This window comes from Cyprinodon tularosa, unplaced genomic scaffold (genome assembly GCF_016077235.1).
Source record: "Cyprinodon tularosa strain WSP-4 unplaced genomic scaffold, ASM1607723v1 ctg1037, whole genome shotgun sequence".
Taxonomy (NCBI): domain Eukaryota; kingdom Metazoa; phylum Chordata; class Actinopteri; order Cyprinodontiformes; family Cyprinodontidae; genus Cyprinodon; species Cyprinodon tularosa.
This window is the reverse complement of record NW_024037824.1, coordinates 66,429-210,607: the sequence shown is the minus strand read 5'-3', so window position 1 is coordinate 210,607 and position 144,179 is coordinate 66,429. Positions and strand designations below refer to the sequence as shown.

General features: G+C 38.0%; 1 protein-coding gene across 2 annotated transcripts; it reads left to right on the top strand.

The window, feature by feature from the left end:
- The first annotated feature begins 47,147 nt into the window (after positions 1 to 47,147).
- On the top strand, positions 47,148 to 135,965 carry plch2a (phospholipase C, eta 2a). Of its 2 annotated transcripts, XM_038281844.1 has the most exons (24): positions 47,148 to 47,821; positions 60,323 to 60,469; positions 61,321 to 61,564; positions 61,672 to 61,801; positions 77,922 to 78,092; positions 79,497 to 79,590; positions 80,073 to 80,276; positions 85,144 to 85,264; positions 92,340 to 92,511; positions 93,964 to 94,071; positions 97,267 to 97,422; positions 104,298 to 104,396; positions 104,914 to 105,014; positions 105,368 to 105,456; positions 106,388 to 106,570; positions 107,316 to 107,423; positions 107,498 to 107,622; positions 108,697 to 108,781; positions 111,016 to 111,162; positions 113,617 to 113,696; positions 121,410 to 122,649; positions 122,966 to 122,977; positions 129,111 to 129,134; positions 133,278 to 133,383. In XM_038281844.1, the coding sequence occupies exons 1-23, from the start codon at positions 47,566 to 47,568 to the stop codon at positions 129,122 to 129,124; spliced, it is 4,086 nt and encodes a 1,361-aa protein (XP_038137772.1). In that variant the 5' UTR covers positions 47,148 to 47,565; the 3' UTR covers positions 129,125 to 129,134; positions 133,278 to 133,383. The 2 variants fall into 2 exon arrangements, with proteins under 2 accessions (XP_038137772.1, XP_038137765.1); XM_038281837.1 differs by lacking the exons at positions 47,148 to 47,821; positions 60,323 to 60,469; positions 61,321 to 61,564; ... (2 more) ...; positions 122,966 to 122,977; positions 129,111 to 129,134 and adding exons at positions 79,375 to 79,395; positions 94,318 to 94,323 and having other exon boundaries at positions 121,410 to 121,791; positions 133,278 to 135,965.
- Positions 135,966 to 144,179: the final 8,214 nt, after the last annotated feature.

The following is a 144,179-nucleotide window of genomic DNA, read 5'->3' as shown; positions in this document are numbered from 1 at the left end:
TTATGAACTTAGGGGTGTCAAAAAAGAAAAACAACAGTTTTTGCTGAATCTTTATTTATTATGCTGGTATTAGGCTGTGTTAGTAGTGGAAATAAAAAGTTGGTGTTTTTTTATTTCAAATAGTTTTGTGAGTTTAGGCGCAGTTTAGATCGCTGCATCTGGGGCTTTTTCTGGGACACAACTGAAGCAAATGAAGTTCTTTAAAGAGAACTGACTTTAGATGCAATCACATGCATGATCAAGGCTCACTGCCATGTTGGACTACTAGCGGATCTGTGTGATCATGCTTGTATTTCTGGAAGCATTCCCCTGCCAGAATTCGAATCTCTGTAGGCGGCAAAGCAAGACTAAAAATTAGATCTGCTGCATGTAAAAACATGGCAGGGCTCATGAAAACAAATACTGGCAGCTTATCAGGTCTTTGATAATCGGATTTTATAAAATGCTTCCACATAGTTCTCCTCTGGTAGTTTTCTAGCAGCTGTTGACTGAGACAAACTGTCCGTAAGGAACATGGATAAGATGCCAAAGAAGCAACTTGGGGAAAATAATTGAATCTGTTTTCTGACTCAAGGGCAGCTGGGACCAATTTTTGTGACATGTTTTGTTTTTTTTTAAATATTTTTATTGATGTATATATACAGGAGTGACAAGCATTGATGTCAGCATTAAACCTGTTTGTATACCCCCTTGGATAGTGTTTTCAGGAACAAGCAGAGAAAATTGACATGATGAATGACATACATGCATAATTATAAAAAGAAAAAAAAAAAAAGAAAAAAAAAAGCCCAAGTTTCCCTTTTTTTGAATATCTAACTTTCTCCAATTTTAAAAAAGACATAACCTCTTTAATTCACCGTGTAATGGAGGGAGCAGTCATGGATTTCAAATTCACCATGGAGGTGGTGTTTAGCAATCAGTGAGGTGAAAGCTATTACTTCCAATTCTTCAGTAGAATATAAGGTATAGTCATCAAGAAGACCAAAAATAACAATACATGGTGAGATGTGAATAGTTCATGAAAATACCTTAGATATGTGGTTGAAGTAAATTTGCCAAAAAATTTGAATGCGCTGGACGGGAGAAAAACAGATGACATCTGTCACAGAAGTCTACCATATCTGGAAAGCTCTGTGCTAGTCTTCCAATAGTAGCGTCTAAATACAACTTTAAACTGTATCAAGGTCAGGCAGGAAAAAATAGAAATTCTGTGAATCGCTTTCAGCACCAGTCTTTATTAAAGACCAACCCCAACTGACGCTCCCAAGTCTCCCTAATTTTGATGGTTAAATAATCATCGTGCTGATGAAGGTTCTCAGTCATTCAGGTCATAGTCATTCCGTAAAAATTCAAAAAATATCCACTGGACTTGGTTTCCAAGATTTGAAGACGTTTCTCCACCTCTCCAGCAAGCTTTCTCAATTCAAATGTCTGGATCCGCAGTGAGTTTGAGTCTTATAGACAAAGCCTTGTATCGCTTGGAAACATGCAAATGGTAACCGATGAATGGGTCGTTTGGTTCCATCGTTAGCCTGTAATATCTGAAACCTGTCTATGATTCTGAGGGTCGGTCGGTAACAAGAGGTGGCGAAACGTCTTCAAATCTTGGAAACCAAGTCCAGTGGATATTTTTTTTAATTTTATGTAATTAAATAATTATCATATGATTGGATAGAGTAACAAAGTGGGATCAGTAAACGTAGGTTTCAAAACAGGATTTTTTAACAAAGGGGCTAAAGCCGTAGGGGCAGAAAATTTAAACCGTTTCCTAAATTTAAACCTTATCTTAAGCTTTGCGTTTATCACAGGGTTGCAGGTCGGGCCAGATGGGATTAGCTGCCATCGGGCCGCTCAATAAAGCAAAGAGAGAAACCAGGGAGCATGATTGCGCTTCCAGCTGATACAAGATACATCAGCTGACTTTGACCAGAGTATAATTCTAGTTGTGTTTACGGCTCAGCAGTAGAATTGAAAATTCGGCAAAGAGAGGCAGCTGTGGAACTTAAAATTCGGAAGTATTTTTAATTTAACTCTAGGTGTTTTGTAAATGTGTCCATATATTTTTTTAAAAGTTTTTTTTTTTCAACTTTTTGGCAAAAATACAGGAACACAAACATTGAGAGGACACCCATCTTGGACATAAGGTTTTTTTAATGGGAACATTGTTGAAAAAAATGATTCATTATTCATTAATTTAACTGAATACAAAAAATGTTAATTTCAATGCCTCGTGATGAGGTCAAACTGATCAAACTGCAAAAATGCTATTTAGCATCTTTGCAGTTACAACACATTAGACATGTTCATGGGGCGGGGGAGGGGGAGATTTAAAAAAGTGATTAAAATTGGGCTGTATTTATTAAAACTGTGCTAGCTTGAAGCCACTTTTTGAACGGACTTACGGTTTTCACTGATCTTGATCTGAGCATCACCTCCTTCCTGACTGCTTCGCTTTGGGCGCTTGACCACTCGCCAACAGGGCATGTCTGTTACCCTGGCAATACAATATTCCTCCATGAAGTGCATGCCTGTTTCCCTGGCAACACTCCCTTCCTGTCCCCATGTTGATGCACTCAGAGCGGGCCGATCCCCAGCACCCCCACCCGTCTCATTCTTTTCTATGACAGGAATGTTACTTCTTTTACTCCTGGAAAGATAGTTTCCTAAAAAAAAATGTTGCATGTCAATTTAGACTTCATCCAACTCCTTAGTTGTTTCAGTCAGGGAGTGGGGGAGGTGGAGGTTTGATGGGAGGGGAATCTCCCCTTAGTGCCAACTAAGCATAAATGAAACAAGTGGAGCCCACAGACTGCCTGAGTATTGTTGCTCTCCATGTCCCCCCTGATGATTGGCTGCTTCCAACAGGATAGGGCACCATGTCAAAAAGCTCAGATCATCTCAAAAGGCCAACAGAGAACCTTTTTATAGATGGGAACAGGAAAATCCCATCATGGGCGATCAAATCCGCTGCCACTGTGGGATGGCAGAATGTCAAGATGGACCCAAATCTCCAGCAAATATTTCCAACTAATCACTAAATGATTACCATGGATATTAAAGCATTAAAAACCACAACAGCAAACACAGATCTAATCTAGTTCCAAGTAGACAAAATAGAAATAGTTTTATATAAATAAGATAAGGCAAATAATAACATTTTAAAGACTGAGAGGGAAATAAAATGACTTAACTGAGAAGCAACATTTCACGGTGAAGTGCTGACATCTTCTGATCCAACAGCAAAGAACAAAAACTAGATGGAAGATGGATGACTTTATTCACTCTCAACGTTGTTATGAGCTGTTCAGTGTTTAAAACTGATGATCAGTGGTGCTTTATATCATTTCTGACTGTATTTACCCATTAGGAGTCTATATATAAATTTTTCATATAATTGATGTAAAGAACTGAATTATTTAACGGAATTTATATTTTTTGAAGATCTAAGAAGATTCATTTATCACATAAACTGATTCATCAACATCCGCAGGTTTCCATTGGACCATTTTTAAGTAAAATGACAAAAAAAAAAAAAAGCCCCTGTTCAGACAGTCCGCTCAGGAGGAATCTGACACCAGAGGGAGCTGTGCTTTGCTGACATGGCTAAAAGTTGTTTTGATTTCAATTCTCCGTATAAAAGATTAAATTGTAAAAATAAAAAAAAAACACCCAAAATCATAACTGCACATAAAGCATTTAACAAAACCTTTAAAGAGATCCATTTCAATGTTCTGTGACAAACAAACACAAAGTATGCACATAGGGGATGTGAATGAAAAGCACACCACACTTCTCAGATTGTCGATTTGTGGAAGGAGTTTTGCATGGATCTGTGTTACTTTCTCAAACTGCAAAAGGAATATGCTTAACTGTGTGAATGTGTAGCTGGAGCTGAATGTGGCTTCAGTGTTAAATCACTCTGAGTGGTCAGACTAACTGGAGCTTAACCCCAGTTAAATGAGGTAGAAATGAGGAAACTAGGAGCTGGAAAGGTTTGTTTTACTATACTTAAATGGTTCTGTTTTGTTAAAGTCCAATAATGAACTTGATTTTAGCCTAAAAGCTGTTATTTAAATAGACATTCTCATTACCACTATTGTATATCAGCAGTCAGGTCTACATGATAACTTGCAGTGATCAGGTTGGTCAAGTTCAACTGTTATAAGGGTTGACAGCTGTAGACGGGAAGGATCTGTAGCCGCATGTCTTGCACATGATCTGGAGAAACTTTCTAACCTTATCCTAAACCTTATCTAAATGGAGGTTGTTTTGGCTTAATGGCCTTCTGAAGAGGACGCTCAGGCTTACAATATTCTTTAATTTATTACATTTTCATTGTGAAAACTTCACCAGATATTCCAGAGGAATTCCTTGAACAGAGGCAGCCTTCTTTATCAGCTCACTGAGCTTCCTTTAGTCATTTGCTCTGATGCTGTTATCCCAGCAGATGATGAAGGAACAGATCACACTCTCCACAAGAGACTAATAAAGATATGTAGCATCTTGTTGCAAATGCTGAAGGACCGAAGCTTCCTTAGGAAGTACAATCTGCTCTGTGCCTTCTGGGCAGTCGTGGGTGAGCGGTTAGGGTGTCAGAATTGGATCCCAAAGGTTACCGGTTCGACTCCTGACCCGCCAGGTTGGTGGGGGGAGTAATTAACCAGCGCTCTCCCCCATCCTCCTCCATGACTGAGGTACCCTGAGCATGGTACCGTCCCGCCACACTGCTCCCTTGGGGCGCCATTGAGGGCTGCCCCCTTGCACGGGTGAGGCATAAATGCAATTTCATGGTGTGCAGTGTTCACTTGTGTGTGCTGTGTCACAATGACAATGGGAGTTGGAGGAGTTTCCCAAAGGGCTTTCACTTTTTAATAGATGGCTTCTCTGTTGCGTCTCCAGCCGAGTTTATTGTCCAGGTAAACTCCAATTTATCTACAGGTGCTGGTCATAAAATTAGAATATCATGAAAAAGTAGATTGATTTCAGTAATTCCATTTAAAAAGTGAAACTTGTATATTATATTCATACATTACATACAAACTCATATATTTCAGATGTTTATTTTGTTTAATTTTGATGATTACAAATGACAACAAATGAAAATCTCAAATTCATCATATCAGAAAATTAGAATATTGTGAAAAGGTTCAAAATTGATGGCCCCTGGTGCCACACTCTAATCAGCTAATTAACTCAAACCACCTGCAAAAGCCTTTAAATGGTCTTTCAGTCTAGTTCTATAGGCTACACAATCATGGGGAAGACTGCTGACTTGACAGTTGTCAAAAAGACGACCATCGACACCTTGCACAAGGAGGGCAAGACACAAAAGGTCATCGCTAAAGAGGCTGGCTGTTCACAGAGCTCAGTGTCCAAGCACATTAATAGAGAGGCGAAGGGAAGGAAAAGATGTGGTCGAAAAAAGTGTACAAGCAAGAGAGATAACCGCACCCTGGAGAGGATTGTGAAACAAAACCCATTCAAAAATGTGGGGGAGATTCACAAAGAGTGGACTGCAGCTGGAGTGAGTGCTTCAAGAACCACCACACACAGACGTATGAAAGACATGGGTTTCTGCTGTCGCATTCCTTGTGTCAAGCCACTCTTGAACCACAGACAGCGTCAGAAGCGTCTTGCCTGGGCTAAAGAGAAACAGGACTGGACTGCTGGTGAGTGGTCCAAAGTCATGTTCTCTGATGAAAGTAAATTTTGCATTTCCTTTGGAAATCAAGGTCCCAGAGTCTGGAGGAAAAGAAGAGAGGCACTTCATCCACGTTGCTTGAAGTCCAGTGTAAAGTTTCCACAGTCAGTGATGGTTTGGGGTGCCATGTCATCTGCTGGTGTTGGTCCATTGTGTTTTCTGAGGTCCAGGGTCAACGCAGCCACATACCAGGAAGTTTTAGAGCACTTCATGCTTCCTGCAGCTGACCAACTTTTTGGAGATGCATATTTCATTTTCCAACAGGACTTGGCACCTGCACACAGTGCCAAAGCTACCAGTACCTGGTTGAAGGACCATGGTATCCCTGTTCTTAATTGGCCAGCAAACTCTCCTGACCTTAACCCCATAGAAAATCTATGGGGTATTGTGAAGAAGAAGATGCAATACACCAGACCCAACAATTCAGAAGAGCTAAAAGCCACTATTAGAGCAACCTGGGCTATCATAACACCTGAGCAGTGCCACAGACTGATCGACTCCATGCCACGCCGCATTGCTGCAGTAATACAGGCCAAAGGAGGCCCAACTAAATACTGAGTGCTGTACATGCTCATACTTTTCATGTTCATACTTTTCAGTTGGCCAACATTTCTATAAATCCTTTGTTTTTATTGGTCTTCAGTAATATTCTAATTTTCTGATATGATGAATTTGAGATTTTCATTTGTTGTCATTTGTAATCATCAAAATTAAACAAAATAAACATCTGAAATATATGAGTTTGTATGTAATGTATGAATATAATATACAAGTTTCACTTTTTAAATGGAATCTGAAATCAATTACTGAAATCAATCTACTTTTTCATGATATTCTAATTTTATGACCAGCACCTGTATACTCCTCCACCACCTCACCTCTCCAATTGTATTATTAGGATTCATGTTGTTTCTAAATTCATATTCATTTTGTTCAAAATCTGACTGACATCACATTTTCCCGAAGATGATTAGTTGATTGTGCATAAAAATCCAGATTATGAAGGAGCTGCTGACAAAAAACAATATTAAGCACAGCCAGGAAGAGCATTGGGACCTGGGGCATGTAGAACATATGTGCTGCACATCACAAACTCGTCAGAACCAGAATTTATTTAACTGAAATACAAACTGATTGAAAAATAACACATTTTGCTCATCAAGTTGGCTTTTTTAAGCATCCAAAGTAAAATTAAGAAACAATCAGTGCAATCCATAAATCCAAAACTAATAAAAGTTTGCAGAGTTTTTCCATCCATCTATTTTCCAGGGAAACTTTAAAACTTTGAGCAAACCGAGTGAGTTTTTAGGAATATAAAGAGGCGAGGCATGCAAACTCCATACAGAGAAATTATTCCTACCTGGAATGGAGTAAAAATGGCTGCAGCAAACTTTTCTAACTAGATGCAGCCCGCTGGGCTTCCTCAGACCGATAGCATTTTACCATTTGCCCTAATTAAGTGAATTTAAATGTACTGTGTGCATAGCCAGTGTTAAACATTTGAATTTGGTTTGAAGTTGAATCTGACTGTCAGAAGGCTCAGAAATAGGACCCAGAATTCAGGCAAGAAAGACAATGATATATTCTAAAGAGCGTTTAGTAATTATGTGTGCGGCTGCTCGACCACTGCGGCAGGCTCACTGAAAACTATGGAAAAGTTCAGCCTGAGCTCAGAAGAAGGAGTGTTGTCCAGAGAAGTGGAACATTGCTTTTTACTGAGCCAGCAGCAGAGATACAGGAGGGAAGAGGAGCAGTGTCCTTCAGAAACCAGAGAATGCATAGGAACCAATAGATCCAGGAGGGTAAATCCAAGCCGTGGTCAGAAAACAGGTCCAAGGTCGGCAGCAGGTGGAATCCAGGTAACAGCCCGGAAACACAGAACAGGCAAACAGAGCAAACAGGGGCGGTCGAAAAACTCAGACAGTCTGTGGGTGGAAACAGATCAGGAACAGGCAGAACTAAACACAGGGAATGCTAGAGTCAGTCTTTCTGAGAAGCAAGAGTAATCTGGCACCAAAGGCTGGGGTCTGGAGGCTTAAATAGGAGCCGGAACAGGTGGATATGATAAGAGCTAATGAGCACGGGGCGAAGCAAAGCAGAGGAGAATAACTTCAGCCTAAAGGTGCTGAGATCATTACACTGACAGGTGTTGGATTGATTATCATATGTTTCGGGAATCAAACTCAACCTGGTTTTGGTGCAAAGGGTCTCAAAACAACAGTCATGGAGAATTGGCCCCATATAGATAAACTGACTTTGGTTGAACTGAATATAGCAGGTAACTGTCAGTCCTCCGGGTTTTCTAGTGTCATCCTGTGGAGGAGCATTTTCCCCAGCTCGTCTTGTTTATCTCAGATGTAAAGCTTTCTGTGCCTCAGATTATCCGTCTGATAATTGTCCAGTTCTTCTTCTAAAGCCTTAATTAAATTCATTAACATTAATTACATTAAATACAGGTGTTTTCCCACATAAATTCAAAAGAGATCACAACAAATCCAAACCAGAACTACCAAAAAAAAGCAAACAAGGAGAGAAAACCCCAGAGGGGCTTTCATAACCCTCATCAAAGCAAACTCAAAGATGCAAGTCAGCAAACTGAAATAAAAGCCTTATTAAGATAAAAGAAATGGACCAAGTTAAGACAATCAGAACCAGGAGCTGATAAATTTATATAACTAGTTATAAAATCACTTCATAAAAAAAGTAAAAAAAAAAAGGATCAGGCATTTTCTTTCAAGTTAAAGATGTTTGTAATGTCTTGTGATTAAGCTTGATGTTGTTTTCAGTTTATTAGAACGTGGAAAACGGTCCTTTGTCCTTTTGAAGAGTTTTGCAGCTGCTATGAATGTGGCTGAAGAGAAAAGATTTGCAGCTGGATGTAAACGGATGAAAAAATTCAGATCTGCTGAACTTAAGGATGTTTGCATCTGTTTGAACTCAGTGCAACCTTCTGCTACAGAGGTATTCCACCAGCATTTAGCTCATTACCACAGCATCTCATCCCGCTGCATACAATGTCTGTGTGATTGCTCATGAGGCAGCTGCTACCTCACAACCCGATTATGGCATCAACGGCTTTATTTCCTCAACACAAGGGTTTATGTTTAAACTCAGTGACCCTCTGTGCAGATTGAAACATGTTTTTTTTCCGTCTTGCCTCTGTAGACCTGCGCATCAAAGGAACTCACACACACTCCGTCATAAGTGCAACCAGACCTCCAACGAGGGCGCAGCTGCAGCATCCAGCTGAGGTTATTAACTCCCATTCCCTCCTCCAACCACCTCAATAACATCCACCAAACGGCTTGTTTAACAAATCTTCAAATCTGTTTGCACCTCATAGAGCTTTGTCACCACCCCCTGGGTTTTGCAGTAAATAAATTGTGGCCCACTGCTGTAATATCTGAAATATTTTCAACATTACCAAAAACAAAGCCAGAACCTGTACCACTTCTAAAATGATTTTATAAAACTAAAAATAAGAAGTCATTTGCATCCTTTCCAAACATGAGGTAAAGTGGTAGTTTTTGTTCTTCAGATGAAAGCTCTGCCTTTCATCTGCGAGTGATTCGTTCAATACTTTGTATAATTGTAGAGGCTGACTTAGTGAGAGAAACATTGACTGGTTTTGTGGCTGTAAGGTTTCTGAGGCAGCCAGGAGGTTTCTTATCAGGTTTCAGAGAATCATCCGTGGTGGTTATCCACCAAAGCTTGAAAAGGGGGAAGCAGGCCGGTCAGCCGGCAGACTTATTGATTCGCTCTATTATTTCTCTACAGCTATTATTTGTATTAATCCTCTGCTGTCACTGGAGCTCAGCAGATAACCAGCTCACTGCTCAGAAGTGGCAAAGATCACCTGAAAAAGGCCTGGTGTGCTTCAACGGGCCTCACAGAGAGGCATCCATCAGTTCTTACTTTTCTTACCTTCTATGCAGGATCAGTAGAGTCATTTAAAATGTAATATTTCAAACATAGAATTACAAATGCAATTTGATTAGTGTTTCTAATTATACATTTTAAATAAAATTATTAAAGATGAAAAGTGAATTGTATTTGATAAGACATTGTTAAACAAGCAAATAAAAACATTTCTAAATTCTATTTCTAAATGGAGATTTAAAGGAGAAGTCCAGTCATATTTAAATTCAAAGTTCTGAAAGTACTAAAAATATGAAATTATTACATACTGTTTAATAAATGATCAGTGTTTTAATTAAGAGTAATTTTAATTTTAATGTGCTTTACTGGAGGCATCCATGTTTGTCGAAGAACACTACTGCCACCTACTGGTTTGTGACGTCACGGTGCGGTATCGGCTGTTGATTAAGTCCCAGTGCTATATCTGGTGTTTGTCACAACGCGTTATTATCCAAGTCACCGTGAAAACATTCTTCTTCCAAATGTTGGCTACATATTACATGTTTTTTCTCTGGCCAGAATTTCGATGGTAAATCCTCCCTCTTCAAGTTGGAAATCCAACGACCAACCCATCCGTGGAGGATCAGGAATCGGAAAGTTGAAATAACTAATTTTGTTTTCACTTTTACCCAATGTATTCCAGTATTCAGCTGCCATGCACGTGGGCATTGTCAGTTTCACTATAGCTCTGGTGAATTTCAATGGTGAAGTCCTCTGGAAATCTTCAATAATTGTTGTTGATTGCAGATGTGTCTAGTAGTTCCCATTGATTTAGCTTGTAAAGCGGGGAGAATGGCGCTAGGCTTACCGCACCGTGACGTCACTGCTGGAAGATGGCAGGAGGGAGGGGCTACTCTATTTGGGAAAAAATGGCCACTCCCAGACTCGGTGATTAATACGAAAACGTATTAGTTTGAGGTATAAATAATGATCCATTGGTTATTCCTTGCTGTCCGGACTTTCCTTTTAAAACAGCAATTCATAAATCTTATTATTATAAAAACCTTTCCTTATTCCATTTCTTATGTTGCTTTTTCACCTTGTTTTTCAAATCCTTTTTGCAGTTCCATTTTCTTTCACATTACCAACTCTATTTACCTTTTCCTTTATGTTTCTGGTCCCTGGGTGCACTAAAAACCAGCTAACCAATCACAGTTACAAGGTCTATGACTGGTTGGACTGCTGCTCTTGGTACATTAAAAAATTACAAATATAATTTACAATTCCTCCTCAATATCTCAATTTAAAATGTGTAATTAGAAAAAACTTCTTAAATAGTATTTTTAAGTGTATCATATGAATATTTAATTTGAAATGTCTGTTTTTAATTTTTCAGTGACTCTTCTGCTTCTCCATAAGCTGCTGTTATTTACAAAGTTAATCTATTAACATGACATTCTTCCTGTTGTTAGGAAATATGATACTGTCCCTGCACAAGCATACATATCATTCACATTGATGCCAATTCAATATTTCAAAGTTCCTTATTTGTTTATACTATCTTCCTTGCAATATAGGGAGTTTTATGAAGATAAACAGCGCCTATAATTATTAAAAATATGCAATCCCAGCCCTGTTCAAGCCTCAGGAGCCGCCACCACGCTTTATAAACAAGCACAGACTCTTCTTTTTCTCCACCTTTTTTATTAAAGCATTAATCATGAGGATGATGCTCTGAAACTTTTGACAGTTATGTTTTCTTTGGTTAAAACATAAATATAACTACTTTTACCCATGTCTGTATTAAACAAATTTAAAAAAGGAACTTTTGAAAAACTATATTTAAAGTGTAGCTGAGAATTTTCTAATTAATACTGAAACCCCCCCCCCCCAAAAAATCAGTTTTTGTTTTACACAATCTGACAAAAAATAACTACAGACAAAAAACAAAACTACTTTAACCTTATTGACCAGCTGCTAAATAATAAAAAAAGTCCTACCTTACTAAATTTAGTAGAACTTGTTTAACCATAAGATCCAAATGGTAAATGTACTGTATTCATATATAGTTTTTTAGTCATGAGGCTTGACCAAGGCGGTTTGTCCTACTTTCAGTCATTCATACTGATGGTAGCAGGGTTCATTATAGCCACCAGCTGCCCTGAGGCTCAGTGACCCACTACGTAGGCCTATATGTAGCAGGCTGCCATACACAGGCGCCACCGAGTCTTCTGACCACCATCATTAGGAAATGCAGGTGGAGTGTCTTGCCCAATGGCGCAACAACACTGTGGGTTTGAACCCCCCAACTGCAGGGCAAACTCCGGCATCTAACGCCAGTGCCCTCCCTAAAAAGATTGTTGTTCTTTGTAGCTAAGAGGAGCCTCAACCTGAAGCTTTCTGCAGACATCTGAGGTCATCCTCAGAGCCCAGTCTGTGCCTGTGGTTAGTCTTCAAAGCAAAGAGAGTGTTCATATAAGCTGACTCTTTTTTACAGCACTTCTAAAATTTCCATGGTACCTGAAGAGGTTGTTTAGCCACTAGTCATCCATCACCTCACTTCCTCGGTAGCATCTCATGTAATCATCTGCCTTTTAACTGCATTTTACTGTGCATTATTAGCTTAAGGAAACCTAGATTTGATCGTAATACCTTAAACTGTCCTCCTACATCCTGTTTCTAGTTCCTATCCCTTCACCTTTGTGGGGTCAACAGTAAGAACCCTATCCAGGGTAAGAAAGGAGCTTCAGGCTGCTGTGATGAATCCAGACAGCCTGGAGCCTTATGGACTTCATTACATGATAGACATGACAGACACTGACTAAACTGGGACCACAGATTTCCATTTGTTCAATTTGTTAGTAATAAAATGCTTCTGTGTATTTTTATCATAATATTACAAAATGACTGGAAGTACAATATAGGACATATGGCTAATGGGTACTTTAAGGGATAATGCCATCAACTATGGAGGACCAACTCTGCCTTATCTAAAAATAAATACAGAAATAAAAAAATGCTCAATAAATAAATAAGCATACAATTAATTGCCCCCCAAAATACGATAAACAAATACATTTAGGTTGAAATTAAATTATACAGTGAAACATAAATGTATATATCTCTTATATATTCGCCTTCGGAATCACCTTATTTATTTATTGATCATTGCCTCAATACACTTGCGTTGTATGACTGCAGTTCACACAGGAGATCAAATACAAGTCGCATATATTTGGAAATATGAACGGCAACATAAAAAAAATCTAAATTAAGCATCACGGCCTGCAGTGTGTACGTATCCTTAGATCTAAAGAGAAGCTCCTTCTCCTGCACAGACCCTATAGTTCAGTGAAAGGGTGAAGTCAGAGTGAAAAATGTGCTTGCCAAGGAGAAGGTCATGGCTGGAAGTTGGAGGGAAGTGGGCTGCCATTCGGCTGGCGTTTGTCTGGGAAGGGCCTTTAAGAGTGGATGCTACTGTAGCAGTCTGACTGAGGACACCCTGTTAGTCTTCTTTGTCCTTTGTTGTCTAAAATGCTCCTGATTTTACCAAGAATTAATCTCAAAAGGTTCTAGAGGAGTTCCTAAAACTGTGCTTGCTTACTTTTTTAGCTTGTTAGGCTCCTTTAAGTCATTTGCTCTGATGCTACTACCCCAGCAGATGATCAACTTACTTAGAAAAAGCAAAGCAACCTCATAAAGTAGCATTAAGATAAATAAATAAATACACAGCATATACAGCAGCTGGGTTGGTAAAATGTTTTCCACAAATACCTCTAAATATTATGTTGCAACCTTGAATTCACATTCTGCATTAAACCAACAAGAGAAAGATTTTAAAATATTTTTTATATTCTGGTTCTAGGTAAATTAAATAACATATTTGACAAAGGCCCACGGAGGCATTGCTGCTGATGGTAATTGCAGATGTCAGTTTGAACTCTTCTGAACTGTTCACTCATTTACATCCAGTGAACTTCCTCCTGCTGTGATAGAAGTTCTGACCCTGAATTTGTCAAACAGATGTAACAATATATGAAAACAAGACTACCTTGAACAAACTTTTTATTGGATGTATTGCATACTAATGTACAAAGATGAAGTTTGACTTTTAGTTAGAATTCCACTTTATAGTCAGCCCCCGCTCTCTGAGTTAGCGACTTAAAAAACGATGAACAAAGGAGCAAACACTCGTTGTTCCTGCTTCATGAAACATGCATGAGGTGAGACAGCTCACAGTGTGTATTATTCATGCAAGAGTTGGAAGTTTGCTGAAAAATATTTTTAAACTGCGCTTTGTGTTTGATGGTGACATTCAGCTGATTCAGCTCCTCTCCTGCACAATTATGAGCCCCGTTTAAAAAGGAGGTTTGGAATGATGAACTATACCATCTCCTCTCCTCCTCAGAAAGTATGCAGTCATATGTGAACCCAAACAGAATTAAATTTTAATGGCATAAAGGTAGTTTCCCTCTGACTTGAATAAAAGAGGAACTTTAAACGTCTTTAAAAAAAAATGCAAATCAAATTAAGTCGCCAAGAGAGCAAGCCTGCAGAGAAATATTTTGAATCAACAGAACAGAAATGAATAGAAAAACATCCAAATATTTACTGTGAGACTTTTGTTCTTTAGCAGTTTGATTGGAATAAAGGGGGAAAGAAGGGGAAGACATGCATGCAGTGGCTCTGCTTACCATAATGTGAGGTGGTGCAACAGCAGGCAGGATATGTTTTAATGCAGATGGAGCTAAACATACAGATTTTAAGGGAACTGCAGGACTCCTACAGGATGGTAAAATAACAATAGAGTCAAACTAACATCAACTGCATGTGATCAACACAAACACACAATTCATGACCCAGTTCATGAGTCCAGAGCAGTTGCGTTAATGAGCTTTAGCCACCATGTGGTGCGTCTGCTCCACCCCTGGGCCACTCTGTGGTCCATCTTCAGCGTGTTTAAATAGCTCAGCGGCTGTTCACTCAGTGCTGTGCACAGGAGAAAGTCGTGTTAGTGCACTTCACAGCACAAGCAGGTTCACATTCAGAATCGCATACAGTGGTCCAATTTCCATTCAATTCAATTCAGTTTATTTATATAGCACCAAATTCACAACACATGTCATCTCAAGGCACTTTACAGTTTAATTCAGTTTCCTCCCATGTCTGATCTAATACAATCAGACGCAAGTCATCATCCCAGATGTTGAAAATGTATCTAAGCTAAGCTGATAACACTGAGTCATTCACCCCTGTCAGATTAAAAAAAGAAGAAAAAAAAGAAACCATAGGACTTTGTTTCCAAGTTTGAAGATGTTTTGCTTCCCATCCAGGAAGTTTTTTCAATTCAAATGTCAGAAATAGCGTTAAGTTGCTTTATACAGCAGCCCAACAAAGCCTTGTTTTTGCTTAGACAGCATGCAAATTGAAAAGGACGAACGGGTCCATCCCTTTAGAATGGGGGTCATTTGGCTTCTTTTGTTAGCCTGCAATTCCCCATACCTGTCTATGTCTCTGAAAGGAGGGTCGTTAAAGGGAATTGTTGGCCTGGCTGAATAGGTGAGGTCTTCTGTTCCCCTGTAAACGGGTTGGGTTTTCGGTGATAGAGGGAAGAGATTAACTCAATTGCTGCATTGTAGGTTTTAGAAAGCTGAAACTTGAGTCCACCCCCTCTGTTTAAAACAAAATGTGAACGTTCTGGTCCTCAAAAGAATGTCCTTTTTCCATATGGTGTAGATGTCTTGAGTCTTGTCGCGAGGAGGTCGCTCTTCTGTGTTGGGCCATGCACTTTCAGATGACCCCATCTGCACAAATTTATTTACGCTCTGCAGTCGCCTAAAACCGGCATCCCCAACCTCGGTCCTCGAGGCCCACTGCCCTGCAGGTTTTAGATGTTTCCCTGCTTTAGCACAGCTGATTATAATGATTGCAGTAGACCAAAAGCCTATTAATCAGCTTTCAATAAAAATCATCTGTGCTGGAGCAGAGAAACCTCTAAAACCTGCAGGACAGCGGCCCTCGAGGACCGAGGTTGGGGATACCTGGCCTAAAAGATCCCGGAATCTGGGATGAATTCATTAATGATCCACCTCAGGAGAAAGTCACACACATGTAACCTTTATGAGCTTTAGCACATGGAATAGAATTTCAGAATGACAGTAAAAAACTGACAAACCAGCTGTTAGCTTTGCTGTTCAATCTGCTGTATGCACAGAGATGAGACATAACATTACCCTTCACATCCCATCTAATCTTGAATATATAGAAGAGGATCACGTGCTGTGAATGATGCCCAAACATGAGCCTTGTATTTAAAGCTAAGTGTGCACTAATAAGATGAGGATTGAGAACAAAGTTCCCCCCTGGGGGTAGTACCCTGTTAAGACCTGCGTGTTGAAAACCATGGCAGAGTGAGCTGTTGTTGAGGACAAAATTGACATTCATGAGGGCTTTTTGGCTTAGTGCTTTTATCACAGAGCCTAATTGGGAAACAGGCTAATGACTTTGCAGCACCTCAACCTATGAATGAGCATTTAGCAACAGAGAGGAGCAACAGACCTTAAGCTGAACCCGAAGTCGGCTCAGGATGAGCTACAGTCTGCAACAATGGACTCAATCTACCCAACTAGTCTGGATATCCAAGGCCAGATCAGGTGCTGGAAATTATCCTAAATCTACAGAAATTATCCTAAATCTGCAGACACATTACAGTGATATGATCCTGTGATGAGATGCAACAATAATAAGATTTTCCCTTTATAAATGTCACATTGTACAAACATTGTGTTTCAGGTCTAACGGTTCTCCTTTCCATGACCCCAGAGAACTGTTCCTTGCAACAATGCTGGTATCAAATCCTAAATGGAGCTTAGCTTTGTAGTATATGTGGGTTTGTTCATATGAGATGTTTCTCTTGTTGTCTGTTGCTTTGTTTCCTGTGATTGACTTTGAGATTTGCCCTGGCCTCTGTTTTAATAGAACATGTTCCTTTTTAGTTCAAACACAACTGCTAAAAACCCACCAACAACATACCAAAAAAAAAAAACAAGCTTACACTCTGTCAATCGTCCAACTTAATTTGACTGCATGAAGTTTAATCTATCATATTCCACATAATTTTCTCAGTCAAAGAGCTTTGCATAACACTGCACCACACTCTTTGACACAATCACACTAAAAACATGAAATCAAACAAGATATACAATATTTTTAAATGGGGACTCATTAAAGCCAGGGAATCAAACCCCTGGATCAATTCTTGCTAAACAGATAGCGGAGATGATGATGATGATGTTCAGTGTTATTGTGGAGAAAACACTTGATCCTCTTCAGCATACAGAAACAACTTCCTGACTCTACAGATGTGATTTGAGCTGTGACGGCTATTTGCGTAAACTTTTTCAGGGACCCTTAAGGGCTCTGAGGATTGATCTCTGCCAGCATCCTCAGCAGCAATTGGATCTAAACTTTCAATCTCTGTGCTGTTGTAGATCACCCTCAGTTCACTTTAAAATTTTCTTTATAATAATAATAATACATTTTATTTAAAAGGTGCCTTTCTGGACACTTAAGGTCATTGTACAAAACATAAAAACAAAATGGCAGAAACAAAGTCAAAACACAGATATAGATCATTAGGAAAATCTGAGAAGATGCTGGGATAATAAGTGAAAGTTAAGTTAAATGTTTTGCCTTTTCAACGCAAGCCTTTGACTGTTCAATCATTATTTTGCAGCACTCAGTTGCCACAGAGGCACAAATGGAACCCTGTGCCCGGCGCGGTGTTCTTGCATTAGAGTTTGGTTGCTCCGTGGCGAGCGATTCATTCAGATCATTTATGTTTTGCAACAATGAGTGCAAACCATGAGCAAACCATGATCTTGTTGGATTGACACGGCGTCCCAAGTCTGACCTTTATAGATATTTTCAGGGGGAACAGCATTTAAAGAATGGTATAAAGCTGGGGTGAAATCTGTCAAAAATATGTTTAAGGATGGAGTACTTATGTCTGCGGCCATAAAAAGAAAATGGGAGGAAGAACTAGGGCTAAACATTTCAAATAATGAATGGGGGTGGGCTGCAGAATACATACATTCTTCATCAGTGTGTGTTAGACATGGATTAACGCAATTTAAAGTGGTACATAGACTTCGTTTCACCAGGGACAAACTGGCAAGAATGTTTCAGGGAGCCGATCCAACTTGCCCTAGATGTAAACAGGTGCCAGCCAACACATACCATATGTTTTGGTCTTGGCCCAGACTCAAAGAATTCTGGATTGAAATCTTTAAAACTTTTTCATCTGTCTACAGGAAAGACATTGAACCCGTCCCTCTGGTAGCCATTTGTGGTGTGGCACCGGTGGGCATAGAATTAACGACAGCTCAAAGGAAGGCAATGGCATTTTCTTTTCTGTTGGCCAGGAGATTGATTATATTTAATTGGGTAAAGGCAGCACCACCAACTCATAAACAATGGATAGAGGAGGTAATGGCACACCTAAAGCTGGAACATCTTCGATTTATGTCACAGGGTACGATTAAGAGATATTTCAAGATTTGGCAACCTTTTATTTCTTATTTTGAATCCGAAGTTCCATCTGCTTCAGCATAATCAGCAGTTTTTTGGTTTTTTTTGTTCTCTGTTTGGCAGAATTCTTATCATTATGATTGTTATTCATACTTATGTTTTTGGTTTTCAACCCTGGAACATGGGTTGTATGTGCAGGTGTAGTAATTGTCTTGTTGATAGTTGGTCTATGTTTTTTTTTTTTTTTTTTTTTTTTTTTGTGATGTCGGTGGGAATGAATTATGGAGTCTTTTTGTTTTGTTTTGTATTAATATGAAAAAGTAATAAAAACAATTTGATTATCATAGATATTTTTAAAGCATGCTTACAGCACCACATGACTCTTGGCCCGATGCTGGGAATCTCCTCCTCTCATCCAGCACAGCGCACTTGAGGGCTTTTTATGTTCCAAAAGCTTAACATTTTTAAAACCCAATTAGTTAATTTTTCAAGTTTAAACGGTTTTAGGTTTTCCTTCAGAAGCCTTTCAAATCTCTCTGCAAAGCTGTCTTCCAGCAGGAAAAAGCAAAAGAACCTCTCCACTGCATTGCATTCAGTAATATATCTGAGCACAATCACACACTGGCTCAAACAAGCCACCTCTGTGGTTTCAGCGTGTGTTTGCTGAAAAACCCCATATCCCAGAATCTTCTAAAACGCTAAATGCTGAACTTTCTATGTATTTTTTTTTTATTTTGGGCGTATACATAGCGAGTCCAGTACTGATGTCCAACAACAGCCTAACTTATGCATAAGGCACGGCAGCATAATGCCCATGAAATGATGCACAAGCATCATTTCATGGGCATTACAAAGCATCAGTTAAAGCTGCTCCCCTCCAGAGTGTTTTGTCCCTGAGTTGCAAAGTCCACATGTTGGTAAAAATGAGGTAGAACAGTCTTCAAATTGGTTGATGGTTAAATGGTTAAAATCCAATGCAATGATGAAGACGCCCTCTGTGTGCAGATTGGAGCTCACTGATAGCCTGGTATAGAATCTTTAAGGCCTCTTTTGTACTAACTCTGGGGGCAGCAGTGATGTTAACCACAATGAACGATCTGCAGTTAATGGTCAGAAACTCGGATGTCTGGGGAGCAGAAGCTTGCGAGCGTCTAGCATTTTTACACCAGTTTTTGTTTATGTAAACACACAGCCTCCCTCCTCTAGTCTTACAGCTGAGTTTGCTGTTTCTGTTTGCGCGGTATAATGTTAGCCCCTCCAGGCTAACAACATTGTCTGGTATCGATGAATGAAGCCAAGACTCAGTCAGGACGATGGCGCAGCAGTTACTAATCTCCATTCTTGCAGAGACTTTGGGTCGGTGATTATCCATTTGGTCATCCGGTGAGTGGACGTTGGAGAGCGGGATTGATGGGACCGGTGGTCCATGGGAATTCCCTCTTAGCGTGGCCATTAACCCGCCTCTGCAGCTTCTCTTTTGTCGCTGAGCATAGTGCGTCCTCCTGCCTTCTCTTTAGCGTGGGCAGTTCTATGGGCCCGCTGCTCTGTTTACATCCGTCCAAAGCACTTTGCAGCTTTTTAAACGGTCAAGAGTCGCTGAATTTAAGAGTCCAGAAAAACATTTTGTGACAGTAGCTCCAGCAGACGCTGCCAGTCATAGATGCATAATCAATGCCTGATTTGTAAGCGTTCTAAGCGGCATATTTTGACGTATCGTCTGGGGCTGTATCAGGGCGCTGCCTACAGACGCCTGCATGATCTATGCAAAGGCTTCTTTGCTCTTCTGCTAATCTCAAGCTGCCTTCACAGATTATTGCAATATTGAAAACGGACGATGACAGGGCTAATTCTAAATGGTAATGCAGTAGAGTAAAAATAAATGAAACCCTTTTTCTGTCAGTTGGTTATTAACTGAACCTCAGCTCAGATGATGAAATAGAAAATTAAAAATTCTACTGTCTGATAAAAAAGAAAACCTTAATTGTTCATTTGGGGTTAAATAAGTAATTGTTATTTTTTTAATTTAAAATACATTTTATACCACTATCTGTAGAGATGAATTAGGATTTCTTCTTTTAATATTTAAGACAAAAAGGATCAAATAGAACATACTTCCTTTATATCCTTCCTCAGAGGTGAAATGCAAGTCTATTAGCAGTAAATGGAAACCTGCAGACACACACAAGGGTAAAAACTATATAAAAATACTAACCAAAATAAAAAAGACTTTTAACAAGAACTTTAAAAGAAAAACTTCAACGCATTTCTTAAGATAACATAACCAGATCAAAAAATGTCTATCCGAGTAGACTTAGTAATAAAAGTTCACAACAAAAAGAGAGAAACACAAAAAACCAGCAGCCATGTCAAACCCCATTGGGTTTGTTGGGAGCAGTGGGTGTTTTAGTTGAAACATGATTTGGAAAAGTCCTATCACCTCGTGCAAACAGGCAAAATGGAGGGAAATTGGTTTAAAAGCCTTATTCAGTGCAGAGTAAGTGAAGTTGTTGTAACTCCACAGAGAATCTGACACTCCAACTGTTTTAGTGTCAAGAAAGATTGATACACTCTTTGTCTCTGTCTGCCTCCTGACCCCTTGCTGGGACAAAGCCATCCCTGCTTGGCTGCTCCTCTCCACCAGCAGCTCCTCGTTGAATAAAACATGCGAACCACACGCTGCTGCTACTGCTGCTCGCTGCCTCCTGCAAATCTCAGCCACCTTCCCCTAAGTCTCTCTCTCCCTCCCGCCTTCTCCTCCCTCTCCTCTCTATTATCTCAGCTGATGTATTTCCTTGCAGCTTCAGTATCTCTTTCTGCTTCTTCTTTGTCCTTAGTTTCTCTCGGCTCAGATCAATCACCCACCCCTTTCTGAAGCTGAGTGGTCGACTGCACTCCCAAAGCTCTTCAGGCGACAACTCCCCCCTCCCCTTTATCTAGTGTGTACAGTAGAGGGAGAAGAAGTGTGTAAGATCACACTATTGTCTTTGCTTTGCACCACATTGGCACTTCAGGATGAGCTTGCACAAAGACAATAAGGAGGCAGAGAGGAAAGGCTGTGCTGGAGAGTAGAAGATAGGAAGCTTCTCTTGGAAGCATCTTCTGTCCCACCCAGAATGATGGCACCTATCGAGGAGGCATGCCTCTGAGAGTAGCAGCTCTCCAGATGGTAGTCAGGGTGAAGCCAAGCCCTCCATCCTTGTTTTAGCAACGCATGGAGCTCCGGTTCTCTTGGGAATACATCAATGGACGATTCTGGGAACATTCGCAGCCTGAGCCGGGAGAAAGGTAAGATGAGCAAGGAGCCAGAGTGCTCACTGAACTCACATGCTGTTTTGTGGGCCATGTCAGAACAGGGAGCTCCTCCTGCTCAACAGGAGTGACAGAACATGGGCGAAAGTCCAGCTCAGCTTCATAGCCATGCTACTCTCTTATCTTCTAATCTCGTTAATGATTCTGTTTTATCAGAGGCAAGTCCATCAGTATGTTGTGTTATGGCAGATACATTTTAAATGGTTCGCCTTGTTGTTCTGGATTGTGAGATCAAATCCACTGCAAGTTTTCCTCATGCTGTTAATTGTCAGCTGCCTTTAAAGATATCCCAAACACTGTATTAAAGGTAATTGACTGTCAGAGAACCAAGAGCATCCTGCAAACAAGAATAGGACAGAAAAAAAAACAGATTAGGAGAAACAACAGAGCAAGATGAAGTTATTTCTTTTTATCCTTCCCATCCTCCCTCTGTCTTCCCTCCGGCTCTTTAAAGCGTTCCCCAAAGCCCCAGTAACCATAGAGCGAGGTCTTAGCATTGGATCACCTTGGCTCACAGGCACAGAGCTGCCAGTAAAAGGGCAGCAGAATGTAATGATTCAACATAAAGCCATACATTGGAGATGTAATGTTCTCCAATTTAAAGCTGTGCAGGCTTGCATCATGTTTACATACTTTTACAAATGTATTTCTCACTGAACCTCTTTCCCCTCAAACTGTCTTGGCTTATTGGTTTCACAGCTTTATCTTTAATTCAATCATTGAATTTAAATCTTGTCCTGAAATGCCTTTTTTTTTTGTATGAAAGATTCAACCTCCTAACTTTTCAGTAATCATTACAAGTGCTGAAATAAAACACGGTTGTACAGTCCAAAAATACAACAGTGATTTATTCAGTCCTCATGTAAAGTAGAGTAGGGCATGTTTTAAGATGCCCTTTTTCAGAGAAATCTGTTTATCTGAGTTATTTAAAATTAAAATTCAAACCCTGTGGATAGACACACATTAGATATTAAATCAGTTTATGCTAAAATCCGCCTGCTTCCTGGGAGAAAATCATTCCTCCATTAACATTTGTTTGTTAGACTAGAGATTAAGAAACTAAAGATTTTATGCCATAAAAAAACTACTTTTTGCTGAGGAGTAATGGTTTGAAATTGTGTCTCTTCATTTGCTGCTTATCCAGGACCGGGTCGCAGGGGGCAGCAGTCTCAGCAGACTCCCAGGCTGAATCCCAAAATGCACCCTACCCCCCAAACACCAGATTTAGCTGTCATAGTCTTCTTAGTCCAGAAGTAGTATTTGAAAATTAGGCTGTGTTTGGTCAACCTGATGTTGTCCCATAACAGACTTTTAAAAGAAAACTGGGTTTTCAACATCGTTTGGACATAAATCATGTTGTCTTTTCAATCTCTTTTTAACCAATTTTTGCTCAGTGGATATGCTCTACCTCTTAGGTATCGAGAGTCACTCCCAAAGCTGCCACACTTTAGCAGCTATGGATAGTGCTTTGATTGAAGGTGGGGGGTATAAAGAGAATGGGACAACCTCTTCTCTCCAATGGAAAAGGAAGCAGTCATTGTCATGGCAACTTAGTGACGCCCGATGTGCGTGGCTGTAGCCCTGTGCTGCAGGTTGACATTACAGGAAACATTAGCCCCTTTTTTGGAAACAAAAGTATACAGTCAAATAGAACTGTTTCAAAGAGGACCTTCCCTTCTGGAATTATTGACGTTATTTAAATTTATCTAAGTTGTAATTTCCTCTCAGTGTAATGAAGCTGCAGCAAACCAGTGGAACTTACCATACATTTGAATTCATGTGTTTCCTCACCTGCTGCCAAATTCCAGCGAGCCTGCACTGATGCAGAGGGACTATTTAAGGAACTGAATCTGTTGAATGTACCACTTGCCCTAACCACTATGTGGTTTGGGACGGTCCTAAATATGGCGGAATCTCGAAGGGTTAATGTTTGGGTGCCGGTTTGGTTCTCTCTCCTAAGTCACCTCTTTCAGCTGTGCCGGGTGAAGTTCGAGGTGCTTCCAAGTGTGCCTCCTCACGGAGGGAAGTGTCTGGAACCCCTTGTGGGAAAGGTTTCCTTGGGGGATCATAAAAAGTTGTCCAACCCCCATCAGCTTATTCGTCTCGAGATGTGGAAGAGAAGCAGCTCTGTTTTGAGCTCTAAAATTATTTCCTTTCCGTCAGGATCCAGATTTCACAACCAAATGTGAGGGTAGGAATGTAGGCCCGACCAGGAAATAGAGAGCTTTGACCTTTGGCTCAGCTCTATCTTCAATTTCAGTTCAATTCAGTTTATTTCTATAGCACCAATTCACAACACATGTCACCTCAAGGCACTTCTAGTTCACCAGATAATCCAGTCTAATTGATTCTATCTAAGGAAAACCAGTTGATTGCATCGACTCATTGATTCTTCAGCAATCCCTCACACTGAGCATGCTTGTAGCGACAGTGGAGAGGAAAAACTAAATTTTAATAGGAAGAAACCTCCAGCAGAACCAGGCTCAGTGTGAGCGGCCATCTGCTGAGGCTGACTGGGGTTCAAGGAGACGGAAGCAGAGATACAAAAAGCAGCTGTAAAGGAAACACACAGCCAGGCAGACGAGCACTGAGCCAGCTCCCATCTCAGAGGATGAAGAGAGCACATCCAGCCAGTCACAGTCAGAGAAACAGGACACTTCAACAGACCGGTATAGTGTCTGCATCCTAGAGGCAGCCACACTGATCTTTCTATTGATCTCGCCCTCCAAACACCCTTCAGTCGAGCCAAAATATACTTGAACTCCTCCAATTGAGGCAGAAACTCTCCTCCAATATGAAGGAGAGTGTAAATGATTATGTTAATATTGTCAAAGTTTAAATATTTTATATTTCATGTATTTATAACTTTATACGCATATATGGGGAGAGAAAAAAAAAACTAGTGAAAGATGTCACAGTCAGTTTTTAGTCTAAAGTTGTCAAGATAAAATCTAAGTCAGGAAGTATTTTCAATAATATTGTGATTATTTTTATGGAAGAATTGAACAAAACACAACTAAGATTGATTGTTTCCTATGAAGGGAGGAATGACCACTATGCAAAGTAACATTACTCATTTTATCAACTGGGAGCCGTACGGTTGACTTGTTAATTGGCCAGTTTAGCTGCCCTGTAGCAATCCTGTTGTGATTGTTTACTTTAGTGAAAAGATTTTTTTTCTTTCCTTCATAAGTAATGGAGGAGTGTGGACTTGTTTTCTTTATTCCTTGTTTACACATACCTGAGAAGAAGGTGGGGGTGCGACCATGTATTATGAGAAAGGCAGTTGTAGAAAAATCATCAGTAAAGAAAAATTCTGTGGGGCAACATTATCTAGCGTGGAAACTTTTTATAAGATGTTCATCTTAAAAGGTGAATCTGTGCCCTACTGTAGCTGTCTCCCATTCATTTGTGTTAGGGTGGATTAAATAGGAAGACGCTGCATGAAAAACTAAAATAACATTGTGTTCAATTTAAAATTCAAACAGCAGTCTTACATCAGAAAATTATTGAAAGTGAAGCATTTAAAGATGAAACATTTCTTTATCCCATTACTTAAGTTATACAGTATGAGATCAGTGGTTACAATTTCTGTAGGTGTGAGACAGATAATAGCATTCAAGATAACCGGCATGCAATAAGGGGAAAATCAGATAAAATCAATTAAGCAAAGCTTTCAGTCCAAGGCAATATATCCTCACTTGGTCCAGCTTCTCTGCAGCTTCCTCTTCTCTAAGCTTCCCTTTTTCAGAAGGTAAATTCTGTTACACTCCTGAACAATCTCCGGTGGGCATTTTTAATCGCCACGCTTTGATGGTCCTGCTGCTCTTACATTCAACATTTTTGTCCTCTGCTTTTTTTTTTTAACTTTCCATTCATTTTTTCCTATTGACCATGTACCATCTAAATATATGAAGAAAACGACTCCCTCATACAGATGTAATAATGTACAGGTTTAAGAAAAGCAGCACTTTAAACCCTGATGCAGATGCTTTGGAAATCGTGATGTATATAATTAGAGAAAACATTTAGTGAAAATATATAAATAAACCTCGTGTGTGTCAGGATTTCTCCTGATTTGGGATAGAGTTCTCATTTTTATTTATTTGAATGTGGTCATTCATACAAAATAACCTTTACATTCAGTTTGATATAATGTGAAAGGTTTGGCTGAGCTGTGATGAACTTCTTTTTTAAGCTTTTGGCTCCTTTCTAACCTCTAAATTTTTGACTAATCGATATAAAACCATCATGTGATACATAACAGTTCTTACCTACAGATCTGACAGTGCACCTGATCCCAAAGCTTGTCTTGTTGTAAACCGTAGATTACCCTGATTTTTTGTTAAATTCTGTCAATATAAATCAAAACTTAGGTCCTGACATTTAAAGATTGAGAATAAGAGGATCTGAATTGCATATGTATTTTATTTTAGTACGTGTGGTAAATGTTGCAGGTGATCTACAAAGAGTTTTAGAGTGGCTGTAAAAGAAAGAAGAGGTTCAAAGCCATACAAATGGAGGTTATAGTGATAAAGAAATGTAATAATCAAGTGATATTTATTGTGCTTCTGAAATATGTAACCTATCTTAAAGTGCTATGAAAAAAAAGTTAAAACGAATAAAATGTTAAAAATAAAGTGTGAAGTTGAAAATAAAAAATAGATATCATAAAACACAGAAAAGTTTTTTTATGTCTGCTGATTGACATAAGAGCAGCCTATGCTCTAGACATCTGAATTTATCTCTAAAAGCTCCTTTTGGGAACACCCTGACACCATATATTGCATAACAATACTTTAATAAAGGTGCTTTGTGCACCATCTCTCTTTTCAGGATCTTTAAATGTTCTATTGTTTTCTAAACATGCCAGTCAGTTTGTTTTTTGGTTTGGTTTAATTGTGTAAAGCTGGGCTGCCGTCCCACTGCATTTATTTGTGACACCCTGTATAGAAATTTTTTTTTATTAATATGACTCTACTATTTTTACTTTTCCTATCAGAAATGTGTTTACATGCACATAGAATCTAAACCCATTGTCTGACATTGTAAAAAAAAAATCCTTTGTGGAAAGAATGACCACAGATATTTTTACATGTCAGTTTACACCTGCTTTCAGAAGTACTAAAATATGATGTATTGATGAAGATAAAACAAACAAAAAACTATTTTCATATGCTGTCTGCTGAACTGCAAACACAAATAACTTTGCACCTTCTTTGAAGACCCAATCTGCACATTCAAATTTAATTTAATTTAATTTAATAATTAACACATTTAATTTATTTCTATTTTATTGTATTAGATTTTTTCATGTATACGTTTTTTATCTGCTTAATGTTTTTATGTCATTGTTTGCTTTTGTATGACTAGATTAGAAGGTTTCCAGCATTTACGGGGTGCTTTCTGATTTTAGATTTATTTGGTCTGTTTTAGCTCTGTTCCTTTTTTCACTCTTGGGCTCTCTGAATTCCCGTTAGTGTGAATGTCACTGATCAAATCAATGTGCAGCTTCCTACCTTACCTGGTAATCTATCCTTCAAAATGTCTGTATGTGACACTTTTGAACCATACTATTAATATCATAATGGAATTGGTCAAGTAAAGAATTGTAGATAAGGTTTGATGGTCTGATGGTCCTGGACTTGGTTTTATTGATAACGTTTATCTGTCATGGCATTTTATATTTTAGGGAACCTGGAGCATTGCATGTCTAAATGTTCTCAGCCTCCGTCTGAGTCCAGTCACGCAAGTGTTTTGGATAATTAATACTATATGAGCATTCAAAATGTAAAAACCCCCATTTGCATTTGTAATTCTGAAGACTTGGATATTTTTACCAAAAAACCTATAAAGCATGTAATAAATGAGAGCTAAATATATCAAAATGTCCTCCCTTTCCTTTTAGCAGATTATTGTTTCCAGAGTTCAAAAGATAAACTAACCAAGCATGACGTGTGCAGACTGATACAAACTCAAATACAGGAAGTAAATCCTTGTAGAAATGTTGCTCTAGCAGACACACTAACCATCGGCAGTCATAGCCCTGAGCATGCAGGTTCGAAGGAAAGATCAAAGAGTTTTAGCATCATCTGTGCCATGCTTTCACAATTTCACATGGATGGATGGTTCTTTGACTCCATGTGATGGTCCAGCTCTCATCCAGGGAGGATGAGCAGGGGCGGATTTAGGAAATTTGGGGCCCTAGGCAAAAACATGCATGGGGCCCTCTGAATTGAGAAGACAATGCATAAAACAGATTATACAGATACAGAAATTTCAATAGAATAGACATACATTATTAGTTCTATGTTTTTTTCCCTCTCTTCTTGTCCCTTTTCTTCTTGTTTTCCTCTCTATGTTTTGTACTCAGCTGACTTTTCATGCTGTCTCTAAAGGAATGAAAGATTTTTTCCAACCACTAAGCTCACTTAGCTGGTTGCTCCTTCCTGTGTTTCCAAAAAGGAGACGGCAAAAGTAAATAACCCAGTCCTTCTTTTCACTGTAGACAAGCTTGAATCATGACAGCAGACAAGATAGAGGAGAGCAGGAGGCGGGGTTACCAATCTACTTGCTCTGGAGAGCAGAGTTCGCTGCTTTTAGATGTTGTCGCCAAAGTCTCCAGAAGCAGAAAAAAGTCACTGAATTTAAAGCTGGGCGCTTTTTTGAAATAAAAGTGCTAGAGGGGTCTGAAAACTAGGTAAATATAGCGACAAAAGCGCCAAGTTGGCAACACTGCTCTTTGCATCGTTTGTTTTCAAATGGTTTGCTGCTGTCTGTTTGGACCTTTATGAACATGTGCAGCAAATGGACTGATCCAATATGGTGGACACTGAAGAGAGAGAGGCGAAAGCATAATATTTATGCCAAGCCACACCAACAGTTTGCTCAATGAGGATTTTCTTTAAATCCACAAAGTATAATCAAAAGAGCATTTGGTATTTTAATTTATTTTGACATCACAAAAATAACACAACCCTAATAACATCTTCCCAACTTCCCTCTCTCTATAAATGGGTTGGAAAATATGCTGTCCTGTCATTTTTCGATGTCAACAAGGATTAGAAAGAGACAAGGCATAAGGAAGCTTCTCTCACTTTGCTTTTTCCAGTGTGGGCAGCAGGATTGTCCTGTTGTTTTTTATTTGTTGGCTTATGGATGTCCTTATCTCCACAGAGGAACTGTGGGTGTACAAACAGCAAAACACAGGCACATGCAAACCTTTTCAGACGTTGGTGAAATGGTTCCCTATTTTTTTAAGCAATTTAGTCTAAAGTAAAATTAACTGTGTCCTTTAAAGCTCAACTAAAATTTTCTCTCCTAGAAACATTTGTGTTGCTTTAAAACACTAACTGGTATTAGGTAAGTTAATCTGTTTACCAGCTGCTTGAGCTCATTACATTAAATGGAAGCTTCAGGCAGTTAAAAAATCTCTGCAAAAGGATAGACAAGTTGTTCTAGATATAATATTTTCATTTTCTAACATGTGATGTGTCATTATGAGATTAAGGAGACAATCATAAAGCTTTGATTATCCAGTATATCTATACTGTATTGTTGAGGTAGAGCTGCACCATACAGTATATTAAAATTCAACCATGATCACAATAAAAATGAAACATAATAACTCATAATAATGATGGACTACTTGGTTGCAGTTTGAGCCCTTATATTGAGCTAGTTCTTAGGACCTGTACTTTGTGCTTTTCTGTTAAATAATCAGCTGTCTTCCAGCCGATCTTAGCAGTGATTGTATGTCTTGCTTGTTGTGCAGCCTCACAGCCCATCGATATTCAAACACAAAAAGCCTTGAACTTTTATCTTGGATTCATGGGACACGGTCGAGGTGAACCTCAGAAAATTACATGAAAACCACATTGTAAAAAAAAGTGTAGTTTTTGCAGGAAAACCATGGCAGCTGTGCTTACCTGAGTTTTCCTGTGAAAGTTACTGATGCGCCATAATTAACCGTGTTAAAAAGTGATGTCATTTCATTTACAGTGAGTAAAATCACAGCAGAATCACATTAAAAATCCATTAAATCTACAAAATGTAAATGTTAATTTTGCATAGCAGTGTTATATATAGAAAGACTCTTTCATGTATTTTTTAAATGGAATAAATGCTTCTAGTGCATCAATAACCGTTAGTATTTACAAGGAAATATTAGGCAAAAAACTGATTTGAACTGGGAGAACCACAGTAAAAGTTTTATCTGCTTTAAACATATGCAACATTTCTATGTTTTAATAATCACTTATACTGTTAATTACTTCTTAAAACCTTTCGATTGCTACTATTGTCATAACTACAAAAAATCTTCCTGATAGTTTGCATTAAAGGTGCCTCCCGCCCTGTGAGGCGCCCAGAGATGGCAAAAGTACTCACTTTCCGTACTTGAGTAAAAGTACAGATACTTGTGTTAAAAAATACTCTGGTAAAAGTGGAAGTACTGATTAAACTTCTTTACTCAAGTAAAAGTACCAAAGTACAGGCTTGTAAATTTACTTAAAGTATAAAAGTAAAAGTAGAAACCACTTTTTTCATGCCGTTGCCTACATTTTAAATGGATGTCTGCCAATAGGACTAGATCTCCGTTGTGTTCATTTTCACTCATCTCGTCGTCCATGCTACTATGCTAACGCCACCGCCACCAAGCGCAATGATTTGCTGCGAATGAATACCGCCGAATCTGTCGATTCATCTTGTAGCGGTGCGTCAAATGCAACCTAGATTCCCATCCAATTAGATTGAATTTGGTATTGATGACGTGAAAAATAATAACGGTAACTTCATTGAAATGATTCAAAACTAAAGTAACGAGCCAATTTTTTTAAATGTAAGGAGTAGAAAGTACAGATATTTGTGTAAAAATGTAAGGAGTAGAAGTAAAAAGTTGCCATAAAAATAAGTAGTAAAGCAAAGTAAAAATATCAGAAAAATCTACTTGAGTACAGTAACGAAGTATTTGTACTCCGTTACTTCCCATCAAAAATTAAGATTCTACAGGTGCTGTATTGAACTGATTCTGAGTTTCCCAAGTTGCTGAGCTGAAGATAAGACCCAGACTGAAGCCTGAAGCAGAGTGAAGCTTTCCTCCGGTACCACAGTGTCAAAAAGGAACCCGGCAGCAGTCCACCATCCCCACCGGGGGCAGCAAGGGTTCAGAATCTTTATACCCCAGTGGGTGAATGATTTAGTGGCGGAGTGGCGGTCTAGTGGTTAGGACATTGCGCTTGGAATCCAGAGGTCCTGAGTTGCAGCCCCACTCCCACAGACTGCCTCTCCAGGTCCCTGAGCAAAGACCCTTAACCCCATACTGGACACCGCATAATGGCAGCCCATCCCCAAAGGGGATGGGTTAAATGCAGAGTGTTACTTTTGTTGCTCTGTACTTGTGACAGTGCAATGACAAAAAAGCTGGAAACATTTTTTTTGTTTTTTTACTGGAACCAGGAGTTGACCATATAACTGTCTTGCCCAAGTAAGTTGTAGATGAACCATGTTCCTTTTCTTTACCACAAGAAAAACACTTGAACACAATGCGCTGGTAATTTCCACTTTACAAGCGGAAAGGATCATTTTTTCCAGACCACATGATGGCAGTGTAACTTATACCATTGATTCATATGTCTGTTGGTCGGCCATCTTATAGAGAGCAGCTGAGAGTATGACCTAAAAATAATGTAAAAGATTTGTTGCGTGGTGCGACATTTTGTAATTCCTGGCCTGTGGTTACCATCCTTGCTAACATACAAGAATTAGCCTTTTTTGTAATAGTGGGTCATGGTCTGTTGGTTAGCAGTTGTTAGCTGTGACTTAGCTGTGTTAGCTGTTATCAGTTGCCTTGACAACAGAAGATTTGCATCCACACATCCAGTCTAAGGAGGTTTACTCACAAATCCATCAACTCTGAAACTTTAGCTTCTGTTTCTTTAACTTCAATATCTCTTATACCTAAGCCTGAAAATCATAAAATCTTCCATCTTCTTTCTGTCTGAGGATTTGGTTTCATCAGTCTTCTTCTGGTGATGTATTTTTATTTTAACCCTGAAAACTATAGAACATAAGCGTCGTTAGACCTATTTAAGGGTGGCTTCAGTCACCCTTTCTTTGGCATTAGCCACCCTATAATTATTTTGCGATTTAAAAATATATTTTTTTTTTTTCTGTATTTATTTTTTCCTCATATTTTCCCAAAACAAATGCAGTAAAGCACCGAATAAAAGCCATAAAGAAGACAAGTTAATCTGAACAATCATAGGCGTAACTTCCTTAAGGACTGGTGTGGACATGTCCCCACCAATATTTTGTACACGTATTTTGCTTTCGGTGCTGTGTATATCTGATTAAAACCCCATTCATGCCGCTCCTCAGAAAGAAAATAAAAAAAGTTCTCCCCGCTGCTCACCGTCCACAAACCCCGACAAAAAACTCAGAAAAAAGAATCTGTTGCCTCTCGCTTTCTCCCCATCACCCCCCTCCAACCTCTCCCCATAACATTTGAATTGAAGATATCCGGGGGTGACGGGTCGGGTTCGGTAGTAGTCATCCTAACGGGTTCGGGCGGGTGCGGGTTGGTAAAACTCGACCCATGCAGGTCTCTAAGCTACACTACATTCAGTATCGTTGCCATAGAAACAGACAACAGCGCCAATATATCAGAATTATACTAAAACACACGCAAATAATTTCCCACATAAAAAACAGGACTTTCAGTCCATTACAGTTTTCCGTTTTTAGAGGGTTGTTTATTTTGCGTTTATTAAGTGATGGCTGTGGTTTATTAGCTTTCACTGCTATAAGCTTTCGCAGCAGTGATTGATTAATTTAAACACCTGCTCTACTGATGGTCTATCGGAGTTGGTGTTTAGGTTGAACATAAAGAACACCTTTTATTTGAAGCTTCTTGTAGCTACTGTTTTAATCCCGGCTTTACTTAAAACTTTTTCCTGACTTTGATAGTGTTGCCATTCAGTAGCAAGCACTGCGCCCCTTTTTCTTTTATATGTACACGTACATTTAAGATTTAACGTGTTATGTTGACAACTCATGAGCAAGCTGCTTTTTGCTACTAGCAGGAAGGTAAGGATAGGATCTTGCAGGTGTGACGTCACTCTGCAGGGGGTCCAAAGATAAAAGATTTAAACAATTTTGGCATTGGAATTTCAGATTTAAGGGAGTTAGAAAGTTCACTTAGTAAAAGTGCAAATAATAAATCTGATTACCGATTACTTTTAAGCTGGTTGAACATACTGCGACAGACTGGTGACCTGTCCAGGGTGATCCCACCTCTCACCCAGAACGTGGCTAGAGATATGCACCAGCACCTCCTGATCCCACTGAGGGATAAGGTTAAAGAAAATGGATGGTTGAACATAGTCCGCTCTCCCAGATTCTATCAAATCAGTATTGATACCCTCAGGGGCGGATTTAGGAAATTTGGGGCCCTAGGCAAAGACAGGCAGGGGGCCCCCTGAGAAGAAAACCCATAAAACAGCCCCATTCTACAGATAGAGAAATGTTAATAGAATAGACATCCATTATTTGTTCTAGGTTTTGTCCCTCTCTTCTTGTCCCTTTTTCCTCTCTATTTATCAGCGTTCTGATGGCATTTTAGCCAAAGGATTTTTATCAAAAACATAATTAATGTGCAGAAATAAGGAATAGTTGTATTAACCATACATGGAAACAGAGTTTTATGGGGCCCCCAGGAACTTGGGGCCCTAGGCAACTGCCTAGTATTGCCTAATGGTAAATCCCCCCCTGGATACCCTGCTGGTGGATGTTCTTGACAGAAAGACGGAGTTGCTTAATCATATTCTGCTTAAGGCCCCATAAGATCTTGTCCGAGTCTTGGTTTAAAAGTAAATTAATTTTAAAAAACGACCCAAAATGGACTGTCAATAAATGCTCTACAAAATTGATATATTTATTTGATTTCTTTGATTTGTACTGTCTGTTTAGATTTATGTGATATTTTTTGCACAAAATATATAAGTGAATATTGTAACAGTTATGTTTTCAACTGTAAGCATTAAATTGATAAATGTTATTCGCATTTTTTTGGCTTTATCCTTTCCAACAAAAAAACAAAAGGCGTCGCGCAGGTAGCTCCCTTTCCTTATGAGCTGTCCCCACCAACTTTCAACACAAAGTTACACCCTTGTCTTAGACAACGCCTTAGCAGGTGCACTGAAAAAATTCGGCGCGCGCTATGCGCGCGCATTATCTTCTAGGGGCTGAGCCACCCTTGTCTCTTAAACCTAGAGACGCCCCTGCTATAGAATCTTCGGGGTGGCATCCCAGGCCTCTACCTGTCTCCTTGGAGCATTGGAGTGCGGATCTGCGAGCCAATGCGTTCAGGATGAGCATGAGTCCCTTTTAACCTTTCCAGAAAACAAGGAACTCATCTTCCTTGCAATTAGGACAACGTTTTACCATGTAGGGACTTTTGAAGGTCAAGGCTCATAGCACAGGTTAGACATACCTTGGTGGTTTGCCAAACATTCTGCCAACCACTTCATATGTTTCCCTAAAAATATGAAACGGTCTATATATCATTTGAAGAGTATTATTTTTAACAAACCCAGCTTTCCCCATCATTTTCTCAATAAACATACATTCTTTATAGATATTGAATGTCCGTTTTATTTTAGTAACCTCCAGTTTGTCATGAACTTCTGTTTCTTCCCTAAAATGTTTCTCAATTGTTTATTACCAATACAGAAACTCCACAGGTCTCAAATTGTTACATTGAACACATTAGTAAACAGAAGCTTGGTTTTCGTCACAGCTACATATTGTGAGAACAATAAATAAAAGTCATTGTACAACTTTTAACTTAGTAAGGAAAGAGTCAAAGGCCTCTTCCACATTTGTCACTTTCTCTTCTTCATAAGCTATATTTCATATCAACGAAGAGCTGAACGGACGCACTGCTGAGACAAGCGTGACACAATAGTTCTTCATTGTGCTCCAGACAGTCAGTTATAATGTTGGCTGATAGTCCTTCACTTAGGTGTATCATTTATATAATAAGGATAATTTGATAATTCTTGGTAGGGAAACAAAATTAGGCCAAGATGAAGTTTATATAATCAGTTCTACTCGACAATAGGTACGAAGCAAAGATGGCAGGTATTAGTATAGATGTGTAGGAGGTGGACAAATGCAAAATGCAAGGTAATTAAACTGATGTTTTCCCATTTAAGTAACTAATATATGTCATGGTTTAATTAAAGGTCTGACCCAAAATGCAGAAGACCAAACAGAGAGACCAAGGAAAAGTTTAACAGGTTTATCAGTAGAATGAAATTAGTCCAGTGCTGCTCAGAACACTGCTAAACCGGAACTGAAAGGTGAGGGGAAGACACTGTGGTTAGTTGAGGATCAGTGGGAAATTAGATTCTTTGGCTTGAATTGGAGGAATAGGTTGCAGACTCACTTCTCCAGAAAAAGGTGTCCTTTATGGAATCCAGTCATGTGGAATGTTCCAGTGATTGTCTTGTTTGGTGTTGGGCGGACAGGGTTTACTCCCACAGCGGAATGCCACTCAGATTTCCTGCGGTACTTGAACGGGCTGTGGTGCAGATGAAACCTTTCCTCAGTGTGAAGCTCAAACGACCTCTTGGGGAAAGTGGATCCAAACCTCCTGTTTGAACCGCAGCTCAGTTAGAAGCTCAGTTGATACTTCCAGAAAGAGAAGGTCCGAAAAAATCCAGTTTGCAGGATGACTTCCTGCCGAGAGGCAAAGACAAAAACAAAGTTAAGACTCAGGTTGACAAAAACTCAGTTTGACTCAGCAAAACTGAGCTTGGCTAGAGTACCCAAAACTGGCAAAACAAACACTCAGATTAGACTCTGTTAAACTAAGCATGGCTAGAGTACCCAGTATTGGCAAACACTCTGGCATCGAGGTAGTGGCAGTCAGCAGCTTAAAAGCACTCCACAGGTAATGAGGCAACGAGCAGCAGGTGTGCAGGGAGGCCCAATGAGAACGGGGCACCACCTGGTGGAGGAGAAAAGGAAACACAAAAACAGACCACACAAACTGGATTCCTGACAATATATCTGCCTATATTAGATCTATATAATTCAATGATCTTCTTTTATAGTCTTAACAGTGCTATGAATGTAAATTTAAAATGATATAAACAATAAAAAGAATATAACTTAAATTGGAATGTAGCTGTATTAACCATGTTTTTCTTTCTTTTTAACTCTCCATTTTTTACAGCGATGCAGGGTAACATTTTTAAAGCTTGCTACTGTACAATTTGTTGAAACAGTTAAATGTGCTCAGTCATCCAGGTCATAGTCATTCCAAAAAAGTTAAAAACCAATCCACTGGACTTTGTTTCCAAGTTTGAAGACGTTTCGCTTCCCATCCAGGTAGCTTTTTCAATTCAACATGTCAGAAATAACGTTGAGTTCGAGGCTTTATTCAGTAGCCCAAACAAAGCCTTGCTTTTGCTTAGAAAAATGTTTTCTAAGCAAAAACAAGGCGTTTTTGGAATTATTGTTCATGTTCTATCCCAATGGCAGCATGGAGGAAGGATGATGTCATGTGGGAACTATCTATTGGACTCATCAACCCTGCTGTAGACAGCTGAGAACTCAGGAGGCAACTTTTCTAAAAACAGATCATCTTTAATGATGACAGTCCTGTCATTTTCACAAACTTCACAAACATACATCTTGCTGCAATGCTAACTGCTATGGGGAACTTCATACTTTATTCTTTTATCATTTTCCAAACGCTTTCTTAACCTTAGAAGTATTCATGCTCTGAGAAACAAGAAAGAGAAAACACAATCCTCTGGAGTTGTATGAACTAGTGGAATAGAAAAATGTGATCCCTTTAAAACTTGATGCTTCTCCACCTTTCCACTGAGTTTGTAATAAATGTCTACTGTATCCATTATAAGGTATTATCACAGTCAAAAATCATTGGTTCCGTTGGTAGAAATAGTTTTTTATCTTTGCTTTGGATGTCTCTCACAGTTAGCAAGATGCTGGTCAGCTCTTTTGGATTGGAAGGGGTTACCTGTCATGGACCTGATTTGGCATCTGCACACTCTAACAGTACAATGTAAAGCATTCATGCTGATGATTGAAATGTGTTTAATCTAATTTATTAATGAAAAAAAAATATTAAGCTGAACATTAATATATATGTGCTGTTATTTTTTTTTTATTGTCCATTCTTTTCAGAATGAGGGTTTCACTTTTAAATAAAACAATGTAAAAGGCAGATAAGTGCCAAATGTGTCATGTTGCCTGTTGTACTGAATGCTTTCTGGACATGTTAAGAAGTGGTCTATATAGCTCTATGTATGCTCATCCAATCTCTGCTTGCTGTAGACTTGCATTCAATAAGCAGCAATCACACTAAGTGCACAGGGGCGTCATAAACTCCACAGATTGAGCTTGTTCTGGCCTTAATATGTCTGTGCCCATGCAGAGCTAAATGTAATATCCTCTTCTTGTTATTTATAGCTGCAAATGGGGACTTGATTGTTCTCTTTCTCTTCCACACACCCCCATTCCCATGCACACACACACATATTACTTTCTATACTTCCAGGACCTTCACATTACCATCAAGCTATTGTTTATTCATTTTTAGTGCCTAAGCGTGACCCTATTCATACCTAACCTCTAACTCATAACACTTTTTCCAGGCTTTGAGCACCATACGGAGCAGTGGGTCCTCACAATGTAGTATCTTTTGGAAAAATAAGGCCACTCTCTGTAACATGTTGAAATGCCCCCATATTAACAATTGTGGTACAAACAAACCATCAGAAAGTGGGATATTTCTAGATATTTCCTTTTTGGATGTGGGAATGTATAAGAAATTTTGGAGTTAAATCTCATCTGACTACTGGTGTATCTCTCTGTGCAGCTTTCACCTTCAATCTTTGCACAGAGGTATGAGGTCCTTGCAGAGCTCCACTCTCATTACATCTAGGACAACGCTTCCAGGAGTCATTCCTCACAGCCATTTTCCAGTCGAGTTCCTGTCTGCACAGCATTTCTAACGTATCAAGGGTTAGATCATGCACCTCCTTATAGTCCATTATACTCTCATCCTGCTGATTTCACTACCAATTGCTTGATAAGATTTCATTAGTTACTACGCCTGCAGGAGCCTAAAATAAGACTAAATGCCAGAGCAAAATGAGTCATTAAAGGATGTGTGAAAATATTCTGTGTACAATTTCTTTCCCTTTATTCTAGCTTATTTGACCCCCGAGGCTACATCATGAAAGGATTATTTTGTCATCATCCAAAGAGCTTATTCTAATTGTTCTCGTTTGGTTTGCTGCTTAAAACTCCAGTTGGGCTTTGAAAATAAAAAGTTTTTTTTTTATAGATATACAAAAACTAAGTAATTATACCACCTCTGTGTGCTGCACTAAACATATCTCAGCTATTAAGGAGCAGTGGGAAAAGTTCTTCTAAAACAGGTTCTTAAAGGATTTATGTTCTTAAAAAGAAGGAGAGAAGCAAATCCATCTTACTAAATCTGCTTTTCTACCTTATGTTAAAAAAGTCCATCTCTAGATAACACATTATTTTTGTCCTTCAACATCACCAATGAGAGTAAAATAACTCTTTCAGAAGGAGTTTATGTTTTTGTTAAGCACTGTGTTTCCACAATAAATTCATGACATAAATATGCATAAAATATTTGCATGTTACGGGCTTCTTGGGCTGCATCCAACATATAAAGTAGACATCAATCAGAAATCAGACTTTTTCCCAGTAACATGTATTTGTTGAGCTGGGCTTTAATTTACACATTCCGGATTATGAAAGTGGATTATTTTAATGTCTGCTTTTAATGTCTATTTTAAAGTCTTCTCCTTTTGTATTGATATCAATCTTGGAAGGGTACTAACTTAGCATGCCACTCCCACCTCTTTTACACCAAACGTGGCAATGCCAGAGACGTAATCCTAATAAGGATTGCGTCTCTGTTATTTGCAGATGATATGGTTCTATTGGCTTCATCAGGGCGTGTTCTACAGCTCTCACTGGAGCAGTTTGCAGCCGAGTGTGAAGTGGCCAGGATGCAATCCGAGACCATGGTCCTGAGCTGGAAAAGGGTAGAGTGCCATATCCGGGTTGGGGAAGATGTGATGCCCCTAGTGGAGGAGTTTAATTATGTTGGGGTCTTGTTCACGAATGAGGGGAAGATGGAGCGGGAGATCAACAGGCGGACTGATGCGGCCATCTGCTGTGAAGTGTGCCCTGTCTGTTGTGGTGAAGAGAGAAAGCTGAGCCTTAAGGCAAAGCTTTCGATTTACCGGTCGATCTACGTTCCTGCCCTCATCTATGGTCATGAGCTTTGGGTCAAGACCGAAAGAACGAGATCCCGGATAATTAGTTTTCTCCATAGTGTGTCTGGGCTCTCCCTCAGATAGGGTGAGGAGCTCAATCATCCGGGGAGGACTCAGAGTAGAACTGCTGCTCCTCCACGTCGAGAGGAGCCAGTTGAGGTGGCTCGGGCATCTGGTTAGGATGCCTTCTGGAAGTCTCCCTGCTGAGGTGTTCCGGGCACGTCCCACCAGGAGGAGGCCCAGGGGGAGACCCAGGACACGCTGGAGGGAGCACCTTGGGGTTCCCCCAGAGGAGCTGGCCCAGGTGGCAGGTGAGAGGGATATCTAGCCCTCCTTACTGGGCGGACGGATGGATGGATAGATGGATGGGTGTCAATGCCAACAATCAGGGATTCACCTACATACAGTTGGTAATTGTTGCTGCTTGTGAATCTTTTTACCCATTGTGTAGGAAACTAGGAAATGATGGGAATCAAAGCATGGCTAACTGCTGATGTTACGAACTTTACATCGACATGAGTGTGCATAAACTCAAGTCAAATTTTTGTGTTTACCAATGTTGGACAAAAAGGCTGTAAAAAGGCATCAAAATGAGCCCATTGTGATTTTTTCTTCTCTTAAAAACATGAATTTAAAGACCAAAGGGGTTGTATAAGTAAAATAACAAGTTGTAACTCCTTTAAAGCTGCATTATACAACAGGTGAGCTGGTTGTTGATGTAGCTCATTACCTCCTCCTTGTAGGTCGGTCCCTGTGTGGGGATGATGCCTGTAAAACAGCATGTAACAATGTCTGAAACCCAGATGAAACGTCCCCACCACTTATCAGATGTAATAAGACCCAAAATTCACCTGTGAATCCACCTTAATTGCAAGTAAGATGACCACCTAATGCGCTAACTATCAGACTAATGGATAAAACCTTTAGGAGTAATACTTGTAGCAGTAAAATTGGCCACCTGGGCATTGGCTCATTTTCTACTGACCTACTTCTACAGTATGCTTTGGACAAGTTTTACATTTTGTTGTACCAAGCTGTAAGCCTATTTTTGCTCTGAGAATAAAGTTCATGCCAATATTTCCCTTAAGCCAGGTATACACTGGGTGAGATTTTTAATATTTGCACGCAGCTACAACTCAAACTGTATGACAAAATCACAAGGTTTAAAAGTTCACTGCTCATGATGTATGTTCTCACACTGTGCGACCCAACACTCGTGATGTGATCTACCTGCTCTCATTGTATGTCCAAAAACCACACGTTGGACTCAGTGCCAAGAGCTGGTGAGACTCGTCAATCTGGAAGAAGAAGAACTCTCTTATTTGCACATGGGAAAGGTTGAGGTCCTGGTAAATCTGCTCGTACCTCTGCTTCAACAGTACAAATTGTCCACAAACACCTTACAACGGCCAACTGAATTTCAAAAATGTTTGATTTTCTCCCAGCCTTGCGATTCCTGATCTGGAGATGGTTGCAAGAGGCTAATTGCCCCTTGTTTCCCCCACTATACTACACGACGCAGGACGCACGATCAGGCTGAAAGTCAGCCCGATGGAAATAATTCTTGCACAACTGGAGAATCGGCCCAATAAGGACAAAAGATCGTACAGTGTATGCCCGGCTTTTTTTCAATTCAATTCAGTTTATTTATATAGCCCAAATTCACATCACGTCATCTCAAGGCACTTTACAAATTGACCAGATCATACAGTCACATTGATTCAAAGTTTTCTATCTAAGGAAAACCAGTTGATTACATCGATTCATTGACTCTTCAGCAATCCCTCACACTAAGCATGCTTGTAGTGACAGTGGAGAGGAAAAACTCCCTTTTTACACAAAGAAACCTGCAGCAGACCCAGGCTCAGTGTGAGCGGCCATCTGCTGAGGCCGACTGGGGTTCAAGGACACAGAATCAGACATTGAAAAAGCAACTGTAAAAGGCATCGTCGTCCAGGAAACACGCAGCCAGGCAGACAAGCTCCGAGCCAGCTCCCATGCCAGAGGATGAAGAGAGCACATCCAGCCAGTCACAGTCAGAGAAACAGGATTACACTAAAAAACAGGCCAATCTCCAACATCTATAAACAAATGTGTTGATGGCAGCAGCACAGCTGATATTTCTCTCCAGGATGCAGTCACAGCCAAACTGGATCACTTTAATGGTCCTTGTTAGAGCAGTCGTATGAAATTTAGCAGATGATCTATAGATCTATACTTTAAATTCATGTTTTGGTGCTAGTGTGGACAATCTTTCCTCAAAAGATAGTCCAGACAAAAGCTGTACTTTTAATACATTATAGTAATCTACAAAGGTTTTAAACCAACGACTTAAGGCAATAGTCTTCTGGTTTCCTGATCGTGGATTTTGCTCCTTTATCTCCAACATCTTACTATTTTCAAAGGAAAACAATTTTTGCTTGTTTAGTTTGATCAAAGCAAACTATGGCTGGCAGAAAAAGCCATCTACACTTCAAACAATAATTACTTTATTGGTTAACAAAATCTGAAAATTAGTGATTTTATGAAAAACACATATTTAGAGCTATCAGATGAAAATGTGGCATCCAGATACTAATGGTGGACCTTCAGGTCATCACATGACTTTTAGACAATGTGTTTTTGTTCAGTTGATACTCACAAATACAATTTTATACGTAAAAAAACAGGGAAAGATGGTGATCAAAAGACAAAAACATCAACATAAAAAATAAAAGTTTATATATTTTTTCATCTTATTTTTATTTCGTTATTTCATCTTCAGCCATTGAATTTTGCCCTTTATGTTTTCTCCTTATGAAAGGATGACCTACCTGCTGGAGCAGGACTGAGGCACACAGATTCTCAAAGCGTTTAAGGGTGATTCTTTAACTACGGGCACTATTGGCCTTGCAAACTTCAAAAGTATAATAAAATATAAATTCTCACAATGTAATCGGTTAGTATAACTAGTATAGTTTGAAGATTCATAAGAGAAAACACTGATTTTTTAAGACAAATTGGTGTTTTTCAACAGATTTCCCAACTCGGTTGGCACAAATGTAATTTCCATCACATACAAACATTTGTAATTGATTCTAGAATACTATGATACACATAATGTTTTACTGGAAGAACAATTTCATATATAGTTTTAACTGTTTATGCGTTATTGTAAAACACATACATTTATGGATTAGGTAAATTAGTTGTGATGATGACAAGACGCAAATCTAATGTCCGCCATAACCTGATATATAGCATAGGAATCGCAAGATACATTTCAAGGTGTAAATACTTGTGTTTTGAATTAAAGTGGAACATTATCTCTTAAGTTATGTAGAAGGTTTTAATGAGTGATTAGAATTTTGCAACAAATGGAAATTGCTTGTTGTTTTGGAAATTACAATGAATGTACCATACAGAAACCAAAACTTTATTTTTAAAAACTTTATGGAGCATAATAATAAATAATAATGATACATAAATACATTATTAAATAGTAATACATTAATTGCTGTTGTACATAGGTGTTACTAAGGGTGAGAGAGAGGGGGTGGCACCGCCGCAAAATGCTTAGCATGTAAATTATAGTTAGAAACATGTCAAAAGTTGTCTAAAAAAGTGTAATAAATTTATAATCTTACCACATTGTTGTAATAATAAAATGAGATAAATAAAATGAGAGAACAAGGGCCTTGTATGTGTATCTATGAATTACGCCTACACACATAAATGTAATTTCCACCAAATGTGATGAAATGTGGTGAAAATTACAATTTGACAGAAATTGGCAGGAAAATCTATGCTAGCATCACATACTAGCTAAGAAAGGGTCTCTAGCATTTTATGCTTACAAAATAAATCTATGTGTGTTAAAATAACAATTTCCAAACTGAGTTGATGTTACGGCATGTTTGGAAATTACATACAATAAAAATATTTTCATTCCAATATTTACCTTGGCTTTACATCAAAAGTTGATGGATGAAGTCAAAAATCCCACCTGTGATGTCACTCTTCATCTCCGTAGCAACTACCTAAACAATCTTTCATACAAAGTTTTTTAAAGGGACATTACAGTGTTGTGGTGGAAATTACAACAATAGTGAGGGACAACTACAATTGGTTTAGAAAATCACACAAACAGTTGTATGACGTTAAATACTCCAATTATAGTTTGATTATTTTACTGATATTTTATTCAATGATATTTTAAAACATTAGAAAAAATGTTTTTTTTTTTACTATTTATTTTTATCATTGAAGATCAAAAGTCTGGGTGTGGGACAGGAACAAAACGGTAATATTTACAGATAAATGAAGCTGAAAAAAGGTGAAAAACTCATCACAGACTACCAAAACAAATGTCGTAAAACAGTTTCATTGTAAAGATAATTATAAAGGTATGAAATATCCCTTTTTGAATTTTTTTCATGAAATATGATCAAATGACATAAAAGTGCCTCTAGTTAAAGAATCATCCTTAAATGGTGCGTTTTGGTAAAAAAAAATAGCGACATTCACAGTTTTACATGTAACACTAAGAAGCCTTGGAAAGCTCCGGTCCATTTTAAAGCCATTTCTATAAGGCTGAGATCATTAGGTAAGATCCGTGTCACAATCTGTCATATTTTATAAAAGCAATTTCCATAACGAGAGCCGATATGCACTGGATCAGAGAGTTATTTGATGTTTTCAGCCCTTATAGCCTATTTCTCTCTTCAGACAGGATAATTTTTTGATATGAAAAGCTGGTCGGGATGGAAAACAGAAAACAAATATGTAATCCAAAACAATCACTGATGTTTAGTTTAAAAAGGAACAAAATCATCATCATTTTGCATGAACTACATTGTTGTACCAGAAAATATCATATGTTCTTTGAGCACCTAATTATTATTTTTATTTTTCTTTCTAGATTGTTTAATATTATATACCAGGTCCAACTTTCTATTAATACTCTTTTTTTGGACACCGGAAGCTAAGGATAATTAATTTTTCTCATTAGAACATTCCCATACCTGAATCGAAAAAAAAAAAAAGTTAATGAGAGTTAAAATTAATGAATAACTTTGAACCCTCAGGTTTGCCTCTGTGTCCTCAAACATGGTGGCCCCTTGCGGACGTCACACGCATGTATTAGAATTGTAAACAAAAGAAAGAGATCAAAAACTTTTAGTTATTAATAAATAATTTCAACAGATTTATTTATTATTGAATAGGCGGTTACACAAACAAAGATACGAATGAAAAATATATAACAAAACTATAAAATTCAAAGAAACGATTTTTTCCAAGGTGTTCAGGAAGGCAGCACTGATGTGTGCAGGTGTGTGAGATTTCACCTCCTTCAGACGTTTGCTTTGGATTCACACGCAAACAACGCGTAAAGTTAAGCGTCCTGAATAAACCCAGAATAGAACCAGAACCAGAACCCTTCATTAGTTTGATGAAAACCAGGGAAATGCCTGAACTGGCGACTTTCCTAGAATCGGCTGATATTTGGCAGCTGAAGAACGGTTCTTCCAGGGTCCAGATCTATGCTACCTGGTCCAAGGTGTGTAAGCGGGTTCACGGCAGAGCCAGCGTCCTGTTCCACACCTGCGGCCTGAGGTGTGTCCCTGCGTGGAGAGACAGGAGGCGGCGGCCGCGGGGCCACGGTGAGTCCAAAGCTGCGACCCTCCGCTGAAGCGCAAAGCTGCACATCAGTGTTTCTAGATGTTGCAGGACTGAAAGCTGCTCAGTGGGAACGGTGTCCTGAAGAAGTGCAGACACTCTGGGATCTATGGATTAAATAATGATAGTATCTATGCTACGGGATTGTTTTTTTTTTTTCGTTTATTCACGTGTTTGTTTTGTTCTTTTCTTGATGATCCTTTTCATTACTTAATTAAAAAAGTTCCAGGCAGGGGTGGATTTAGGTAATTTGGGGCCCTAGGCAAAAACAGGCAGGGGGCCCTTTAAATTGAGAAAAAACACACACAAAACAGACCCATTATATAAACAGAGACACTTTAATAGAATAGATATACATTTTTGGTTCTATTTTTTTGTCCCTCCCTTATTTTTTCTTTTCTTGTTGTTTTCCTCTCTATGTTTTGTACTCAGGCTTCATGCTGCAAAAGGAATGAAAGATTTTTTCCAAGGTTACCAATCTACTTGCTCTGGAGAGCAGAGTTCGCTGCTTTTAGATGTTGTCGCCAAAGTCTCCAGTAGCACAAAAAAGTTGCTAGATTTGGAGCTAGGCGCCTTTTGAAATCACACTGCTAGAGGGGTCTGAAAAGTGGCTAAATATAGCGACTAAAGCTCTTAAGTTGGCAACACTGCTCTTTGCATTGTTTGTTTTCAAATGGTTTGCTGCTGTCTGTTTGGACTGATCCAATATGGTGGACACTGAATGGGGGGGGGGGGGGGGGGGGGGGGGGCTGAGACACACTTAATATTATAAGAGTTCTGATGGCATTTTACCAATAAGATTTTTATCAAAAACATAATGTGGGAAAAAAAAGGAATAGTTGTATTAACCCTAGATAAACAGAGTTTTATGAGGCCCACAGTAACTTAGGGCCCTAAGCAACTGCCTAGTATTGCCTAATGGTAAATCCCCCCCTGGTCCCAGGTAGGATGTCCACAGCAATGGAGAGTATTTTTGTTTATTAGGCTCTCTTGTATTTCTCTCCCTTCTGTCTTTGTTGAGAGGTCTTTGACTCCATGCTTTAGAGTTTCAGATGACAGAAGTCTGCTTCCGCTGAATGAAGCTGTCACTGATCTGTGTGTGTTTGTAGTCAGTAAACCTTAATGATAAGACTTTATTCTCCCCTCCTCATGTGTACCATCACGCTGCAGTGATGAGTTGGTGATGGAACAGAATGGTGTCATTTATCTCTAAACTTACTGAGTTTTCTGTTTCACTTTGTTCTAGTATTTCATAATAAATACTGATTGGGATTTTTATATATTTGAAATAGAGAGCTACCAGTATGATTGATTGAAGTATTAGGTGTGAACTACTTTGAGCGACTGGTTTATTTACAAGATAGGTTGTTCAATTCATAAATACTTTATTAATCCCACAGGGAAATTAAATGTTGCAGTTACTCATTATTTAAAAAGGAGAAGTCTGGTTATATTCAGAATTTAAAATCTTAAGTTAAAAAGTGTTTTAAATAGGAGTAATTTTCATTTGAATGTGCTTTACTGGAGGCATCCATGTTTGTCAAAGAACACTACTGCCACCTACTGGTTTGTGACGTCACGGTGCGGTATCGGCTGTTGATCAAGTCCCAGTGCTGTATCTGCTGTTTGTCACAACGCGCTATTATCCAAGTCATCTTGAAAACATTCTTCTTCCAAATGTTGGCTACATATTACGGGTTTTTTCTCTGGCCAGAAGTTCGATGGCAAATCCTCCCTCTTCAAGTTGGCGATCCAACGACCAACCCGTCCGTGGAGGATCAGGAATCAGAAAGGTGGAATAACTCTTTATTTCACTTTTACCCGATGTATTCCAGCATCCAGCTACCATGCACGTGGGCATTGTCAGTTTCATTATAGCTCTGGTGAATTTCAATGGTGAAGTCCTCTGGAAATCTTCAATAATTGTTGTTGATTGCAGATGTGTCTAGTAGTTCCCATTGATTTAGCTTGTAAAGCGGGGAGAATGGCGCTAGGCTTACCGCACCGTGACGTCCCTGCTGGAAGATGGCAGGAGGGAGGGGCTACTATATTTGCACAAAAATGGCCACTCCCGGACTCAAGGCGTTAATTTTTCTTACCTATTAACGCTGAATTCTTTAAATCACCGCAAATGTATGATCCATTGATTATTCCTTGCTGACAGGGACTTTTCCTTTAAACAGGTGTTGATGGCTGTGGGCAGGAAGGATCTTCTGTACTAACTTTCACCGGATCTAGAGAAGCCAACACTCCTTTTTACATTCGACCTTAAATTGCAGTGTAGGAAAATGTTTTAAATCTGTGTCTTTTTCTCAAATCTAATTTTTTTTAGTCAAGTTCTTATTTTAATTGCTTCTGTTCATTTACATCAATATCAAAACAAAAAAAGTAGGTCTGGGAAACAAAGTTAAAGTTTGACTAAGATCCCTGTTTGCTGCTGGAAAGTGGGTGAATTTTGGACATTTTGAGGTGGATGCTATGAAAATGGAACATAACCTTAAAACCAAAAGTGGGAAAATAAAAAAGTCACCAAGCGTTTGATTGAAACTTTAGGGTCTGTTTTTTTTTTTTTAAACTGGTGTTTTACTAAAGGAGAAGCTGTGTTATCAGGGGTCTGTCTCTTCCTCCTGTACCTCCCGTCTCATTTTCAGTGGGTCAATGCGTTTCACTCAACACAGAGTAAATCTCCCAGAACAGGATTAGTGCTTGCAGGGATTTAGGATCTTTGTCTGGTTGACACATTGCACAGTTACCTGCGAACATTGGGCTCTTGTGTGCTTCTGCATAGTTCTTTTTTTTCTGATGCGCTGATAACTCGTACTAAACTGCGTATGTTATGAGGACAAATTGTTACTTTACAGATGAATGGCTGAATCGTTTTTCTTTTTCAGAAGGAAGGAAATGAGGATGGTCATTCTGTAAATTGGTTGCTTGAGCTGAAGGAGGTTTATTGACCAACTTTTGATGCCGTTTGGAATCCAACCAGTTTTTTTTCTTTCTTTAGTGAGTTCTTCCTTTAACCCAGAAAAGATGGACTAAAACTCTTTAAAGTCAGACACCCAAAGATCTTCGAAGAAGGCACTTTTTTGAAAGTAATAATTTTTCTGAAACGGAAATATATTCCCTTGCAGCCAGTTCTGGCGGTTCTGTTGATCCACAATGAGCACAGCAAAGAGAACCAGCTTTAGTCCTTTTGGACCGGTTTCTTCAGCCCTGATGCGTTCTGCACCAGCAGCTACTGGGGACAAGCCCAGACCTCCTGCTAAAGGGGCTTTCTCTCTGGAGGAGGGAAAGCCAAAAGACAGAACTCCTTGTGAAAAGCAGGAACTGGCCCCTGTTGGCTGGGTGTTGGAGGAGTTCTTTTGGATCGGAACCAGCATTGTGGCTTTTTCCAAGTGGCGTCTTGGCTACATGGGTAAGCTTCCCCTTGCAGTCTGAGTAGGGACTGTTTTAATTCAATATGGGCAATAATTAGTCTGAATGCATCTCTATTAATCCCAACAAAAAGTTTTTTCAGTTCCCATCACTGCCTACTTCAGACATTTAAAATTTTAGTTTGTCTAAAATTTCATGTTTCCCAGTCTGTATGTTGTTGTTCAGGTGAGTGCAGATAATATTATATGATATCTGACACAGAAAGACAAAGGCTATGTTCACACTGCAGGCCTTGATCGTCAATTCCGATTTTTTTTGTGAAATCTGATTTATATGTGTTGCTTCTCACATTCCCAAATATATGCGCCTTGTATGTGATCTCCTGTGTGAACTGTATTCATACAGCTTAAGTATCCGCATGCGCAGTAGAGGACGCAATGACGTCACAAGCGTGCTTCCTGTTTACGGAAGTAAACATGGATGCAGTGCTGGAGCACATCTAGCGATCTTTCCAAACCTTAAAACCTCAATCTTTTCAAGATAGTAAAAAAAAAATCCTGCTCTCCGCATCATCGTCCGCCATAATTGATGTTTTTCTTTCCGCTTCTGTGTAGCAAGAAGATGAATAGTCACCTATGTTGGTTACTAATGGCGTTCAGGTCGGAGGAATGCGACCTGGCCGTTCAGACACAGGTCGCATTTGGAAAGATCAGATCCAGGACCACATTGCCAAGTGGCTTGGGTCGGATTGGAAAAAATCGGATCCGTGTTGTTCAGACTGCATGAAAAGATCAGATCCAGGTCGCATATGGGTAAAAAACTTGGATTTGGGTCACTTCAGGCTGCGATGTGAACGTAGCCAACGATATGTCGCCCTATAATTTCAGTTCTCGCAAAAACTCATTAACTTGACTTTCACAAATTACCAATTTAGAAAATCTGTAATAGCTTGAGACTAAATGAAGCTGTTTTTGAGTGTGGATGAGTGTCACCTTTTCACATTCGGTAGTGGTTTCTGTTCCTACATTTAGATGATGTTGATGTTCTGTTGGACCAAAGCACTTTGATTAATTTTGGACAGTTGAGTAACATATGTTTGACCATTATTTGCTAGAAAACAATGTATTGCATAATTTGGGGTTCCTAAATATGGATAGAAATGGGAAAAAAAAAATGGAATTGGTTAGGGGGAAAAAAAAAGAATTTAGTTGGAGCCTAACTGATATTTTTAGCTTTTGGGCATGAGAGACAAAATAATTAACGAGGCAGCTAATGGTTATTTTGCAAATCGATTAATCTTTGGGTAATTTTTTTTTTAATAATAATTGTATAGCCAAAAAATCTTCAAAGAAGATTTTTTTACGAAATAAAGCAGGTCAAACTCTTCCACTTGACGAGTTCTGGATAGAGCAGATTGACATTTTTTTTATTTAAAAAAAATCTTAAATGGAAAATGTTTACCCTATATATTTTTTTAAATCTTGGTATAATTACTGCTCTGAGTGGGTTGCTCTTTCAGCTAAACGCATGTTTCACAGTCTATAGTCTGATTAATGGATTAGTAAATTAGCTGATGATTATTTAAATAAATGATTAATCCGAATAATTTTTTTCAGCCCTAAAAGAAGTAATTCTTTGTGGCACAAATGTTAATTGGAAAGTAGAGTTTTAATGCACAAAATCTTAAAGTCAACAGCCATCACATATTAGACTTACCATATCTATTTGTAATTGTGTTTCTGGTAATATAGATTATAAGGTTTATATTTTGCTTTTCTACATATTTAAGAAAAACCTCTTCTGTTTTGAGCTGCTGATTCCAGAAGCTTTATCACTGGTATTGATGATCAGTTTTTTCTATTTTTGTTTGTCTGGTTTGGTGAAATGACACATGGGATTACTTCAAATTTGAACTGCATTTTGATTTAAAAAGGGCCAACTGGTCATTTACCACAGTCTGTTCCACAGTGCCAGCATTGAGTAGCACATGGTGTTATACACACTAGGGGTGTGAAAAAATATCGATTTGGTGATATATCGTGATTTTTAGCTGCCCAATATAATATCGATCTTTCAGTTCCTTATATCGATTATCAAAAAAAACTTTTTTACCTAAAATAATGAGGGGAAATGGGCTACCTCTGCACTGCCATTCTGCTATATATCGCCGTGGAGCCTCTTTGCTTTTTGATTACAGGGTAAAATATCACAATATATAGAGATACTGAAAATTCCTTTGTGACCGTGTCGTGAAACGTGTCGTGTCGACATATGCCAATACTCACCCCTAATACACACCGCAGATAATATCACATCTCAGTAGCTCTATGCTAATCTAACCCAGAGGCTCATGTGATCGGGATTTTCACAAGAAGCATCTTGACCAAATAATCTTTTTCTTTTGAATATCTCCTCAATAGCTTTTGTAGTAATTACTGTGTCGGTGTGAGAATGTTTGCCCACACCTTACAGCGGTTTCTCTTTCTGTTCGCCTACAATATGGCCATCCATTCCACAGAATCAGCTGTTGGTTTGTGTTTTATCTACTTAAGTGTGACATATGGACCAAGATGACGGCCCCCCCATCTCTCCCCCCCATCAGCTTAACCTGGTGTCCTGACAGTGGAGGCAAGCAGCTTATTCCACCTCTCTGGCACACATTTTCCCAGTTGCAGTAGGTCAGCCAAGTGGTGTCTCAATGAAGAGACATTTAGCTATCTCGTGGGTTTTTGTGCCAACACCTGCTGTCTGCGTCTGACTTAACCTCTTTAGCAAGTAGGTCTTAAAGGGCTGGAAGACATGCAGGCAGTTTCTAGAAACTTTCCATGGGAAGATGAGATGACATTAGAAATGCTGAATCGGTGTTGCTTGTTATTTATATGATCTAGCTGGAAATGGGGGGGATTAAACAAACTATCATTTGCAATCATACATTTAAAACGATGGGTTTTCTTATACTCCAGCATTTACACACTTTTACTGCATATAAATTATTTCTCCAATAATATCCAATCTAACTTCCCTTTGTGATCCAGGAACTCGTTGTGTAGCATCAGTGCCTGCAATGGATACATACTGATGAAATACAACGATTGTGTGCATGATTATAATCCATGTTAAATGTTTATTGCTTTAAATTGCAGGTTTATTACCATGAATCCATGTCAGTACTCATGAAAAGTTCTCAAAATACTAATAGCCAGAACTCTCAATTGGTAACAAACGACTGCTTTCAGGGACTAAAATTTAGTTTCTTAGCTTTCTGTCATCATAGTCAGTGGACACAGCCATTCTAAACCTTCATCTCATCTTCTTTAAGATTACTTTATTTATAGGAGACATATTAGGCCTACACCGAAAACTTAAATAGCTCATATTCATGTTAAAATAGAGGAGCATACAAAAAGGATGCATCCTCATAATATTAATTATTTTGAGACTAAAAACAATGTTTGCATCAGACCTGATCAGCAGATGTAAGCATTTTAATTTGCAGTTACCTGCTGACGGTGCACTGCTCCATCTATTAATGCTTTAGTTCCTGCTTCATTGAACACCGTTGATTTTGCATACAGGGCTAATAATTTCTTTTGGCATCTGATCAGTTGTGTGTTTTTCTTTACTTATGATCTTGGACTTTTATTTTTCTTTTCACACCGCCGCTCTAATAATGCTGACTTCCACTTCTTCCTGGTTTACTTAATACGTGCATGCAGAATAGGGCTGCAACTAACGAATATTTAGCAATTCGAATAATATTTTATATTCACACAAATATATATACAAATTTAAACCAGGTGAAACTAAAGCTTTTTCAATTGTGCAGTTCCTTTATAGAGCAGATTGACATTTTGCGTTTAAGATAAAAACATTTCTTTTATCTTAAATGCAAAATATTTGTATATTTATTTTTACAATTTTGGTATAGTTACTGCTCTAAGTGGGTTGCTCTCTCAGCTAAAGGCATCCTTCAGTCTGTACTCCAGGTAACGATTAATCGATTCCTAATTTAGTTGACGATTATTTCAATAATTGTTTAATCCAATTCATTGTCTCAGCCCTAACCCAGAATATCTCACCTTTCTTTCCTGTGGTTTTATAGTAAATTCTGAAATCGCTGAACTTTTTCAATATATGGATAAAACAGAAATTAAAGGCAATGAGCCAACAGGGCACTGTAATTTCATTGGAAAGTCTTAAATCAACTAGATTGAGTTACTGGGATAGACGTTTCTGGTCATTTTGTGACCTGGATATTTTAGCTGCTGTATGGGCCTGGGTTCTAACCCTCCGACACGCATTACAGACTTTGTACGGATCTTTAGGAATCTGCAAATTGGTTTGTTTAGACATTGTATTTGGTCACAATTTAGTTTTGGTCCAATTTATTAACATATAATGTGTCTGTATTTCTTTATTAGGCTCTAGTGTAAAAAAGCAGATCTTATTATGATTATAAAAAAGGTCAGTAATTTGTTGAACTAACATGGTATGCCTATTTTGCTGTCAAGAAGATTGAATCTTACCTTGTTTTTGTTCATTTTACCATCCGCATCTGATCCCTGTGTAAAGATGATGATGTAACCATGGCAACAGGCCCAGGTCCCAGCCACTGCAGACTTTTCTCACATTGTTTTCGTTTCTCTGGCTGCACAAGGTGTTCGTTTGTGCTACATTAGAGAAAAATGATGTTGACCTGACATCTGTCCCCTTTAATCTGAGATTATCGGTTCATCCTTTCATTACAGCCACCGTTCTTCTCTTTTTGCCGCATTTCTTTTTCAAAAAGTGAACTTGTTACTACAATTTCCTCAATACAGCCGACAATAAAACCTGGGTGTAGTTTGTGGGCACAATGTTCTCATAAGTTGAGGCTCTCTGCAACCAGAAAGGAAGCTGTCAGTCTTCAGGCCTTATGAATCCAGACTCCCTTCGTGTTCACAGCGAGCATAAGACCAAACCTCACCTGTAATGTTCACTGTCAGTTCCACCGAAGGTTGTTTACCTTCAGCAGCAGCCTTATGTCTTTTATCACAAACACTATGATCGGCTTCAGAATTGCTTGATAAGTCATCATGACTTATTGGTGAGCAATATATACACCAGTAGTTTCATAGTTTTTCTATAGTAACCAAAATAATCCACTGTCCGATGTGCGGTGATATTCTCCAAAACTAAGACATTCATCTTTGCATCAGGACCAGATCAGCAGAGCCACAGCGCTTGGTTAGGAAGGCTAGTATGTTCCACTGGATTTAGATGCATTCTGTGGAGATTTCCGAACTTCACATAAAAAAAAAGGTTTACCTTCAGATGTCCAAACCTGTAAATCCATCCTGTTTTCCAGTGAATAAAACCTTTGGAGAAGAAAGAAGCAATGCATTCAGTTCCTGCTGATAAGCAGCTGGTCCACATCTCAGTAGCTCTATGCTAATCTAACGCAGAGGCTCATGTGATCGCGATTTTCACAAGAAGCATTTTGACCAAATAATCCTTTTCTTTGAATATCTTCTCAAGATCTCCTGGATTTAGCTTACAGTCCGTATAAAGAAATCGTGGCTCTTGGTATGGCCATACCTGCCAACGTGTTTTCTAACAACTGATGTGGCAAAGTAACATCTGCAGTTCTGCATAACCTGGAAAAAACAAAAGGAACTTGTGTTGCTTTTATACAGGTACTAAAAGTTTGCATTAAGACCACATAACTGTAGTTACTACTGTAGGTGGGAGACAGTTTGTCTTGTAACGAGTCATTTGCTCGTTCCAGCCTGCTTCTGCATTTGTCTCAGAGGTTACCTGCTTTGTCTGGTGATGGTGGTCAGAGGGCTGCGTGTCACCGATTGGATGGCAGCCATCTTGTGTCAGTCTCCCTTAGAGCAGCTTTGGCTGCAGTGTAGCGCATGTGAACGTGATAAAGCTACAGGTCATCTATTACATTAATGAGTACTGTACTTCAGGATCTGCACTCAACAGGATAATTTTTGAATTTCTGTGAGGTTCATACCTTTATTAATTTAATTAAATAAAGAAAAGACTAGCTGTTCGCTAAGGTCTCATTATATTAAAGATTATATTGTATGTGTATAAGTAATGCATTGATGAATGGGATATATACATAAACTAAGTAAAACAGGCTTTAACATTAAAAACATTGTAATGAGCAACAAATATAGTTTCTCATAACTCGATGTACTCACCCAGTGTGGAATACCGCATAGATAGTGTGGAATATATAGAGATTTAACTCCTATAGGAGTTATTTTGGTTTGACTTTTACATTTCTTACCGGCTTTTATGAAGCGATTTGCTTCTCTGAGCACCACTTGGTTTTTCACCGCAATGAAGTAAAGTGGATGCAGTGTAATCTGAGGGGACATCAAACAAATAAAGGAGGGAAGGGACATTGGGGCCTGCTAAACATGTCTGCCTTTAAAATGGTTTTCAAGGCATTTTGGATAGCTGACACTTTTTTTTGCTCATAAATCCATGATTTCACAGCCTCTGGTCGTTTACTGAAGAGGAGGCAGGGAGAGTGCAGAGGCTCAATGACTGATCGGCGGACAAGCAGACAGGATCTAAAGACAGTTTCAATGCTTTACAGATTAGAGCAGTTCACCAGGTTTGTTTCATTTAATTATTTTTGATGTGAAATCCCAGAGGGGGGAAAAAGTAGCTCTCACAGTCAAGTGTTGAGAACAGAAAAAGGCTTTATAACTATAGTTTCCTGCTCTGCTCAACCTTCAGGCAAAAAGTTAGCATTCTGGTAGTTCATTAAGTTTAAAAACTAATATAGAAGACTGTGATATAATTCTCTATAGCGCAGAATATAAACAATTGATAAATAAGGAAAATGTTTAATATCTTTCTCCTTCATAACATGAACTTCCAACTGCAGCTTTCTGTTGAGCTACTTAATTATCCCATTCTTAATGTTTCAGTGCATGGATCCAGTCCTTTTGATGGGGATTCAGTAAATCTTGATTTGTGCTATAATACTGATTTTGTTAATTTTGCAGCAAAATGCTCTGAAGAGGAAAGCAGAAACACACAGTTTTTTTTTACTGTTTTTTGTTTATCTTATGATTCAATTGGACAATCAATTTTCCTTTTTAACCTCCACCAAGGAGGTTATGATTTTAGGAGAGTTTGTGTGTGTGTGACTGTCTGTATACAGGACAAGTTATGAAAGGATTTTAATAAAATGTTTACCAAATGAGCAAATAAGTTCAAGGAATAATCCATAACATTTTGGGGATGATCCACATCATAATACGGTTGCAGAATTTTTTTTGAAAGATTCTGTGAATACAGGTTTTCACTAAAGTGTGAAGTCTCATTATGTCAGGGAAAATGAGGTACTTGGCAGAGGTCTGCACTTTGTGCTTTTTTATTTGTTTTTAGGTTCAACATCTGAACTAAAAATATCTTTGCATATGCCTAGTTAAGGATTTTTCTCCATATTACACAAAGGTAGAGACATTTCATTAATATTATCAAATATAAGGGGTTGACCATAAATATTTGCCCAGTTTATAGAAATGCATACCTAATATTTTCTATTTTAGAAATAAATTTAAAGTTAAGATATGGTACTAACTCAGCTTTAGGAGTTTCAGCAACATTTAATTCAGTAGAAGCTTTATTTTTCAATACCTGAAACTGTCCAGCAAAGTTCAGTAGGAGAAGCATCTTTTTTTTTTTTTCCCAAACTTAATCCATGAAAGAGTTTCAGTGTTATCTTTTGGAGCTGGTGAGAGTTTGCAATGCTTGAAAACAAGAATCCTTCATCTGCTTCAAGAAAATGAGGGATGGGCCTCTATATCCATGTCAGGAGAAGGTATGAAACTCTGAAATTCAAAGTTTAGTAGGCTCAAAAGGCTGCGATGTGATAGGAGTGAAGCTGGAGTGACTGATTGCCTGTGGCATCAAAGCAGACGATGCTTTCAAAGTCCCGCTGCACAGACACAGGAGCATATTTAGTGGATGTAACACTAAGTGCTACAGGAAGTCATTCTCATCTGCTGCCACTGGACTCAGTCCAAACCACAGTCTGGGTCATAACTTGCTGCTCCAATGTTATTTATGTAGTTAAGCAGTCTACAGACTGACCAATTTACATTTGAGAGGTCTACATCTACATTTCTTCTCCTACACTGTTACTTTTTAAAAATTTTTTCATTATTTGAACATTTTATTAAACCTTTTGTTACCCGTTTATTGTAGGTGTTTAGTAACTCACTTTGCAGTTTTTTCCCCCTTTTTTTTTAGATCTGTAGTTTACTGAGTATTCTTAACTGAGAATTTTCATTTTATTTTGTTAGAGACATAAAAAAGTAGTATTTTTACTTCTTGACTTACAAATCTGAGCCATTTTTACTCCCCACCAATTTAAATAAGACCATAGTTCATCATGAAATAATTTGTTTTTGTGAAGTTGGCATGTAAACTCCTTCCCTGTTGGTGGATGTTGTTGTTTACTTAGTCATTTTTCAGAATTTTAGAAATCTCTTCTTATAGTTGGATTTAGTTAACTGTATTTTAATTTTATACATTTCCTATTTTATGTTCTTTGAATGGGTGTAGCTGTAAAGGAAGTTTTTCCCTCTGGATCTGTAGAGTAATCTGATTGTGTCCTGCAAAGTCCAGATGATCTCTGTGCAGCTGAAGCTTATTTCATGGACTGCTGCCTCCTCTCTGGCTGAACAAGTCCCAATCCTTGGCTCTCTTTCACTCACTGTATTGAGCAGCTGTTCCCAGATATTCACTCTTTCTTTGAGATCAATATCGGCTCTTTTCACATTTATCCAGCATGAGCACACACTGTAAAGTCATTATGGTTTGGTTGCTTATACAGTATATCCCATGTTTTTTTGTTTTGTTTCCTCAACCTGAAACAGTATTGATGTTGATGGTGAATTCAGACTGAACGACTCAGCTGAGTGGAGGACTCATTTATTACAAGCGGTGAATGCATTAAAATAAAATGCAAATCTTTTGCAGAAAGTTAGAAATATTGTACAGCCTTCATATGACTGCCCAACACTGATTACTGACTGGTCAGACACGTTCATGTGCAATGCTGAGGATGATGTAACTGTAGTCAACTGCATCGGAACAATGAGGCTTTGGAGCAGCTGCTCCTCTGTTCCAGAGGTCATGCTGAAAACACACCATCCATCCCTGCAGTCAGACAAACTCTCTAGATCGGAGGTCTTGAACAAGGGGTCCGCGACCCCTAGGGGGTCCACAGGGGTACTGCATAGGGGTTGCAAAAGTTTTGGTTGATTAGACTTATTTTTTTTATATTCCCCCTGCAATTTTTTCTACTAATTGAAATGTCTTTAACCCTGTAATGCCAAATGTATCATATTTGATACATACGGTTTCTGAAATGTTTTGCATCTGACACCTTTTGCATAATTTAATGGTAAAAACTTTGCTGAAAATCCTATTGTGCACAATCCAATATACCTGATAACAGCCAGTAGAAGACTACACAAAAATTAATCTTGACTTATCACATAGTAATAAATTATTAATATCAAAAATGTAAAATGTGTTTTTTCTTTTTACATATTTTGTTAAAAGGGCAAATAAGGAATTCAAACAAAAAAAAAAGTAATTTTCTGTTTTGGTTTATTCTTGGATCGGGCTTTAAAGGGTTAAATAAACATTAACATGAATTCAAAACAGACTGTAGTAAAGAGATAAACCGAGGCAGGAGATGTCTTTCTGTCATCAATGCACACATTCTGCCAAACACAGGAGCTCTTTCAAGCTGGGCACTATTTTATCCACAACACCAGTTCCATCAACAAGAAATCTGAATCAGAAAAACTAATAATCCCAGAGCAAAATTACTTTCGCTAAATGAGTTAATCTCTAATAGAGTGACTATAGGAGCAGTTTGATAGAACACAATTTCATAAAATATATATAATTAGGGGGTCCCTGCTCCATCTCATCATCAGTTTGGGGGTCCTTGGCCTGGAAAACATTGAAGACCCCTGCTCTAGATCATGATCAGTTATTTTTCCTTCATCTGAAACATTGCTGTCATGTGATTATGCTCCACTGTCTACCGATGCTACAGCAGAATAGCTCTACCGCTTCAGAACACTAGTAGATCCATGTGGACCTCTGGGATCCACGGCTAAATGACTTGAACCCTGCTGTTGTTTGTTGTTTGGTTAACTCTGGGAGTCTATTAAAGGGACACTATGCAACATTTTTCAGTTAATTAATGTGTTCCATAACGTTATGGATGACTAAATGAGTCATTTCAGGTTGAACAAAGGTATTCTCGGCCGCCCTGGTGGTCTGTGGGGGAAATACTGCACTTGCAATTGCAGGAGCACCGACCCGCACCCACAGGCTCAGAAGTCTCGTGAGAGTCAGTCTTGCTTTACGGCGAGAACTGCTACACGCCCCCAGTTAAAAGCATTCTCGTTGCTAGCACAGTGGCAATCTTTGTGCAGTTATGCTACGTTCACGCAGCAAAAGCAGCAAAATCGCGTCTGCTGCTTCCTTTTTGCTGCTTGTACCAGTTAGTTCTGACGCGCTGCTGAAGCAGCTTTGCTGCTCTGGCTGTGCGGTGCAAAAGTGTGTCTGAGGCGCGTTGGGCGGAGCTTCACTATCCTTTCTCTGCCTTGCAGCTATATTTTCTGTGATCAGTGGGAATAAAGTAGTTTTAATATGTGTTTAAGTGAGAAAATACACCTGAAAACGTAATCAGTGCAGTCAGTTCATTCAGATTATTATCCTGCCTTCAATATTTTTTCTGTCGGAGCCGCTCAGACCCCCACATACCAGCGGGGCGCCGACAGTATGGATCCCTTCATCAGCAGCGGTTCACCGCGGCAGCTGGTAGGTGTTTTTCATCTAAATAATCCAAACTGCATATTCTGCCGGCAGATTTCTGCATTTTAAGTTAATGTAGGCGTCAATAAACTGTTTAAGAGGAGTGATCATCAGCGCTGTGTCTCTCTCCCTGCGTTAAACGCACCCGACGCGCTGCTTCAGCTGCTCAGACGTGCTGCGCCTGGTGCTCAAAACGTGCCGCGGGACCTTTTGCTGCGCCTTGACGCGCGTCAACCATTGACTTGACGGAGAAACCAGGAGAACAGCTGAGCATATTTACGACAGTGCACTTTTACTTTCGCCCTCTGGAGGGAGCCTCACTGGAAAATCAACACCGGTTGCATAGTGTACCTTTAATATGCTCCTTTACAGGAATCCAATAGCAGAGGTCAGGAGAATGGGGCTGGACTACATTAACAACACCCTGGGGCCGAACCATGTGCAAGAGGCCCAAAACAAGGCCAAATCAATGCTCAGCCAGAGCCATGCTGTGCTGCTGGCAGAGTCATTCATGTGTTATGCATTTATAAAATCTGGCACAGGAGGATCTATCAGCTCTGAAGGTTTCCTGTTTTTACATGTTGTCTTCTGGTGTGACATTTTTCTTTTAGTTGAATTAAACATCAATCAAATGGAGAATTAGTGATTATTTTCATGAGAATATGATAACATGTTGGCTCCAGAGCTCCTGGTTCTGATATGTCTTTATATCGTGAGCCGTCTTTAATCCACAAAAAAAAAAAAATATAATTTAAAATATAAAAAAAGATATTTTGGTCATTTTGGTTCAGACTGCTTCGGGTCAGGTGTAAAGTTTTTCATCTCGAACAATGAGTCACAGCACATTCCCTGTAGAATAGGCCCAGCAGCCTCTGTGCACCTTTCATAACTCATATTTAAACCGGTCCTTTCATACAAGAGGTGCCAGCCATTCTCTTGGTAAAGCTTGGAGTTAAGATCAGTCAATTTATGAAGTTTAACAACTTAAGGAGAATAGCTACCCCATAGAATATGGGCTGAATAGCTAGCCCATAGCTACCTCTTGCAACCAAACTCAAAACCGTTTTTCATTATAGTTGGTTCTACTTTCTGTATGTTTTCCAGTTGGTCCCCTCATGTCTGATCCTAGAGGTGGCCTACTTTCATGAACACTGCAAGGGGACTGTCTGATGGGATGTGACAGACACTTGATAATTTGCTCACCGTGTAGGAATGCGCAGCCCCAGGGCATGTAGAGCCTTGCTGTGGATAAATTATCATGCACACGACTTCAGACTTACTGACAGACATTTAGTCCAGTCTGTATTTTTAACATTGTCATTTTATTGCCGCAGATGCTTGATTCGCCAATGTTCAAGTTGTCCTTTTATCTGTGTCTGCTGTGTGGAGTTTTTGTGCAAAAATATTCTTTCAATCCATTTACTGTCTTCATTTGTATTTTTTATGCCTCAGTTTCACATTGCAAGCGTTGACAAGTAATCCAGGTTCTTAACTACACAATGTTGTGTTTGTGAAAGTGGAAAATAACTGAATGTTGTATTAGAAATCATATGGGATTTAATGGAAATAAACCCACACAAACATAATGCTTCCTTATTTCTGCCATACAGTCCAACAGTTTCACTTTGACAAGTTTCCAACCATGTTTTTTAATCCATCTGCCATGTGCTTTGTCTTGCAGTGGAAAAATGCATGAGCTCCATGCAGATTGGGACCCAGATGGTAAAGCTCCGCGGGGGCTCCAAGGGACTGGTCCGGTTCTTTTACCTGGACGAACACAAGTCCTGCATCCGCTGGAGGCCGTCACGCAAGAATGAGAAGGCAAAGAGTAAGTGTTGTGAGTGAAAAATAGTTTAATTAGTTGTTTCCACACTATAAGCCCTGAATAGTTCGATTCAGTTATGATTTATTTTTTAAAGATGGTCGTAAATTAGCAAACGTTTTACAAGGTCAAGCTATCCTAGCTGCATTTCCCAAATGCAATTTCCCGGTATAGACTTCATGAGAGATTTAGTTAGTTTTTGGGAAGGAATAAATTAATTTTGCATCTTGATTAAAGCAACTTAGTTGTCAAAGATGTTGTGAGTAACAAACCTCAAATGATCTGGTGATCCATGGACAGTCTGGGGAAACAGTTGTCCTTGAATGCACCATAGCAACTGACAGCTGGCATGTTTGGTTTTGTAAAGAGTCCTTCAGCACCGTCAGCTGATTGGATGCCTTAGACAGCTGGAGCTCATTATCCCAGAGATGTTAACATCTGGCTTGGGAGGTCAGTGCAGAGTGCGCTATGAATTTTGGTGCTATTTAAAAAATGCTGATGTATAGCTTTGGTTGTCCTTTCATCTCTATCACTACAACTGATATTTCCAGGTATCATTCTTTAAGTCTGAATAAGTGAGTTTATGTGAGTGTTGTTTTATGCCAAAGCTACAGGGACTCCAAGGCAGCCCATACTGTTGTTGCGCCTTAACTTAGACTAGCAACGGCTACATGGTGTGGAGATCAGGGCATTAGGTGAAAACATCTGCTCAGATGTTGGAAAGATCTGAAAACTCCATGGCAGCAAATTTATGTTCTTTTTAATCAAAAGTATAGTTTGTCTTTTTGATAAAGTGGAAGTAATACTCAAACCTTGAAGTAACTTTTTTTAATTGAACCATCTTCTTGTTTTTCCAGTCTCCATCGACTCCATTCGTGAGGTCTGCGAGGGGAAGCAATCTGAGATATTCCAGCGGTACGCAGATGGCAGCTTTGACCCAAATTGCTGCTTCAGCCTATATTATGGAGAACACATGGAGTCATTGGACCTGGTGTCTAGTACAGGAGAGGAGGCACGGACCTGGATTACTGGGCTCAAGTACTTGATGGCTGGTATCAGTGATGAGGACAGCTTGGCAAAAAGACAACGCACCCGTGACCAATATCCTTCAAAGTGTTATCAGATGGAGTTTTAAGTTTCCCTCTGTTGTTCTGTAAAGAAACACATTTTATTTTAATCTCCTCTTTCCTTAACTCACGTGTCCTAACATGGCTTAAGCAGACATTCACAGAGGCTGACAAGAACGGCGATGGGAGTTTAAGCATCAATGAGGTTCTTCAGCTCCTGCATAAACTCAACGTCAACCTGCCACGACAGAAGGTTAAACAGATGTTCAAGGTACGAATACAACAGTCTTAAATCTAGAAGGACTATACAGAAACTGATTAAGTTTCTGGATAGTCCCTAAAAAGCCTCCAAAGGCATTGAATTCTTCAATATAAAACTAAGGGCTTAATTGTTATTAAAATGTCTTTCATAGGTCTTACAATTGTTACGTCATATATAGGATTTTATTTTTTTAATCCATATCAAACTCTAAAATATCCATCCATCCATTTTCCATCCCAAGCGGGGTCGGGAGGGGTGCTGGTGCCTTTCTCCAGGGAAGGGTCCACCCTGGACAGGTCGCCAGTCCATCGCAGGGCAACATAGAGACAAACAGGAAAAACAACCATTCACGCACACACTCACACCTAAGGAGAATTTAGAGAAGCCAACTAACCCAACCCGGAGAGATCCTCAGGGTTAGGTTAGTTGAGATCCTCAGGGAGAACATGCTAACTCCATGCAGAAAGACCCCGGGCCGGGAATCGAACACGGAACCTTCTTGCTGCAAGGCAACAGTGCTACCCACTGGCCTACTGAGCAGCCAAACATTAAAATACTTGACAATACATTTTTTATATTTACCGATTCACTCGCTGTAAACATCCTTGATTCCATCCCGATAGCATAACCAATAAAAACAGCCGGACCTTGGGGGTGATGCTCCATTAACTATTTATCTGGACAACATAGGGAAGATTAAATTAGAAAAAAAATGTTTATCCATCCATGAGTTTTCAGCATGACTAAAACCATAACCAGGGAAAGCATATGAGGCACGTAGTCATTCAATCTTGGTACAATGGCAATCGAGGCATTTGAGTCACATATTTGAAGCATGAAAAACAAAGTGTCAAAATCAAGTTACAGAGAAGCAGCAGATATTTCACAGTTCTGTTCCACCTTTGTCTCTGCAAGGCCTCCACAGCCCTCTCCGACATCAACAACAGAGCCAGTAGCACCAAATCTCTAGATAATGTTTGGCGGTACGCCTACATTGAAAGCAGAGCTATTGTGGACTTTGAGTAGGGAACCAGACAAAGTTTATGAATTCAATTCAGTAAATGATCAAAATACATTTATTTGTGTTTTTAGCTTTCTTCCTTTATGGAAAGTTTATCAAAATCTGAAACATTCTAGTGGGCCAGAAAGTAATGGTTTATGTTAAAATAATTATTTGGGTAAATATGTTGCAACCAGGTTTTTCTTGTGTTTATTATCCTGACTGCTCTGGGAATGCCTCTGGCTTTCCCCACCGGAGCTGGAGGCGGTGTGCAGGGGGAGGAAGGTCTTAGAGTATCTGCTGAAACTGCTTCTTCTGTGACCTAGTACCGGAAAAATGACAACCTGTATATAGTTACTGAAGTAAAAATAACTAGTTAACACTAAGGGTGGGTATTGGCAAAGAAGTCATGATTCGATTCGAATCATGATTCACATGCCACGATGCAATTCTATCACGATGCATCACAATACTTGAAATATTGCGATGCATCGCTGTATTTTCACTGAACACTGTAAGAAAAAGATACAGCCCTTACCAGTGGCTAACTGGCTGTGTGTGATCTGGATCGTGTCTTCAATTGATACATAACTGAAAGCAACTGAATTCATACATAGCTGTATTTATTGAAATGACTTTTGGAGGTGTTGCCATTAAAAAAACAAATACTGGACAGAAATATTACTATTACTGGAGTGGACACACTGACAAAAAGATCTTAGGATTCATCAAACTTAAAATAACAAAATAAGGATAATCAGTGCCGTTTACATGGCCTCAGTGGTCCTTTAAACCAATGAAATGAAAACATTCAAATGTATATTTCCCCTTTTGCAAATTACGTGCATCATATCAATTTCGTTTTTACCTTCTTTGTTTTTAAAGCCAAAATGCATCCAAGCATCTGACTTGAAATGTGATGGAGCCGCGGGGCGAATTTTCGTAGTGTCCTCCATGTTTAATTTCATGACTCGTCGCAGTATCCCGCGGCCGGAAATGCTAGTGACACAAGGCAGCGGGGGTCAACACATCCGCAGCGACATCTGCTGGACTGGAAGTTGTATTCCACTTGATTTGGATGATGTGTGCCAACCATTAATGTATTTAATTTGTTAATTTTTTTTTTTTTTATAATCGATTTTTGCCTTCAAGAATCGATGCAGTAGATCACAAAAATTAGAATCGCGATGCATCGTCATGACGATTATTTTGCACACCCTTAGTTAACACCCACCTCTGGTGATCATGGAGTCGGATAAGGCAAACATAGAGGAGATAGGAGGAGGAGCAGAAAACATTTCTTATCTAAATGGAAGGAGTTGTATATTTTGTTTGGAAGAAATAACACACATGGTTACAGTACCATGTGAATCAGGGTCATGTTTACCCCTTTACCTTTTTGCTAAGTCAAAAATTTTCACTTGTTTTTTTCAACTGATATACTTTTTTGTTATTGCTTCACTCGATTCTCTGGACTGTTTTGTTCAAATGTATAATGAGATTAGAAGACATTGAAAATACAGATTAGAATCTAATAAAATAAGATAAGAATATTTTTGCAAGGCAGTGTAGATTAATTTCACAATTTTTTTTTTAAGCCTTTATATCTTGTAATTATGATAATGTCCTGCTTACAGCTAATAAGCAAACAGAAAATGGCTGATTATTATTATTGTTTTTTTTTTTTTTTTTTTTTTTTTTTGTCTACGTTCTCTTGTGGGCTTGCTTGGACACTTTTCTCCACTAGTTTCCTATTTGCTTTTTCTCTAACTTGTATCATCTTGCATCTTAATCAAAAACTTTTCACAAGATGGAGTAAACTACTAAAGATTAGTGACACTCGAAGATTATCCAGCTATCAGGTCAGGATGCTGACCTTTTAACAGATGACAGTGACAAACTTCTCCAGAGAATAGCAGTGATGAAATAAAAAATAAAAAAAATCAGATTTAAGTTAATGTGGAGGTAAATACTAGTTATGGAGCTGAAACAACATTTCCTATGATTCAAAATAGGGGATAGGACTCTTTAAAACCAGCAACGCTAAGAAAAAAATGACATTGCAGCAGGCTAGGACTGGGAACGATTTTCGGCTCTGGCATTTTTCCATCTACACCGGGCGACTTATAAAGAAAGCATTTTTGTTTTTTTAATATTTAGTTTGTTGCAAGGATTTTACAGTTTGAAGAAATACAATTTTACTATTTGAAGAAAGAGAAAATTATGCCAAATTATGCCATATGCCAACCGTCACAAGGATGTACATGACAAGGAAGGGCTATATAGTTCTTTACTATCACAGGTAGGTGCTTCGGCCGGAGAGTGTTAGGCCCGGCCCTTGTACGCTGAAATTAGGACCGGCCAATCGGGCAACTACCCAGTGTCAAAGATTACCAGTCTGAGCCTTCATTGCAGACTTGTCAGTAAGTAAACTGCAGACCTCTCGGCTCATCTGGCTTAAGTCCACTCTACATACCTAGACCCAAAGATGGAGAAGCAATATTTAGTTTTCACGCTCTACTTATCTGAAACAATCACATCTTCTGACCTATTGTATATAGTTATTCATCATGCAGGGTTTTTTTTTTTTTTTTTGGAAAGCACTAGAGAAAAGATGGATAGAAAAATAGTTTCTAGGATGTTTCAAGATGCTTTCCTTATTACTTTTGAGCTTTTACGTATTTTTTTTTGGCTCTGTTTGAATTCAAATTTGCTGTGTGCAGTTATTTTTCTTTCTTCCTTCCCCTGCCATAATGCAAATAAACCGATGCGTTTAACCAGTGCCAGAGACCATTTGATTGATTATCTTATTAATCTTAAACGATACAGCTATGTAAAGCTGTAGTAGGGGTGGGCCGTAGTGCCTGACTCTAAATGTTAAGCTTATTAGGTCAGATAAAACAGCTATAATTACTTTCTTCTAGGCAGATTGGGAATGCTTAGCAAAGACACTGACCACTGCAGATGTTGGCTGAGAAACAGCATGAGGATTAGCATGTTGACCTGTTAAACATGTTGTTATAGCCTTTATCCCACAGAGCAGTCAGCCAGTTTGCTAAACCTAAGACCAGCATCCAGAACATGCTTTCCCATATGGTGCTCCTGGGACGCAGATGGCCTGAGCCGTAATGCAGGGCACACACCGGGTGCCAATATGGCCCTTCGTGTGCATGTGACCATGTCCATTATCATTAGTGAAGATCTGGATGTTTGTATTCCTTGGGCTATTTTCTTGGCTTAACCTAGTTGGAGTCTTTCCTCATCTTAAGATTGGCTTTATCATAGTGTGAACTAAAGAAGGAAGAAAGACATGTGTGTGTCTAGCCCTCAGAGTGAGGACCATTTTTCCAATTTCACCATTGCGGACCAGTTGTTGCAAAGTGAGGACATTTTGCTGGTCTTTACATGCTATTTTGCTAATGGTTAGGTTTGGGGCTAATGTGTGGCATAAAAAGTGTTAACAAAAAAACATATACATATACAAAAACATTCATTTTTTTTGTGATATTAAATTTATATATATAATTTTGTATATTATGTAAAATGTATTCTGTTATATTATATAATATATAATTATTTTGTTGTTTTGTTGTTGTGTAATATATATAAAAATATATATATTTGTTTTGTTATAATATATAAGTATATACTATATTACAATACATACTTTATAATATATATAATAATTAAAAATTATATTATATATAGTATATAATTATAAAATGTAAAATAAATGTAATAAATATAATTATATAATAAAAATATATTATTTTAAAATTTATTTTATATTTATTTTTAATGTAATTATATGTTATGTATGATTATAGTATATGTATATTATTTGTTTTATGTAAAAATTATATAATATATTAAAAAAGTATTAATATATATGTATTTTATTTTATATAAATATTTATTATATGTATATTTATATTATGTATAGTAAAAATTGTATATGTTTAATATTATATGTATATTTTTATATTATTTTTATTTTTTATATTATTTATTTGTATTTAATGTATAATTTTTGTATATTATATGTATATTTTTTTTAATTTTGTATATTTTTATTTTTAATTATGAATTTTAAATGTATATATATATTAAAAGTATTATTTATAATATGTATATTATGTAATTTTTATTTTTATTTTTGATATATATGATTGTATGTTATTATATATTATATTATTTATAATATTATTTATTGAAATTTTAATTTATTTGTATTGTTAGATATATATTATATTATGTTATTTTATATATTATTGATATTATATGTACTATTTATTATTATTATTATATATTTTATATATATGTAATATTTATTATATGTATTATTTTTATAAAGTATATAGTAATGTATATATGAAAATAAATAGTTTTATGTATATTATATTTTGTATATGTATATATATTATATTTGTTATATGTATATTTTATATTATGTATATTTTTATGATATAATTGATATGTATATTTTATTTATTATATTTCTTTAATGTATATATATGATATATAAATTTTTAATAGTTGAATAATATTATATGATGATTATATTTTATATTTTGATAATACTATATATGTATTGTAATTATATATAAGTATATGTTGTATGTGTATATGATATATATATGTATAAAAATTTATTATATGATAATATATAGTATAATGTATATTGTATTGTATATTGGTATATTGTATATGATGTATATGTATATAATGAAATATGTAAATAGTATATGTATATATGTATATGTTGTATTGTTATAATATGTTATATGTATTATATAGTATAATATGAAATTTATGTATAATATGTATATATATGTAATATATGTATAATTTATATTTTATAGGGTATATTTTGTATATTAGATATATAGTATATATTGTTATAGTATATGTATATTATATGTATAAGTTGATATTATGTAAATTTTGTGGATATATTATTTGTTTAATATTATGAAATATTTGTATTTAAATAGGTATATGTTATTATTATATGATATGTTGTATTTATAAGATATGTATTATGTAAATATGTTTATTATGTATATATATAATTTTATTATATTAATTAATATTTTATATGTAAAAGTTGTATGTAATATTGTATATATATTATTATTTGTAATGTGTTATGTTTTTTTTTATATGTTATATATAAGGGTATATAAATATAAGTATATTATATATAAAATTATAGATTTATATATATATGTATATGATGTATATATATATATTTTATGATATATATATATATGTATATGTATGTAAAATATATAATATGTTGTATGTTATATATATATTTTATAAAAATATATTATAAATATTATATTATTTAGTGTATATATATATAAAAATATATATATATTGTTTTGTATATATATATATAATATGTAAAATTTTATATTTATATATATATATAATTTTTATATATGTATATGTTATAAATTAATGTATATAATATTTATATAGTATATTATATGGATATATATATGTATAGTATATATATGTGTATATATATATTATATGTATATATATGTGTATATTATTATGTATAAAAATTGTGTATATGTATATATATATTATATTTATGTGTTATTTATTATATTATATGTATATTTTATATATATTGTATATGTATGTATATGTAAATTTTATGTATATTTTATGTATATGTATATTTTATGTAATGTTTTATATGTATATATAAAATGTATGTATATGTATATATATGTATATGTATATGTATATATATGTAAAATATTGTATATATTTTATTATATGTATATATATGTATATGTATATGTATATATATATATATTTTTATTATATGTATATATATGTAAAAATATTAATTATATGTATATATATGTATATGTATTATATATATATGTATATTAGGGTATATGTTATGTATATATATATGTATATGTATATTATATATGTATATGTATATGTTATATATAGTATATGTTGTATATAAAATATGAAATATGTTGTATATATATGTAATGTATATTTTTATATTTTATATGAAAATGTATATATATATAATGTATATGTTGTATAATATATGTATATGTATGTTGTATATATATTTTATATAATTATGTGTATATATATATTAATATGTATATTTGATATAAAAATGATTATTTTATATATGTATATATTGTATATGTAATATAATATGTATATTTTATGTATATTATATATTTGTATATATATATATGTTATGTATTATATTTGTATATATATATATGTATAGTATATTTAATATATATGTATATGTATATATATTTTGTATTTTATATGTATATATATATGTATATGTTGTATTTATATTATGTATATGTATGTATATGTATATTATGTATATTTTGTGTATATATATTGTATATGTATGTATGTTATATATGTATATGTTATATAGTATATAATGTATATGGAAAAATATATATGTAAATTATTATATAAAATTAAAGTATAATGTATATGTATATTATATAAATGAAAATTTAGTATATGTATATATATATAAATGTATGTATGTATATATATATACTGATAATATGTTATTTTAAATGTATATGTATATATATGTATTTTGAAATATTATATGTATTTTATATGTGTAATATAAATATATATAATTAATAAATATCATACATACAAACAGCAACCTTTATAAAATGTAATTTCCAAGAACCTATAAATTAAATAAAATTACCCCAAAATATGTTCCAATCTTATATCGGTTTTAACTGTTCACTCCGTTAATTATTCTATCATTCGTCTAAATAATGAACAAAGGGCACTATTTAAATTACCATCAGTCATCCAATTTTCATGTTAAAAACACAAAAAACTTTTAAAAAAAAACAGTTTGTGACAAAAAAAGAAAAAAACTACTGTAAATGCACAATTAAATACATTGTTTAAAAATACATGTACATTCATTTATTTAGCAACCTACCCGAATGTAAAAATCAAACAAACTTTAAATGTGTACCATAAAATTAATGTCCTCTTTTCATATTGAGCTGTCACAATGTGGCAGCATCTATGTGCTATGTCCTCTAAACTGTGTGAAAATCCCAGCTGCAGTGTTACTCCATCTCTCCTTTTTCATCAAAAGGAAAATTTGTCTCTTGTTTGAAGGTTTTCTTCAACGGGAAAAACCAAAAGCGATACCTGTGAAGTTTCTCCTACAGTATTTCTGAACAAAATGACTGTTTGATACTTTCTGTGAAATGTATTCATCTAAGTCTACATTTAAATGCTCTTAACCTGTGAAGATTCCTGCTCGGCATTTAAAGAAGAGTTAACTATTTAAAATTCAACACAATATATGCAGCGCTATGATCAGTGTTCTGTTTTTAACCACACAGTACAGTAGTACTCAGAGGCCAAACTCCAGATGGCACGGACGTCATCAGAGTTCAGTCTGTAGCTGCCTCCAGTGTGGCTTGGCATATGGACTCCATAATTGTTAGAAATACATGGACCATTGTGCAAACCAATGTTGTTTTTTTCTTCTTAAGAGTCCTAGCCATATTACAGATGAGGGAGAGAAAAAATCTTTCTGAAGTCGGGGAATAAAAGTGAATAATTTCAGAAAATTTTTATTTATGCATTTATTTAAAACTATCTTAATTCGTTTCAGTTCAGCTTATGTAAAAGCACCAGTTTATGAAATGTAATCTTAAAGAATTTTATAATCCAATCAGATAATCAAATTGGTTAACGTTTTGTGAGGAAACCAAACTGATTATCTTTTCAAGATGCATTCCTCCCAGATGAGCACATGGTAACAGTAGATAATTGCATTCGTTGGCCAAATAGTCCTGATGGTGAAAGATCCCCAGAACGGGACAGAAGTTTCCCCATAATATGGAAACTTCTGTCAGGTATCAAAGCGGTAAAGTGGACACATGACAGAAGAGCAGAGAAATGACTCTTAGCGGACCCAAACATCACCTGCTGTTTGACAAAACAGTGTGAAGTGAACCTGTGAAGTGCCTTGGCTGATCGTAAGAAAGGCTTTGTCTCAATGCCACATATGGATTAATGAATGTCTGTAAAAGGCATATGGCACTCTAAAAGCCTTTATCATAAACAAGTGTGTTCAGAAACTAGGCCACTATCAACTACCTCCTGTCCATGGTTGAGAGATGTTTTTCATTGGTTCATTCATCCATTAATGGATGGATTTACTTATATTTGCTTATACGTACTTATGTTTATTCAGTTCGTTAGCTACTATAAAGTACAATTTGTTTTATTGAAAAGTAGTTAGGATTAACAGAAATTGAGTTCAATTCAGTTTATTTATATAGCACTAATTCACGACACATGTCAACTCCAGGCAATTTACAGTTCAACCAGATCATACAGTCAAATTGATTCGAAGTTTTCTATCTAAGGAAAACCAGTTGATTGCATTGACTCATTGACTGAAATGCAATCCCTTAAACTAAGCAAGCTTGTAGCCACAGTGGAGATGAAAAAACAGCTTAACTGGAAAAAACCTGCAGCAGAACAATGCTCTGTGTGAGCGGCCATGTGCGCTAACCCCCGACTGGGGTTCAAAAAGACAAAAGCAGACATAGAAAAAGAAGCATAGATACAAAAGGCAACTCTCAGCCAGCTCCACAGGCGGCCCGGTCCAGGAAACACAAAGCCAGGTAGACAAGCTCCAAGCCCACTCCCACGTCAGAGGACGAAGAGAGGACATCCAGTTAATCAAAATCAAGGAAACAGGACTACACTGAAAAACAGGCCAAGCTCCAACATCTATAAACAAAGGTGTTGATGGAAGCAGCACAGCTGATATTTCTCTCCAGGATGGAGTCACAGCCAAACAGGAACAGACCCGATGAAGCTACTATGAGAAAAAGCAGAGAGAGCAGAACGTTAGAGATTGAACAGATTCTGCAGAGTGGGAGAATAGAGATAGAATGAAGCAGAATGATGAAAAAGGGGTCCCTATGTCCTCCAGCAGTCTAAGCCTATAGCAGCATAACTATAGAGATAGCTCAGGATAACCTGAGCGACTCTAACTATAAGCTTTATCAAAAAGGAAAGTTTTAAGCCTAGCCTTAAAAGAAGACAGGGTATCTGCCTCCCATTCTACTTTTAGAAATTCTAGGAACCACTAGTAAACCTGTAGATTGAGAGCAAAGTGCTCTGTTAGGAACATAAGGAACAATCAGATCTCTGATATCAGATGGAGCTTGGCCATTTAAGGCTTTATATGTGAGAAGGAGGATTTGAAATACTATTCACTGATATTTGTGTCACAATCTTGCCCACTCTTCCTGAACTTTCTGATCTGAAGATTTAGGAGAGTTGTTGGGTGATTAGTTGACAAATTTTATTAAAGTGGTCAAATTTGTAGTGTACTGATAAATGCTTTTACCCTTATAGGCCCAGTAACAGGCAAAGAGGGCAATGCCCATTTTGGACCTTTTGTAATTGTTGGTCAAACACGGTCCCCTTATAAAAAGCATGCACTCTTAATTTTGTAAACAACACAAAAATGACTGTGAGACGTAAAAAAAAAAAAAACACATTTTTTTTATTTAATCACAACTAAACAAGACAACGTGTAAGTGTTGATCATGGTTCCACTAGAAAATTATAATTCTGTCATAAATTTACACTGGTAGCATGATGTTGCATTTCAGACCTGATCATTCTGCCTCTATTCTTGATTTATTTTAGCTGTGGAAGAAAATGCTTCTAAAACAATTTGAGCTTAACAATGTAAACCCCTTGATTTTCAGTTATCTGGGGCCTGCAGAAACTTGAGGCACTTCTTCTGACCTCAGTCATAAAAAGATTTACATTTTATCATAAAATCCAGCACCTCAACATTAGAAGGTGAAATAACTAAAACAATAAAAGTTATTTTTTAAAGCTCCTCCTTATTTATTATAGAAAAGTGTAATCCATGTTTTGTAATGATCAAAGTGGAAGATGAGGCAAGCTCCAGCCTTAATGTTCAGAATCAATGTGCTTTAATGTATCTAATAATATAGTCTGGGGTTGTTTTGCATATAACTTTGCTATCTCTCCACACATTGTGCTATTTGTACATCTACCACCAAGTAAGCCACCAAGAGCTGCAACTTTGCAACTCAAGCAGAGACACTTTGCATGAAAGTTGCTGCAGCTTTTCAAGTGCTACACCTTCTACTTCTGACTTCATTCAAAGAAAGGAAGGCAATGAAATCCTTCAGCAAGGATTAAAACCACCATTTTTAAATATGCCATTGAAAGATGAACAATGGTTCTCAGTAAATGCAGCTATTGCAGGAAAATCAGAAACGTTTTGGGTAATACTGCCCATATAAACAACTGTTCTGACTTTGTGTGTGAACAATAGCACAAGTAGCAACAAGATATGACCAACTTCACTCCAGACCAAATTTGCGGGTTTCTCTGTTACATCTTATACATTAAATGTACTGAGAAGTTCTACAAACTGAGGCATGGCTGCATCTTAAATGCCTGGTTTCAACCATCATGGCCAATAGAAATTGAAGGCAATTTTTAAATCCTTAAAAAGAACTATACCACATAATTTATTAGATATGTGAATAATACTTGAGTCAAAATGAAACCCTAACATTTACCAAATGTTTAGTCTCATCACACCTACCTGTTTTTAAAGGAAAATTCCGGTTTTTAACACTTTTAGCCCATTTTCTGTAGTGTCCAGGATGAAATCGAATGATCGACACCAAAATTTTGACGATTGGTCCTGTCTCTGCTATTTGGCTCATGCAGAATCCCCCCCTGGCTGCTTCAGAATGGCTTCCATAGTGCATGTCCGATAAGGTCCTTAAAACAACCTTAAACGTTCTTTTTTTAAAATATGCTACTCACCGGGTCGTCAGCGCTGTTCAATGACGTTCCAAAAAAAGTTTCGTACAGAAAAAACTTTCCTGTAGTGTTTTATTTAGCATTTTGTAAATCCCATTGAGTTCTGTTGGAATAGTCAATATCCCTCCGCCACCGGAAACGGAAATGGGGCCTGTTTACGCTTAGTTGTAGTCTTTTCGCAAGGCCCAAGTGTTTCTGCTTCACTCTGTGTACTCCGACGTCGAGGTGCTAACGTCTCTGTTAAACACTTTAAAAAACTCTGAAAATGGAATACGAAAGGTGGATTCTTGAGGAGGACATATTCATATACATTCCCAAAGTATAGAGACATTGTCGCCAACTAGTGGTCTGTAGTGTGCAACGCTTCAGATTCGAACGGGAAGCGGAAGTTTATAAGCGGTTGTGATGTATCGGAAAAAATAGTTCTGGGATTTACAAAATGCTAAATAAAACAAGACAGGAACGGTTTTTCTTCACGAAACTTTTTTTGGAACGTCATTGAACAGCGTTGACGACTCGGTGAGTAGCATATTTAAAAAAAAGAACGTTTAAGGTTGTTTTAAGGACATTATCGGACATGCACTATGGAAGCCATTCTGAAGCAGCCAGGGGGGGATTCTGCATGAGCCAAATAGCAGAGACAGGACCAATCGTCAAAATGTTGGTGTCGATCATTCGATTTCATCCTGGACACTACAGAAAATGGGCTAAAAGTGTTAAAAACCGGAATTTTCCTTTAACTGTCTGCTGCACATCAAGAGAGGAAGCCTATAGAAAAAAAATTGAGCAGTACCTACTTTTTGAATATCCAAATCCACATATACATTCACGGTAACCCCCCCAATTTACATTGTACCCAGCCATTCTCTGCTACTAATTCTGCAACCTATTATAGTCAATTAGAGCAATTCAACAGTTTTGTCATCATCTCCAGGGGTAATGGTATCAGTGCAGGGTTATGCTTCTGTACAGCCATCAGCTAAGATTCTTCCCAAATATCAAAAATGCATTATGTGGTTTACTGAAACGTGGCGGCAGGATCATATCTACTACTCCATATCTCTCTGCTAGGCCATACGAGCAGACAGAGATTTATAGAAGGCTGTAAAACTAAAGGGAGGTGTGTTGGCAGTGCTCATAAACTTCAGATGGTGTCATTCAGGACATGTTACACTAAACATTTGTCTCTGCATCCCAGATATTCTTATGTTGGCAGTTTTCTTTTTTGGTCTAATTTGCAGATAGAGCTTACCTATGTTCTTTTGGTAAATGTTTACATTCCAATAAAATTCAATTCAGTTTAGTTATATAGCACCAATTCACAACACATATCATCTCAAGGCACTTTACAGAGACAAGTTAACCAGATCATACAGTCAGATTGGTTCAAAGTTTTATAACTAAAATCAAATGATTGCATTGACTCAAAAACAGTTCCTCACACCAAGCATGCTCGTAACAACAGAGGAGAGGAAAACAGAAAAAAACCTCCAGCAGAGCCAGGCTCAGTGTGAGCGGCCATCTGCTGAGGCCGACTGGGGTTTAAGGAGACAAAAGCAGAGATGCAGAAAGAAGCAGAGATACATAAGGCAACTCTCAACCAGCTCCACAGGCGGCCCCGTCCAGGAAACACAACTCACACGTCAGAGGATAAAGAGAGCACATCCAGTTAGTAACAGTCAGAAAAACAGGACTGCAGAAAACAGGCCGATCTCCAACATCCATAAACAAAGGTGTTGACAGCAGCACCACAGCTGATATTTCTCTTTGTGATGGAGTCACAGCCACACAGGGACCGACCAGATGAAGCTACTGTGATGAGAGAAAGCAGAGAGAGCAGAACGTTAGAGATTAAACTAACAAATACTGTAGAATGAGAGAATAGAGATGGAATGAAACAGAATGATGAAAAGAGGTCCCTATGTCCTCCAGCAGCATAAGCCTATATCAGCATATCTATCATGATAAGTCAGAATAATCTGAGCTATTTTAACTATAAGCTTTATCAAAATGGAAAGTTTTTAGCCTACCCTTAAAAGGAAACGGTGTTTCTGCCTCATGGGCTGAAACTGGTTGTTGTTTCCACAGGAGAGGAGCCTGATCACTAAAAGATCTGCCTCCCATTCTACTTTAGAAATTCCATTGACCACTAGTAAACCTGCAGATTGAGAGCGAAGAACTGTGATGGGACATAAGGAATGATGAGATGAGATCAGGAGGAATTTCCTGAGAAGTAGCCAATCACAGGCAGGTTGCTTTATCCAGTGGGTAACGCCTTCAAAGTGACAAAAGTTGATGTGAGCACACAAACAGATCCACACACAAAGACAAGGAGGCTGCACACGTGTGGAAATCAAACCACACGCATGCAGAGAAGGAACAAGTACTCGTGTGTGTGATATACTGGGGCTCCGTGGTACTCTATATGTGCATGAAACATGTTAAACATGTGCGTGAGGAAGAGTTAATGAGCGTCTGTGTGAAGTAAAGCTGCTTGTAGGAGTATTTATTGCGTGTGTGGACTCTTGGCAGAAAACTGACACCATACATTTCTTCTATCAGTCTGTTGTGGTGTGAAGTAAGCTCTTCTGTTATCATCTGCTGGGGTACCGGTAGCAGAGCAAATGACTTAAAGAAGCTCAACAAGCTCATAAAGGAGGCCGGCGCTATTCTTGGAACTCCTGTCAGACCTCTGGAGATGCTTTTACAGAGAAAAAGAAGAACATTATGAATATCAGGGATCAATATTATGAATATCACACATCTTCAGTCAAAGATGTCTCCAGATTCAGGACAAAACAGACTCCTGCAGAAGATCATTACATTTAGATTTTAGACACATTTATTTTGTTTACTCGAGTATTAAATGTAATTTAAAACAGCTCTAGACAATTTAATTTTTCTGAAGTGCAGCCTTGAAAACGGTAATAAATACATTTATAAAATAGTAATATAAACATATGACTTTATATTTACAGTTCTAACATTTTCTTTTTTTTTCATAATTGCCTGCAGTTGTCAACATTTTACGACGGAGTATTAGGGCCACACATGAAGAGAAAAAATATTTTTGCCATGACGAGATTAAACTCGACATGTCGACTTTAAACTCGCCATTTCGAGAATAAAGTTGAAATGACTGACATGTTCTCAAATTCAGAACTGCAAGCCTGGGTAAGCATAGGGAAAGACGTTACGTTATTATTGGTAGGCCACCGCTTCCTGTGATGATTATACAGTTGCAGCACGTCAAAGACTACCTTCACTCTTAAAACGCAGGCTGCAGCTGTGGAGCGCGGTTGCTCTTTTCTCCAAACTTTGGAATGTCGAGATTAAAGTCGCCACGATAATCAACTTAATTCTCGAAATGGCGAGTTTAAAGTCGGCACGTCGAGATTAAACTCAACATGACATTTCAACTTTATTCTCGAAATGTTGAGTTTAATGTCGACATGTTAACTTTAAAGTCGACATGTCGAGTTTAATCTCGTCATGGCAAAAAAAAAATTTTCTCTTCATGTGTGGCCCTAATACTCCGTCGTAACATTTACATTTACAACAACTTAAAAAAAAAAAAAGCCAACATTTATTTCCTTTTGGAATTAATAAAGTATTATCATAAGCAGATCACACTGTACCAAAACGCAATTGATCAAGCACATTTGTATTTTCAAACTAATCACTTGTTAAAGTGCCTGCCCCATGTTCGTGTTCATCCTGCTATTTCACTCTCAAAGCTATCGTACTTTAATTTTACTAGTCTTTAAATTTAACTTATCAAAATAAGGCAGAATAAGAGCACAGAGATAAGAGCTGAGGCTTTTGCCAAGGAAAAATATGGACGAAGGAAGAAAAAAAAATTACCCATATTTACTCAAATAAGGTTAATATATATATATTTTTTATAAACTAGGCACACCCTCAAAAAGACTGCACTGCCAGATCTGTCAGGTAGTGGGAGGAATGTGTCACCTCTAGAGAGCTTAGTTGTTTGGATTATGTATTATCATCCTGTATAAGTGTGTGCTGCATCTTATGTGCTGAAATTTTTACTTATTTCTAAATCGTTTTTCCAGTGATGGCAGGTCCTCAACTGAAAGTGTCGGTAAATAATATTAAGTGTCGACCATTTAGTTAGTTTGAACTATTATAGAAACCCAGGAGGGTAAGAGCAAATAAAAATGTTTCAATAAATTCTGATTTTACTGTCTGTTTGTTTTTTAGGAGGCAGACACAGATGACAAACAGGGAACTTTGGGGTTTGAGGAGTTCTGCTCCTTCTACAAGATGATGTCGACTCGTAGAGATCTTTATCTCCTCATGCTCACCTACAGCAACCACAAAGACCACCTGGACACGGATGACCTCACTCGCTTTCTGGTGACCGAGCAAAAGGTAGATCTTATGGTCCAGCTAATGATGGCCTCCGTCCGCTTCGTGTAAAGCACTCCCAAATCCTACAATGAGTCTCGCTTTTCAGTCCTCCTGAAGTTTTCCTTCCACTCAACTTTCTGTTATCAAATCTACAGCAGTGTTTCCCAACCTTTTTTGGCTTGTGTTCCCCTTTGGAAATTTTTGTCTTACCATGAGTCCCTCTCTCAGTCAAAAGTATTGATGATTGTCCAAATGCGGAGCGTACAATAACTGATTATAAAATAAAAACTATTTTACTTAATCTAATCATTAGTAGAGAATCAAAATAAATAGTAAATAATGGGACATTAAAAACCTGCCTTTATAAAACAAGAGCTCCTCTGAGTAACTCCCTTATATAACATTTAAACTAGATGAATTGGGGACAAAATAAAAAATGTATAGTTAGATTGACTTAATAAGTTTTACTTTTTAACTTGCTGTTTTCATCAAGACACCTAAGCAGCTTTGATAAGCTTCAATAGCTCAGTGTGGAAAAAAAGTACATCCAGCCTGTTTGCCTGCTTGGTTTTGATGTGTGTCAAAGCTGAATGTGAACTCAAACATATAAGAGAAACTGATTTATTGGTTGATAAAATCTTATTTAATTTTTCAATTGGGTCCTCACAAAGCAAAACAGCCCTATTTTATTTTACAAACTAAGTAATAAAATATTTTAATGTACCCCTTGCAATACACTCATGGACCACTAGGGGTAAGAGTTGTGAATCACTGATCTACAGGACTCTGTGGACAACGGTGTTCTTTGGAAATGCTTTAAAGGGGCTTACTCTCCTGTTCAGGGCGTCAATGACTGTCTCCTGAAAATTATTTTCACCGGCTGTCTTCCCTAGGATTTCTTTGGTCATAATTGGCAAACCCAACATTTGCATCATTTTCAAAAATAAAAAAAGTGTCAAAAAACTTGCATAGTAAATATCTTTGTTTTTTTTATTATTTAAAAAGTGTTTGTTTAGATCAGAATGATTTTGTTTTAATGTTGGCCACAGTCTTCTAAATATAGAATAGGTCTCAGCACTTAAATCATAGTTGGAGTTAGCATCTCTGATGCAGTTGTTTTAGCATTGGTTATGAGTAAGTTTCTACTGGATTAGACTACTGAAAATTGTATTTGTTAAAGCCTTTAAAGATGGAAATGCAGCTGTGCAGAAAGGGGGATTGACCCCTCCTTTTTAATGATTGTTAGAGCTCAAACAGAGCTTTAAACAGCCGCTGCCAGGCACCAGGCTGCGTTTTGCAATCAGGATGGATGAAATGATGACATGTATGCACCTAAAGCAAAGGAATTTACCCTTGCGAAAGTAATCTGTTTATGTTTCTAGCTTATAAACTGTGTCTTAGAAATGGTATATTTTCATCTTGCAGATGACAACGGTGACTAAGGACCACTGTCTGGAGATAATCAACAAGTTTGAGCCGTGCTCTGAAAACCAGAAGCAGGGCGTTTTGGGAATAGATGGTAAGGGTGCCACTTGGTTTTTGATGTTGTTGTGTTTTCTTAGCTTTGGATCTAGGTACCTGTTTTTCCTTTTATGAAAATTAAAAATAATATTCTTTTACATGGTAGATTAGCCCCCAGTTCATATCTAAAACCTTGGTGTTTGAGGCAGCATTAAAATGAAGGCCATGATATCAACACATAACACTGTAATATCCTACAGAGGTCTAGAAAACAGAAGAGCTGTTTTTTTCATTTTCATTTTTTGGTCATGAAGGCTCTCTGGCTATATAAACCTAAACTGGTTCTTGTGCCAGAGCTGAACTACCTCCAGCAAAAGCTGATGGATAAACTTTGTATGACTAAGGGTTTCTTTTTTTACTTTGCAAATGTCCCACATCTTCACCCCTGTCTTGTCTGTAAAGTTTATCTGCCTATAGGACCTGTAGGAAAACGCCTGCATTTGACATTGTGTAGCTAAAGTTGTTTTCTTTTGGATCTAGGTTTTACTAATTACATGCGCAGTCCAGCTGGGGACATCTTCAACCCAGAGCACTACAACGTGAGCCAGGACATGAACCAGCCTCTGTGCAACTACTTCATTGCTTCATCACATAACACCTACCTGATGGGGGACCAGCTGATGTCCCAGTCCAGGGTAGACATGTACGCCTGGGTGCTGCAGGCTGGCTGTCGCTGTGTGGAAGGTGCTTCACGCTTACATTTTTATATGATGCTTCTAGACCCAAATAAAGCAGAACAGCTTATTTACTTATTCTGCTTGTTTGGCTGCTTCTCACAGTTTAAAAATATGAATCTCAGTTCATTTCATATTCCAAATTTTCACAGTGTATGAATGTATCCATCATTGATTGCAGGCTCATGTTACAAGCTTCCCTCCTATCAAACATGATCTACTGCTGACAGACATCATCCCTTTTTGACGCAGAGTAGAAATAAGCAGATGGAAGGATAGATGTTTGAAAAGCTGCACATAGTTTTGTGAACTTAACATTGGCAGATTATTTTTGAGTATTTTCAATGATTGTAATTATCCCTTATTTGTGTCTCTGCTCTCTTTTCTATCAATACAATCTCCACCCCTTTTCCTGTTGGAGCTGAATCAGATGTAGGCCAGAACAGTCCATCCCAGATTGTAGTTTTCATTTTGATATGTATTTTAGGGGAAAAACAGCTCACCCTGTGTTGCTTAGCGTATTGGTGCATGAATGTGTTTGTTATTATAAGTGACTAGGAGATTACTGCTAGAGTAAGGCTACGTTCACTCAGTGGTGCAAATGTGACCCAAATGTGACCTTTCTGCCCATAAACAACTCATATCTGACACTTTTCCAGAAGTCTAGGCAGCCCAATTTTGTTTTTTTTCCTCCTCAAAAAGAAAAATTCAATTTGAGCCACCTATTTTATTTTGTACTAAATTGATAATGTATCTGTTTTTAAAGGTCCTGCAGTTTATTTTATTACACATCTTCATATAATTTTCTGCAGCAGCAGAATCACTGATTGCTGCATAAACTGTCTAAATGACTAAATAAATAAATAAATAAATAAATAAATAAATAAATATATATATATATATATATATATATATATATATATATATATATATATATATATATATATATATATATATATATATATATATATATATATATATATATTTAAGTTTTGGCTGAACATTCAGACTTCAGCATCAAGACCGTTCAATATGACTAGAAAAACTCTGGGTCAGTGATGCAGTTTTATATAATCTGCACTTCTAGATATTTCTTTGATTGAGTTGTTTGATTTATTTGATTGGTATACTGAAGCTTTCTAAGCAAATGCTGATGACAAATCAGGGAAAAACCCAAACTTTTTCACAGACTGAGGAGGAATGATATTGTACACATTCATGGGAGTAAAGCCCCCCTGTAGCTGTAACAGCTTTTGTAACTGTATTGGGTATCAATATTTAAAGCTCATCCCAGCATGTTGCCTTCAATATAGTTTATTACCACATGTGTTCATAATTAATTTAGCAACACACACTTCTTCAAAGGCTAAAAATTAACAAACTGTTATTATGGCAAAAAAGGGGAAAAAACTGAAGAATTGTCTCTTACCTTTTTACAGATGAACAATCCATATTTCATGGTAATTAGTTGTTTTGAGCTGATCGTGCAGTCAGCAGCAAGCTTTTGTTCATCTGTTACATTTTCCAAGACTCTTTTTCGAACAAAGTATGCTCCAAAATCTAAATTCTTAGGGTAATGTCCGTCTAAATTGCATGTTGCTCATTGACAACATTTTGCCTTTTAATGCGTGCTTTGTTTTTTGTTTTTTAAACACTCGTCCCATGTCTAAGCATTCCAAAAATGCTAAATCCTGGTAGTGTTTTGGGAGTGTGCTCCTCCAGGGGACGGCCCTTTCACTTTCGGACAAATAGAGATTGCTGATAGGTCAGTTTCTGACAAGCCTCTGGGATTGATTGACAGGTGGTGCAAAGTCAATTGGCCTTTTAACCCACATTAAAGCAGATTTAAGAAGAACCCTACCCATTATAAGCCTACAGCTTATCCCACTGATATGAATGTTTGCTTTGTTTTTAGCATTTTTCTCTTGGGCAGCTCTTTATGTGCTCAAGAGTTTTCACAGTTTTTATATATTTATTAGTGAACTACTGGGTGAGGCTAACCTGACTCCGCCAGATGGATTTGCTCTGCATATCCATCTGGAAACCTTTCGTTGAAGTAATTTTGTGAAGGGGCAAAAATACTGGTTAGCTGATTGGCCTATGTTGGTGATAGACGGGCCAAATAAACCAATCAGATCAACGAAGCATATGACGTACTAACAGAGCAACGACGAAAACACAACCACAAGCCAGGCTACTCTTGCCGAAACCAGTCGGGAGAAGAGCAAAAACATCTTTTCCTCTGAGAAAAGCCTCCAGAGCAGTGTTTTGCTCTTCTTTCATTGAAGAAATACTCTGTAATTCTGATAAAACTTATTCGATAGCCACGCTAACGCTAGTTTCATCGGCTGAAGCCGCCATGTTCTTCAGACTGAACTGTCACGCTTCTCGTTGCGTCACACCTCAACCCGCCTCAAAGCCAACGCTGATTGGACGTTCGTTTGGTGAACGGCTCCAAATTTTCTTCAACAGAGAGTCTCCAGACTGATTTGCGAGTGAAACCTTGAAAGCTCGCGAGATCAGGATGGTCTCACGAGGCTAGGGTGAGGCACCAAAGCTTCAGTAATGTTATAATTTTATTCTAAACATTACATTTTTATCAACTAGTCCTTAATTTCTGTATAGAATCTTGTGTGTTACACCCAAGGCCTCTGGAAGTACTTTTGAACATTGATTGGTGTGCTGTGAAAATTTTGTTTTCTTTGGAGAAGAGACCTATGAGCCTATAAGCCTATTTATAATATAATAAAAATAAATAAGTAAATAGATTGAGATTCACTACTTTATTGTCATATACACGTTAGTGCACGCCAACAGGGTCTGTATCACACAGACATCATCAGTTCTCGGGTGAATATATGTGCTTTCAATTAAACTTCACAATAACACTAACAACATAGATTTTGTCAGCTGGCATAAACCTGAGTCACTGCGTTTATGTCACAGGCGACTCTATTAGCTCTATAATCCTTTTACGCAAACCACAAGGAAATAATTAAATTATACTATTTGAGCCTTATTGAACAGTTCTCTACATTCATTACACAAAGAACACAAAATCAAAATAACACTCTAAAATACTATGGTTTTGTTAAACTGCACAAAAAGATATGAAAGTGCTCTTCCTTTGAGCTGCCTGGTTACAGGTGTCCAAATGATGAGGTGCACTCAGGGGTCATTGAGATAAAGTCTCTTATAAGCAGACAAAACCAAATATTTCCTTGTCATATTTCTTCGTCATTTCTGTCATTTACTAGTCTGCTGCTGCGAACCTTTCTTGACGTTGCCATGACAATGTAACTTCCATGAACTTGTGTTGATTAGGCCTCAAAATAATTAAATTAAAATCCAAACAGGTGTGATAGTAAAATAAAAAAATTCTAAATTACTTCCCAAAACATTCATAGGAAATTTATAAATTGTGCATAGTATTTTTTAAAACATTTTTGTAACCCCCTCAGCCCGACGGGTCCGGTACAGGGCCCAGCAGACACCAGCCCATGTTTATCTATCTATAGAAATGACCAAAACACAGTCACATGGTGTTTTATCCACACGCCTTTCAAATGGGGCTTTTAAATTTTTAAAACATGTTTCAAAATAATTTTTTCACACGTACTTTTTGTTTTATAGCTGTGTAAACCAATAAAATGAGATATAAAATTTCACCTGACATTTGTCACTCTGCAGGAGTAATGTTACAGCAGGTATTTATTTTTAGCCCCGCCCACTACTGGCTGGCATCATAGTAAACTAGTTTCTTAGACCTTTCTAAGGAAGAAACGGAGGTAATTGTGCGATCATTTCTGGTGATGTAACCAGCATGTGTTACATAAGCCTGCTCTCTTATTCTGATTTTCTTTTCGATTTGGTCATATTATTGGTAAATTTCAACGGAAAAAAAAACAGCTAAATCTTAGGGGAAAAGGTTTTGTCTTATGCAGAAGGTCTTCAGTAACATAAATCAGCATATCGGTCTGGCCACATTCAGAAATGGTGACATTTAAAATAATGCTTCCACCTGAAAATATTCCTCAATGCCTTTCTGTCATACAAACACAAACAATTGTATTTCCAGTTTATAGGAGCTGTTCTTGTTTTAATTCATAGATGTGATTTCAGGCAGAATTTGCTCCTAAAACTCTCACGGCTTAAGGGGTTAAATCTCCCTCTCGGCACCAATTCCCACAGCCATGGTACCACCTGGTGTTATACTTCCACTCTATTGAAACAGATAAACTTAAAAAAGTAGAATCATTAATTAAATCACTAATAAAATCTAAACAGGCTGAGCGTAATAATGAAGATTAAGAATTTCTTTCTATATAATTGTGAAACAAAGCTGCCGCTGAGCTTTAAAGATTAAAGTGCTGTACGCTGTGTGCTGATGCACCGAGGCCAAATGAAAGGCCATTTCACTTCTTGAAACACTAATTGGAGCTAAATGGCTTGTGTGCGCCAAGAGATGTGCTTTTTTATCATTAATATTTCATCTACTGAAACCATTATGTTCTTTTCAGTCTCCAGTGAGGAAATTGCTTAGTAATCATTCAAATGTGCAGGTGCAAAAATCATCAACAAGCAAAAACGAACATGAATTGGAAGACGTTTATACAAGGCTGCAAAAAAGTTTTTCTTTGGATAAAAAGAACATTACACTGAAGCAGTATGGTGTTAATCTGCTGCTTTGGGCTCTAAAGTTTCCTCAATTTAACATGCAAACCATTTTCAAACTTAAGAAAGAAAACTAAAAACATTTTCACTATAGTTGAATATAAAAAGAAAAGTCTGGGCTTTAAATGTAAACAATTCTTAGTATTAAGTTCCTATGTTCTGTCATGAATTCATTTTGCTCTGTAAATCTGTTCTTTTCACAGTTGATTGCTGGGACGGTCAGGATGGAGAGCCCATCGTACACCATGGCTACACCCTCACCTCCAAGATCCTATTCAGAGACGTGATTGAGACCATCAACAAGTACGCCTTCATCAAGACTGAGTACGTTGAAGCACACTGACACATTAATCCTCTTTTGAGATGTCCGGAACACTTCAGCAGCCCAGTTATTTCAAGTGGCGTGCACAGACTTTTTAAAGGCCAGGGGTGGGAAGAAAAATTTAAAAAAAGGGCAAATATCGCAGGTCCTCACCACTGTAGGGGGCAGTTCAGCACAGGTTTTGGCTCCCGAAGGGGCACTTTAACACCCCTTCTGGCTTCTAAGGGGAGACTTTAGCCAAGGTGACTAGACCTCGATTTCTGGTGGCGGGCCCTGTTTTTGACCACCTGTACCCGGAAATGTCCCAAATGTACCGTTTTATGAATGAGGGGGTGTTTCATGTACAGGTGCTGGTCATAAAATTAGAATATCATGAAAAAGTAGATTGATTTCAGTAATTCCATTTAAAAAGTGAAACTTGTATATTATATTCATACATTACATACAAACTCATATATTTCAGATGTTTATTTTGTTTAATTTTGATGATTACAAATGACAACAAATGAAAATCTCAAATTCATCATATCAGAAAATTAGAATATTACTGAAGACCAATAAAAACAAAGGATTTATAGAAATGTTGGCCAACTGAAAAGTATGAACATGAAAAGTATGAGCATGTACAGCACTCAGTATTTAGTTGGGCCTCCTTTGGCCTGTATTACTGCAGCAATGCGGCGTGGCATGGAGTCGATCAGTCTGTGGCACTGCTCAGGTGTTATGATAGCCCAGGTTGCTCTAATAGTGGCTTTTAGCTCTTCTGAATTGTTGGGTCTGGTGTATTGCATCTTCTTCTTCACAATACCCCATAGATTTTCTATGGGGTTAAGGTCAGGAGAGTTTGCTGGCCAATTAAGAACAGGGATACCATGGTCCTTCAACCAGGTACTGGTAGCTTTGGCACTGTGTGCAGGTGCCAATTCCTGTTGGAAAATGAAATCTGCATCTCCAAAAAGTTGGTCAGCTGCAGGAAGCATGAAGTGCTCTAAAACTTCCTGGTATGTGGCTGCGTTGACCCTGGACCTCAGAAAACACAATGGACCAACACCAGCAGATGACATGGCACCCCAAACCATCACTGACTGTGGAAACTTTACACTGGACTTCAAGCAACGTGGATGAAGTGCCTCTCTTCTTTTCCTCCAGACTCTGGGACCTTGATTTCCAAAGGAAATGCAAAATTTACTTTCATCAGAGAACATGACTTTGGACCACTCACCAGCAGTCCAGTCCTGTTTCTCTTTAGCCCAGGCAAGACGCTTCTGACGCTGTCTGTGGTTCAAGAGTGGCTTGACACAAGGAATGCGACAGCAGAAACCCATGTCTTTCATACGTCTGTGTGTGGTGGTTCTTGAAGCACTCACTCCAGCTGCAGTCCACTCTTTGTGAATCTCCCCCACATTTTTGAAGGGGTTTTGTTTCACAATCCTCTCCAGGGTGCGGTTATCTCTCTTGCTTGTACACTTTTTTCGACCACATCTTTTCCTTCCCTTCGCCTCTCTATTAATGTGCTTGGACACTGAGCTCTGTGAACAGCCAGCCTCTTTAGCGATGACCTTTTGTGTCTTGCCCTCCTTGTGCAAGGTGTCGATGGTCGTCTTTTGGACAACTGTCAAGTCAGCAGTCTTCCCCATGATTGTGTAGCCTATAGAACTAGACTGAAAGACCATTTAAAGGCTTTTGCAGGTGGTTTGAGTTAATTAGCTGATTAGAGTGTGGCACCAGGGGCCATCAATTTTGAACCTTTTCACAATATTCTAATTTTCTGATATGATGAATTTGAGATTTTAATTTGTTGTCATTTGTAATCATCAAAATTAAACAAAATAAACATCTGAAATATATGAGTTTGTATGTAATGTATGAATATAATATACAAGTTTCACTTTTTAAATGGAATTACTGAAATCAATCTACTTTTTCATGATATTCTAATTTTATGACCAGCACCTGTAGACTGTTATTACGGCAAATAAAGCGTGTGAGCATGTTCAAGTAGAAACAGCTGTTATTGTAGACGATTGTGCTGCTGTTAACATAAAGCTGAGGAACAGAGCACACCATTTTAAGATATAAGAAGAAGAAGCGGAAGTTCATCACAACTAGGGCTGCAACAACGAATCGATAAAATCGATAAAAATCTACTTTTAAAAGCGTTGGCAACGAATTTCATCATCGATTAGTTGTGTCGCGCGATTAATGCGTCATCCGCCGCCGTTGTCATCACTGCCACTTGACTGAAACGGGGGAAGAAAAAAAAATACGGCACAGTGAGCCAGCGCCGCAGGTGCAGTGTTGTCAACTCAGCGACTTTGTCGCTATATTTAGCGACTTTTCAGACCCCTCCAGCGACTTTTTTTCAAAAAAGCGACTAGCGACAAATCTGGCGACTTTTTACGGTGTCACTGGCGGATTTTGGAGACTCTTACGTGAAAGTATCGTTCCTACACTTGTCCTGCAGCGGCAGCTGCTGCCGTGGGGTGCCTCAGCGTCCAGACTGCAAATGAAGCGCGCATGCGCCGGGCTTGACGGCTGCAAATTGATCACAATAATTAAAATAGCCTGCGCTTTGTAAAGCGAAAAAAGGCGTAACATGCAATTTTTATAAAAACAAATTAACATGGCACGGAACCACCATGTTTGTTTGGTTTTAAAGTGGGGAAACGTAACGTTAGTTTCTCAGGTAGCTCATCTGATGCTTTCCTTACCGTGTTAGTAGGTTACAGACAGTGATAAGGTTGGCTACTTATTTTACTTTTAATTTCATTTGAATTAGCTTAAGCAGCGTTTATATTTTCTTTATAAATAAATTAACTTGCAAATTATGAGGGCAAGGCTTTTAAAGTTTAAATCTTCTGGCAAAGATAAAGTAAAGAAGATCCTGCAATTTATGGAAGTAAAGCAGAATAAAATCCAGCAAGATCAGTAATATGTCAATTCCTTATATGCCACATTCCCATGTAAATATCTGTCTTTGGAGGATGTGTTTTTTAGCACCCCTAGTTCTCTCATTTTTATTCCAAATACAATTTATAATTTGAATCACAGGGCTATTTTATCTCTATGGTTCAGTATTTTCTCAAGTAGCAACTTTAACTGCTATACTTTCCTGTCTTAAAAGGCAGAACTCTTCTAGTCTAAAAAACCTCATTTGCTGAAATGGGGGGGCCTATTGTTTGAGCCCCTTAGGGGCTTTTAAAATCAAAAAAGCCTTTTTTTTGCGCTTTATGAAACAAAGTACCCTATATTTTGTGGATGTACAGCTACATTTCTCATGTAAGTTTGCGTAGTTTTAACACAAACATTTATTTTTCATATTGCAACAGTACAGTTAATGAGCAACCTGTACTTGTGTGCTTGTTTGTTCTGTCTAAAATGTTTATTTTGGAATAAAGAGGTTTATATAAAAAATCTTTTTTGTCCGATTCATCGATTAATCGAAAAAATAATCGGCCGATTCATCGATTTTTAAAATAATCGTTAGTTGCAGCCCTAATCACAACCAGTCACAACTGATGATATAGTGTGTTAAATGATTATTTTTATTTCGATTAGGCTGATCCCTGTGATAAAAAGTGACATAAGATAAAAAGGGCTTCGATGTGTTTTCTTTTACGAAAGGTTTTTCTTTTTTGAAGAGGTGATGACAGGCATAGGCTAATGTTGGATAAATGTTTGACGACGAATCAAGGTAAAATGCAATATTTTAAGGTGGAAATTCTTGAATAGGCAATGAGAACTGCCTGGGACTAAAGATTAATGGTTTTCATTCCCCATTTGTAGCTTACTTACTATTTAAGCATACATTTATATATTTTTGTCCCAGGTTTTCGGCATGTATCAACTGCTGGGCTGCTTTTTGGTGGCAATGCTTCTCTTGAAGGTTTCTAAATAAATACTACTCTGCGTTGAACTTCTTAGTCTCCCTTTAAACACAACTTGATACTAGTTAGGTTTTGTTAGTTACACCATTTGGCAAACATTTATATGGATATCTATTGTAAAGAAAAATTATTTTCATTCCTTTTTTTCCTCAGAGTACAAAATATATTAACAAAATTGGGCTTTGCAACTCTTGTGAACAAACAGGATCTTTAAAGATAATATTTAAAAAACCTATACAATGTGCCGTGTATCATTTTTACATTCATGTTTGAAAAATATTGCAAATAAGGTGTTGTAAGAGATCAAATGGTATGGATTCATTTACTGTAGCCAAAGTAATTATGTTCCTGTAACTCTTCTGAAATGCTCTTCACTAATTTGACCAAAGCATTGATGCTTGCTCTTTTTGCTGAATCAAAAGGAGATAATCTCATTGACATACACACACAAACAGATCCCAGACTCTATTTTTAACTCATCTCACAAAACAAAGGATTCAAAAGAGCTACCTTTGTGTGCATCTTCACCCCTATGCTTTTCAAAAAGCTGATTGTGGATTCCATGTTCCACAGATAATTGGCCAAAATGGAGTAGGGTGTTAGGCTGCATTCGACTTCAGAGAAGTCAGATTTTCCATGGTCCTAAATATAGAGAAACCCATTTTAAATGGAACTGGACTAAAAACCCTCATTCTGACAGAGATGGCACTGCAGCAGTGGTTTGAATGAGTATTGTTCCCACTATTCTGGGTTTTGTCTGAGGCTCGTAAGGTGTCATACTTTGTTGTTAAAATGTTGTTTATCATCACATGGACATCTGTAAAAAATTAAATCCTGTTTGTTTGAATGCTTTACATCAAATCTTACTATTCAGGCCTAGAATTGTATCAAGTATTTAAACTTTTATAAGACGACAACAGCATTTTTCTTAAAACAACACAAAAATCTGTAGGAAGTTGTAAGTAAGACAAGGGTTTATTTCTCATGTGCGCTTCATACACTTTGCTGGTGAAGATTCTCAGTCATCCAGGTCATAGTCATTCCAAAAAAGTAAAAAAAAAAAACAATCCACTGGACTTTGTTTCCACGTTGGAAGACATTTTGCTTCCCATTCAGGAAGCTTTTTTCATTTCAGAATGTCAGAAATAGTCTCGAACTCTATTTTTGACATTTCAAACAAAGATTCTAAAAAAAAAAAAAAAATGCTTGAAACAATTCTATGAAGAAGGCCAACTCTGTTCTAGGAACTCCTCTTGAACCTTTGGAGATAATTCCAAAAAGAGAAATCTTCATAGCTCTGCATTAAACCAAGGAGCCGGTTTTCATTTTCAAAGGAGCTGCGTTGTCTAAGGCAGTACGCAGAGAACTAGCAACCCCATCAACAAAATCATCAACCTGTGAAGGGGAATAAGCTAAACTTTTGCACTCTGCAGCACTGCTCAGCGACACAGAGGAGAGAGAAAGTGAAACGGATTCTTTAAAATTTATAACTGCACTATCTGATAAAGATCTACTAAAATTGAACCTTCTTTTGGGGGAGGAGAACTCTGTTAAAGTAATCCTGAAGGTTATTAGAAAGTGGTTTAGAGAGGACAGGGTTGTGAGGAAATACTGTTATTTCTTCAAATTCTATGCCGTATGTCAGCACAAGAACCAAAGTATGAAGATGAGAATGTGTGGGACTATTCACATTTTGAACAAAGCCAATAGTGTCTAAGATAGCATTAAAGGCTGCTCTTAAGCTATCGCATTCAATGTCAGCATGGATGTTAAAATCTCCCACTATGAGGACCCTGTCAGTATTTAATACCAAATCAGAAAAGAACTCTGAAAACTCATCTAAAAATTCAGAGTAAGGACCTGGTGGACGATACAAAGTTACAAAAAGAAGAGGTTTTCTTGCTTTAAAATTTGGATCAGGGAAATTAAGGGTTCAAGAGTTGTAAGTAATAACTGCCTTGGGAGTAATCAGTAAGTCAGACTGAAAGATTGTTGCTACTCCTCCTCCTCACCCAGAACTTCTGGGTATGATCTGGAAATATCATGACAGAAAGAATATTTTAGTACAAATATTTATGTTTAAACAGGAATTATAGGGGACCAGCCAAGGGCTCATCAAGGAAAGTGGGGAAATTTTGAATGGCTACTACTGCTGTTTCTCTGTGTGGCTGAGTTTCTGCTGTTTTGACCACTAACAACTGCACTCTTTTAGGTGCTGAACTCAGCTTTTTCTACAAATATGCTTAGCCATCCAAATACTCACACCAACGCACCCCCAAGTAAATCTTCCAAAGAGCTGGAGGTCATATAGAATACTTTTGCATTAATGTGGCCATCCTGCTTTGATCCAGCAAATGGTAGATCCAGCCTTGATTTAATCAAGCCAACCATGTAGTTAGAATTGCACTGAAATATCCTTTGTGTAGAGGCTGTCTGCTTTGATGCATGAACAGTTCCAGCTTGTATGGGGAGCCTGAAATACCAAGACAGGAAAGAATTTTTTTTTTTGCTGTATTTGTTAGCTAACAACACTGCATTATTTTTAACACCAATTAGTCACAACTTTACAAAATAAAGGATCTCACCATGTTATAATGCAATATTAACCTGGCATACCGATTGATAATGTATAGAATTCAAATTGAACTACAGGTATTGATCTGGAAAGCCTCATGTAGAACATGTTTGTAAAAGGTAGGGACAGTCAGTATAATTTTTTGAGCTGATTAGTTATCTGCGACCCATGTTGAGTTTTTGGCCAATCACAGCAGCAGTAGCAGCTTGATTTGTCTCCCAACTAGTGAAGTTAACTGATAAATCAAACTCTTATCAAATACTGTTAGGGTGAACATACAAACATCTTTCCATCCACAAATGCAAAAATTACTTCCTTCACTTTTTAAAAGAAATAAAACCAGCTGAAACCGGTGCAGCCATGTTTGTTATGCTTTAGCCTTTTGCCTCTGGTTGAAGTGTTGACGTCATACATGTCCCTGCCTGTCATTGGTCCGAAACAATTCTCTATCAAGGCAAAGGCATCTTCTGGCTCCTGGCAAGATGTATTTTCAGGAGTTTGTGATTAATAAATCTTGCAACAATTAATTTCGCTTGCTAGGTGAATGCAATGTTCAACACACTAAGAAATACATCCCAAATCCAGTTACTGATCCAACCTGTTGTTTTTTCTCAGCTACCCAGTCATCCTGTCCATAGAGAACCACTGCAGTGTTCCTCAGCAGAAGAAGATGGCCCAATACCTGGTTGAGATCCTTGGGGATAAACTAGATGTGTCCACTGTCAAGGCAGATGAGTCCGGGAGATTGCCATCACCAGAATCGCTCAGGGGCAAGATCCTTGTGAAGGTAAAGTCTGAACGATATTCTGCTGTGGTTCAGGCGAGTTTTTAGATGGTACAGTAGCAGCCATTCAAAATGGCCATTCTCAGTCGAATGCAGGCTGAATGGCAGATCACTCCCCTCCAACTCCCAGAAAAATCCCTTACAACTTTCAGCCACTGGAATGACCCCCTCTTGCATATTTTTTTACTCTGACTCCACCCTTTCACTGAATTACAGGGTCTGACCAGGAGATGACGCTTCTCTTTAGATCTTAATGTCCACAAATCATGACAGAAAGAATATTTTATTACAAATATTGATGTTTAAAAGGGAATTGTACGGGACCAGCCAAGGGCCCATGGGGAAACGTTGTCTGGCTACTACTGTACAATGTTCCTATGACTTCCAATCTGAAATTTTTCACAGTCTGATGACTTGGCCCACAGGCGCCTATTACAGTATGTCAGTTTTTTAAAAAGGAAGTTATGTCCCCCTGAAGGCAATTACACCTCTGATCTTCCCTCCTGGTTCTTTTCCTGGGAGCAAGCTACTTGGTTTAATTACTCTTAACTCAAAACTTGGTAAAACTATATAAAACTATATAAAAATAACAGCAATAAAAACTAAGTTTATTACAGTTCCAATCATTACAGGACAGAGAAATTGAGTCGGCATTGCAGTTGTTGATCTTTACAATAGAACTTCAAAGGCTGAGTTATGGACTGATTGAAGTGAAGAAAGAGAAGTATGTGAATATGGTATCTGGGTCAGGAGGAAGCCTGTCTGACTAAAACAATCAAGATTGTTTTCAGATTGTGTTGAGCTGCAACAAATAACAGCGCAGCTCATCTGTAGAGAATAAAAGGTTCACCAAGTAACTTTAAAAAACATTTCTGATTTACCCTCTTTTAAGCGTTTGACTTCTTCTTTGTTTCAATCGACATCTCTGGTGTTGGAGCCATGATTCATGTCAGTCCATTTGGTGCAGCAGCTCTTTAAGGTGTGATCGCTCCTCTTTAGATGCAGAATAACAAGCAGGTCCAATTTCATACAGGTGTTAGTTTTGGGGGTGAAAATTTACAGGGTAATACCGTATTTTTTTCCTCAACATTGAGGGATTCCATAATATTTTTCCCCTGCTTTGTCTAAAAACTTAACCATTACTACCACGTTTTTTTTTTCTCTTGATTTGTTTTAGTGTTTCCTAAAGCCAAACAGTTGCCATTTGAAATGACTTTAGTTTTGTATCATGTATTTTTTCCTACAAAAATTAAACAAGAGGCTGGTAATTCCATAATTTTTGCCAGGGGTTGCAGGTTTTCAGCCTAAAGTCTGGTTTGGTTTTCTGTATCAACCCTACTGTCTTTTAACAGAAACTCAGTGCTCTGGTTGAAGAGTAGCCTATAAATGATTTATTTAAGGATTCTGGGACAGTTCCATCCGTGTATAGAAATAAGTTTTCTACTTCTCCTTCAGGGAAAGAAGCTGCCCCCAAATATTGATGAGAACGCCGAGGAGGGAGACGTGTCTGATGAGGACAGTGCTGATGAGATGGAAGACGACTGTAAGCTGATGAACGGAGATGTACGTACTCCCTTTGATGTGTTCTGGTCAGTTTCCAGCAGATGTTGTGTTCCTGTGTTCAGTAGATTAAGTATTCATTTTGGCATGAGTTTCCAGTTTGTAGTGGTTTATGTTCGTATCAGGCTTTGCTGACAAAGTGTTCTCCTGGTTTGCTTTGTTCCTGCTTTGTGCGAGTGGTTGGTCTTACTTCCTGCTCTCCTCTCTTCTTCTCCTCTCTTCCTGCACGTGTGCTAACTCCTTTCAAAGTGGAAGGTATCGTATCTCAGACTTCATCTTTAGTCATCCCAGTCATGTCCCATCTGCCTCATCCTTCCTGTTAAAGTTGTCTGCTCTAAAACTGCATCAACTGATTCTATGAAGGAGCTATTCGGATACATGAGACTAGAGAAGCAAATGCACATATTTAGGAAGAATTATCTTAATGTTTGTCAAAACCAGAGAATGTTTAATTGAAGAAAATTAAGTGTGAAGAGAACACTTGGAGCCTTTTAGTTTTAACTTAACTCTGAGGAGGTGCTGCTGTTACAGTTTAGTTTTTACTGACAGAATATTTTAATCCTTAATGTCTGCATGTAGTTTGCTCATTTGGACAGGTCTGATGTTGAAAATAATAATAATAAAAAAATCTGAACTAAATAGAAATCAGAACTAATACATAAAAACTGCACCAGAAAGTGAAGAATCATTCAAACACGAACTATTCAATTAATTGTCAGATTGTTTTTATTAATTATATTATCAAAAAATTTCCTTAAACTTATTTCTGTGTGGATATGACTTCGATTTGGCTTTTTCAAAACTGATGCTTTTTTTTCCATCATTGTTTATTATGAAATCATTATTATTAATCAACTCTGCCATCTTGTGGCCGAGCTATGCGTGTGCATATTACTCAAACCAAAGTACAGAGTTCAGAATCAGCTTTGTTGCATGAGAAAGGGATTTAACTTTGGCTCAACTTTGTTTTCATTGAAGGCATTTTAAGTGCAACTCTACAAGATGTAATTGTAGTGAATATTTAGACAAACACGTTCCTGGTGCTAATGGGTTGTTTTTAGGAGCAGATGCTTCCCAGGGGAGGCAGCACCTTGTGAACAAGGTGCTGCAGTGAAGGCATTGACTAATTGTATCAAATCCACACTTCTCCTGCAGTTTGTTTACAGAGTAGAGGTTTGTGTGGTGCTGAAATGAAGGGAGGCATTTAAAGCTTTAGGGAACCTCCCACAGGTACAGAGACTCGTTAAAGATCTTGATGGATATGGCTGTCAGTTGAGTCTGTATTACGCCATTATATCTGGACCTTAAAAGACTTATTTTGGTTCCACCTCCTTCTCTAGTGCCTCCAAAAGAATTGATTTTATTTTTGGAAATATGATTTCTTTTTAATAGACCTTTAATGATCTCTTATTTTTATAAAGGGCTGGTGTTTTAGGAACTAAATGGGATCACTGCTATCATTTCTAGAATGCATTAAATCGGTCAATGGGCCACATAGTGACGCTTTAAAGTATAATATTCTCATCTCAAATGATCTTAAAACCTACTTTTATTGAACTACAGCAACAGAAAAGAGAACTTTTAACTTTCAATGGAGCGCTCCATTGAAAGCTGCAGCTGCCGCATTGCATGCTGCTGCTCAATAGTTGTTGCCATCTTCCTTGTTGTGCTTTCTCCAGGTTCATGCAGCTTTGTCGTCACGCCCTCGAAACCCCGCCTGCTTTGCACCCAGTTATTCAAAACACATCTCTGCGTTTTGATTGGCCCGCCAGTTCTATGGCCTGGAGGATTGATTTAGGCTAGACCACTCGCAGGCAAAAATGATTTTAGGCGCTGGCAGGTGGGGCTAGTTTAGTAGGCCATGAATTTTAACCATTCTTCTTTGCAAAACAATTCCAGTCCAGTTAAGTTTGATGGTCGCTGAGCATAGACAGCCTGCTTCAAATCATCCCAGAGATGTTGAGTAATATTCAGGTCTGGAGATTGGAATGGCCATTCCACAACGTAAATCTTGCCCTTCTAAGGCTTTGTGAAGGCAAATCTGTGTTTTGCATGGTCCGATATGGCGTCACAAACCTAAAAAAATTATGTACCAGTTTAGTAATGGTGACACTATTAGTCAGGTTTATATTTTTTAAATATATCAAACCTATTCATTTTCTGAGAATATGTTTATTTAAGAGCAACATATGCAAATTAACAAACACCGAGAAAATGTTACCTATATTTTATTTTCCATGTGAATCCCAGATTGTTATTATTCTTTGCCTTTTCTAAAAAGTGCTTTAAATCAGTCCTAGCTGTCTTTATCCATGCGGGGTCTGATCCTGGTGTTTGAAAAAGGAGACCGGGAAAGCAGAATAAAGCGTTAGCCTCGCTGCATGCAGTTAGCCAAGCCTTGTAGTTAAACAGGTCCTAGAAGACCGTGTGAACCGTCGCCATCTGTCTTGAGTGATTTCACTTTGGCGTCTTGACCTGTCAATCAGCCGCACGAAGACTTTGACGACAGTTCCTGTCCGCTCTGGGTGCAGCTCTCCTCCGCCCTTAGCTCCCTTTTCCTTTTGCATTGCAGAGGAGCTACTGCCTGTGTTCAACTTTTAAAGAGAGCCTAAAGCTAAAAAAATTTTGCGCCCCACAACGAAAATACGTCACCAATCCGAAGACGGACGAAACAGCTTTGCTCACCAGTAAAGATTAAATATTTATCTTGTAAATCTAAAAAATATATTCATATATTTTTAAATATTTTAAATTTATGATTTAATTTTTATTTGTTTTTTTATGTCTGAATCAAGGTCACTGGGTGGGTGGGGCTGCGCCCTCTATTGACCAGCCTCCACTGCTAATTAACTAGAAATAAAGCTACATTTCTGGAAAAAGTTGAAGAATGTTCAGTGAAAAAATATATAGAACTTTAAGAAACCTCACACTCCAGAAAACGCTTGATTTGACTCGCCTCATCTTTTTGAAGCTTTACCCACAGGTCTTAGCTGCTCTGTAGAGCAATTTTCATGAAATGATACAAGACAAAATCGTTTGACCAAGTTTTTTCTGCTGTGAATCCCATGTATAGAACATGGCAGCCTTTCAAAGTGGGAAGACCTCCAGAACTAAACTGACCATTATTAACCAATCATAAACACCTCTCTACAGTATTGTTCTTATCGTTTGACCTTCAACTGCTGCCCTGTCCTACAGACATCAGCTAACAGGAAGCAGGTGGAAAACATGGCTAAGAAAAAACTGGACAGCCTGATGAAAGAGTCAAAGATCCGCGACCGAGAGGACCCAGACAGCTTCACCATCGCAGGCCTCCCACCGAGTGGGAAGAACCCGGAAAAGGGTGACGGCAAGGTACAGTAATCACTATGCTTTGAAGCTTATTATTTGGCAAAGAATTTCTGGTCCCTTCAGGGTCATCATAACACATTTGACATTTATTCATTGTTATTGAGAACAGATGAAAGTTAGAATAGAATAGAAAATCCCTTTATTGTCCCACAATGGGGACATTCTGGTGTTTACAGCAGCGAAAATATTATAGAAAACATTGTATATGTATAAGATTAACATACTACTTAAGAGTTAAAAGATAAACAATAAAATACTGTACTATAAAGTGTTTTAACAATATAAAACTCCACCTGGAGAATAAATAACCAATATACAGCTATGGACATTTTTACAGTAATGGATATTTGAAAATAGCGGAAATTAGAGGATGACTACAAGGTCTTTAGCAGCGTCCCCTGCACTCCTAAAGACCTCAGTCTCCTCAGCAGGAAGAATCTGCTCAACCATTGCTTTACTAATAGTTATGTTTTTCTGTTTTTTTTATTGGCTAAAAACATATTTATACCAAATCAAGTTTAAATTATTCTTTACTCTAAAGTAACAAAATAATACAAATATGTTTAAATGGATGCAGAAGGAGATGGAGAACTGAAGCAAAATGTTGAAATTAAATGGTGAAGACCTGAGTTTCTATGCCAATTCAAATTGAAACCTTAAAGTTTAAACCCAACCATCCATCCATCCATCCATTATCTGACACGCTTATCCCGAGTGGGGTCGCGAGGGGTGCTGGTGCCTATCTCCAGCAGTCAATGGGCGAAAGGCGGGGTACACCCTGGACAGGTCGCCGGCAACCTGTTTTAATTTAAAGATTAAACCGATTCCGGCACAATTTCACAAAAAGCTTTTATTTACTGGTGGGAGATTTTATTATTAGCTTCTTCCTTTCCTCTTAGTGGAAAATTAAAAAACCAGGAGCCCTATGAGGCTGTGGAGAAAACCACAGCAGATGTCAGGGCCCGATTCATAAAAAAATCCTAAGATAGAAGAGTAGCTTCTGGTGGCATCTTAGTTTTACCACAATACTATAGAAGTTATTCACAAAGCACCCCAGCTGCTAAAGTGGAAAAATGTTAAGAGCAGTAAGATTGTTTCAGGAGCAGAGGAGATGGAAGAAACGGAGAAAGCTGAGTGGCTGATTGACCCCTTAAACAATAGATTAAACAAACTCACAAACCTGTAGAACAATCATACTGTTATTGTTAGGAAGATAAGTTCATCTTTATCATCCTCATAGAGGAAAAATGATTAGATTCAGCAGCTGGGTAGGTTTAAAAAATTAATCTCTAGTAATGGAAATTTATTCAGGTTTTAAATAATCAATAAAAATGTTACTGTTTACTAACAGCTTAAGATCATTTTAATTTCTAGAGAATACTTTTTATTTTTAACATAATTTTTTTGTTTTTTTAGACATACTTTTGAAAAGATAAAGCACATTGATATCTAATCTGTAAGCATAGAGGGAGGATGTTCTTTAGGCGAATCCTTACTAGCTGTATTGTTAGTAGCCAGCAGTTCTCTTGTGTTGCTACCATCTCCTCTCTGGTTCTGATTGCAGCTCGTAGAGCTTCTCACATTCCAGGCTGGTTCTAAAATGCAGTGGGAGAGCTGCATCAATCTGCACAGCAGTGAGCTCCTTAATCTGCCTCTTTATCCTGTGATCCTGAAACCAATTTTATCTTTTGGTCCTTCACTTTTCTTTTACCAGAGCTGAACCAACAGGAGACATTTCTCCTCTTCCTTTTCTCAATTTTATGGCAATTTTGCCAAAGATGGGATCTTTTAAAGGGGACTCAGAATAGTTGAAAGCATCACTAACTTATTCCAGTATCAAAAAATGTCCCTGCTTATGATTTTTGTATTAAAGGAAAACTATACTCAGCAAGGAATAATTAATGGATCATTATTTATACCTAAAACTAATAAGTTTGCAGTGATTTAATTAATTTAGCGTTACTCAGTAAAACCCCTCCCTCCTGCCATCTTACAGCAGTGATGTCACGGTGCGGTAAGCCTAGCGCCATTCTCCCCGCTTTCCAAGCTAAATCAATGGGAACTACTAGACACATCTGCAATCAACAGCAATTATTGAAGATTTCCAGAGGACTTCACCATTGAAATTCACCAGAGCTATAGTGAAACTGACAATGCCCACGTGCATGGCAGCTGGATGCTGGAATACATCGGGTAAAAGTGAAAAAAAAAAGAGTTATTCAACCTTTCTGATTCCTGATCCTCCACGGACGGGTTGGTCGTTGGATCGCCAACTTGAAGAGGGAGGATTTGCCATCGAACTTCTGGCCAGAGAAAAAACCCGTAATATGTAGCCAACATTTGGAAGAAGAATGTTTTCAAGTTGACTTGGATAATAACGCGTTGTGACAAACACCAGATACAGCACTGGGACTTGATCAACAGCCAATACCGCACCGTGACGTCACAAACCAGTAGGTGGCAGTAGTGTTCTTTGACAAACATGGATGCCTCCAGTAAAGCACATTCTAATGAAAATGACTCTTATTTAAAACACTTTTTAACTTAAGATTTTGAATTCTGAATATAACCAGACTTCTCCTTTTTAAATAATGAGTTACTGCAACATTTAATTTCCCTGTGGGATTAATAAAGTATTTATGAATTGAACAACCTATCAGCTGGATGTTGGAATACATCGGGTAAAAGTGAAAAAAAAAGTTATTCCACCTTTCTGATTCCTGATCCTCCACGGACGGGTTGGTCGTTGGCCAGAGAAAAAACACGTAATATGTAGCCAACATTTGGAAGAAGAATGTTTTCAAGATGACTTGGATAATAGCGCGTTGTGACAAACACCAGATACAGCACTGGGACTTGATCAACAGCCGATACCGCACCGTGACGTCACAAACCAGTAGGTGGCAGTAGTGTTCTTTGACAAACATGGATGCCTCCAGTAAAGCACATTCAAATTAAAATTCATCTTAATTAAAACACTTATCATTCATTGAACAGTATGTAATAATCTCATATTTAAAGTACTTTCAGAAGTCTGAATTCTGAATATGACCGGACTTCTCCTTTAAATAAATGCACTGTCAAAGAAAAACTCTTCACAAACTCTTTAGATGCAGTTTAAAAAGTAAATCCTGTCTGATATCCATACTGAAATGAAATGAAGAACATGTTGGGGAAATAATGGAGGCCACATACTTTGACAAAGAAAGGACTAAGCATGATTGGCCAGGGCTCGGTGGAAACCTATGAGGTGCCCCCAGGGACATAAATCAGAATTAACTTGCATATACACATATTAAATTACACTCTTCCATATAATATACTGAAAACCTCACACAAACACTAGTAAAAAGCTCTCACATAAACTAGTGAAAACATTTACCTCTTATATAATCTACTCAAAAGCTCTCATACAAAGTAGTGAGAACTGTTCATATAAACTGGTGAAAAGCTTTACCTTTCATACACACTACTAGAACGCTCTCATATAGACTATTAGAACGCTCTCATATACACTACTGGAACGCTCTCATATACACTATTAGAACGCTCTCATATACACTATTAGAAAGCTCTCATATACACTACTGGAACGCTCTCATATACACTATTAGAACGCTCTCATATACACTACTGGAACGCTCTCATATACACTATTAGAACGCTCTCATAAACACTATTAGAACGCTCTCATATACACTATTAGAATGCTCTCATATACACTATTAGAAAGCTCTCATATACACTATTAGAAAGCTCTCATATACACTATTAGAAAGCTCTCATAAACACTATTAGAACGCTCTCATAAACACTATTAGAAAGCTCTCATATACACTATTAGAACGCTCTCATATACACTATTAGAACGCTCTCATAAACACTATTAGAACGCTCTCATAAACACTATTAGAACGCTCTCATATACACTATTAGAACGCTCTCATAAACACTATTAGAACGCTCTCATAAACACTATTAGAACGCTCTCATATACACTATTAGAAAGCTCTCATATACACTATTAGAACGCTCTCATATACACTATTAGAACGCTCTCATATACACTATTAGAACGCTCTCATAAACACTATTAGAACGCTCTCATAAACACTATTAGAACGCTCTCATATACACTATTAGAATGCTCTCATATACACTATTAGAACGCTCTCATATACACTATTAGAAAGCTCTCATATACACTACTAGAACGCTCTCATAAACACTATTAGAACGCTCTCATAAACACTACTAGAACGCTCTCATATACACTATTAGAACGCTCTCATAAACACTATTAGAACGCTCTCATACACGCTACTAGAAAGCTCTCATACACACTACTGAAAAGCTATTAGCGGATTTCAGTAGAAACGGAAGGTGTTTCAGTGAAACAGGAAGGACCGTCATTACACCGGAAGTTGTTTTAAACGGAGGTCATTCTGGCTAGCTCCGTACATTTTGTGCTATCTCCGGCCGAAATTGTATCAAATAAAATTATTGATTCATGCTCAGCTATCCGCTAAACAACTCACAGAAGCATGGGCATTACTCGACTTTATTTTTTATGTTTTTGCTTCAACAGAGATCCTTTTCCGGTGTTGTGCGAAATTCTGTTCCCATGTGAAAATCTGTTCCACCTGTGTCGGGAGCGCGCCGCGCATTGCAGCCACATAAGCGGATCTGATCATTTCCCAGGCCTTTCGGATCATTTCTTGGTTAAATAAAAAGTCGTAAAATTATACAAGGTTGAGACATTTAGTTTAATCAGCCGCTGTTGTTTACAAAATTGTAAAATAAAAAAAATAAATGCGGTTTTCTTATGCTGTTTTGTGTTGTTATTTTAAACGCCAAGAGAATCAGTCTCTTTCCAAGTTTTTTCACTTTAGCCTGACAGAAATAAAAGTCAAGTCACCAAATACCAAATTTGTATTTATAATTTTTTATTACTGATATAAGATGATGGGAAGTGCCTGATAGCAGTTCCATAATATAGAAACAAATTAATTTAGCTGCAAATCTTAAACTGTGTTTATTCCTCTCTTCATCAACAACAAACCATCTGGATTCGGTGATATTTGAGCAATGTTTGCCTAAATTAAAGGAGGGGGACCATATATTTTAGCTTTCTAATAGTGTGTATGAGAGCGTTCTAATAGTGTATATGAGAGCTTTCTAATAGTGTATATGAGAGCGTTCTAATAGTGTATATGAGAGCTTTCTAGTAGTGTGTATGAGAGCGTTCTAATAGTGTATATGAGAGCGTTCTAATAGTGTATATGAGAGCGTTCTAATAGTGTATATGAGAGCTTTCTAATAGTGTATATGAGAGCTTTCTAGTAGTGTGTATGAGAGCTTTCTAGTAGTGTGTATGAGAGCGTTCTAATAGTGTATATGAGAGCTTTCTAATAGTGTATATGAGAGCGTTCTAATAGTGTATATGAGAGCTTTCTAGTAGTGTGTATGAGAGCGTTCTAATAGTGTATATGAGAGCGTTCTAATAGTGTATATGAGAGCGTTCTAATAGTGTATATGAGAGCGTTCTAATAGTGTATATGAGAGCTTTCTAGTAGTGTGTATGAGAGCTTTCTAGTAGTGTGTATGAGAGCGTTCTAATAGTGTATATGAGAGCATTCTAATAGTGTATATGAGAGCATTCTAATAGTGTATATGAGAGCTTTCTAATAGTGTATATGAGAGCGTTCTAATAGTGTATATTAGAGCTTTCTAATAGTGTATATGAGAGCGTTCTAATAGTGTATATGAGAGCTTTCTAGTAGTGTGTATGAGAGCGTTCTAATAGTGTATATGAGAGCATTCTAATAGTGTATATGAGAGCTTTCTAATAGTGTATATGAGAGCTTTCTAATAGTGTATATGAAAGCTTTCTAGTAGTGTATATGAGAGCTTTCTAATAGTGTATATGAAAGCTTTCTAGTAGTGTGTATGAAAGGTAAAGCTTTTCACCAGTTTATATGAACAGTTCTCACTACTTTGTATGAGAGCTTTTGAGTAGATTATATAAGAGGTAAATGTTTTCACTAGTTTATGTGAGAGCTTTTTACTAGTGTTTGTGTGAGGTTTTCAGTATATTATATGGAAGAGTGTAATTTAATATGTGTATATGCAAGTTAATTCTGATTTATGTCTCTGGGGGCACCTCATAGAAACCAATCCATGGTATCAATCCTCCATACTCCACCTGCATTGAGGAAACTAGGACCCACTGAATCAGCAAAAGATTTACCAGTTGGTCTGATTTCATTCTGATTCTCAATGGCATTCAGAGTGTCATCACTTATCCTGTCTGTCTCTCTCTATAGTTGTACCTCACCTGACCAAAGTAAACCCATTTGGGGTGTTTTACCTGATATATGAGGCAATATGTGGTTCAGTTTCAGCCTTCAACCCATTAAAAACCTCTGGTTTGATGCTCCCTTATGAAGGTAAAATTCTGTGATATTTAGTGAGGTTTAGGAAGTTTATAGTCGACTGAAATTGTTTGTTGCCTGGATTACTGCACACTTTCACCCAACGTTGAAAGTCTTACAGCTCAAAGTGTGTATAAACCATGAGGGTCCAGTGCAATAGTCAGCAATTTTCTTAGACCCAGAGTTTTACTCTGATTAAAAACTGATCCTTTGTTTGAACAGCAGTGAAAAGTTTGAAGCAGCTTCAGGGTGTTTTACAAAATAAATGTGCTTTTTGTTTTTTGTTTTTTCATTTTAATGGAAAAATACAGCCAGCTTTACTCTTAGATCACTCCAAGTGTCGAATGATGAACAACTTATTCTCTGTAGGTTTGCTCTGTGGGAACGATTACATTTGTGTTGTAAATGCTTCTCAGCAAACACACATTTTCTAACCGTTTTCAGGGTAAAAGTGACGACGGGACAGACACAGCAGATGAGGCCAATCCCAGCAGCACTAAACGCACCAGCCGCTCCTTCATTGGGAGCTTCTCTAAACGCAAGGTAGGTCCTATTTCCATACCTCCTAACTCCATTTTCTACATCAGAATTGGTCTATAAATGAAATTAAATAAAGTTATTTGTGCCAAAGCTCCCATGTACAGCAGCAGCGATTCAAAATGGCCCCTCCCAGTCAAACGCCAGCCGAACGGCAGCTAACTTCCAGCCACTGGAGCCCCCCCTCCTTCTCTTGGGCGTGCAGATTTATTTTACTCTGACCCCACCCTTTCACTGAATTACAGGGTCTGACCAGCAGAAGGCGCTTCTCTTTAGATTTTAATGTCCACAAATCATGACAGAATATTTTAGTTCAAAGATTGATGTTTGAAAAATAATCTTTGGGGCCCAGCCAAGGGCCCTTCAGGGAAAGTGGGGAAATTTTGAATAGCTACGACTGTAATGTAATACTCACTGAGGCATGGGTATTATAAGCACATTGAACATTTTTGGCTCTGCAATTATTTATTTCTATCTTTAAATCAGACTTACTTGTCAGGTAACCTGCTAAATCTTTTAACAGAAAAAGTTGTCCAAGTTGAAGAAGACATCAAGCTTCGAAGACACAGACACAGACCAGGAGAGCACAAGCAGCACTTCCCGCGCCGCGCTCCACCATAGCAAGTATGTGTCAGAGACAAACCACTTTACTCCAGTGTTTATCCTGGAGGCCAGTAAGAGGATCTTTTTGGGACTGTCAGTGAGGATTATAGATGGGTTTCTATCTCCTGTGGCCTCAAAGAAAATGTTTTACTTCTAAGTGAACAGCCCACAGCTGGACGCACTGAAACAAGTCTGCATATAGTAAAAGAGGCATTACTCTCCACTTTCCTGCTTTGTCTTTTATGTGGTTGTTTTGTTTTTAAAAGCTTACTTCATGTATTCATTATAAAAATTATGCTTTCATAAACTTCTCTTTTTAATAATTTTTTTTTAGCAGGGTTCATGATGTCTCACCCTTTTTCTTGGCCCCACAGAAAGAAAAAGACCATGAAGCTTTCAAGAGCTCTGTCTGATCTGGTGAAGTACACCTGCTCCGTTGGTCTATATGATATTGAGGCACAAGGTGATTGTTTTCTAGTGGAGTGCAATATGCTGATGAAGGTTCTCAGTCATCCAGGTCATAGTCATTCCGTAAAAATTCAAAAATTACCACTGGACTTAGAAACCAAGTCCAGTGGATATTTTTTTTTATTTTTACGGGGGTTTTCTAGTGAAATTATCCATCAGGAACAGGTTGTATAAAACCAAACCCATGATCTGAAAGTGTATTTCTTGATTTTCTTAGTTTTAAATCGGCTTATTTTGAATATTTTCAAAATAAGCCAATTTAAAGCTAAGTATCTTAACTTATTGCTTAACAAACTGCAGCAATTTAAAACAGTATCTTAACTTCAGTAAACTGTAGTTCAAATAATCAAGGAAAGGTTTTAATAAGTGGAAACTTTCCCTTTAGTTTGTCTGAAGTGAGAAGCCTAGGATGGCGTTGTAGCGAAAATACTCACTGCTTGAAACTGCTCCTTAGCTACAGTGAAATATTCAGTTATACGAGGGACATTCAGTAACTAACGCCCCTCACAACCTTCTAGTAGTTTGACCTAGCTGACATTTTGCATGTACAATTATTTATATTCTATAGATTAAGTGGCAAATGAAATGAAAATAACTTGGTGTGATGATGCCCCATCATATGGTCTTTTCATTAAAAGACTCCAGCGGTGTGCATCCTTTCAAATAAAACCAGATCACTGCTCAGCAGGCTCCATTTCAGACTTGACTCGCTTCAACCAGCTGTAAATCAGAAACTCCAATTAGTCCAGAGCTGTAATTTGCCACTTGATCTATAGAGAGATAAATATTTGCACATACAAAATTTCAGGTACATCAAACAACTGGAAGTGGGTTAGGGGTGAACACTCCTTGTATATTAAATACTCTTATTTTTTTTGTAGTGTGAAATCCATGTGAGTTTCACTGTTCCGCTTGTTGTATTGCAGCTAACTGCAGCTGGCAGGTGTCTTCTCTGAGCGAGACCAAAGCTCATCAGTTGATGCAGCAGAAAGCGACTTCCCTGATCCAGTTTAACCAGCGCCAGCTCTCCCGGATCTATCCTTCCTCCTACCGTGTAGATTCGTCTAATTTCAACCCTCAGCCTTTCTGGAACTCTGGCTGCCAGCTTGGTAGGATCTCAGCTCATTTACCTTAGATTAAAATGAACACTATTTTATTTTTCCAGTTTTACATCTCATATTCTATATAACATTACTTTGATTACATTGCAAGAAAGTAAAAAAAAAAAAACAATCCACCGGCCTTTGTTTCCAAGTTTGAAGACATTTCGCTTCCCATCCCGGAAGCTTTTTCGATTCAAATGTCAGAAATAACATTGAGTTCAAGGCTTTATACAGTAGCCGAACAAAGCCTTGTTTTTGCTTAGACAAAATGCAAATTGAAAAATACGATCAGGTCCACCCTTTTGGAATGGGGGTCGTTTGGCTTCTTTTGTTGGCCTGCAATGCCCCATACCTGTCTATGTCTCTGAAAGGGGGGTTATTAAAGAGAACTGTTTGCCTGGCTGAATAGGCTTGGTCTTCTGTTCCCCTGTAAAGGGGTTGGGGTTGCAATGATGGCAGGAAGGGATCAACTCAATTGCTGCATTGCAGGTTTTTGAAAGCTGAAATCTGAGTCCACCCCCTCTGTTTAAGGTTGGTTTTTCTTTCTTCAAAACAAGGCTTTGTTGGGCTACTGTATAAAGCAACTCAACGCTATTTCTGACATTTGATTTGGAAAAGCTTCCTGGATGGGCAGTGAAAAAGTCTTCAAACTTGGAAACAAAGCCCAGTGGATTGTTTTTTTTTTTTTTACTTTTTTGGAATGACTATGACCTGGATGAGAATCTTTACCAGCATATTACTTTGATTTCAGTTGCTCTCAACTATCAGTCGGAGGGGCGAGTCCTTCAGCTCAACCGAGCAAAATTCTACAGCAATGGCAACTGTGGCTACATCCTCAAACCCTCCTGCATGTGTGAAGGTCTGTAAGTTAATAACTTTTTTTCCCAGCCAGTTTATCAGAACATCGGGACAAATGTTTTCTACCCACCATAGGTGCCTTTAATCCAAACCTGGATGACCCGCTGCCTGGTCGGATGAAGAAACAGCTGATTTTAAAGATAATCAGTGGACAACAGCTGCCTAAACCCAAAGACTCAATGCTAGGAGACAGAGGAGAGGTAACAAAAATCCATTAGTCTTTTTAGTCCCTTTTACTCTGTTAGTAAACTCCATCCTCCTCATGTTTGTAGCCCCAGATTACACCCCTCCCCCCGTACACTGGGTCCCATTAAATGCTCATTGTTGAAATGTTGAAGAAAGCCCCAATTGTCCGCTCAGGTTAACACAAGTCCTGTGAATAAAGGTAAAGAGCAAAAAGCTCCTGTACATCCATCAGTAAGTTACAATGAACCAGACGGCATTTTTATTTAAAGCATTTTCCTTCAGATGTAGTAGATCAAACATGTTACTTTTATTGGCTGCCATGCAGCCATGGGAGCGAACAAAGAGTCTGTCAGCGATGATTTCTATCCACCAGAGCATGTCCAGTGTCCATGACATCAACTGTGTTACTTTGCCAAAGGTGGCAGCGGTCTTTCAATACGGCATCAGGTCTAAAGTCAGATTGATTACAGCACCAGGATATAGGACAGCATAAGCTAACACTTTGTCCTGGAGGAAGAATGTTAGCTGTCAGTTCGTCCAGCTAGACTCAAACACGGTTAAAAAGGCCAGAACCACAAAATGCACTTTTATTTGCTTTCTTCATGTGCAGATTTAAATGAGGCATCCTGTTGTCCTAGAAACACCTGTAAAAAAAAAAAAGAAATGGAGCGCTGTAGTTTAGGTCCAAGTTGTGTCCAGGCAACCATTTTTCTACCTCTATGCAGGCTGTCCACCGTCCTTCATGTGTTATCATAGGTCCTCCTCCTTATTATAGCATTTGGAACAATGCATTCAGTCAGATTTTTTTTTTCATCTGGTTTGTGGCGATATTAGACAGTAATGTCTCCTCCTGTAGAACCCAGGTCAATTTATAGTAGAATAAATGCTTCTCCTTTAATGATTTAGCTTAGGAGAGACACCAGCTTAGAAAAGATAAGATGGATGCCATTTTCTAATACAAACACATAATTAAACCAACAAAGGAGGGAATTGTGGCCATATTTACGGCATTAATATACGCCCAGCCAGATGACAAAGTTTTAAATTTTTCTGTTTCCTCCTAAATGGCATTCTGACTGTTCTTTCAGATCATTGATCCGTTTGTGGAGGTGGAGATCATCGGCCTTCCTGTTGATTGCTGCAAAGAGCAGACCAGAGTGGTGGATGATAATGGTGAGTTAGAAATCATAAATTGCAAAAAAATGAAATCTTAATAAGTATTTTTTTTTTAAGTACATTTATTTTTTCTTAAATTGCTTAAAATTTATTAATCTGTTTCAAGCATATATTATCTAATGATCTTATTAGGGGTAAATACCGTAATTTTCTGACTATAAGCCGCGACTTTTTCCGCATTTTTCGACCTTGTGGCTTATATAACAATGCGGCTTATCTATGGACTTTTACAGCTTACAGCCACTAGGGCAGTGTTGTGCTTGAACGTGTTTATTGAACAAAAGTTCATGAACTCGTTCATATTTTGGGCGAACGTGAACTGAACGCACTGCATTACTGCCTGATGAACGTTATTGTGAACTCGTTCATTCTGGTGTCTGTGAACGGCACGCTCTCTCAGTTCAGCTCCGTTCAATAGGTTGCCAGATTTCTATAGAGCCCTCCAGGCGAAACCCCGGCTAAATCACACCGTAAACAGGCCTTAATATGTAGCGGGAAAAACACCCAATCTGGCAACACCAGCTACCAGCGTCGTAGCCTACAGCCGCGTGCGTCATCAAAACAAAATGCAGCGTGGAAGCTACAGCAGCATGGAGGCGACCGTGGATGCGACAAAGCAGCAGTGTGATCACTTAAAACAGTTTTATGACCAGGTGGTCGGTGAGGATGATGGCAACAATCTTACATTTCTCTGCTAACTTTGCCCGCCGGCTTTCAGTAAAAAAATCCGTACTTCAGTAACCTTAAATTCCTACCTCAGCCTGGTCCCTCAGTTTGTGTTAGTAAAATGTTCTTAAGGGTTTTACTATTCATGTAACTTGTTTGTTAAACCTGCCTGGTATAATTTTCCAGGATTCCTTTTTAGTATGTACTGCAATGGAATTTCAAATTGAAAAAAATATTAAAATTAAAAAAACATTTGCACCTTAAAGACTACTTTCCTGTTTTTCTTTTAATAATTCCACATAAAAAAGACCATTCAAGCAGCACATTTTTCCTGATGTTTTTGAGAATATACTGTAGGGGTGAAAGCTGCAGCTGCTACTAGTGTGAAGTGAATGGACAGCAACAAAGCGTTAAAGCAGCAATGGGGAAATGCTGTCCCCTCAATGCTAATGTAAACCCTGGTTGGATAAGGATTCAAAACTGGATATAAAGATGAAATCTGACGCACAGTTTCAGAGTTACAACTGATAAAATAATTGCTGTCTGTGGTTCTACAGTAGGCTATGGTGTAATTGAGCAATATATGAAAAAAAAAAAAAAGAATTGAACTAGTTCATTTTTTGGAACTGTGAACTTAGTTCAAAATTTTGAATTATGAACTATGAACTGAACTAGTTCATTTTAAAATGTGTGAACTGAACTTTGAACTAGTTCACGTAGAAAGAGAACTTTCCCAACACTGCACTAGGGTAATACCTAAATCTATGGATTTTACCACCCACCATGTTGACGTCACATTTGCTTTAACACACAAGTACAGTAGCTGCGCGCGCGGGAATGCGGAGATCCTCTGCAAGCAGACTTCTACCGCGAGTGGTACGAGACAGAACAACAGCCAGAAAGACGGACATGGCGAGCGCAAGATAGTTTGTGTGACACCCTCATTATGGAGAACAAACATACCAGTTAATAAATGTGAGTGTCTACTGCACTAAACAGTTAACCTATGCAAATATGAAAAATTGTGTTGAGATGTTAATAAATAGGAGCTTCCCCAAACAGTTGCCTCTTTCCCGACAATCCTCTCTGTGCACGAACCATATGGTAATTAAACATAAAAAAACCTGCAGCTTATATTCAGGTGCGGCTTATAGTCCAAAAATTACGGTACACTTAGTTTAAGAAATGTTATTTCTTTCTAGATTATTTTTGCAGTGTAAAACATTGTTTCACTGTTTGCTAACTGGCAAATGATGGATCACATGATAATCTCAGTTTGCTGTCACTCACTGAGACGGTGTCTCTGGATACAGAGGATTTGTATATTGTTGCTGGGATTTATGATTTCATTGTTTGTGGTGCTGGAGCAGTGCTGCTCCACCTTGTTTAATCCACACACTGAATAAGTGATGAGTGTCGAGCTGTTATTTTCCTATCTTAATATTTGTCTCCATTATGTCCATTAATTTATCGCACATGTTCTGCTGTGAACTCCGTCTCCCCTCTTTTCCATTTTCCCCCCTCTCACTACATACTATGTTCCCTCACTTGGCTCGCTTTTCTAGGCTTCAATCCAATGTGGGAGGAGACTCTGGTCTTTACGGTTCACATGCCAGAGCTGGCCCTTGTACGTTTCCTTGTGTGGGATCATGACCCAATTGGCCAAGACTTCATCGGGCAGCGCACCATCGCCTTCCACAGCATGATGCCAGGTAAAAATCTGTTACGCTCATTTTAGATCAGAGGTGTCAAACTTTATAGGGGGCCACTTCAGTATCATTGTGTTCAAGCAAACACTAAGATTTGTATTAGATTAGATGATTAGATGAGCTTTATTGATCTCACAGCGGAGAAATTCACTTGTCACATATTGGCATAGAAGTCAAAGAAGGTGTAAACAAGGAGGAAAAAGGTGCATTAAGAATAAACAATAAACAATATATATACAGTATATCAAGATAAATAAGGATTAAGGTGCAAGTGTACATGTATCGCACACAATGAAAAACAAAATAAAAATAAGAAAAAAAAAAAAAAAATGTACAATCCGGATGGCTACATATACAGGTGGATTTACTTTTACGTTAAAATGTAGTAGGTAAGGAGCAACGGTGAGGTAGTGGTATGACTATTATATTCACATATATTGCACATTCAGCATATTGCACAGAATATTGCACAGTCAATAAATAAAAACTATAATATGGCTGCACAGTGGTTGTTACAGGAATTATTGTGGTTATAGTGCAGCATTATAGAGTCTGGTGGCGGCAGGAATGAAACCCTTGATGTTGTATCATTTACAAAACATACAATGCATTGGTATTTAGCCACTTTGTACACTTGAAACAAGCCTTTAGTCTTTCATCCAATGCGTCTACATTGTTGAGAGGGGCCAGTTGTGGCCCGAGCTCCTTGAATTTGGACCCTTGTTTTCGATTAAACTAAAACCAGACCATGGGTCTAAACATGTCTGAAAGTTGCTGGTAAAGATTCTCAGTCATCCAGGTCATAGTCATTCCAAAAAAGTAAAAAAAAAAAAAAAACAATCCACTGGACTTTATTTCCAAGTTTGAAGACTTTTCGCATCCTATCCCGGGATATAGTGTTGAGTTGCTTCATACAGTAGCCTAAACAAAGCCTTGTTTTTGCTTAGACAACATGCAAATTGAAATGGACGAATGGGTCCACCCCTTTGGACCCCTTTGGGGTCATTTTGCTTCTTCTGTTAGCCTGCTTAGCCGTCTGGTCCTCAAAAGAATGTCACCCGAGTCCACCGTCTCTGTTTAAGGTTGTTTTTCTTTCTTAACATAGATTGCTTCCTTCACGCCCCTCTCAAACCACCTATTTTCTTTGTCCAAAATGTCAGCATTCTGGTGCTCAGAAGAATGTTATTCGTTTGAGGACTTTTGAGGACAAGAATGTTCCAGAATATTCACATTTTGGACAAAGAAATAGGTGTTTTGAGAGGAGCGTGAAGAAAGCCATCTATGTTAAGAACGAAAAATAAAGCTTAAACGGGGGGGGGGGGGGGGGGTGGACTCATGTTTCAGCTTTCAAAAACCTACAACGCAGCAATTGAGTTAATCCCTTTCCGTTAGCAGCGCAACCCCATCCCCTTTACAGGGGAACAGAAGACCCTGCCTATTCAGCCAGGGCAATAATTCCCTTTAAAGACCCACCTTTCAGAGGCATAGACCGGTATGGGGCATTGCAGGCCAACAAAAGAAGCCAAACGCTTCTCTTTCCAAAGTGTTTCAATTTGCATGTTGTCTAACAAAAATAAGGCTTTGCTGGGCTAATGTATAAAGCAACTCAACGCTATTTCTGACACTTCTTCTTTTTTACTTTTTTTGAATGTCTGAAAGTTATGTTCATATATTTTTTTTTATTGACATGTTATCTAACTGAAACACTGGAAAAGGTCTTTGAAAATTCACTACAAAGCTGTGCCATTAAGCTTAACCCTTTTTGTCTTTTTCTGTTGTGAAGCTTAGATTTTTCTTTAAAGATATAAATAAAACATGATGTTTAAAAGGACATTTTAAACAGAGAAATGTTAACTTTATAGATCTCCCTGAAGAGAGTCTGAGACGCAGAAAGAGAGGAGGACCAGTTGTTTCCAAGAAAAGCATCACATGTTATTGGAAAAGGGAGCCTCTCATCAAAAGGCAGTTTCTCAGAACAGAGGAAGTAAAGAAATATTCTGGAACATTGACTTCCCCTTGATCTGGGAAGAGTTAATCAAAAGACAAGTAGGATCAGCTAAGAGAACAAAGTTGTACGCTTGTTTCCAGTACAAACGATGTGAAAGCCTCCCGATGTCGCAGAGTAGATCAAAATTGCCTATAACAATAGATGTATTTGTGTATGAGAATGCTTTGAGATCCTAAACTTGTAGGAAGATGTAAAGGTCTGTCAGCTTCCCTTAATTCAATGTACCACTGAATGGCAAACTGTTTGCTTGAATTTACAGACTAGAAATCTCTTACATTAAAAATAAGTAAATCCCCGCCCCTGCAACCCAACTGGGTTCATCACATAAAATGGTGAAACGGAGAAAAGGCAATAAAATCTCTTACTGTTTTAGGAAAAGCACTTTTAAAACTCAAGTTTTTGTTCATATTTACATGTGAACTGAGGTTGTTTTCTGAATTTGTGCACAGGTTATCGGCATGTTTACCTGGAAGGTATGGAAGAAGCTTCAATTTTTGTTCATGTGGCTGTGAATGACATCACCGGTAAGGTAGGTAGTGCCTGAGGAGGCTGATGTCGAGCTAATATCTGTGTTTGACCTTGCATGTGTGAATGAATACAGACCTCTGAGGAACAGATCTGACAGCTCTATCATTTTGTATCTGTAGGATAAACATGACTCCAAGAGTGTCGTTTAAAGGAAAACTCCGGTCATATTCAGAATTCAAACTTCTGAAAGTACATAAAATATAAATTATTACATACTGTTCAATAACTGATAAGTGTTTTAATTAAGAGTAATTTTCATCTGAATATGCTTTACTGGAGGCATCCATGTTTGTCAAAGAAAACTACTGCCACCTACTGGTTTGTGACGTCACGGTGCGGTATCGGCTGTTGATCAAGTCCCAGTGCTGTATCTGGTGTTTGTCACAACAAGCTATTATCCAAGTCATCTTGAAAACATTCTTCTTCCAAATGTTGGCTACATATTACGTGTTTTTTTTCTCTGGCCAGAAGTTCGATGGCAAATCCTCCCTTCATGATCCTCTACAGACGGGTTCGTCATTGGCAATCCAACAATTAACTCGTCTGTGGAGGATCAGGAATCGAAAAGGTGAAATAACTGATTGTTTTTCCACTTTTACCCGATGTATTCCAACATCCAACTGCCATGCACGTGGGCATTGTCAGTTTCACTATAGCTCTGGTGAATTTCAATGGTGAAGTCCTCTGGAAATCTTCAATAATTGTTGTTGATTGCAGATGTGTCTAGTAGTTCCCATTGATTTAGCTTGTAAAGCGGGGAGAATGGCGCTAGGCTTACCGCACCATGACGTCACTGCCAGAAGATGGCAGGAGGGAGGGGTTACTATATTTGGGCAAAAATGGCCGCTAAGTGATCCCAACGAAAATTATTTTCATTATTTTACTGATAAACGCTAAATTTATTAAATCACAGCAAACCTATTAGTTTTAGGTATCAATAATGATCCATTGATTATTCCTTGCTGATCGGACTTTTCCTTTTAAAAACTTTGCAGCTTCAGTTTTGTGAGTTGATCAGCAGAATTATTATTTATTTATGTTGATTAATGGCAAACAGATTTCCCCAAATAACCTTTAAAGCTGAGGAAGCGTTTTAGATGGGAGGTAAAATAATTCTAGGAACAAAATCTATAAAAATGGATGACTTTAAAGAAGACCGTCTTACATTGAATAGAATTATTTGTTCAATTTGCTGAAAATATCACAGTGTTGGATTTTTGAGTCACTTAACCTAAAACACTTGGAAAGCTGATTCTGTTTGAACCTGTTATAGATCTAGAATTCATCTAAAGCCAGATTTACCAGGTGTTACTGTAACACTAATTTCTAAGGGCTTTCTGACATCAAAACTGTATTTCCTATTTTTCGGGAAAAGGAGCTTTAGTGTTAATTTAAGTATAGCTATGCAGTTCTATTGTCTTTTTTGTTGTCTGTAATCATGCAGCTAAAACAATTCATATGAGTCCCAGAAAGATGTTTTTTATTGGTAATTTTACCAGCAGTTAATCATCATTGGGCTTTTCATTGTTTTGTTTGTCTCCAGCCACGCAGTGAATGTTCTTCTTCATAATGTCCTCACTTTGAACTTCCTTTCCTCTGCAGTCTGTCTGCTTCCTGCTGTGACTTCTGTCTCGGTTCACCCCACATCTTTTTTCCCCTCTTTCATCCTCTCTCTTTCTGATTGTCACTCTCTTCTTGTGTCTGTTTGTGATTTCAGTGGAACCGTCTCTTACCAAACACTAAAGGCAGGGAAGTTTTAGGAGCCCGAAGCGTCAGTTAAATCTCAGGTGTAGTGAGCTCCAGTTGGGATCTTGCATGAGCCTAAACATCCACACTAACGATCCACCACCAAACACGCTTGACGGCAACAACTAGCATAATAATGTCAGGCCAACTCATGCTTCTCATGAGTTATGAAGGCCTGACCTGCCTGTACATTCATCACACTCCTCAAGTAGATCCAAAGTAAAAAATAAATAAAACACTACAGGAAACCTATTCAGCTGTCTGCCATTGTAGGCCTGAAATGTAATACTCATAACATCATCTCCTTTGTCAAAAAGATGAATTAACAAGGCAGCGAGATGAAATTAAAAAAATGTATAATGCCAGTCAGACCAGTGTGATGAACAAAGGCATGTCTAATGGCCTTTCTGAGCCAAGAGAAAGTGGTTATATGAGTTTATGACGCTATGTGCGTTTATATTGACCCTGAAATTCTATAAATTCTAATCATTTGTGCATGCCAATTTTGGGAAAAAAAATTTCTTTGCTAAAAGCTTTTGTGCGAAAGAAGTTTTTTTTTTTTATTATTACATGACTCACGTGTCACTTTTTACTTTCACATATGCAGGGTTCCCGCAGGTCCTTAAAGTCTTAAAAGGCATTGAATTCTTCAAAATAAAACTAAGGCTTTAATTGGTATTAAAATGTCTTAAATTAGTCTTTTCGTAGGTCTTTTTTTTAAAACATCATCAATAGGATTATTTTTATTACAATTTATTTTTGTAATCTAAAGAAAACATAAAAATTGACCCTTTTTTTATTTAAATAAAATAATGGCTCGCCATTATTGGTTCCGTCCCGATAGCGAAAAATAAAAAAATTTAAAAAATGCAGACTCCAACATTGACGTCTTTACCAACTTCTGTCAACCCTGTTGACTTCATAGGTTCCGGACCGATTTATTTCAAACACAACGTTGTTTTTTCAAACCACAAGATCCCTGACTTTGACACAATATGATACCCAATATGATAATAGCAGGCCCTTTTAGGAAAAAATAAAATAATTTAGCCAATGTCATGTTTGGCTACTTTAAAAATGCATATTCTGAAAATTATAAAATATTCCACATATCCAGAACATGTATAATACAAGCAGAGCTTGTATTCCAAACAATTATCCTGGTTTTAGTTTCATCCTTTAGTTTAACTAAAGAAATGCTAAACACTAGTAACCTTAGTAACGAAGGACTTTATTTTTGTTGACAAAGATTGAATATAAAATAAAACTTTATTGTGTTACTTTTATGTTTACATTGAAGATCCATCCTGTAATTGTTTCACTGCTGGGCTGTTTGGATCTACTTTCTTCATAACATTCCTGGACCTATTCCCCCTTTTTTAACAGAACCTGTTAAATGAACAGATTTGTGACAAAGCATTCGCCTTGGCACAGTTTTTATTTTTCTGTTTTTACTTTTTTTGCCGCAGCTGCAGTGTTTCAAGCCAAGCAAGTATTATTCAGACACAGATAACCTGGGTTGAAACAAAAGGCATTTTTTTACATGTGAGAGCAGTTTAACTTTACTAATCCGACCCCAAACCTGGTTAATACCAGACCTGTAGACTTTAAGTTTAGGGTTATTTGGACATTTGGAAACATGGGGAAAGGTGAAGTATCCTAAGGAGAAACACATCACTGCCCCGATCAAAAAACACAAAAATAAAAACAAGTATAGTGGTCACTGGCATCTTTAATCCAGGAGAGGTCATCAAGCAATTCCAATAGCTTTGGAAGTCCAATGAAGCACAGTGAGAATATTATTAATATTTTCCAACACCAAACCTCTACTGACCAAAAACATGACAAAAGCCCATCTTACAGTTCCATAAAAAAGCATCCTGACGATGCCTAGATTTGTGAAGATCTGAATAATGATTGTTGAATAATGAATCAAACTAAAAGCGCTTTCAGAAAATAACCGTATATACTGGCAGCCTAACATGGTGCTGGTAGTGTCATGATCTGGGGCTCCTTTGCTGCTTCAGAACCAAGATGACCTATTTTCATTGGAACTATGCATTATGCTCAGTAAGTTTGGGACTTGAAGACTCAGTACATTCTCGTCTGGCAGTACAAACCATTCAAAGTTCTCAACTGAATGGCAAAAAAAAAAAAACAATAAACCAAAAGTTTTAGAGCGGCTTTTTTAAGTCCTGATGTCTAATCGAGATGCTTATTTCATGACTTTAAACGGGCCCTCAGATTTGGCTGAAGGAAAATGATAATGGAACGAAAAGAGGGCAAGATGTTTGCTAGTTACTGTTAACAAGAGAAATAACTTTCATTTATTCTCAGTGTATCTTTGTGTGACATTACTAATGTGTTATGAAACGACTCGAATGCGGACAAAAAAAGCAAAAACAAATGTCAGCGTGCAGCAAACTTCTACAAGCTTTGGGTGCCTTTCCACACAAACAGTCTTTGTGAAACAACTTCCCCCTAAGTAAAACTTTCAGAAGAAAAAAAAAGTATTTCTTCTGTTCAATTATCCCTGTAAAGTTTGTGCTGCTCTAAACCAGTGTTTAATGCTTCCACTCTGTTGTAGAGCATTGATCTACTGTAGCACATTGATTGCCAAAGTTAGAGTCATGACCTTTTTGGGGTCATATAAGGAAAAAAAACTGTTAAATTAAAGACTTATTAGATAACTAAATAAAAAGCTTTTTTTTTTTTATTACACTGTACCTTGAAGTGTTTTGTGTTCCAACCAATAATATGCATTCCTGTGCACGTCCTGTGTTGGAAAGGCACCTTCTTTCCCCACAAGCATCTACGATTCTTTTTTGTGATGCGTGTTGTTCTGCTCCATTCCTAAAAATATTTCCATCCACTTTTGAATTCCCTTTCAGCTGTTGTGACCATCCAATGTAACATCAGCAAACTATTTCTATTTGTGCAGGCACTCATTATTGGTGTTGTACATTTAAAAAAAACACTTCCACATGTCTTGCATTTTTCCCGCTAATAGTTTATCTGTAAGAAAAAAAAAAGCTTTTGCAGAGAAATGTGTAGGTTTTTTAGATGTCAAAACTTTGAATCCTGGAGGAATTCAAAGCCGGTCAGCATGTTTAACAGTAGCAATGATATATTCTGATATACAATGTGGAAAATGTTTTCTGTATTCCTGATTTCTTTCTCTTTTAATCCATGCAGTTGGATTCTTGTTCTGATATTCTTATTCAGTAGTTTTCCGGGTCTTCTGAAGGCTTTCCAAAGTTGAATTTGACAGATTGTTTACTCTTCTTAATTTTTGTAGTCAACCATGATGGCAAATTGAGAACGCGGGGAAACTAGTATTGAAAAATTTTAATCATTTTATTTTTATATATTAAAATCACAACATGTCATCTTGATGTGCTTAACAGAGAGAATTCATTCAGCCATTTTCAAATTGGTTAAAAGTTTCCTGTCTAAGGAAACCCAGCTGGTTGCATCGAGTCACTGACATCATAGCATCAGCTCCTTCTTGATGATGTGGCAACAGTAGATATTTGTGTTCATTGTGTTAATGACTCTTCAGCAATCCCTTACCCCCAAATTCCACATACTTCGTGAGCGCTCCGCCCCGCTCAAATCGTCGTGTAGAGTACTTGTCAGTCATGTTAATCAATGAGAAGTGTTCCACATCCACCACTACTCCTCTGCACGTAACCGCCCACTTACGTCTTCTGTCGTCCACCGTCAAAATACGGAGCCCAGCTGTTTTTTTGCTCCGGTCCGTTTAGGCCATATCTCCAGATTTTTAACCGTCATGAACTGAATATTTAAAAGTAGATAATTATAATAACAGTTATTTCCCCATCAAAATCTCAAAGATTTCTTTTTTTCTTTCAGTCATTAGTGGGATTTGGATTATCAGTTTAGACAATAACTCAACTGTAAGTACTGCATGTTTTTGTAACTTTCAACGAACGACGTTCACTGAATACAGTACGTTTATATTATATGTGAACGGTGAACTGAATGGATCAGTTTGGAAGTAATGCTGCTGACGTACGTCGTGCAGAGTGTTAATCAATGAGAACTGTTGCACATCCACCACTACTCTTCACACGTCATCGCGCACGTATGTGTTGTCCATCATTCACCGTCAAAATACGGAGCTAGGCTATTCTTTGCTTCACTCCGGTCCGGCCAGGTCAAGATCCGCAATTGCAATCGCACCAAACAGGGAAAAGAATGAGAAGATCCAGTTTGTCAAATTAAAATATGGTAACAAAAGATTGGTAACTACAAATTAGAGCATAATTCCTATATATTCCCAACAACTAAGACCGGAGCAAGATGGGAGTAACAGCGGAGGCTGTAGACTTTGCTTTGTGCAGGCAGTCTGGAACAGAGCAGGGCGGTTATGGAGGATATAGGACTTCAGGTTTAGGGAGCATATGTGCAAAAACATTAGAGAGGGAAAACTGTCCTGACAGAAACATTGTCAGCAGAACCAGGGTTGGTATGAGTGGCCTTCCCCCTGAAAATGGGCCCTTTCACTTTGAACTCCCAGTCAGCCTCAGGGTGGGAGGAGACACAAGCAAAAAAACAAAAGGAAGATGCATAGAAGTGATTATGGAAAACTTGTTGTGTTAGACAGAGCTAACCATGGAATTATTTCACCATTATCTTTAAGATTATGAGGTTATTTTCATGTTAAAAGGGATGAAAGAGAAGGCATGCAGTTTATGCCTAGCTATGTCTAGCAGAAACAAATGACTAATCACTGATAGACAGGTCCAACTCTATTGTGCATATATAATCCAAGTGATTGATGGCAGCAGCCCGATGATGCCTCCCTACAGGATGATGTCACAGCCAAACAGAGAACCAGACCAGAAGAAGCTGCTATGACTTAAAAAGGCAAATATAACATAACTTTAGGGGTTGACATAACAAGTATTGTGGAATAGAAGTAGAATAAAGCAGCATGATGAAAAGTGGTCCCTATGTCCTCCATCAGACTAAGCCTATGGCAGCATAACTGTAGAAGTGGCTCAGGTTATCCTGAGCAATTTTAACTATAAGCTTTATCAAAAAGGAAAGTAGAAAGCACAGACTTAAGGTACACAGGGTGTTTGCCTCATGGACTAAAAATGTTAGTTGGTTCCAGAGAAACCTGATAACTAAAAAATCTGCTTCCCATTCTACTTCTAGAAATTCGAGGAATCACTGGTAAACCAAAAGATTGAGAGCAAAGTGCTCTGTTAAGAATAAAAGGGATTATCAGATGGTCCAAGGTTATATATATGAGAAGGAGGATTTTAAAGTCTATTTTAGGCAGGAAGCCAAGAAAGAGAAGCTAAGATGGGAGTAATATGATCTCTCTTTTTAAATTTAATGGGATTTAATGGGAGAACATTGTTGCACCCTACGGTGGAAATATGTCGCCAATCCATTGAAATATGAATTAATGCTTTACTCGTCATTAGACATTAAATATTTATCTTGCACATCTAAAAAAATATATATCACTATTTATTTCAAAATATTTTTTAGAAATATAAATTATAAAATAAAAATTGTATCATTTTAATTTGGATTTTTTATGTCTTAATCAAGGCCATTGGGCTGGTGGGGCGGAGCATTAGCGTCCTCTATTGGCCAGCCGCCACTGTAATAGCCTTTTTCTCTGTGACTGTCTATAGATCAATAATTTGTGCAAAGAGCTTCAGAAGGTCCGGGAAACTTAAGATAAACCAGTTTTCAAACAGTAATGGTTTGGAAATAAGTAAATGCAGATATGTGGCATGTCTCAAGTCTTTTGCACAGTAATGTATGTCTCTTCTGTATATGTATAAATGTAAATCATTTAAAAGCATGCTGAATGTGAATTTCTTTGTTCTGTTACTTTTTTCTAAGAGAAGCTTTTCATGTAGAATAATCCCTTATTAGTCTGTTCTCATTGTTTTGACACTGTTTATGTTGTCTTTTGCAGGCCAGAGCAGCCAGCGGTATAAAGGGTCTGTTTCACAGAAACCCAAAGCAGGCTTCTCTAGACAGCCATGCTGCTGTCCACCGCTGCCGTAAACACCCATTTGGTGCCCACCTCCTGCGCCGCACTGCCAGTGCACCCACCAGAGGCCAGCCCAAGGTTATAAAGGGCTTCCCTGAGATCCCCATTGACACCAAAGATTACAGCTCAGAGGGGGCTAGTGAAGAGCGAGAGTCTGAGAATAGAGACAAGGCCTCTTCCGCCACTTCTTATCAGTTCACTCCACCACAGCATCACAACGGGGAGTCACTAGCCTCCCACCAAGCCAAGGGTCCCTGGGACCATCCTGGCACCAATGGAGCTCTCCACCCAGAGGAGGGTAAAGGTAAGAGCTGTCCTTTTGCCAAGCGAAGACCAATGAGTGAGCCTCTAAAACGGGCCAACCGTCTCCGTTTTCATGAGCCATTAGACATGAAACCCGGGGTGTTTGCTCGAGTTGCACTCACTAGTTCTGGCAGGGTAGGAATGTCCTCAAACTGCATCACATGTGTGATAGGGTCTAAGGAGAGTCCCGAAGCTGAAAGAAAAGTAGAGGAAATGCAAAAAGGGAAGTCTGGAAAGGTAGATGTGGATAGTAAGGAATGTAGTGTACAGTCGTCCTCAGAAAAGAAACAAGTTCAACTGGTTACAAAGAATACAGCTGCAACCCCTGACCTACATCAACCCCTCTCCAATGCCAAATCCTGCAGGGAACCCCAGTTTCAGTTCTCCCCTCAGCCTGACCTAAGTCCTGTCCCGTTCTCCAGATGTAAAGAAAGACAGACTCTTGGTCCCCAACATTTACGGCCTCATCCTCAATCCCATCTCAGGAACATCCGGTCCTGCAGCGTTCCGCGTAGACGCTCCCCTAATGCTGTTACACCAGCACCTTGCATGACTCCAAACTGCAGAACCAACTTGTGTTGGCAACAGACTACACCCCCCAACTATGGGTCTGTTTGTGGTTCATTGCTGACTCCAATAAAAGTCCTCACTGTGAATGAATCAATTTCACTCAGTGACAGCAGCAGCAGCTGTGACAGCTTGGACAGTCTGAGCAGCCTGGAGTCACCCCCCATGCTACCTCCACGCTCTGTCCTTGATGGCCGCAAAAGGGCAGCAGGTACTCTGCAGCGAGAGATGAACGCTCTGTTTGCTCAGAAAATGAAAGAGTTGCACCATAATTCCCCCATGTTCTTTGCTGGTAAGATGAGCCTGAGGCTATTGCTGTGGTTAGAGTTGATGTAGCCTCCATGTACATGGAGATGATGTCCTGGTTTGGTTGTAGATGTAGGTAGGATTTTTCTCCTGGCCTGCCCTACTGTAGTTATAACCCCTCCACCCCCCACCCTCCCATACCTGATGGTAAGATGAATTAGTGCTTACTTGTTTAGTTGTTTTGTATCCCAACATTCTCAATTTTTTAGTCAAACATCTTTATAACAAACCATCTCATATTAAATATGTTGGGGTTTTTTCTCTAAATATTCCCTGCATAACTATGCCCAATTGCTTGACAGATGAGAAAAGCGGTAAGTTGTTATTGTTGTTTTTTTTTTTTTTTTTTTTTTTGGGGGGGGGACTAGTTAAATGTAAATAACAAAATAACAGAACCTCACATTCCCAAACTTCTACTTTATCAATTATCACATAGACAAATAGATAACCCAATAACAAAAAGGCTTAAAGTTTGTTCAGACCTTTGATCGGACATAAAGAAAAGCCAGCAGGAACTGTGGCAGTATTATGACTTTATGCTTCTTGCATACAATATTAAAAATATATATATTTTTCAATACTGTAGCAATATCTAACATTAGAAGACCACTTTATGTTCTGTTAAGTCAATTATTATTGATTTGAAATTGCATATAGGAGGTAAATATACAAAAAGGTAGTCTTGCCATGTTGGGGGCATCTCCCATACTGAATAAACAAGGTCCGGCATTATTTGACGCTTTTTGAGTGCAGATACATAAAAATCTGTTTCTGCAACTAGTATTGATTGCATATTTCCACTTATAGAGTGGAAACTTTACAAGATGTTGAATCTCTGGTAGGGGTCAGCATTGCCTCCAGTGGAGAGGTTAAATATCGTCTGCCTGCAGTCTTAAGCTCAATTTTAAATTCTGGTTCTTATCCACAGGGCTCTAAACGACCAGACCTCTGACCATTTATCTCAGCTTTTAATTACAAACTCTGCTCCTCTAAGTCTTTGAGCAGAAGACCAAAACCTCATGAATGTTCTTCATATTAAGCTGAGAACTAAGGTTAACGAGACCTTTCAGCCTGACCCCTAAACTTCTTGTTCCTCCAGACTTTTATCTCATGAATTTAGTTGTGCTATTGATGTTTTTTATTTCTAATCTTGTCCTGGTTTTATGGTGCCTTCTATTATTGTCTTATTGTAATATGTAAGATTCAATAAACAGGCATAACATTTGATAACAAAAGGGCTTTGGTATCAAAATAACAGTTAATTTCATGTATAGGTAGATGGAGAGGCATATAATATAAAACAGTATTTAGCCAACCTTTGATTCTAAGATGGTTTTTGTTTTGGTACAAACTCAAAGACCAGTTGCAATAAGTAATAAAAAAGTAAAAAAAAAAAAAATAGATTTATTTTAAAATTAGCATAAACTGAACATGAATTTCCTTATGAACTGCAGAGCTCTGTAGATCTTTTTAACTTATGTGCTAATGAACCAGTCCCATTTGTAGTAATCGGTGCATTTAAGATAAACACCGTCTACAGCTGTACCTATGGGTGGGGTTAAAAGCTGGACAGAGCTGTCTGCAACTAAAAGATGGCTGGAATTTAGTTTGCATTGTGCTAATTGTTGATGGAATATACATAATAAAACAAAATTCCCTATGAAGTCCTATGTACTGTATTGATAGTGTCTCACAGTTAACTCTACTATATCTATTAATAATAGACCACCTAATTTATTAATTATTAATACCCTATCACCCACATTTAGCAATTAGCCTCTTAATAAGGCTAAATATTGCAACACAAAAGTATGAAATAATTAGCCAAGCATAGCCAAATTTTTGCAATTATTTTTTATTTGTAGATTGTTTTGCATATTTCTATAACATGTACATCATTACATTCATCACATAAATCTAAAAAAACGTTCAGCCTTTTATGAACAAATATTTCCAATAGTATTTGTTTGTAATGTTGTATAGTAATATATGTTTGGTTGATTTATGCATTATTTTGTTTTTAATGCATGTTTTGAATAAATAAAGCTGACTAGGAGAGGGCATGTAGGGGTGTTTTTATTGATAAAACTTGGATCTAAGCACCGGTTTGTTCACCTGTGCCTGGAGAGTTTTCCCATCATGTGCTATGCAGCACAGCCAGTTCTGATCTCTCGTGGTTTCAGTTGCTCACTTGCTCCATGCGTCAGATGCAGACAGGAGCAAGTTGGACAGAAATCTAACCGGTGTGCTCCGCGCGCAGACCAATAGATGGCATCTGGTCTAGATCATGTTAAATACTAGCCTCGTGAGACCATCCTGATCTCGCCAGCTTTCAAGGTTTCACTCGCAGATCAGTCTGGAGACTCTCCATTAAAGAAAATTTGGAGCCGTTCACCAAACGAACGTCCAATCAGCGTTGGCTTTGAGGCGGGTTGAGGTGTGACGCAACGAGAAGCGCGACAGTTCAGTCTAAAGAACATGGCGGCTTCAGCCGATGAAACTAGCGTTAGCGTGGCTATCGAGCAAGTTTTATCGGAATTACAGAGTATTTTTTCACTGAAAGAAGAGCAAAACACTGCTCTGGAGGCTTTTCTCAGAGGAAAAGATGTTTTTGCTCTTCTCCCGACTGGTTTCGGCAAGAGTAGCCTGGCTTGTGGTTGTGTTTTTGTCGTCGCTCTGTTAGTGCATCATATGCTTCGTTGATCTGATTGGTTTATTTGGCCCGTCTATCACCAACATAGGCCAATCAGCTAACCAGTATTTTCGCCCCTTCCCAAAATTACTTCAATGGAAGGTTTCCAGATGGACATGCGGAGCGAATCCATCTGGCGGAGTCAGGTTAGTCAAATACCCCTACTGCTTTAAATTGAAAATGTTTGAAATGGAAAAAGTAAATGATGCGAATCAAGTCTTATCTGCCTGTCTCATTTAATGTTGAAGTCAATGTTAAAGCACACAGGATAATTTATATAAAGTTGAAGAAAAGAGATCCCTCATACTCTATTAATGCCTAAGGACAAAAGGTTCCCAAAAGCAGAGGGCAAAGTTCTTATGAATAAAAAGGAAAACCATTTTTAGTTCTTTAAGAGTAATACATTTAGGATAGGGGTTTAAATTAGTATTTTTCATTTTCTTTTTTTTTTCCTTTTTCAAGTATTTCAGTAACTTGAACCTATATTCTTTTTTAGCATAATACGTGTACCCCAATAGTTTTCTATTGAGCTATTTCTGATAAATCTAACAATATCTCTTTCTATCTATGTGTACTGTAGCTTTGACATAGTCTGAATCTTGGAAGGTTTCGTCTGAGTTTCCTGCAACAGGCAGAGCTTTAGTCACGCGCTGCTGTTTCCTGTGTCCATGTGAAACCTTCAGCTCACATGATAGGCTTCCTGTTATGGTTAGACCCAGCTGTTGAACTCTAATCTACGGTGGCTGAGAAGTGCAAAACACATTTACAATTCAAAAACACATTAACAAATAAAAAACAAAATAACATTTGAAGAAACAAAATTATATTTTATGAAACAATTTATTTTTGAAAAAAAAGTTACAATTTTTAAAAACACATTTACATTTTAGCAAACAAATTTACATTAACAAATAAACAAAATAACATTATATTTTATGAAACAAATGTATTTTTGAAAAAAAAAGTTTACATTTTTAAAAACACATTTACAATTCAAAAAACACATTAACAAATAAAAAACAAAATAATATTTGAAGAAACAAAATTATATTTTATGAATCAATTTATTTTTGAAAAAAAAAGTTTACATTTTTAAAAACACGTTTACATTTAAGGAAACAAATTCACATTTTAAATAAGTTAGATTTTAGGTGAGAGAAAGTTTCATTTTAGAGAAAAAAAAAATACATTATAGGGAAACAAATTTACATCTAAAAAAAAATTGACCGTTCGGAAACACTTGTACAAGTGCAAAGACAAAACTGCAAGTGGCAAAACACATTTACATAGCCAAAAACAAATTAACAAAAGACGGCTACACGGAAAGGGAATGTCCCAGTGGCCGGATGTGACGTCACGATTACCCTGACTTGTAGTACAAACAGCTCAACATGTAGTCCTCCTGCTTCACGTGGTAAGTCAGCGGCGATTTTAGATGGAAAGAATTGCACTGAAGCTGTTTTTCTTAAGTTTACGCTAACCGAACAATGTTTTCAGCCAATTTACACCATTTTGTTCTTCGTGCGGACGGTCTCTGGAACTTTTACGGGACACGGACCAGGTGGCAGGACCAAGCAGCAGAGCCGGGCGTATTACTGGCCGGAGCCACTATTATTTTGTCATGTAGTTTTTTAATTACTTTTCTTTGGTATTTAATTATTTTTTGGGTATTTTTCCTGCCGTTTTTCGGCAAATGCCTTATTTATAGTACTTCTAACTACATTGTTTTATATATATATATATATATATATATATATATATATAGGCTATATATTGTGATGTTATCGCTTAATAACCTGTATTAAAATGTATTCTTTATGGGTTTCTTTTTATTGTGATGTTAGTGCTTAATAAACTGCATTAAAACTTTTATAATGTCACATTTACTTGATGGAACGGAGTACTTTATCTGCGAATAAGTGGCCTCGGCCGGCAGCAGCCACCATCGGCCTCTCCGATGGCAGTCTCTGCCAGCAGCGGGCAACAACAGCCACTCCGATGGCAGGCTCTGCCGGCAGCGGCCACCATCGGCCTCTCCGATGGCAGGCTCTGCCAGCAGCGGGCAACAACAGCCACTCCGATGGCAGGCTCTGCCGGCAGCGGCCACCATCGGCCTCTCCGATGGCAGGCTCTGCCGGCAGCGGCCACCATCGGCCTCTCCGATGGCAGGCTCTGCCAGCAGCGGCCACCATCGGCCTCTCCGATGGCAGGCTCTGCCGGCAGCGGCCACCATCGGCCTCTCCGATGGCAGGCTCTGCCAGCAGCGGCCACCATCGGCCTCTCCGATGGCAGGCTCTGCCGGCAGCGGCCACCATCGGCCTCTCCGATGGCAGGCTCTGCCGGCAGCGGCCACCATCGGCCTCTCCGATGGCAGGCTCTGCCAGCAGCGGGCAACAACAGCCACTCCGATGGCAGGCTCTGCCGGCAGCGGCCACCATCGGCCTCTCCGATGGCAGGCTCTGCCGGCAGCGGCCACCATCGGCCTCTCCGATGGCAGGCTCTGCCAGCAGCGGGCAACAACAGCCACTCCGATGGCAGGCTCTGCCGGCAGCGGCCACCATCGGCCTCTCCGATGGCAGGCTCTGCCGCAGCCACTGCCACGAATTGAGCTCGGCCCTGCTGCTTGGTCCTGCCACCTTGTACCGTGTCCCGTAAAAGTTCCAGAGACCGTCCGCACGAAGAACAAAATGGTGTAAATTGGCTGAAAACATTGTTCGGTTAGCGTAAACTTAAGAAAAACAGCTTCAGTGCAATTCTTTCCATCTAAAATCGCCGCTGACTTTTCACGTGAAGCAGGAGGACTACAGATTGAGCTGTTTGTACTACAAGTCAGGGTAATCGTGACGTCACATCCGGCCACTGGGACATTCCCTTTCCGTGTAGCCGTCTTTTGTTAATTTGTTTTTGGCTATGTAAATGTGTTTTGCCACTTGCAGTTTTGTCTTTGCACTTGTACAAGTGTTTCCGAACGGTCAATTTTTTTTAGATGTAAATTTGTTTCCCTATAATGTATTTTTTTTCTCTAAAATGAAACTTTCTCTCACCTAAAATCTAACTTATTTAAAATGTGAATTTGTTTCCTTAAATGTAAATGTGTTTTTAAAAATTTAAACTTTTTTTTTCAAAAATAAATTGTTTCATAAAATATAATTTTGTTTCTTCAAATGTTATTTTGTTTTTTATTTGTTAATGTGTTTTTGAATTGTAAATGTGTTTTTAAAAATTTAAACTTTTTTTTTCAAAAATACATTTGTTTCATAAAATATAATTTTGTTTCTTCAAATGTTATTTTGTTTATTTGTTAATGTAAATTTGTTTGCTAAAATGTAAATTTGTTTTTAAAAATTTTAACTTTTTTTTTCAAAAATACATTTGTTTCACAAAATATAATTTTGTTTCTTCAAATGTTATTTTTTTTTTTATTTGTTAATGTGTTTTTGAATTGTAAATGTGTTTACCCCCACTACCAAATCTCTCAGATGGACTACATTTCATTTGCAACAAATCATTTCTAGGGAAAACTGTTTCAAATCAAACTCCTGGTTTCCTGCTCTGTTGGAGAAGATCATGTGTACAATCTTTATGCTGCCTGTTGCATGCGGTACACTATGACATTACAGAGCAACATGTCTTAATAAAATGCTATGTGCTCTAAAAATGGCTTTTTTCCTCTCTTCTTCCTCCTGATTGCAGTTTTGATAATTCCTTTTTTCCTCTCTGTTCCTTCTTGCATGCTTTCTCTGTTCCTAGTGCAGAATTGAGGGGATGACAAGAGCCAGGTAAAGTCACTGAATCAATGCAAGTAGTGCTGTTACACCTTCAAGTCATTGTATTTATTTATTTTTTTGCCACCAATCATTGTTTATTTGCCCATTATGGGATTTTAAATCATAATTCTTTCTCATTTCCATTTTTCATCCAACCTATGCCCGGAGTGAATCAGATAAAAATTTTAATCTAACCCTAACCCAGTGTTACAGGGTTCAGTTGAAATGTACATGAGAATATTTTCTATTCCTACCTTTCAGCAGTTAATTTAAATACACTATTTTTTACAATTAAATAAAGTTCTAAACACAAAAAAATTAAGAAATTGCTGGAAAAAAGTCATAAGAATCAAACTTAGACCATTGAGTTTGGAGAAACTTTCCATAGAGTTTACTGTAGAATGTACAATGGTCTCTTAAGTAGAGAGTGATTTTTAGTGATAGCTTCTTCTTTTTTTGCAAACTTCACAGTATGAATGTATCCTAACACATACATTGTTTCAATAGTTGAAGAATAGCTAAAATATCATACTTTACACCATTTCTCCAAATAAACGATTGTGTGTGGGAACAGTTGGGATGGTGCCTTCCAGTTCCAAGTAGGAAGGGGGGAGGGTCAGATGTCCTGTTGTGTGTGGGATAGTGCCACAGTTTTCTCTTCTGTTCTGCTGTCCCACATATTGAAACAATCGGCCATATTTGAGGGAAAAAAGTAAAGAAATCACAGGTGCTTGACCTTATTGTAAAGAAAGAAGAGTTGCATTCTTTTTCATAGAGCTGCACCAGCTCCCAATGTCATGACGAACCTGCCAACGAAGCTCTTAAAATACATCAGTTAAAAGATTTTAAAACTAAATGTCGACTACATTTTAAAGAAAAGGAGAAAAATAGCCACAACAAAGACTGAAGACTGGTTTATAGCTGGGTGAAGCAGTGACGGGGGATTCTCAGAGCTTGAGAAGTTTACCATGTTTTTTCTAACCCTTATAAGCATCCTAGTTGTTCCCACATTTTTTTGTTTTTATGATTTTTTTCCCCCCTATGTCCAGCATGATTGGGCACCAGTGCACACTACAAAATCTTCAAAATGGAAAACCCCACCAGCCTGCAGGGTCAGTCCTGACTTCTTACCGGAGACCTTTTTTTCTGGCTAGACAAATAATTCTTTGACAATTTAGTGTAAGAATTCTGTTTATATCCAGTTTTTTCGGCTCACACAAAGCAGCATATTTAAAAAAAAAAAACACATTCAGTTTAGGTAGGGGTGGATTTGTGTTTCAGGGTGGGAGTATAGTTGATGAGGTATGGAGGAATGTTTTCCAAGTAAGCTCCAGTCCAGCTTTTTTCTAAGAGGTTATGTAGGCCAGTGTTGGGGCCTTTCCTACTATACTTGGAAACCTTTTGTGTTGCATAACACCTCCTGACTGAAAGAGAGGAAACAGTGAAAACATTGTGTAGTTTCACACAATCCAGATGTCGCTCCCTCTCCCAGGGCTGTATAGATAGAAGCGTTTCCAGCTTTCATATTTCAAGTTGATTGTAGCAAGAGTTTTTTTTTTAAACTTGCAGTGTACAGAGAAACTGTGCGTACATGTTACTGCATTATTTTACCTTAATACTTAATTCAAGGCTCATATGGTTCAGTGATTATTCTGTCACCCAACCGGAACGTTGGGTGACAAACACATTTGTTTTTCAAATAAAGCCCATCCAAAAAAAGACAAAAAAATACATGGGGGACATATTGTTTCCATTGAAACCGCTGCCTTTAATATTAGGGACAAAAAGAAATAAGAATAACAATGGGTAAGAGGAGGGGGGTAGAATCATTTTTCACGCTTTTATCTTCAGCACAAAGAAGCAACACAGATAAAAAATAAAAATAAAAAAAAAACATCTTAGGGTTGTCATGGTGAAGGTGTGTGTATTTGTATCTGTAAGTATGCTTGTGTGCTTGTGTGTGCAAAATGAGTCCGTGAAGACCTGTCCCTGGGGGGGCCATTGTCGTTGACACACTGCAAAAACGTTCCTTAACGTACCTTAATTTGACCAGCTTAATAAGATAATTTGACTATATTTACTCTTAAATTAAGATAATTTAAACAATATGCACTTGAAATAAGACAATTCAATTGTTTTTTTCTTATTTTATTGTCTTTGTCTTTCTTATTAAATTGTCTTGTTCCATTGAAGTGTCGCACTTACCTCCTCAATTCAAGTAAGAACAAATGACTTATTTAGATTTACATTTTTGCAGTGCAGTACCATGTAATCTTCATCAACCGGTCACACACAGAGCAGGTCTACAGCTGTCTTAATGGATGGGAGGTGAAAGAGGGAGCAGAACGTTGTTTACATGAAGAACTTAAGAACTTAAAAATATGAGATCTTCCAAGGCTACGCAGGGGAGCCAGATTTCAGATGGAGACAGATAGCTGATTTTTTTTTTTTTTCCATCAGCCTTGAGTCTCTGCTTGTTCTTCGCAATTTTGAGTCCAAATAGAAAGAATTCTGGTCTTTTCCGCCAGATATAAGTTTAGAACTTTCTCCAAGATTATACTATTTCACCTCTGAATCTAGAACCCACAGCCAGCCTGCAATCCTGTGCCAGGATCAGATCCAGGTTTTGAAATTGCTTTGTTAACATCAAAGTCTGGGTGTAACCAGCTCTGCAGATCCCTTCATACATGCGGGGAAGCCTAACAATGGCCAAGACTGTCCATGTTTTCAATTCAGTTTATTTCTATAGCACCAATTCACAACACATGTCATCTTAAATCACTTTACAATTTAACCAGGTCATCCAGTCAAATTGATTCAAAGTTTTCTATCTAAGGAAAACCAGTTGATCGCATTGACTCAAAGGCAATCCCTCACACTAACCATGCTTGTAGCCACAGTGAAGAGGAAAAACTCCCTTTTAAATAGAAGAAACCTCCAGTAGAACCACTCAGAATTCAGAATTTCCCCCGATATGTCAGGTATCCAAAAACTCCAGACAGCACAATTATGTACATGTCATCCATGTACTTCACTGACATAATTGTCAGACATACAGACATGTTCCATTTCTGCCAGGAATTCAATTCAATTCAGTTTATTTATATAGCGCCAATTCATAACACAAGTCATCTCAAGGCACTTTACAGTTCAACCAGATCATCCAGTCAGATTGATTCAAAGTTTTCTATCTAAGGAAAACAAGTTGATTGCATTGACTCAAATACAATCCCTCACACTAAGCATGCTTGTAGCGACAGTAGAGAGGAAAAACTCCCTTTTAACAGAGTTCAATGTGTATATAAAATAAAACAACCCATCTGGACTAGATAGTTCTCCCAAACCCTGTTCTGCTGTTGGAAAAACATTGATCAGTTGTGTTGAAAGACAAGCTTACCAGATCCATGATTCAGTTTTGGAAGATAAGCAAAAGGAGGCTCCAAAATGAAGACAAAAAGCAGATCTAAAGCAAGGCAGATAGGACAGTGGGGAGACTGAGAAAAAGTGTCCTCCTCCACCAAGAGTAAGGAAGTAAAATGTTCAGTTTGCAACTGACTGAACGTGTTTCCATCATTTTGTGTGTGTGTGTTATGGTTTGTCGGTGTTGAGGCTAAATGTGATTTCAGTTTCTTTGTTCAAGTTAAAATCCCCAAAACTCTAATTCATTTGAAAACAACATACTCCTTCAGTTAACATTAATTAAGCAGCATTTTATTTTCTGAGTAAGATTTGGTTCTTTTTAGCTTGACATTGACACTTTAAATCTTTGTGGATACCACAAATTTTCATGCAAAGTTTGTTTTTATGCATCCATAGTTGTGCATGAAACATCACGTCACCAGTTTTTTGTGCATGTAGTCAGATCAAATAACAGATGGAGCTGTGTCAATCATTATATTAATAATTAGAATTGATTATTTTTCATTTGGGATTGATATAGCATTTTTGAATTTAATTGAATACTAATAAAAACAACTAATTTTATACAGGTAAAATACAATTTCTGGTTGCAGGACTCCATCTCCTAAATGAAACCTTCCTGTAAAGATTAAATTGAGGAGTTTGAAACATGTTTTAGGGGGAACTTAACATTGAGCAGGTTGGAATAGAAAAGCCAATTTCATAATGTTTTTTTCTTTGTTACTCTCTCCACAGACATTTCCATGGAGCAGACTTTGGGCTTCCCTTCATCAGTGAAAGGAGGAATCCCCAGTAGCAGCTTTGCCCCTACCCCAGAGAGGAGCCTGTTGCCATATCGCACCACATCCTCACCAATCCATCAATCATCCATTTTACATTCGCCAGTACACAATGCTTCACATGGAGCAGTGCACAGTACCACTAAAGTGAACAGAGAAATTAAACCCTCCACCTCTTGCACAGCCTCTGCTACCTTAGCAGGTAGCAGTCCTACAGAAATATCAGAGACGTCTCAAGACTCACAGGCACATGTAGGCACCGTTGACGAAGAACTGAAGAAAACCCCAGAAACTCGAGTTGAGACAGCAGGCAGAGAAAAAAAGCCAGATCTCAGAGTGGAACCCCCTGGTGAAAGACGCCCCATAGGAACTCCAACAATCCCAACTGCTCAGATGTCCCAGGCCAGGAGAACTCTTTTTACCGCTACACCACTGCACATCCCAGTAAGACGAGCAAAAAGCGAAGGGCATGTTCGAGGGGATGGAGCCTGGTTGGCTCAATCTCCTGTACCAGAGGTCTGTACAGATGCTACCATGAACGACCGAATCTGGAGCAAACTGGAGCCAGGGAGCCACAGAGACAGTGTTTCCTCCTCTTCTAGCATCTCCTCAAATGATACAGTCATTGACCTCTCTCTTCCTAACCTGGCCAGAAGGAGCCTCATCATCCTGCCCAGTAACAGCAGTGAGCCCCCCTGGATCAACCACCCAAGCACCAAACCAAGGGTCAGCAAGAGCAAGTCTAACCCCAACCTTCAGCAAGGAAACTGTCCCAAAGATGAGCTTGAGCCCCACTCACTGCAGCCAGATCAAAACTGTACAGAGGACTCATCCGGTAGGTTGACCCAAAGAAGGCACACCTGGTGCCGGCTTTACATGGAAGGACTTAAGCAGACATCCACCAAAAAGCCATCAATTACAACTGCAACCTCAGCAGCTGGCATGTCCAAAAGCCTAGGTGACCTGACCTCTGAGGATATTTCTTGCAACTTTGACAGCAAGTATCGCAGCATCAGCCGCAGTTTTATTGTGAAATCCGCTAAAGATCAGCTCCGCAAGGGCAGCCCACGGAAGTGTCAACCCCAGAGTGACCTGATGGAGCAGCTGCGCAAACTGACTGATGTGGAACCATTGAATCCAAGTGACTTTACACCAGAAAACGGACCTAGGGACACAGAGGTGGAGGATGTTCCGGAGACGCTGGTGCGACGAACCTCCTCGAGGAGCCAAAGTAGGGTGCGGTACATTGCAAACAGGGCAAAAAAGGCCCAGGAAAGAAAGATGCTCCAAGGTAAAAGTGGTAGCTTCAGCTTTACTGGAGGAATAGGCAGTAGAATTTCCTGTCCAATCGAGGAACGGGGTAATCCAGAAGGAGCATGCTGTATTGGCCAGAGTCCCTGCAGCAGTCTGGACCTGCTGAGTCAGTTAGAATCCCCCTCCTATGTAAAGTCGCCCCTGACGTCTGACTGCCCTAAAATGTTCTTTAGGCTCAAACTCTGAGAACTGGTACTGATGGGGAGAGAAGCAGCTAAAAACTGCTTTAAAATAAATTGCCTTCTCAATCTTTTTAAATAAATTTAATATCTGGCAATTTTCCACAATAGACTATTTGACAAAGTATCTGATCAAAAAACTCAGAACTGTTTCAGACCCAAGACCCATTTTTTTTGGGACCGGTACTCGTAGAAATCATGAGGTGCTTTTCCACAGCAAGAACTGGATATGTGGCAATATACACCCCCACCCCACCCCGCCCCACCCCAGCCCTCTTTCCACTGCCCACACATGAAACCAACTCCAATACAAAGCAGCTCAGAAATAAAGTGGAGGATAACCAGACTGTTAATTTTTTTTTTTCCTGCAAACCATAATATTCCGAAGTTCTAGTTGCTGCTGTGGAACAACCCCCCCTCCCCAATTGATAATTTTTGTGTTGAATCTAAACTGCTTTCATGTTTGTATTTTCCAGACATGACACAGTAGCAATAGATCATAGAGTGAGATTTTAATATTTTCTTTTTTTATTTTTATTTTTGCTCAAACTGTTAAGATATTAATTAGATAATTTATGTGAAAGCTTTATTAACCCGTCCATCTATTAGCAATATTTTAAATATGATAGCATGTCATGAAGAAATTGTAGTTTGATGCTGGAAGAGTCTTGTCTGTGTCTTTGCTGAAAAATTATTTAAAAAAAATTCCGATGCAAGAATGCAAGTGTTGATTTTATAAGTAAATATATCAGTGGCTCCGTTTTAGACTGAGGTCTGATGCTATAGTGTGTCCACTCTCTAAGATCCTGTTTTTTGTTTTTCTTTTTTTTTAAGGAGTTGGTTTAAACTATGAACTTTGTTTAAACCAACTTTTCTTTTTATGTTGACTGCATGCATTTTATGCACTGGACTGATGGACTTTGTTTTACCAATATTTTTATATGAAGATTTTAGCCTTTTACAGATTGTTTTATGTTGTCCGAGCATCGTGTCTATATTCCTGTTTTCATTTCTGTGCTACCCAAGGAAGACGAGAACGATCTGTATAGAGGCACGTTTGTACCATCTCTACCCTGCTGTCCACTTCTTTGAGAACAATGTTGAGCTCAATGTCTAATTATGACCTGAATAAACCTCACATATAACTGAAAGTTTCACTGCTCATTTGTTTATTCTGTCAGAGGTTCCCAGAGTTGCAAAAAGACAAATTATGTATTAGAGCAGTTGAACTGAGGCTTACACACAGTGACACGAACAAGCTGCTGGCCTCGGTTTTGGACGTTGAAATGATGTACTCTGTTGGGGTCTGTATTTACCAGCCATCACTTCTTTGCAGCAGAAGTAAAAAAGAGCAGACCCCCTGTGGGAATAAGGAATGTTCCAGAACAAAGACCCAATCATTCAGAAGAAAAACATGTTTTAGTCCTTTCTTATATTCCAAGAAAAGATTATTCTGCTTGAATGGGTGATGGAGACCTTTTGAACACATTGTCTGATTTAGTTTACTTTGAGGTTTTTAGGGTTTTCTTCAGAGTAATATTGTATTCCTTAATAATACATTCCTCTAAGGATGGGAAATTCCCTGACTTGGATGTACAGTAAAGCAACTCCAGGGAAGCCTGTGGGTGCCTTTAATATGACTCTGGAAGGAATACTCCTTAACCACCCTTCAGTTATTTCTGGTCATCTCAACATGTTTCAGGTTCACAACACCAGATATGTTTTGCTCATTAGAGAGTCCTGCAGCGCTCCAGATATTCTGGATTCTTTCATGGCCCGGATGAGTTGATGGAAGGTCGGATAAGACTGGGAAGGTTTAGCAGAGTTTGTGTTCTTTATATTTTTGCAAATGTCTCCTGACTGTGGTTCACTGCATTCCTAAAGTCTTACAAAATGCTTTATGGTTTCCAACTAAAAGATGCCAGGTCCTCCGTTTCCTGTCTGTTCTTGAGTTTCCATATTTTTTGCACAGTGCAGTTGTGAAGTTGTATATTTGGTTACATGTATAGGTTTGTGAAAAAGTTAAAGTTTATTTCATAAATTAAGCCACAATCCTCCACAATAGAACAACATATTTACCCCTTTAAAGGTGTGATCATAATATACAGAAAGAAATGGAAAACAATGGATCCAGTAATACTGTTTGTGCAGTGAAGCCTTTATTTAGCCAAATTTAACAGAACTTTAGAAACATTCAGGTTCTGCTGAAAAGACAAGGATCCAAAATGACTTCTTGCATTCCTCATTCAGTCGCAGATATTTCCCAAGATCGCTATGATGCTTTAACTCCATGTGTCACTTTAAAATAAAAGCGAACGTGGTTGACGTACAGATTTGCTTAAAGGAATAGTACACCCAAAACATGATTAGCCTTCATTTTCTACTCACCCCCATGCTGAACAACACTCTGGAGTACTTTTTTGATATCTCAAATGCATCTGGAGATCTGGGAGGCTTCTTGCTGTCTGCTGACATTCAAATAATGGAGGTCCATAGTGCCCGAGACAGAAAGGTCCATAAAAGTCCACAAAAAACGTGTCAATATTCCTCCATACTGCTCGTCCAATGTATTCCAAGTGTCCTGAGTGGGTAGCGTCCATAATTTACTCGAAACGAAGTCATTTAGAATGTTTTTAGAGCATAAACAGTAGTGTATAGGATTTCCTGAAAGCGCGTTCACGAGTCTACGGAAAACACGGCAGACCAAATCAGACGAAAGTGCGCATTCAGCTCGGCAAAGAACTCATGCTCTTCCTCAACACTGAAGTCCTCAGACATTTTTCTTTCGTTGTTTCTTTCTTTGCACAGGTAAACGGCACATATCTTCTACTACGCTTGCATTATCGGCAGAGCAGACGCTGAATGCGCACTTTCATCTGGTTTGGTCTGCCGCGGTTTCCGTAGACTCGTGAACGCGCTTTTAGGAAATCCTATATACTACTGTTTACAGTTGTGGTCAAAAGTGTACCTACACTTGTAAAAAATCAAATGTTATGGCTGTCTTGAGTCTTCAATAAGTTCTACAACTCTTATTTTTCTGTGATAGAGTGATCGGAACACATACATGTTTGTCACAAAAAACAGTCATAAAATTTGGTTCTTTCATAAATTTATTATGGGTCTGCTGAAAATGTCACCAAATCTGCTGGGTCAAAAATATACATACAGCAACATTAGTATTTGGTTACATGTCCCTTGGCCATTTTCACGGCAACTAGGCGCTTTTGGTAGCCATCCACAAGGTCCTGGCAAGCTTCAGGTCGAATGTTTGACCACTCTTCTTGACAGAATTGGTGCAGTTCAGCTAAATGTGATGGTTTTCTTGCATGAACCTGTTTCTTTAGCACTGTCCACATGTTCTCAATGGGGTTTAAGTCAGGACTTTGGGAAGGCCATTCTAAAACCTTAATTCTAGCCTGGTTTAGCCATTCCTTTACCACTTTTGATGTGTGTTTTGGGTCAATGTCTTGTTGGAACACCCAACTGCGCCCAAGACCCAACCTTCGGGCTGATGGTTTTAAGTTTTCCTGCAGAATTTGGAGGTAATCCTCCTTCTTCATTATCCAATTTACTTTCTGCAAAGAACCAGTTCCACTGGCAGCAAAACATCCCCAGAGCATAATACTACCACCACCATGCTTGACAGTAGGCATGGTGTTCCTGGGATTAAAGGCCTCACCTTTTCTCCTCCAAACATATTGCTGGGTGTTGTGGCCAGACAGCTAAATTTTTGTTTCGTCTGACCAGAGAACTTTCCTCCAGAAGGTTTTATCTTTGTCCATGTGTTCAGCAGCAAACTTCAGCCGAGTCTTAAGGTGCCTTTTCTGGAGCAAGGGCTTCTTTCTTGCACGGCAGCCTCTCAGTCCATGCCGATGTAAAACACGCTTGACTGTGGAGACTGACACCTGTGTTCCATCAGCTTCCAAATCCTTGCAGACCTGCTTCTTGGTGATTCTTGGTTGACTCTTGACCATCCTGACCAATCTCCTCTCGGCAGCATGTGATAGCTTGCGTTTTCTTCCTGATCGTGGCAGTGACACAACTGTTCCATGCACTTTATACTTGCGTATAATTGTCTGCACAGTTGCTCTTGGGACCTGTAGCTGCTTTGAAATGGCTCCAAGTGACTTCCCTGACTTGTTCAAGTCAATAATTCGCTTTTTCAGATCCACACTGAGTTCCTTTGACTTTCCCATTGTAGCTTTTGTAGCTGAGTCTAATCACTGGGTCAAATGAGCCCTATTTAAATGGGCTCATGAGAAGTCAACAGCTGTAGTCAATCAGAATCACTTAGAAGAAGTGAAGAGGCCATGACATGAAGCTAATTTGATTGACACAACTCGCTACATCACCAAAGTTGACAAATTTTGTTGCTGTATGTATATTTTTGACCCAGCAGATTTGGTGACATTTTCAGCAGACCCATAATAAATTTATGAAAGAACCAAATTTTATGACTGTTTTTTGTGACAAACATGTATGTGTTCCGATCACTCTATCACAGAAAAATAAGAGTTGTAGAACTTATTGAAGACTCAAGACAGCCATAACATTATGATTTTTTACAAGTGTAGGTACACTTTTGACCACAACTGTATGCTCTAAAAACATTCTAAATGACTTCGTTTCGAGTAAATTCTGGATGCTACCCACTCAGGACACTTGGAATACATTGGACGAGCAGTATGGACGAATATTGACACGTTTTTTGTGGACTTTTATGGACCTTTCTGCCTCGGGCGCCATAGACCTCCATTATTTGAATGTCAGCAGACAGCAAGAAGCCTCCCAGATCTCCAGATGCATTTGAGATATCAAAACAGTACTCCAGAGTGTTGTTCAGCATGGGGGTGAGTAGAAAATGAAGGCTAATCATGTTTTGGGTGTACTATTCCTTTAAGTCCCGTTGGGCACAGTTTGGACAAACAAATTTTTTTCTGTCCCAATCTTCCTTGTTGGTTCATAATGCTTTGCCCAGCATTCTGCTAAACTGGCATCAGAAATACCAGTAGACGAGTCTGAATGGCACAGACTAGTACTAGCAGTAGACATGCTGCTCTGTTTTGCCATTTTTTATGACAAGTGCCGTAAAACCTAATGTTATCCAATGAAAAGTGTCATTATCAAATCAGGGTTCCCGCGGGTCCTTAAAAAGTCTTAAAAGGCATTGAATTCTTCAAAATAAAACTAAGGCTTTAATTGGTATTAAAATGTCTTAAATCAGTCTTTTGTAGGTCCTAATTTTTAAAACATCATAAATAGGATTATTTTTATTATAATTTATTTTTGTAATCTAAATAAAACAATAAAATTGACTTTTTTTATTTAAAAAAAAATAATGGCTCGCAATTATTGGTTCCGTCCCGATAGCGGAACCAATTTTTGGGAGATGCGGCATTAACTTTTTGTCTGGAAAATATGATCAAGTGTAAATGTAACCAAAATTGTCTCCAGCCAAGAGTTTTCTCCATGGCTAAAACCAGGGGACATACATGAGGCTCAGTGGATTTTGTGCAAGAAGTCATTCAAGCTCGGAACGATGGGAATTAAGGCAGTGGAGTCACATATGCGAAGCACGAAACACAAAGCGTGTAAATGGAGTTAGAGTGAAACAGCCGGTATTTCTCAGTTTAGTTCCACCCTTGTCTCTGCAACGCCTCCACTTATTACCAGATCAAACATACTAAGAAAACGTACAAAGAAAAATAGCTGCAAAAAAGTCTTAGCACTGGTTATGTTGTGGCTTTAAAACTGATTTGTTTTGTTTCCTGCTAAAACAAAGTTCGTGAATTCAGTTAAATAATTGTTAAAATATATCTGTCATTTGTGTGTTTTTAGCTTTCTTCCTGTATGGGAAGCTTTTCAAAATTTGAAACATTAGTGCAGTGGTTTATGTTATAATAAACCTTTGGGTTAAGTTGTCGCCAGCAGGTTTTTCTTGTGTTTCTTGTGAATTTGGTCTTAAATTTTTATTTCAAGTGGCATTAAAAAGTCTTAAAAAGTCTTGAATTTAACTTGCCTTATGCTGTAGGAACCCTGTAAATGTATGCAAATGTGAGCTGTGTGTATCACTCATTATTCTCTCCCCGAAATCCCACATTCTCTTTAAGAAGAAAAAATCAGGATACAGCATATATGCAGTTTCTGCCCAAATATTTTCTTTTTGTTGTGGATTTTTGTAACAGATAACTAGGATCATACAAATTAGCTTGTATGAACTGTTTGTTCTTTACTTCCAAACATCTCTTAATCACTGCCTGCAATAAGAAGTTTGTTTTTAAGTTGTGAGATGCACTCTTGGAGTTTGTGCTACTGGATTTGATTACATTTTTAAGCCTTTGAGTACAAAATAAATATTTGATCAAGATGAGAAATCTGCTTCCTGGTATGTTGAAGTACTAATAGTTTTTATCCAATAATTTAATTAAATGGTCTTAGTTTTGGGGAATATGTAAGAATTATGCTCTAATTTGTAATTACCGATCTGTTGTTACCATATTTTAATTTGACAAACTGGATCTTCTCAACATTCTTTTTCCTGTTCATTGCAATTGCAATCTTAACCTGGCTGGACCAGACTGGAGCAAAAAAATAGCTCTGCTTCACATTTTAAAGGTGAAGGATGGAGAAGACGTACACGGGTGGTGACATGCGGGGGAGTAGCGGTGGATGTGGGTGTTCCTCAAGGTTCGATTTTAGTCCCCATCTTATTTTCTATATTCATAAACAACATTGGAAAGGACGTGCAAACTGCTAAACTGCATCTTTATGCAGATGACACTGTGATTTATTCAGTTGCCTCTTCAATGAACCAAGCCATGCATGACCTTCAGTTGGCATTTCAGCAGCTTCAAGTTTCTCTACATGGCCTTAAGTTAGTGCTAAATAGTAAGAAAACCAAATTTAGGACTTTTTCAAGGGCTCGTTCCCAATCAATGAATTTAAGGCCATGTTAAAATGTCATGTAATTCAAAAATGTAACTGCCCTATGTGACCTGTCTTTTCCTCTATGTGAGATTTTGTCTATGTTGTATTTCTGTTTGTATTTTACCTGGTGTGCCGTCTTGGCCAGGTCTCCCTCGAAAAAGAGATTTCAATCTCAAGGGACTTCCTGGTTAAATAAATGTGGAACAGTTCTCCATTAACATGACAAGTACTTCACATGACGTACGTGAGGATGTGGAATCTGGGGGCAGAGTGAACATCACTCTCGTTCATTACCTTAAAACTGATCCATTCAGTTCAACTTTCACATAAAATATAAATGCATGCAGTAAAAGCCGTTCACTGAAAGTTACCCAAAAACATGCAGTACCTACAGTTGAGTTACTTGTCACTTAGATCTGAACGGATTATTCAAATCCCACTAATGACGTAAAAAAAATCTTTGAGATTTTAATGGGAAAAGAACTTTAATATAATTATGTACTTTTAAATATTCATGACAGGTAAAAAATTTGGAGACATGGCCAGTGGCACGGGAAGGGGGGTGCTGCGGGGGCTGCAGCCTCCCTCGTCATAGCATCAGCCCCCCATGGTGGGGGGCTGTGGAGTAACATAATATTGTACTTAAAAACATGAAATTATTTATGTATTTATTTTTTAAAAGACTGTGTTTGATATGGGATTAAAATGATGGGCTGTGTATAAGATATAAACTAATGATTCATTATTTTAATATTTCATAAAAAACTAGGCTACTCCCCCGGAAGCTTCCGCCACCTCACATTCGTTTAGGCATGGCTAGCAATAGGCAGCAGAAACGTATTTCTGACTATTTCGATGTGAGAAATGGTTTTAATTCCCCTATACGCTAGAATAAGGCTGCATATCACTAAATATTATGTCTGTATTAAGCTATTTAGTGATAAAATAGGAAATTAGTAAAATTTTTTTTGTGTGTGTGTTTTTTGATTCAGATATTAAATCATTCCCCATATCCATAGTCGAATGGACTTTCAAGACGTTCAATGCTCAGTTTAGGCTATATTTAGGCCATGTTTCATTCAAGTATTCCTGATCCTGTTGATTGGGAGCTGTTGTTTGTTTCGAATGATTAAAAGAGAAGAAATAAAGTTTAAAATGTTCATGCTTTGTTCCGATGCATTTTAAATGGCAGTTTTTGGCGACAAATGTAGGCCTACAATATTATGTTAAAAACATCAGCCACAGCCCTCAACATAATGACGTCACGTGTTTTCCAACCCAGCCATCAGCCCCGCTAGCTTGAAACAGCTTCCAGCGCGCCTGGACATGGCCTAAACAAACAAACACAGTATTTAAGTTACTTCAGTATAAGTGATTAATGCTGAGACATGTATAAGAGAAGGAGGCAACCTGAATGAGTTTTTACCAATTCAATCATCTCGAGTGTGAGCAGATTTAGCCATGTTTGCTCCAAGAATGCTTTGTGGTTCATGTGACCCGGATGACTGAGAATATTCCAGCTATATGTTCTAGATTTCTGGAAAAAGATGCCATTGCCAAAGGAAATCTTACAAAAACATTGCAGAGATATTCGGCTGATCTCATCTATAAAATAAAATTGGCTTTTTATATATATATATATATATATATATATTTTTTTTTTTTTGTGTTGCTTTTTATTAGTATTGTATGTTTCATCATATACTTCCATGATAATTGGTGGAATTGTGACCTGTATCCCAGTGGTTCAAGTATGATACTGTATTGTTTTTTTATTCTAAAACAATAAAAAACATAAATAAAATGATAGGGGGAAAGGATAAACAGACTTTTCAAACAGCTCCTCTCTCCAAAGTGTTTGAATCCTGTCACAGACTCTGGAGTCCTCTCGGCCCCTCCATGCCTTTCTCAGGACTCTGGTTTGTCAATCAGAGCTTCATCTATTGGTTCATTCGGTGCTTACAAAAGCTGGCGGCCACCTCTAGTGCACTGCCAGACACTGCCAAGCCTTCTTCAGATCTGTAAGACTTTGTGAAGCACGACATGCTTGTTTAAGAGTCCCAGACTCTGCTCATGCCAGCACACAAGCACAAAAGATGGCTTCATTAGAATTCCAGGAAAACTACCAAGACCCCCTTAAAGCCGCATTTATCTGGACAATTTGGCATGTCTTGGCCTCTCAACTGAAACTTTAAGGCCCGTCTAGCACTTGAAGCCTGACAGAACGTTTTTGTCTCACAAAGTGAATGCAATTGTCTTTTAAGGCTGAAATCACTGCCCGTTCTCAGAGGCTCTGCAAATAAAGCATGTGCTGTTTGGCAGATCAGACAGATTTTCCTCCAAAAATAGGACCCAGATAATGATTGAACCTTATTAATCTCACATTGGAGAAATTTACCTCTGCATTATCCCATCCACTTGGGGAGCAGTGAGCTGCC

Excerpts from the sequence above, each read along its gene's own strand:
- plch2a (XM_038281844.1), top strand. The coding sequence starts at position 47,566 with ATGAGCACAGCAAAGAGAACCAGCTTTAGTCCTTTTGGACCGGTTTCT. Across the intron at positions 104,397-104,913 it reads GGAGCTTCTCTAAACGCAAG|AAAAAGTTGTCCAAGTTGAA; the intron begins GTAGGTCCTATT and ends ATCTTTTAACAG. Across the intron at positions 111,163-113,616 it reads CTTCCACAGCATGATGCCAG|GTTATCGGCATGTTTACCTG; the intron begins GTAAAAATCTGT and ends ATTTGTGCACAG.